Raw genomic sequence first — 134,451 nt, 5'->3', positions numbered from 1 at the left:
AACTAAAAGTCCCAGTTGTCAAAAACATTCTTAACATTTGTTCACAGCCAGCTGCATTTAATTGAGACACAGAACACTCATCTAAGACTGTATACTGCGCTTCTGTAGGCAAATAAAAGCTCAGACACTTAGCTATCTTGCTACCGATGTTATTGCTGGGGAAATTGTTTAATGACAGTTATCACGAAATATGGTCAGTGATAGATGTGCAGTTTAGAAATAAACACCAAACATACTTATCGCTATCTTATAATGTATGACAGCAACAATATCAAAGGCACGTTTTTTCTATTTTTAATCAGAATGATCTGAATCCGTATACACGTTGGAAACAGGCAACTCTACTTACTAAACTGATCTGTTTCGTTACAGGCTTCAAGCACTATACTTAAGTATATCATAATTCTTTCAACTAAACTGAATTATACGACAACCAAGAACACTAAACTAAGCAAGTGTCATAGTTATTGTTTCACTTGCAAAGACATGTTGCTCAAAGTAGTTAAACTGACATAATTAAGCCGATAAAACCAAAACACGAAATATAGGCCAGCTGAACTTACCTAAGAAAAAGAGAAGGATACATATATACTGCTTTCATACTGAAGACAACAGGCAGTTGTTCATAGAAACATAGTTTACAGTACAACAAACCTTTCTCCAGTAAAATCATGCACTGACAGTCTATCTGGAAACAATCAACTATGTGAATAAACTCACTATGACTTGAGATATCATCCCAGCGTGCAATGGACGTACAGTGTACCGTAGTCGGACGTGGCGAATAAAAATTAAAAACAGAGCAAAATTAACTACGTAATCTAGTTGTTTAATTAAAAATACATTATGAAATGACAAAATCTGTGGTTACTTGAGCGCACAAATGACAGTGTGCGATACATTAAGTTTACATGGTTGCGTTGCGGATAAGATCACCCGGATCCTTCGTATGCTGATTCGAATGGTCGTCGATACGAGTCTCGACGAACGAAAACGTGTGTGCTATGTCGGAAGTCAGGTTGAACATAAGCATCAGTTCATTGCGGTCGAGTGGAAACAGGTGTAACTGAACGCATTGTGTTTGTAAGCCTGTTCGTGTCGGAGGTTAGATCCATGTTCATTGAAGAGGATGAAGGATCAACGAATTCTCCTGGAAGTCGAAGTGTCGTTCTATAAACGAGTTGAGCCGCAGTGTATCCAATGTCAGCTGTCACTGAATTGCGAATACCTAGTAAGACGAGTGGAAGAGCGTCAGTTCACTGAGAAATGTTTGCAGCTGATAGTGAAGCTTTAGTTGTGGGTGAAAGTGTTCTAACAACCCGTTCGCTTGTGGGTTGTAGGCGGTCGTTGAAAAGCGAGTGATTCCTAATAGTGTGGTCAGACAACGGAACAGTTCAGATTCGAACTGGCGTCCACGACCTGTAGTGATGGTTGAAGGGCAGCGGAAGTTTGCTACCCATCGTTCGACGAGGTCGCGGACCACTGTTTCAGCAGTGATGCCCTTGATAGGTACTGCTTCTAGCTATCGAGTGAAGCGGTCTATGCAGGTTAAGAGGTAAGAGTATCCACTTGAATCTGATCAAGGTGCTACCAAATCCAGATGAACATGGTCGAAACGAGCATCGTAAGTTTTAAATGAGCCTAAGGGACATTTATTGTGTCTGATAACCTTGGATTTTTGGCAGCTTACACAGGAGCGTGCCCACCCCCTCACGTCTTTATTCATGCCAGGCCAGCAAAACAGTTCTGCCATAAGCTTGATGGTTGCACGAACACCTGGATGATGAAGATTGTGCAACGTATTGAGGACGTTGCATTGATAATGTTTCGGCACGATTGGGCGAGCCCTACCTGTAGATGTGTCACACAGTAAGGTTTCCTTACCTGTTCCCATCTGTTTGATGCGCAGTTTAAGGGTTGTAGACGATAACTCGTGCTGAAGATCAGTGAAGCTGGGCGAGTTTAAGAAGGTCGGTTCCTTGGAAACTGTTCAAGGAAGTTATTCGAGACAAGGCGTCTGCGACTACATTGTTTGCCCCAGAAATGTGTTGGATGTCCGAAGTAAATTGCGAAATGTAGTCCAGTTGTCGGGACTCACGAGGTGTGTACTTGTCTGAAGAGGCTCTGTTGGGGTGATCCAGAAATTGCTTGCAAGAGACAAGCGAGCATTAAGAAACAATAAGAAGTGTTTCATCCAATCAGCGTTCGCTTGGAGTCTTGGCCAGAAATATCAAGGCAGCGAAACGTCACATGCGGAAGCTCTGATTGGTTGGCTACTACAGTGCTACTATGTTTAGTAGCATTGCAGAATATTCCAGCGACCCAAGGACATGTAAAATATCATAGAAACTCTATATTTTCTGTAAAAAAAAGGAACCCTGGAGTAAATTATTCTCCCTCATACTTGCGTCTTCTCTCTGGTGTTCAAGTCGCTGTGTAGTTATAGCTTGCGGGTTACCAGAATAGCCTAGGAAACTAATATAGCGTTCAATCGATAAGACTTATCAGGCTCTTAAAGAGAAAGTAAGAGGCTAATGGTCAGTGAAAAGGGTAAATTCGTGGCCTTCGATATAGTGTTGAAAATGCGGTTCCCTACCGAATGTGCTGTACATCGATTCAGTGTCTAGCAACCGTCTAGAGGAAAATGACAAAGGTTGATAGGAGTTGTTAACCAATTGTTATAAGACTCCTCCGATTGCTGAGTCGGATGCGTCTACTGCCATACTAATGGGTGCTTCAGTGTCCTGATGAGCAAGCATTGTTGCTTGAGTGATACGTTCCTTAACTGTGGAGAAAGCTTTTCGCGCGGTGTTGTCCAAATCGATGGATTTCGCATTTACACGAAGCTGGTCGGTAAGAGGTTTCATGAATAACGCGCATTTCGGTATGAACCGTCTATAGAAACTTACAAGGCCGTTAAATGTGCGTAAATGCTTGATAGTGGTCTCTTCTGGTTAATTCAGAATGGCCGTCATTTTGGTTCAAAGGGGTCGAATGCCTTGCGCACCTATATTGTGTCCTAGGAAGTCCAATGAGTCAGTTCCGATTTGGTATTTCTGAATGTTTACAGTAGTGTCATGTTTTTGTAGTCGATCGAAAACAAGATCCAGATGCTAGAGATGAGATTCTCTGTCCGGATTCGCTATTAGACAGTCGTCAACATACGCATGTTCGAAAGTGAGGCCTCGAAAAACGTCGTCTACGAACCTTTGCAAAGTTTGTGCAGCGTTTCTTAGACCGAATAGCACTCGCAAAACTTCGTAAAGTCCGAAGGGAGTTATAATAGCAGTTTTCGGGATATCGTCAGTAGCCATATGGATTTTGTTATACGCTTTAACCAAGTCGATTTTGGAAAAGACATTTGTACCTTTCAAGGTAGCTGTCAAATCGTGAATGTGGGACAACGGATAACAATCGGGAATAGTTTTTGCATTTAATTGATATGCATTCACTTAACTGTACTTCCGATTTTGTATGATTCTTTTAATGCACAATTCCTTTCTATTTTCTTCAACGCGAACTTCTTGGTCCTCTACTTCCATGCATTCCACTGCTGATCGGCGTTACATACTACTTATGTCGAAAGATATAAGTAGCATGCACCAGATGACTACCACGCATCTATGAACTTCAGGAACCGAGAAAACCTAAGTGAGTCCTCGCACAGCACGGAGAACAACCTTACCAGCTACATCTGTAAGGCAACAGCAGAAAAGCCCACACGTCTTGGTGTCGGTTGAAAATAATTAACAACCTACGGTACAGAACACAGGGACCACGGTCCATCTAATGGGACACACTGTACTAACAAAAACCCTAAAAAAGGTCAGTTCGCACAAAACTGCCCAACACACTATTAACATCAATTAGTTCAAAACCCGGAGGACAAATGCTGCGGCAGGAGAGCACCAAACTATCATGTGTATCTGTAGCTATGTAAGAGGACTACAGGATAAACTAGAAAAGTTTTAAACCAGAGAGCGAACACCTGGGTAAGCTGCCACTCTCGCTGACTGAGATTTTCTCTATATGTTATCTTGTTCCAAATGAAGTGACTGGATGGATTTAAAATGTGTCTTGACAAAAAAGAACTCACATATAGATTACCCCATCCATTTCGGACTAGCATTGTCCGATGCATGTCACATAGTCTACTGTAGCCATCGTTATCACATATCAACGGCTACTCCCTAGTTCTCTTATTATCATCTCGGTCCCCCCTCTTATCTTGTCAATTTCGCCTTATTGCAAATTACCAATTAATTAATCTATTATTCTTCAAACAATCAACTTCTTTTAGCGCTACAATTATCACTCTATTATTTCCACATTGGAATCAGCCAACTTCCTTTCTGATATCGTGGTAGCTTCCGGTATCCTCAAACTCTGCCGCACTGAGATAAACACACTCTAATTACAAGATATACAAATTCACAGATAAATGAAAAACTGACTAGAATTAGTGTAGTCGAATAGCTAACTTACAACCAATCGGACATTGACAAGTACTTTTAGCTATATCGGGCTAAAAAAAAAAACAAGCACAAAAATTATCAGTTTATATTAGCTCGTGACGAAGTATTGGATATTGAATTTGTTTAAGCACTGCAAACTATATTTTCTAGGTCATGTATTCAATCAAAGTACTACCTCAGTTTTCGAAAATAAAACAATGAATCGCAACTCCATAGATTATGGCACCTCTATGGAACCGAGGTCTCAGTGGAATTTGATGCAGACTTCATTGTTATCCTCATGTTTTGTGTCGATGACTATGTTTTCGAAGTATCCTTTGGACCAATACCTTGGTTCCGGTTGGTCATGCCTATGCTTTATTATGTTCCATATGATCTATAGTTTTCCGGCAATATATCTGCAATTTAGGCTTTTTAACCGTTCCCCTGAGGGTATATTAGTACTTTTTGACAGATATGTCCCTATATTTAATGGTAAGTTTCTCGAATAACTTATTTGCGGTTACCAGTCTTTTCAGTCATAGTCATCTTGGCTAACTTCATTAAATTTATCATCGGAGCTTACTTTCTCACTATATCCTTTGGATATCTGTTTTTCACATTTTATAATTGTGATGGCAGGAACTGCATCGGTGGAACATATATATGGGGATCATGCTCGGATTCCTGGAGCGAAGGGGATTGCAAGGAGTAAGAATTGAATTTACCCTTGGATAAATGTATTTAGCAACTACAGAATAGTACATGCAGGTCCAGTACCAGAGGAAAAATTTATACTGTAAGTACTTTTCTATCAAACAGAGACTTTTGGTAGATTTTAGACGTTGAGCATGATAATGACCGACCTTGCTACGTTGTTACTAATCGTTTTATGGTCATCAGCTTAGCAATATGATATAAGACAATGATGGACACAAGGGAGACTTTGCTGTACTAATCATTTGCAATACGAAAGCAGCTTTTAAAAAAATACACACTAGAAGACACGAAAGTTTGAAGTCAGTCAAACTACATGTGTATGTAGTCATGAGAAGAACAAAGTGAGATAGTGATTAAGAGACTGAGTTATGAAACATTTCAGCCATTTATTTGATACGGATGTAGAAGATGCAACTATATATAGATATAATTAAGTCTAAACACGTCATAACACCCATTTAACGGGATTTAAGTGTGGCAAAGTAGTTATAGCTATAAACAAATCCCCAACATCGATAGCTCTTTAAGTCCTCGAAATTTGATGCCGACCACATTAGTTTAAATGAACTCATCTAGCTGAAGGCGCTCGGTCACACATCCGCACCAGATCACAAGTGGGAACCTTGTGCTCAACTTTTTCTACAACCACTAGCCAGTTTAGATCAGTCACTTCTCGATATATTAGTAACCTATCAAATATATCTTCGAACATTTTCGCATATGACCTCTGATTTCACTGAGTGGGGATGTTTTGATTATAGAAGTTGTTACTGGTTAAGATGTCAAATTCCAAATACTTGTGGTATCTTCATAGTTGGTCCTTTTACAGTGTGGCGTAACTGATAGAACTAGGTGAGTAAAAATGAAATTATTGTGTTTAGAACTCGAAATCAGGTAGTCATCTAGTACAAAATAATCATTAGTTCATACAAACACTACATAAAGGCAACCAATCTTGTTGCCGTTACTTAACACTGAAGTCAGATCTTTGGCTTCCAAAAATTCACCGAGAGTTCAAAAGTATTCTTGTAAGTTTATTCTCCTGTTCAACTGCTAACTTGTGACTTTTTGAATGCCGGCAAAGAAATTCTAAGCGGTAGGCAAAATTAAATGCCAATTTACCAAAAATTTATTACATTCCTCAATATATCTTTTAGTTTTTGTTTTGTCTGACTAATTAGCGAACTTTACAAGTTTTTTCAGTCTCACATAGAAACGTAATTTCCAACTTAATAAGCAAATACGTGGTTTTAAGTTGTTTTTTAATTAAATCTGTACTAATTGCTTAATAGAATTTAATTGGAGGGTATGTGCCTTACTATGTATTAAACTTGTATGGTTTTTCTTGAACTTTTCAAGCACCATCTTCGAGCATTATAATAATATGTATAATTTTGAGTATCTCATGGGTTATGTAACAATATTTTTCAATGTCTCATAATAAACATATTACAAACTGTAGTAGCTCCCAGAACCCCTCTCTCATAATACATGTGTTATGTAATGACGATACTAAAACTCGGCAATATTACTTAAGAATATGTAAGAATATTGGTTCTGTGCAGTCGAGTAATCTAATTTGTAATTGACAAAGTCGTATAAACGAAATTAATTCTATTCATGACATTGTTTAAACAGTTATTTTGGTTTTAATGTGTCGCTATTTCCAGTCAAACCAGTGTTCATACCCTTAGTATCAGGTTATTTAGCTTGTGAGTTGATAAACGTTAACCTTAAGTATGATAGAAATTTTAGTAGATGTTTCTAAAAAGAACCCAAAGGGATAATATCAACATATGTCAGTCGTTTGTTTTTTATTGAGTAAGTTTTAAATCGGCTCATCGGACGTTTTTATAATATTGTGAATTGTAAGATACCTGTGCAAATTCTGAACTTGAATAAAACGTTCAGTGATCAAGTTAGATTTTGTGGAACGCTTTGCTTTCGTGTCGCCTAAAGTATAATGTGGTAAAATGGTCAAATAAGTATGCACAGTCTATGATTAGACAAAATATCAATAGTCGGGTTAATCATGAAGAGAAATATGTATTAAATCGGTTTTCTCTAAATCAGTTTATAATCGCAGTGAGTATATAGTTTGCCAAAGTAGTTGAGAATTTAATGTGGTATACAGTTAAATTTTTGAAGCTAAAAACCCACAATAATGCCAGTATTTCCATTTGTCAGGGTGTACGGTCTTTTAAGTATTCTTTTCAATTTTGAACTCAGATGAAAGCAAATGAGTTTGAGATGATTACAGTCATGTTGAAAAGAAACAAAGTAGAACTCCAATTGTAGTATTTTGCATAACAGAGCATCTTTAATATAATGATGATTAAAAATATGGAAATAATAAACAAACACCTGATTGTAATGTGAGATTCCTTGTCAGTAAAGGTTTGCGATCGTAGTGGCGGTCGAATTCAGGACCTTTAGGCTTTGCAGCGAGTGCTTAACATTTAGATGGCTGAGTCAAAATCCAATTGTAATATAATTTATAAAGTGTATTAAACGGTTTTTAACATCATAATTATCAATGAAATGAGCCAGTTACTTTGTACATTTCATTCATAAGCTTAAAAACACGGTGATAAAGGGTAAATAACGACACCAAATTATGTCAACATGAGAAGTGTAAAATTTCAATCTTTTTTTGAAATGCATTTTTCCGCATTGCATATTAGCGATTATCTTTTAGTTACTCATGAAATTATGATGGCATTCACTCAATGTTCAGCAAAATCAAGTCCGATTTATCTAAAGAGCTAATTAAAATAATACCTCAATAACTTTTTCATTCATCAATTTTTACTGCATATCAATGAGATTGAGGTCAAGCATACAAATCGAGGTTGTGGGTTAAAATCTATTTTGTTGACAAAGTTTATAAAAATCTTCGTTTTATTAATTTAATAGTAGATTTTGATTAATCAATGAACTTACTAACATCCAAATGTTTTTATTTTTTACGTTAGTAATTTAATACTCATGAGAAGCGATAGTATTCTATCTGGATGGGAAATTACTTCCTGGTTTACGATTCGTGGTCTGATTCTCATTCCTTATTTAGGAGCATTTATTTCCATTTTCCTCATAACTATTGGTGGTCCAAGGGTGTTCGGTATGGTGAGCTATAACATATTTGCTGAATTTATTAAATTGATCTAATTTTATTTTTACACCATAATCCTTAAGAATTGTAAGAGATTACATTTTTTGCTGTTGATATCCAAGAATTATTTGAATAGCCTAGATTATTAAAATAAGTGATAAAAAGGACGTATTAGTGAGATGATAATATATCAAACTAATTGATGGGTATCATAATATCTAGTAAAAATTGCCTTGATACTTAAAGCTATGATTACTGGATTCAGGACTCAGTGTAATGCAGGTACTTTCAACCGATTAATATCAAAAAGGATGAAGCGTGAGTCCTGAACTTCACTATTAGTCATCATTCAAAACAGATATAAAATTTTGATTTCTTCGTCGAACGGTTTGAACTAAATAGAGTTATTCACAACAATATCTTGCAGAGAAATTTACGGTTTCATATTAATAGGTAATCATTTAGCACATGGGGATATCTAAAAATTAAGAGTCCTAAAGCTTTGTGCTATATATCTAGATTGTGAGGTATCCAACTATGAGGGTTCCGGCAAAAGGTGTACACCAATAATATTGAAAATGAATAAGGATAACTATCAAACAGGTGCGTATTAATAAAGGCGAGCATCGAAAGAGGGATAAAATTTTTAAGCGTGTAAAATCTGTTCGATTGACCTTCTATCCATTTGTCTCTACAACAAATCAAAAACGTAGATTTTTTAATATCTAATGATGAGTTTGCTTTCGAAAAATATGGTATTTTTCCTAACTTCATAACAATATGTTGGTTGTATCACACCACTTACGTTATCTCATGTCTACTTCGAACAGCAAGGAGATAATGATTCGGTGTACTTAAAGTTGAATGAGTTTTAAATGCTAAAACGGTCATACACTTCATTTGTTATCATATATATGCCCGAAAACATTGTTTTTTGTCCTCTATATCAAAATTCAGTGGACTTTTATTCTGTCGATTAGTGACGTCTGTGGTAGTAAGAGTAAAATGATTAGGTCTTATTTAATACTGATTATATGAATAGGTGGATCTTATAAGACAAATAAAGTGTGACCATTATTACTGAGTGACATCTGATTATTATTGGTTATTCCAGTGCAAACAATACTCAGATTTGCGTTCGACAAGCAAAAACATATAAAAAGTTTATTTAAATTGGTTAGTTGAAACTACAAATCTAATTACATTACTACAATACATTATACACGAGTTCTTTGCAGAGGCGTTAGAAATTCACCGTCTTAAACTTGAATTATGTGTTCAAAAGCATCACTTGCAAGCTGTTGTGAATATCAATAAAGACACTACTTTAATAATTCTAGATTTCCAGTTGGACACAATATTAAAATTCTTTTTCCACCTGTTCCACTATCATGCAGTAGAAATTTCCTCTGCTTACATTTTTTTGTATTCAGGGTGTAAATTTAGTACTTTGAATAGACTCAGATTTAGTAAGTACACCTGATTTTCATGTCATTCGCGTCGAATGATCCATCTCATCAGAATAACAACTGAAATTCAGGCTGCTCCTGGATCAAAACATCAGAAGTCCACGTAGCCACTGTTTGATGTGCAGCTTTTTCTGGAGAAGTTTCTCGACCTTTCATATCGTCGAGTGCTTTTTTTCCATCTATTTTAGCTTTGTTCGGAATATGATTGTGTTTTGTCGGCTGTTTTTTTAATAATTACGTACGTTGTATAACAGAGTGACCTACACTTCATCGTAAACTATTATGTACATCTCCTAATATTCTTCTTGTTAACTACAACCTCTTTCCAGAGAGCGTAGCCATTCGCTACTAAAATATCTGTGCTCTTGTTTCCCTTTACATATTCAAGTTTCAATCTAATGAGGTGTAAAAAAGCCTGTATAATACGTTGACTTTATGTACAGCTGTTTCATTTTGAATGCCAATTAAATATTTTATTTCAGATCAAACATACAAATTTACTTTATATACAACTACATTTTCACTAAAATTACCTAACCGTAAATCAGTCTACTACCTTCGTATTTCTGGCTATCTAAAATTGTTAAATGAACTCTTCTGTCGGAAATTCAAAATACACAAATATCCCTCTACAAAGATTATCTCCTTGCTGTTCGAAGTAGACATGAGATAACGTAAGTGGTGTGATACAACCAACATATTGTTATGAAGTTAGGAAAAATACCATATTTTTCGAAAGCAAACTCATCATTAGATATTAAAAAATCTACGTTTTTGATTTGTTGTAGAGACAAATGGATAGAAGGTCAATCGAACAGATTTTACACGCTTAAAAATTTTATCCCTCTTTCGATGCTCGCCTTTATTAATACGCACCTGTTTGATAGTTATCCTTATTCATTTTCAATATTATTGGTGTACACCTTTTGCCAGAGCCCTCACAGTTAATATCAACCGGTTTCAAATACAACATAAGTTTCCTTTTTAAGTAACACACTCACCTCGAAGCATAAAGGTCCTCGGTCTCATAACATTGCTAAAGAGTCCTAAAATTGGATGACACAGTTGTTAAATTCTCTCTGGTATTCATTGGATTTTTAGTATAAATATCTTTCCTTTATTAAAACTAACTTGAGTTCTAATTAATCTCCACAAACTTTTAAATCAAACTATTTCCCTTAAAGACACATTTTTGTAGAAATACTGATGTTATGGAAATACCTATTTGATATTATTTCAGCACATATTGTGTTTTTGTGTATATGTATTAAAGCTTATATATTGTTACAAAGGCTGCCAATCTATAAGTAGACGTGTTCTTTTCACCTATATCTATGGTGAAAGTGTAGCAGTATTTTATGTGCACAATCATAATAAATAAATAACAAATTAGCTTGTTTCATGGAAAATACAAATACATATATATGCTTATTTGCATCGACAAATTTAAACCGTTTTGTTTAAATGGTGTCTGTACCATTATGCCAACTATATTGTTGAGTAAAAACATTGTTTGTGAGTCTGTCCAAGTTATCTAAAAATAGGTTACCAATATTCTGATAAAATGAATTATCGACAATTTGTTCTGAAAAGTATATTATACAAAAAAAATCCAGACAAAGCATGAGTAAATTTTATTTCACTGATTTCATGAGCACCCAAGGATGAGGCACTCGTAATCTAGTTTTTATACCTACTACCTTTTGAAGCAATTCAACTGACATACACAGATTGGTGTCCCTTTCATCAATAATTTATGTTTTACTCATTAGGTAAGAAATAGCTTGTATGGGGGACTAATATGTGACCCGAAGGTCCCTTATTTGATACCTGGTAGGGTCATCTATCCTGATTGATGAGGGGTCTCATACTAGAACGAAATAGTTGTCCATTGCTTCTTAGTTTCAAATGTTTATTTTATTTCTTCTATCAAGAAGGCAATAAGTCTCAAGACGAAACTAACGTATGACCGTTCTCCATCTTCCTATCAATCATTCTTGATAGGCATTAACTTTCTTACTTCATACTATATTGTTATTCTTGCTAATGTTATTTGGTTGAATAAATAATGTCTAGGACAGTTCAAACTTAAATTAATAAATGGGTTATTATAAAACATGAGACTTGTAAACATTCATAATAGATGATGTCATGAACGCCTGTTCACACGATGACTAACTAACTTACTCATTTGCATATATTTATTTCCCCTCAATGAATTTACTTGAGTCTCGACATTTGAATAAGTGTTTTAATAATCTACACGTATGTATACATGTTTGTATGTGTGAATGAGTGAGTAAGTGTTATGAATTCCGACTAGGTTCACCCCTAAATAAGCACTATTATCCAGATTCGCATTTTTCGTTGAGGTATTAGATTTCATGTGCCTGTAACATTTTATGTTATTCATATTACATTCATCCATCTGTTTTCTTCTCTTTGTTTAGTTACTCTATATATTATCACCATTGGCTGTATGTTTACTAAGTGGAGTACTTATTACACTACGTTTGAAATATGCTAATTCAACTAATCAGTTATCTAATTATTATACTAAATTTTATCGACTGTTTTTTACATCCGTTCCGAATAATCCTGATGGTGTTGATACATATCATGTTCAACCATTAGTTTGGGTAAGTTTCGTTTTTATTTTTCATAAATACTGATTTATATATTTCAATCACATAAGAAACACATAAGCTGAAGAACCAATGAGAATCAATGAGCAGTTGTCTTGTCTACTTCAGGACTTCCCAACAGTGTGTGATATAAAAATTTCATGTTTTAAAACGGTTGACACGTTTTGTAGTTCAGGTGAATGCTTTCGGTAGCAAGATGTTCGCTAAGCAGAATGATTTGATTGTATGAATTTCATTGTCATTATAGACACTTCAAGCGGAATTAGGCATTCTGAAATGATTTCACCGCCAATTACAAAACGGTTCATCAGAAACCATTAATTTAACTCCGATAGAATAGTTTTGATAAGCTCACTTCTGATTAAAATAATGGCTGGTTATATCGTCCAGAGTGATAATGAAAGCTCTACAATTAAATTATTCAGCTCATAGAACTTAACACTATCCCTCATTTCATGTTTCAAAGTCACTTGGATTGTTCAACTGAATATAGTTCATGATGAAAACTAATTTGACATTGAACAATCTTCACGAACCAATTTTTTAATAGTTCACTCAATAAATTCCTAGAACCATTGATAGAAATCTACCAGATTGGTTCTTATGTTCACTCGGTTTTTTCATTTAACCGATATCATCAATCCAACCAAGTTACTAAGGTCATCATGAATACTCAAATTTGTACAAATATATATATATATGATGACAATTCAACAGCATATGAATACCAATCAAACAAATAAAATCACTACACAGAAACAACCTTTTTTTGTTAAATAGTAACTAAGTGAACTTATTTCAAAAATCTTTTATTTATTCATTGGAAGAAATCATATTGAAATAAATGAATTTTAGATTCATTTAAAAAATTTATTCGAGAAGAATAAAGTATAATTAATAAGTGTTTATGAGAAAATAAACATTTTGTTCTACCCTCTGTATCACGTACGATAAACATTTAAACAAATATAAATTTAAATTGTGTTTCAATGGAACTAAGTGTATGTATATTTGTTTGAATGTAAATAGATTACTTACAAGTGCTGAATACAGACATTGTTAACATTGTATTTACTTAGAATAGTTGATAAATAATATGCATATATAAATGATTTAAAGAAAATTGGCTATTTTGTTGAATGAGTTATCATATCTATTTTTTGTGATATAACTATATGATAGTGTGATACTTATGTTAGATTAAAACTATCACAGGGATGTATTGTAATTTTACTATGTTATAGACGTGGAATTACTGATAATGATATGCATGCTTTTTTTCCGATAGAGGACAAAGACAGTTGACCTTCTCGTGTTGTATTTCGCTGTACATTCATTAAATATATATATTCACTTAAAATTCTTTCATATTCTGTTCGACAAATTAAAACAACAGCCATTTGACATATACTGAACATTGTTAATCGATATTCACATATAAGCATGAATGTAAACTTAGATACCTGACAAAATAAAGACTAGGTACTGTCATTCATAGAAATCTTGCATAGTGTCTATCATAACAGAGGAACATTGTATTTATGTCTGTGTAATTGTGTGACTGGATAATAATTACATATAAAAACCTACTTATCAACACAATGTAACTAAATGAACAAATATTCTACAATAGAATTAATGACCAGAAAATAATATACTTAGATATGATTAAGTAGATAAGTGAGTATGATTCAAATTTACCTAAATACAAAATTAATTTCAATAGCTGAGATCATGAGTCAATTGTAGCTGGACCACCACAAAACTCCTTCTGATACTAACCAGCATCTTCTCACTATTGATTGGCTTCAAGAGGTATTTCTGGAGTTTTAGTAAGAAGCAGTGACCAGTGGAGTTGAACAAGGCCTGTTATGAGATAGTGACTCACTGAAGACAATAGTGGATGTGTCACTCAATTTCGTGGATTAGTTGAAGTTAGACATTAACACCGTTGGATGCTGGCCGGCTCAGTGGTCTAGTGGTTAAGCGCTCGCTCGCGAAACCAGTAGGTCCTGGGTTCGAACCGCGCAGGGGGCGAGGTCGTGGATGCACACTGCTGAGGAGTCCCACAATAGAACGAAACGGCCGTCCAGTGCTTCCAGGTTTTCCATGGTGGTCTAGCTTCAAGTGACTCATGATCTTAACCATTGACAAAATTAATTGGTAATGTATTAATTTGATAGAACAATACTTGATTAATCACACTATAAGCTTAATTCTGACTCAACATATCAATTTCTTAAATAGTTATATTTTCTTTTTTTTTAAATCACTGAAAAACTGATCAGAATAATTCAGAACTGAAATAAATTGTGACTAATATAAGAAATAGGATAGTAAGTGTTAAATTTCTATATTGGAACTATAAACTATAAAATGATAGATTCATTTTATAGTTGGATGTATGGTGAATTCCATGAAATTATGAAATGATTTCTGTATACATAACTATAATTTACTATTTTTGATTGTTATTCGCTTAATAAAATAAAGATAACTTAAATTTAATTTTTAATACTGATGACGTACAGTTTACATTCAACAACGTAATTCATAGACAAAAGGATAGCATAGCAATAGGATCCCCTCATGGTCCACCACTAGCAGATCACTTCATGGCCAATCTAGAAAACAACCAACTCAAAAAGATTATAGAAATATCAAATAAACATTTTAATCTTAATATTAAAACTTCACTAATGTCTAAAGGATTCTTACATAAAAGACATGAAATACACTATCTCTGTAAATAATTTTTGAAATATGAACTTATGTCTGGTAGTTACTAAATAAATATCGAAATGGAATATCAGAAAAGAAAGGAAATTTTATTCTACTTAGCTTCATATTGTCTTCTTAATCCGACTTCTGATTCATGAATATGTCAAAAATAAGCTTTGTTTTTAAGCCATATCATTGCGCATCTATTAGTTTATTAGAAAAGACAACTGCATAAAATGTGCTCTTTCTATATTCAGCTTCAATTATTATCATCATTCATGACTTTTAAAACAGCAAATACAAAATGATCAATAAACTAATTACTGAAAAACTCGTCAATTCCCGTCACATAATCTCACTAAAATAATCTACGTAGTTAATCGATTACATTTAAAGGAAGTATGAATCAAAAACCTATACACTTCATAGGCTTTAACAATTTGACGACTTAAACCTAAACTCTGTGTAAAAAAAGAAAACGCATGCAATCTTTCATTTTATTATGATCTTAGTTGTTAACATCCTCCTCTGAATTTTCAATATTTATTAATTACTTGTTTTCATTATATCCATATTTTTCATTTCACCCTCACCCCTAGCTTCATGAGTTACCTATTAGTAATCGATATGTGTGTAAGTAGTAACAATAGTCCAAAATGTATTGTTAAAGTTTTGTGTTTGATAGAAATTATACCCTTTATCTCTAATTTGACATGTATTCAAGCTACAAGGTAAAAATTCTTCAACCTAAAAAGTTTTGAGGAAGAAGTGAATAGGTCATAACGTTGAAACTTTCGTTAAAGAAGAATAGTTGACGTACTCAATTTGCGAAAACTCAATTACATATTGATTCTTAACTTGTAATATGTATCTACATGCATATTTCTTATATAAATGAAAATTTTATTGCTAACAGTCTAAAATTTGTTTTGCTTGTTTACTTTTGTTTATATTCAGGGATTTCTTTCCACATTTGTACATTTAACTCAGTCATATAATCTATGGAATGGAGTATATCCTACCATTGGTAAATTGGTCAGCGGTGGACGTAAAATGCGACATTTGTAAGTTGTTCAAAACTCGGGATATATATATATATATATACATATATATATATACATATATATATATATATATATATATATATATATATATATATATATATATATATATAAAACTTTTCCCTAATGTGAATTTTCGCCTTTCTTACATTGAATCATTAGCGTTAAAAAGGTATCAAACAAAGTCAGTGTGTCAGTCCGTTTTAATTTTGGTCGAGGGTGATCATGTACGACATCATTTTAAGCAACCTGTCGTATACAGTTATAATTTTCAACAAACGAAGGTCATATGCTCATCTTTCATATATAAAGTTATAGAGATTTGAGAGAAGGCTTTTACATTACGTTTTATGTTTTCACATTCAAAATAATTATTCATATGCTTTTTTATATCTTTCGTGATGAGAAAAAAACGCAGTAATCACGTTTATCAGGTTTCGATCATTTTTTTTTTTACTTACCCACTTTCATATCTCTTCTCTAATACATTTGAAATTCGCTTATTCAGATACGTTACTCATTAGTGTTACGTACCTTTTCTATTTTTTTTTCAAGTTTTGATCTACTTTGGATATGAAACTATTTCTTCTATTTATCATTGTGTTTTGATGATTTTTCCGATCCCAATCACTGTTATATCATTATTTGTGTGGTTTCGAATCTATTAAGTTAATTACCACAAGGTGCATATACACTAACGAAGACATGCCAAACTTATATGATATTTCAGTGCAAAAATCTACACTGAAATGGAGGTACATTTAGCCGACGGTTTCAACATATGGCGAAAAGCGTGTCATTGATTTCACTGCTAGCTACATTTCGTATATTCTGTTATTTTTATTACATCTGTCACAACACTATCAGGTTTTATTAATGGTGCTTTAATGTATAACATACATCGTTTTTATTATGACCATAGAAACTTGATTAATCGATCTTGTGTTTTACCAGTATAAATACATGTAACGGTAAATCCTTCAATAATGTTACCTACCCATATATCTTGTTATGAACTACATAACTGCAAGTTCTTAATATTTCACTGATCTCATTATAAGATCATAACAACCTACTCGAAGAAAAATTGTATTTTTAAAATCCTAGTTTTGGTTCTTTCGAAAAATGTTGTGTCAACCTATCTGTTTCATAGGTAAAAGAGATACCTTTTCTTAATTCTGTCCTCTATCAAAGTCGATTAGTCAGTCAGGTGTGGGTTGGCACAATATTTCACAAATTTTCTGTTTTCTGCAGGTTTTTGTTGTAATACATAAGCTACTCATTAGTATAAACGTAATATATATCTAATAGCCTAAAAATATGTCAAACTTTTCATCTAACTTCTAGAGGTTGGATTCCTGTGGTGATAGGATCAGCTTTACTTGGACAATTACCGGTACTAATTATGCTTTACGCTACAGCTTCATCATATGATCCACAGTATATTCGATGTCATTTAAGCGTTGATTGGTTAGCACCATTTATCATTATGCCACATATTTTCTCAAAATTTTCAAGCCCTCGACTTTTGGTTGCATCATATTTTCTTGGACTTTCATTATTTATTTTGTTAAATCAAGTAAGTTCCTGTTTTATAGACTTGTCAAAAATATTTTACATTTATGCTAAAATGATTTCGAATTCTGTGTACAGACTCCAGATACTCACCACCGAAGTCGAATTTTATTCATTGATTTATTATAAGTTAGTCTGAAAATGACGCTATTGACTGCAGTTTTTGTCTAAATATTTCATAATTTCAAAGGTTTAATAAATGGTAATAGTACTTATTCGATAACTAATAATTTCATATCAAACATGATCTTTGACGGATTCCGTATTGCTTCACGTATATGTTTTGATTAAATTAAGATATTTCATGCAATTGGTTCCCTTTATGAATTAAGATAAAGTGATCATTCTTTGGAGGCCATCCTTTTAAACCAGCGTTATTTATTGTACACAGTTTTCGTCACCTTCTTTACTGAAATTGATAGTAAACTCATGAGTTGTCTTACTTGGAAGCAAAAATGGTCACTAGTCGCGGTATTATAGTCAATTCAGCTTTTATTCATGATGACCCCATATAGGAGTTGAAAACCATGTGCACATCTTCTTACAAACCAACAGTACACATCAAATATCAGTTATCAGTGGTATAGTGGGAAAGCCATATTATTTGACTGAAAACTGGCAAATATCTTTAACCATACAATTCGTTAATAAACAGTTATATCTTCCAATAGAATACTTTAAAGTTATGTTCCTTTTACATCTAATTCGAGTCCGTGATCCTGTGTAATCAACCAAATCGTCGATGACATAGAATAATAACGTGCTATATAGTGGATTAACTGAAGCATAAAATAAAATCTCTTTATCCTATTTACTGATTAATCATAATGTTGTTGCACATAGTTCATATAATTTTCGCCCTATATTCTCAACAATGAAATATTGCAAATGAAAAGTATTTGAACATCTTCATATTATATTGACTGAATGAAATGTGGAATAACGTACAACTGTATTACTTGCTACATTAGACCTTATGTTTGATATGTTCAGTATTCAAAATTGTCTAAGGAACTTTGTAAATTTCATTTTATTTTCAAGATATTTACTGGAAAAAAACTGGCTTTATAAACTTACACTTGTTTATAATCAGGGCAGTTTTAATCATGTGGTGTGCACGATACATTGAGAAACTGAGTCAGAAGATAGTGGCCTGTATTTTTTAAAAATTCATTTAGTATGCAAGTTTTTAACACAAGTTTATGTTTAACTTTTAGTTACTAATAGTTTATTGCAAGAACTTTCAGGAAATCCTGTTTGCGAAGTTGACCACCAGTGAACTCTCAATTTTGTGTTCGAAATCCACACAAAAGATCTCCATAGAACCACTAGTCAATTTTAGTGATAATTATTCAAAATTGGTTGGTCAATGATCAGTGATTAACTGCATATTTACATACTTCTTAGTGCTGGTTCAACTATATTATTCAAGTTGGAATATAAACAACAATCTAAGTGATCTATCACTATGCGCTACGTTGAGATTCGAGATTGTCGGAGGTAGTTAACATATCGAGTCACTTAGACTAGTGTCCACATCGCAACTTGATTGATAGGATTTAGTTATCACTAAAGACTAGATTAACATGATTTTGTTCAATATACAGTCATCAATTATTGTAAGTATCTCAGTGCTGTAGGAGTTAAGTTTTAGTACCAATAACCCAGTGTTCACCTCTCAGACTGGGAAGCTGAGTGCTCTGTTTCGGACCCAAGTAGGGAACGTCAGTTCCCTCAAGGTTGCGAGCATACCTTACATACGAATGCCAGATGACGTGAAATCTGGTTTCGAAATTTCCTGTACATTACCTACTACCATCTACAATAAAAATCATATGTTGTTGTTTTCACTGTAGGCATTAATATTAATAAGTACTACCGAACATATTGTTGGTCATTTGGTTACTAATAATGAAAAATACGAAGATCAATATAAACGCATATATCGATGTTCAATCATATTAATTATTTTGTTACTTGGATTGCTTGGTGTTCCATTAATTACTCAGGTAAGACTCCTGTGACTTTTTCGTTTGTCATTAAAATCAGAGTGATTTTTTTTCTGATACTTTCATTTGAATTATTTTACACAATTATTATTATTACTATCCAGGCTGGATTTCTTTTCATTCAAATATTATTTGTTATGTGATATTACTGATTTAATATGTAAATGATATAACTTTTCATCTGACTAATTTATTGACTAGAATATGGAATTCTCGGAGTCATTTCGAGCAAAGATCGTGAATAATTTAGTTAAGATACCTTACCAAGGATTCAATTATTAACTCACATACTATGCCAATATGGAAGATTGAGGATTATAAGGATGTGTATACTTATGTACAGTTGATTATCCTGGTTAGATTGAATGTGACTGGTTAACCGAATGAACCATTTTCTAAAATAATGAATTTTTCCAACTGGATATTTAATAGCTGAACTCTGATCTATTGACATTAGTTATCGTAGTCTTTTTTATTGTCGTATTTTGTTTTATCGTGTTTGATTGTTTGTTAAACGTGTTTGCATTAAATTTAATAACTGTAGGATATATAAGTTAGCACTGTATTTCTGGAAGGTTAGCTACACTTTCAGAGCGTCAAAACAGATGTTAATGAAGTGAGGTTCGAAGTGGTTACCTAGTGGTTGAGAGTCGAGTATTTTGGTTAATAAACCGTTACTACTGTTTAATCTTCACAAGATATACTTGGTTTATATTGTGTAGGAAAAGTTATAAATCAGAAAAAGAAGTAGGTTTGAAAAGTATAAATATATGGTGACGTCTGCAAAAACATAAAGTTTAACATCAATGATCATTTAATACCTTGGAATTCCTTTAAATAATCCACTATGACTGAAAATCAAGGTTACACTAGTGTCTGTGTAATTTAATTCATGCATATCCAATAAAATTCAACTTGCTTCCACACTGACAGTCATCATGTGATCACTTGTGACTAGCTTTGAAAGAAAAATTTCGGAGTTATATCGAGAAGCTGTGAGCAATGGAGTTCAACTTTGTTGAATATGCAGAAGTCACCGACCATTATAGGACGAAATGGCTATTCAGAGTTTCTTCTTTTCAATAGTTGTCTAGATAAAGTCAGTCTGTGGTTCGAACTACAAGATTGAATTGTTTACGAGAAGAGTTCAGGCATACAGTAACTCGGATTGTGCTTCCAACTTTATAAGATTTATTTACATCATATAATTTGTATGTGAACATGTGCAAAGGTTTTGTTATTTATGATAAATCTACCTGAGTTCTAATATCAATGATTATTTCTAATATCACATGTTGAGTTACTGAAAACCAAGTTACACTGAATAATTATTTAATCCTATTACGAAACTCCCAAACAAACCTTATTAATGACTGCACAGATAGGGTTGCACGATGATAACTAAATAATTTAAGTATATTCCGATCGTCTACATTTTTTTACTTCAGTTAGTGTTTAGCAAGGATTGTTAAATAATGTTAATGGTATGTAATTTATTGTTTTGCTTGTATTGCAAGTAATATTTATCAATATAGTTATCACACTATCATTTTATATATCTGTGCATGTATCAATTACTTATGTTTCTATTCCTTCACTTTAACTTGACCTATACAGTTAATAAATAAGTGGATGGTTGTTTTGTAAACATTGAATAGTGACGTATTTCAAGAATAATCTAGTTTAATTATAAATCATTCTGGGAACTAACCATTGAGAACTTTACAGGGTTTTTTTTAACAAAAAACATAAATTGACTATTCTGCCTTATTTAATATTGGTAAGGCTATAATTTATGGACGACATTTGAGTGATGCTAAAGTAACTTTGAGAATGTCCACGTACTAACTATGACTAAATGGAGATTATGATTTACAGTTGATGATCTGGATTAGGGATTGGATTTAGGGTTTTCATAACAAATTGACATCAACTAAAATGCCAAAACACTATTTAACCAAATGGATGAATGGATTTTGTGCCAAAATCCAAGACCTGTTATCCTAAATCTGATTGGTTCATCCATAAATTAGTCTCACCTTAATAATTAAACTTGATTAACTCATCTATAACTCAATTCTCATCACTTATTTTACAGGCTGGATTTTATTGGATACGTTTAACTGATTGGTTTGTTGATCGTTTAATGTTGATACCAGTGCTAGGACAAGTGGCTGGTTTTCTCATTGTTTATGGTAAGTTAGTTATGATAGACATTAATAAATAGATTTAACTTTCCTCTCATGTTCATTTAACACGAATAAAAGATTTTTTTATTATTTTTACAAAAGGATTTTATAATTTATTCGTAAGGGTTTATATATTCCCGTTATGGATGTTAAAAAATAAAAATAATCAGTCTTTATTAACATTTATACGTCCTAGGTAGGTTACCTCGATGTTACCATTTAGTCACAAGTCTTAGTAAATTTTGATCATGGTTAGCAGTGAAATCCAGAATACATATTTTGACCTATTTGAGACTCGTCAATTGAATATACTTGCATTCCGTTGTTGACGTTCACAACGTAATTGGAATTTAGTGTTTATCTCTTCAAATACTAATTCATTTTCTTTTGATATACTAAATCCACACAGATAGTAACTTGTTTAACGGGTATCAATACTGAGGTACAGAGACATACTTGATTTTACTGGTGACCACAATCCAGTTATACAGAAATTATTAATTTCCTAATAAATTGACATTATAGTTCCCACTTGTTCTAATCATAACTGAGATATAATATAAAAGAGAATATATTGAATATTGATAAGATATAACAAATTGTTACTACAGTACATTCATTAATCTACCACTTAAATATTAGGAGATTATATAAATAGCTATCCCAACATATCATTTAATGAAATAACCATTTAATAATCAAGCAGTACAATCTTATAAATAGTTAATTAATGAAAGTAACATATGTATGAATGGAATAATTCAACTGAGAGTAAATGTCGAATTAATATACTCAAAGATTATCAATTAGTTAATAACCTGTGAGTTCTGACTATCATGTCGATTATATAATGGATTTTCTATTATTAATTGATAATCTGTTAAATAGATACATGTTAATTTAATAAAATGGAACTAGTTACTTGGTGACATAATTTTTCCTTTCTTTTCAAGTCTATATAATTGTCATGTTCGTTGAATTTATTTTCAAACATTGATCAATTAATTATAAATTAAATATAAGTGGCTTTAGTATTTTAATACCATAAACTTAATCATAGTGAAATCAACTTTCAAAATGAATATATTTGAACAAATGACTAGAATAAACAGTAACTGTGCATTTATTAATGAATGGACTGTTTACTGAATATACATTTTTTGGATCTATACTTTGAAAGACAATTCATTTCTTAATCGTGTCACTCAATTTTGTGGATTAGTTAAAATTAAACATTAACACTGTTGGATTCCGGCCGGCTCAGTGGTCTAGTGGTTAAGCGCTCGCGCGCGAGACTGATAGGTTCTGGGTTCGTGGATGCGCACTTCTGAGGAGGCACACAATAGACAAAAAGGTCGTACAGTGCTTCCAAGTTTTCCAAGGTGGTCCAGCTTCTATTGACTCATGATCTGAACTATTGAAATTTCTTAATTTTCATTTATAATTATAACTTAGACAAACTAAACTCATCAGTTTACATAGATTGGTTGTTTGGATATTCCAATTGATGTTTAGGATTGTGATTGATCAGTCTATTTCGATGTATGTATATCTTGTGCGAACTGCCTCAATATTGTTATGAATTCACGAGCATTGTAAGTAGAGTTCGATAGTGGTTAGTAGTGGAATCCAGGATGCAGGTTTTATCCTATTTGGGACTGGTCAGCTGGGTATACCTACATTCTAGAATAGATGTTTACTCCGGGACTCGAGCCCAGTATCGCTTGCTTCAAATGCCGTCGCATTACCTACTTAACCACCGGGTTCGAGTCCCGGAGTGAACACCTACTTTGGAATGTATGTATATTAATCTTACTAGCCCCAAATAGTATGGGACGCGCATCATGGATTCCACTGCTAGCCACCATCCATCTCTGTTTAATATACTTACTAGTGCGTATGCAGCTGAGGAAGAAACAGACAACGAAATCCTTATTTACTTCAACGAATTTCTCGAAGATTATTATTCTTTCTGTGTTTATATTGGAGAGGAGAACTAAATACAGATGAGAATTAAACTTTGAACGGACTGATATCAGAATTGTTCATCGGAACTGTATGTGAATACTTTAAATAAAAACTTTCTTCAATTTCATTTACAGCTCATTTACGAGGCAGTAAAATAGAAACACCTATGGTAAAAGCAATTATAATATGTATCTATGCTATACTCATTACTATTTCCAGTGTAAGTCTTATTAATTGTCATACGCATTTTACAAATTGTCTACGTTAAAATATTTTATCGATATTATAGATAATTTTCATTAAACATTAAATGTAGTTGGAAAACCCCTTAGAAATAAAAGACAATCTTAAACTGGAACAAAAAAGTGTCCGATTCTCTCCAGTTTTAAGTTTTATTTTGTACCTGATGTCAAACAATTTGTTTTATCGTATACCCCACGATTAAATTGAGAATATATTATGTGCTACTTCTATTGACCCATGTTGTCTTTTTGAGTTTGTTTGTATAGCAGGATACTCAGAACTTTTGGATTTTAAATTTTCAAGTTTCATGATAATTGTTTCGGTACTCTATCTTCCATGTTGGGGTGGTGTAAATGATATTCATAGCTCTTGACCAATCGGGCTGAATATGACTTCAGATTGAAAGTTAAATAGATGATGTATCACATCCGAAATATGTTGATGAATTTGCGTAAATCGAACTCCCATAGTATCGCTCTGCACATTGGGCCCCAAAATAATTTCACGAGATTTTTGTATGATTCTATCTCTCTGCTTTTCAAGTAGAAAAGGTATTAAAGACTGCTCAAACTAATTTTCTGATGTTCTGATATGTATTAGTTATTCATCTTGTGATTAATGCAGTAATGAGGTTAGTGGATCAATATTTAGTGATACAGAAAGCGTTACGTCGTTGGCTTGTTTATCCACTAATCTTTGCTCAATATACAGGAGAAGAGAGTTGTCTCAATCTAGTTTACAGCCTTGACGCGGTATAATACTAGATACAGTCTTGATACCTATAACACAAACTTTCGATTTGCAACTGAATGGCTTTGAGTACAGAGGCAAGAAATTATCCTTCCACTGACCTATGACCTTATTGGTTGGCAATTGGAAAGAGACAACGATTTATCTGGAACTGTTTATCAATTCATACCTGATTCAATTAATTCAAAAAAGGAAATGAATAAATATATGTCGAACATGACCACATTATACAAGAAATGAGAAAAATACACTTATATACAAAGCAAAATATTAGAGTGAAAAAAAGTGGTATACAAGTGTCACGTTAAGATTACAGTAATTTTGGAATAGAAGAGAATATGCCAGTAATTTACATATCAAACAAAAGCTTATAATCCATAGAATAATTATATATATGTAAGGTAGTCCATTTACGATTAGTTTTCAATTCTGTTTAATTCTTCTATTAACACTCTTGTTTCATTTAAATAAAGGGAATTTATACTTGGTATATATTTTCAAGTTCACAAAAGCCACCTGATTTTCAATGTCGTACATACAGTCGAGCACCATTAAATGATCCAATTCAGAATAATTTTATTCTACTCGGTTGGTTAATAGCATTTGGTCCTATATTACTGGGTATAATAATTGGATTGATTATGACATGTATACGTTTTCATAGTCATCAAACTGTAGGATATTCGGTAAATTATATTATTATATTTGTTTTGTCAATAATTGTTTAGACGATTTGTTTCTGTAATAGACTTGTGAAAATGGACTAGAATTTATAATACTGTTTATTTTATTTTTAATTCCATTGTTATATGTGGCTTTTGAGGATAACTTTTCATCAGAATGTGTACTGGATCGATCCAGTAAGTTATTCTATAACAGTATGTACATTCACTTGGTATTGTTTGGCTTGTATCTTCCCATTGAGGTTTTAGACTGCAATTGATCAGTCTGTTATTGGCATATGTGCATACTGTGCGTATGCCTCGATATTACCTTAATTCACAAACTAGCCACTATCCATCATTGCTTACAAAAAGTATGCACATTCGTTTTAAGAAATCTTCATAATGTATTATACAAATGTGAATTTGTTTGCTTTTTTTTCTAGAGAATTTCTCGGTATTTCGAAATTAATTTTACATTTTCTCAGATATAAATTCTATCAGTTTAGTTCATTTAAAGTCTATTTGGAGAAAATGGTTAACCTTTATGAAATGTTCCTTTAGTTCAATAAGATGGTTCCAAACTAGTGATAAGCTATTTCTTGTTTATCGAATTCTTTAAAAAAAATACTTGCCTAGAATAAATTACTTAGAATACTCGGATACTTCCGAAGATTACATTAAAATCATGCAGCACTTCAGTATTTTCAGTGATTTCTTGTTCTGCAAGGTGACAGAATCAAGTGTGAGTCATTTTAGGGAATATTATATGTCAAATTACAGGAAAAATGTGTGTAATAAATCAATATACTTGTGTAAACGGTGAAAAAATGTTTTCGAAATAATGAGTATTAGTTATATATTCTCTACCTCAAGGGATTTTGTTTAGTTTTACTCTTAAAATCGTCTCATCGATATATATATATATATATATATATATATATATATATATATATATATATATATATATATATATAGTCTTTTGCATTTCAGCTTACCTGAATGGACTGTAATGTACACATGTTCCATTGTGCGTGAGGATAAGTGTTAGTGAAATGATGTCATTATATGAGGGGCAAAAACGGAGAGGTAGTAAAGTGTATAAATATTGTAGCGGTAGATGATTGTCAAAAACAAACTGTCCAATAAATATTCAGAACTGATACAGACATTATTTTCATTGAATTAAAACTAATGGTCGTGCATAATTAAACATTCACACTATTCTCATTGACCCACACGCTTATATAGGACACTTTACTCATCTACCTAGTCAGTTTAATAATACAGTGTTTGTTTGCTTCTGCACTCGTACTGGTGTACTATTGCATCCTGATTTGTTATTTTTTCTGTAAAGAATTGATCGAGTGTATGCACATTATCACAATACAATATTCAGAAGCCTAGAATTAGTATCGTTAACTTTGACTGCATTGAGCTTGCCATAATGCCATACTTAATAACTGATTTACGGCTTTCTTCACGAGATTGTGGTTTTTTCACATATTTTCACTTGATCTCCTCATTTAACCGGGGATTTTTAATTTACAGTACTTCAGTTATTTATTCAAAGGTGAGTATGGTCTACAAAAGTTCATGCAGAAAACAGCACAATTATCACATATGAAACGTAATCTTCCCAAATATTCAAATATGCCTAAAAATCTTTCATGGACTAGAATAAATAACTTTAACACTGCTTCTGGTTCTCCTAAGTTCATGACATCAAATTTATCCAATCCAAATAATCTTGGAACGAATAGAATAATTTATCGATCTGTCGGTGATCAATTAGGAAATTTTAGTTCATCCAGTCAAGATATTGCTCATGCTTATTCGACAAACCAGCTACCGAATTATTATGAACATAATGGGACAAGTCAAATGATGAATACTTGTTTACTTCCTCCTCACAGAAAATCCGAAATGAACATTTACAACAATAGATTAATGTCAGAGTTAAAAGATTATCAACACCAGAAATTTAAACATCACAGACCTTATATTTATCCAAATCACCGTTCAATTGGTACACTGGATATATATGAAAGTGAAGAATTCTTGTAAATTAAATTCAACTTTTACGGACATTCTCTTTGTCTGTTTTTTTTCAAATAAAATAGTTCTGTGGAGGAAAATTTAAATACTACTTGGGCGTAATTACTAAATTCTTCGTAACAATTTTTAAAAAAAAATGAGATGAAACAATAGTCCCCTACAGTGTAACTACTAAAAATATGTTCTTACGTGTTTTAGCTTACTATATATGTGTAAAGTACCTTCTTTCGTTTTCTTTTTTTTGAAAAACAGTTCAAATAATTCAAATATCTTTACCATTTTCATTTATAATCACAAAAACATATTCGAAATTATCTCAGCTAGTATACTGTCAGAAAACGATCCACTCTAGCGGTGTCGGCTAGGAAATTGGAACTGTTGACCTTATGATTCTTTTTGGAAATCATTAATTGCATTTTGCCGTATCTCAGTAATGTTCAACATTTATATACTGGGAATGAAGTGCACTGTTAAACTTTAGGCAGTTCATAACCTTGAGATGGTGGAGAAGATTTGTAGCTCAGGTGGATGATTTTGGTGGAGTTTTGTTCTCTGAGCTGGATGGTTTGGTCGTAGAGCTTTCATCGTTCTTCTAAACGAAATCATCAGCACAAACTTCAGATAGAAGTCATAACCTTATTTATAAAGTAACGAAATCTTTTATACAACAGCTATTCAGATTTCCCATTTTTGAATTTATATACATTTATATTAACCGAAGTAAACTTTTACGTTCGTATAAGTGAGAAAAATAGAAAAATTTTGGCTTATTATACTAGATCAATAATTTTGCTTTTAGGGCTAAGCGGATCGTAGTAGGATTCATGCGACATAATTTCCGACAACATCTAGACGACATAACTCCATCTGGACCCCTCCTAGGGTCATTGCTGGTTTCAAGCCTGAGTACAGAAAAAGGGTTGGGTGTGAGCTTGGCAACTCCATCCTGCACAACCGCTTATGTGAAAATGCTCGCCAAAATAGGTCATTCAGACCACTTTAATTCTATACAGGGAGTTAAACGCTCTTCATATAGAAGAGCTGTAACATCTGATAGTGAAAGTTGAGGTCCTTTATAATTCATGAAGCCAATGACTTCTTTAATAACCATATAAGAAATGAATGCTGATAGGTACATGGAATGTTCTGAAAATGTGGGTAACCAAGAATATCATTCAAATAACAGCGGAAACGAGAACTAACAGCTTTTGGGGCCCTTTATTTTGTCGTCATTTAGATCGGACGATGTTTGTTGACGGGCTCTTCACTTTAGTGACCAGGAATCTGACTCCGATTTGATCGTATGAATGACCGTTGTCGAAATATGTATATTGCCTATCCTAGTATATAATCATCGACTTAAGTCGGATTAGTCAATAACGGGATTAAATAATTCAAATAACGATAATGGATTTTCGAATTCGTATATTTTGTATATGAAGCGAATGGAACAGAGTGAAGTGAAACGACGCTCAGTGAAGATGGCGCGTAAGCCAACTCCTTTTAGTCAAGCGTTGATCAATACTTATAGGCACACAAAAATAAGTTGCAGACATGTGATGAATAGTATAAGAAGGGCACACACATATGCGCTCATACAAAAACAATCAAGATTGATAAGCGGATAATTAACAAGGTCAAAATATGACTCAAGTAGAATTAGTAGATTGGCCTGTCCGGAAGCTGGAACAGGGTATATGGGCTTACATAATAAACGACACTACAAGCTTAACTCTACTTGAAATAAGTGAAATCCATTGGACACAAATCGGATAGTAGAGAACAGCTTTTGATGAAGTGTTGGTGTACTCCGGTCGTGACTTAGAAAGTTACTCCCAGGGATGGGGAGTCATATTGGTGCTTTCCAAAGAAGCACATAGAGTGCCTATACGATGGGAATCTCATGGATTTAGTATCATACTAGTGACCTCCAAAATAAAGAAGGTAAATGCTACAATAAATGTCTTCTAGTACCATATGACTACCAATCATAGTGTTGAAGATAATGGGAATCAGTTTTATGAGAGGCTGGACTCCACTGCAGAGAAATGTTCGGGAAAAGACCTGAAGGTTCTGATCGTTGACCTAAACGCCAAGGACAGACTAGAAAACACTAGGTATGAAGTTATAGTGGGGCAGTACAGACTGAATGAATGATAATGAGGAGAAACTGGTAGACCCATATGCTTTCAGCAAAATGTTTATAGGTGGTAGTACTGTGGTGTGAGCTACTTATATTGATATGAGTAGTATATAACGTGAGTTAAAAGAACGTGATGTCTGGCAGCAGAAAATGGGGAAGATCAAGAAAGGAAGAGCGAAAACACAATGGAATTTGTAAGAAAGCGCATGAACAATGGAATGGGAGACAATGGATTGGTGTTTACAACAGAAACAGTCCAGTTTGGTTTGATGCATGAATATTTTGCAAATTGACAATTTACTATATGGTATTCAGATTTTATTGAGATAGTCTGCAATTGTTGTGTTAAATACATTCGATTGTCCCCACCCGTGTTCTTGTTCACTACAGTACTTCCTCTCACAAACGCATACATGAAACACCAGGACCAGACAACATACTAGCGAAAACACTCAAGTAAGATATAGGGAAAGCTGTGACTATGCCCTATGCTTTCTTGCGAAATATTTAGAATGAGGTTCATTCATCGGCAGGCTGGAAAGTAAGATAACTCACCAAATTATATTTGATTGGAAGTCACAGTGATTGTCACAGATACGGAGGTATCGTGCGCTTTCTGAGTTTTCTACTCACCTTTTCTTTAATTCGTCTTTTTTCAAGCCCCATCCTTTCACACTACTCTACATTCTACCCTAGTTCACAAAGTGCCTTCTGGTTAGACTCTAACTGCCAAAGTAATGCACTACAAACAACACTAGGCAAAGCTATAAATAATGTTGCCAAAACTGACTGAAGTGTCGGTGGAAGCCCAAATCAGGTATTAAGAGGCTGCAGTTTGTCATAGTGAATCATTTACCAACCGAATTGTGACACTACAGATCAATGTTGAGCAATAAAATGAATGGCAACTATTACTCAATATCAACTTTCTCGATTACGAGAAAGCAGTTAACAGCATGGACAGACGAAATTTGACGAATTCTCTCAGACGTTATGAAGTATTTGAGATTATCGTTACCATCATGCGAAACTCCTACGATGGACAAAATTGCGAAGTTGTGTACAGGGGTCAGCCCCTGGGTAAATCTAAATAAGGATTGTTACCAGAAGTAGTTTCTTTCATCCGTTTTTTCATTTACTACCGGTCACTGACTGGATCATAAAAACCTCCATATCTCAGTGACAGCACTTAATACAATGGACAGCTTGGGTGCATCCGGAAGATTTAGACTATGCAGGGAACCTAGCTCTTGTATCTCATGAACAGCAACAGACAAATTTCAGGACAACCCATGTAACAGTAGTATGCAACAGTAAGCCCTAATGTGCAAAAAGGGATAAGCAAGATCATGAAATACAAAACAATGAGCGCCAACCCAATCACACTGAATAAAGAATCTCTGGAAGTTCTGGAAAGTTTCACTTGCCAGGGGAGGATCATTAATGAACAGGGATGATGCGATGTGTACGTAAGTCCACAGATAGACAAAGCAAGCGCAGCATTCCAATAATTGGAGAATACACTGATTTCAAAATAACTGTCAGTTAACAGTAAGGTCAGGATTTTTAATACGAACGTCAAGACAGTTCTAATGTGCGAAACCGAAACTTGAAGAACTACGAAAACAATTATCAATGAAATACAGGTAGTGATGAAAATTCATCTACACATGATACATCAGATCTTTTGGTCAGAGACCTCTAGCAATGTTCAACTGTGGCAACCAAACCAGCTACCAGTTGAAGCGGAAAGTAAGAATAACGCCAGTATGTGTGACATATTTTCCCGAAGCCACCATACTGCGTCATTTGAGAAGTTCTGACGTAAAGGAAGAAGGATACTAAAAGTTACATTGTGTGTGAATTCGGAGTCGGACCTCGAAAACATGAGTAGGGCTCGCCGGAGACCAGAAAAAAAGATCGAGATCGTTAGCATTGATCGTCTCAAGCCAGCACACGTCGATGACAGTGCCCCATCTGATAACCTGAGATTCAATGCTAGACCTCTCAAACCTACTAGCAGGATCCTCAAACCGTCTTCAGGTCACACGGTAGATACACCTGAGACCTCATTCCCACGTCTCAGTCAACAGCACGCGTCATCTGCACCATCTACGGACGAGACTTTAGTCCCACGTCCAGATCAGCAGACCGTGCCGCCCTTGACTTCGGATGAGATTGCAGGCTCACGCGACGCGAACGAGGCTGCCGTCTCACGTTCCGATCGTCGAGTACGGTTACCTGTACGCTTCCGCGAGTAGTCGCACAGTCAACAACCGATACGGTGTAGGATTATTCCTATACTACACGCATGCTACACTCTTCTCTTTTTTGATTTTTTTTTGCATCCTGAGCCTGCGCCACAGACCATCGCCCGTTTGGTATCGTCGACTTCAGTCAACTTTGGAGAAAGCTGGACTGGCCACTCACGCTCTTGTCAACGCACTCAGTCGATATTTTGGTTTCGAATGTTTGGCATTCGCTTGGTCCCGAACTTGGTCGTTATGGTCGCTTCTGGTTCCTCGGCTCAACGTGGTTTCGTCCTACGTCTGAAGCGCTTCTGGTCCGCACCCCTACGAACTCAATCTTCAGATTCTGGATACAAACCACTCTGGTGTGGGCATGCCAACTCAAGCAACAAATACAGCACATCGCTCCTGGTACCGTTCTCCGAAAAAGACCTTCGTTGGCAACTCGACGATCAACGATCGCTTATATAACCGACTGTACCAGTGCTTGTTTTAATGTGCTTTTGTTTAACTGTGCTAATTATAGTCATTGTGTGCTTCCATTACCTTCCATTATTGTTCCACGGTTTTTGGTACTATTCGCACGTACTCCTTTCTCCTGCTTCCACATTGGCGAAACCAACATCTGATAGAAACTAAATCAGACGACCAGCCTACATCTTCCACTTAGACTAGTTTGGCCTTATATGTGTCTGTCAACACGCCTTTGATTGATGCTATCCATAACTTATTTGTTTTCACATCCTCCTACCCATATTTCTTACATCTATATCTATTCATATCGTCTGAGTTATTAGTTTATCAATTTATTTAGTTGCTCCTTCGTATGGCAGTCATCTATTCTTCACTCTTACGTGTTCGAATCTTTTTTCCATTAGTTTACAAATTACAACTAATCGACCTACCAAATATTGTAACGTTTATTGGTTCCTGCAATCCTTTCGTCCTTGAACAATGATCTCACTCAGATTACAAGATCCACAAACTCACAGATAACCAAAAAACCGAACACAAATACTGCAGTGGAGGGTTAAGGCTACTCTCATTAGACGTCGCTGGAGACCTGGGACAGAAAAGAAACGACTGATACAAAGCACAAAAAACTTTTTGCAATAACTCTCCACAAAGATTTTGGATAAACGCAATAATTGAAATAAAAGTCTCACAAAATGTTGCATGAACTTTGCTAAGTCTTTATTCGTTCGGTTTTTAGTTGATCCTTAAAAAGTGATAAAATTGGTAGTAGTGGTTAATAATTTCCCACAAATAAATAGCTCATACAACTTTAAAATTCAAGCTGATCCTATTAGTTTTACTAAAAACGTCATGAATTAAAGGTGCTCAATCACGTTTCGACAAAGAATCACGTTTCTATAAGCCATACACGACACCGATATGTAGCTAGATTAGATTTTATACGCTACAACATTTCTGCCAAAAACGCAAGTATATTTCACACTTCATTATCCCCGACATCTGAGTTGATTGAGTGTGGGTCATTTCATAATGTGAGACTCAAACGACAGCATTTCGAAGCTCCACGCATGAAATGTCTCTTCATTTCTGTAGAAGTATCAAACATATATCCGACTACGGAAAGAGAATTTGTGCACTGAGATAAAAATATGAACATATTCATACACTAAAACGTTGACGTTTAAAGTCAAAAATCATTGTACATAGGATAAATACCGATTCCAATGATAGCTCGGTAATACGCTACAAGTGCGCGGACACCTTGAAACCCTGTTGCTAATTTCAGTCCTCAGTAATAATCCCTGCAGTTCGTAACACATTAGAGGTCCAATCTCGTTTTGAATATATCAACAGAAGGTACTGATATTACGTCTTCTGGTAGAGAATTCTAGTAACTCACTACTCGGTGCTAGAAACGAAACTCCGGACTTAAACTATTTGATCTCGGTTTTTGAACTTTCTTCGGAAGTCCTCTCAGATGATCAGTTCTAGACGGCAGTAAAATGTTAGACATGTGAATACTGAGGTCGTCGTTCAGTATACGATAAGCCAATATTTGATCACCCCGTATTCTACGGCAGGATAACGGAGATAAGTTGAGGTGTCTCAGTCTGTCTTCATAAGATAGGCCAGATAGACCTTTTACCATCTTAGTGCCTCGTCGTTGGACTCTTTCCAGCATATCTGCTTGAAGCCCATATTCCAAATGTAGTCGCACGTAAATCGTGTATAATAATTTGAAAGTTTCGTCATCTAAATACTGGAAAAACCTACGAATAGACCATAATACCCTATAGCCTTTCGCAAAATTAGCCTTGCAGTGACCAGTGGTTTTGAGATCACTGCTTAATATGACTCCTAAATCTTGATAGAATCCACGTAATGTATAGTCATACGATTCATCAGAGTTATTTAACTGCATCACTGCACTCTTATTAGGATTTACTTCTAGTGACCACCTGTTCAACCATGCCACCAATGAGCTAAGATCATTCTGTAATACTATTCTATCCGACGTAATGTGTATGGGTCTCCAAATTTTTATGTTGCCAGTGAAGAGTAGAACGGATGATGTTGCTATAGTCAGCGATTCGTGCACATAAAGTAAAAAGGGAAGAGAACCGAGGATTGTACCTTGGGGAACTCCACTTTTTACAGGCACCCACGAGGAAGATCCCCATTAATCCTTACCCTTTGTCTCCTGTCATGCTGAAAATTACTTATCCAATCTACGACTGTATAATGGATTCCAAACGTTCCAGTTTGAATTTAAGACCAGAATGAGAGACCTTGTCAAATGCCTTACTTAGATCTGTGATGATCGCATCTACAAGAATATTCCGATCTTTTGCCGCAGCCCAATATTCTCTTGCAATGAGAAGATATGTCAAGCCTGATAGGCCTCTCCGAAAACCATGCTGTTCCCTGGAGAAAAGATTATGCCCTTTAACGTGGTTCATAAAAGATATCCAAATGAATTCTTCCATCAGTTTTACAACCGCACTAGTCAAGCTAGTGGATGTATAGTTACTAACTAAATACCTATTCCCATCCGTATACACTGAACTTATCATAGCGTCTTTCCAGCCTCTTTGCAGTCTGGACTACTTCAGCGACGTGTCAAATAGTATCGCTAAAGGTTCAGCGACTGCATCTGATATGACTTTCATAATCCTAGGATGAATATTATCAGGACCACTGGACTTATCAGGTTTAGTATGCTGAATTAGCTTTAAAACAGTACCTTTCTCAATGACTACATGGTCCATCGATGAGCCGCCAAAATCACAATTAACCATTGGTCGTTCCTTATTACCGACAGAAAACAATTTACCGAAATATTCCGATAAAGACTCAGCATTTCCGGTATCATTTCTTGCCAAGATTAACGGATTTCCTTGTATCGAAAGTGATGGAATTCCATAGCTTCTCTGAGTTCGCTTTTTTATATACGAGAATAAACGTTTCGGACTATATCTACAATCTCTAACCATTCGTTTTTCATATGATCGTCTTGTCTTACTTATGAACGCCTTACAGGCATTCCTAATCTCACAGTAACTGGATCTGTATTGTTCTAAGCAGGTGGAGATGAACAATTTCTAGTGCTTCATCCTTTTTCTAAGAAGTTTGCTGACTGTTTTAGTTATCCATGGTGGACTGTTATTCGATCTTCGCGGTACCAGGTATGGTATGGTCGAGGACGTAACTAAACCAAACTTACCTTTAAATACAGACCATGCTTCTTCAACTGATAAGCTAGTATCTACAAACCAATCTGTCTTAGCAGCGCATTCCTGAATGGCTCATATTTTAGTTCTCTACACACTTGGGCGGGGTGTAACCCGATAGTATATTATGTCCCTAGTTCTAAACATGAATGACAAAACAGCGTGATCGCTATTCACTGACGGTGGAAGAATATTCAGGTCAACAATATCCTCAGTCTCATGAGTGATTACCAATTCCACCAGAGAAAAACCTTGGTCTATCCACACATGCCTTGGTAGCATTCGCTTCCAAGACCTGACTATCTGAAAACCCACTGACAAGAGATTTCCCTTACCGTTTTGTTAACAGGTTTCTAGTTCAGCTAGCTACTTCTTCCTTTTCATTTTATCTTCAAGAGACACATCAGGTCTAACTCGGATGTCGGAATTGTCGTGACTGCGAGCGTTACTTAACAGGAGATCACGTTGATTCTCCGATCCCAGGATTACCTTAAAAAGTCCACATGGTCGGGGTTCAACGTTGTTCTCGGTCCTCTTACCTATTTTTACCAATTTTTTGACCTGAACTGCTTTAGAGTTATCTGGTAAGATACTAATTGTATATTCTCCCAGCTTCTTTAAATCATGCGCGTGTCTGATTTTGGGATCAGGATCGCTTGACTCCAGCAATTTACTCACAATAGTATTCAATGAGATTAGGTTCTCCTTCTCAATGACGCCTAGTTGAAATTCTCCCTTACTATCAGGCTTTGATAGCGCATTTTGTGATTAACAATGGGAGTCCACCAATGACTTGCTAACCAGCTGCGTAGTGTCTACAGCCTTTTCTTCTCGTTTATTTTTCTCCGTACTGTAGTTCATTTTTCGTCACTCAGGACACCGGAACTACTTGGAACGGTGACGTTTTTATTTGGGTCTTCAATTCCCACTAAAGGTGCATGATTACCAATGTCATTGTCAGGTGGAACTTCCCTACTCATTAATGTTAACAGAAATTTCACTTTTCCGTCAATAGCAGCCGGGTGTTTGAGGTGTCTCGTGACAACACTGACACATTCTTCTCTGCCAGTGCTCGTGTTATCAGCGCAACCGCCACCGTTCTTCTTACAGGCCAAAGCCAATAGGCTTCTGGCCTCCTATATTAGTAACGTCTTATTTGTACAGCAAAACCTGAAAAGCCAGTGCAAGTTAGGCTTCGAGCATCTTTTGTATGCGGTGGGACTTAAACGAGTACACATCTTATGGAATCACTCTTTGCACTCATCACACTGCATTCCTTCCTCCACGGGGAACAAACAGTTTGATTGTCCACATTTATAAGTACCACCAACCATTGTAATCAGATTAAGGTTTAAAACACGATATGATCACAGTATGAATACAAGTGTCAGTCAATTAGTAAGAGGGTACCACAAGACAAACTTTAGCAAGATTTCAAACCTTAACTAAATTACTTTGATATAAAGTAGACCAACAATGCTTTGATGCAACAAGTACACAAAAGCAAGGATCACAACAAGTACAAAATCACTGCTCTTTTTGAATGACGTGAGGACTAAGTCGTTTCATAGATTAGTACTCTTGCAAAACTGCTACAAACCACGTTTACACTAGTGATGTCTTATTATTCTGGACATAAAGAAACACCTAGAACGACATTGAGAGAAAAAGCTATTTCGAATTCAGTCGCTCAATACAAGGTCGTGACAAGGACATTGAGTATTGTGCAACTTTTCAACTCTCGCGTTACAAGGCGTCTGAAAATTTTGGTATTACCTTGTCCACCTATCTGCATTGCATAAACGTCCATCACTTTTGTATTGGTCTCAAAACACTTTTCATTTGTGTGTGATTTCATTTATGGTCACCAATATTGAGCATTTTTACTTGTTCGTTTGAAATAATTAATACTTAAGTGTTAACGATATGGCCCTTAAAAGTTCTCTTAAGATATATTGCTGAGTAAGCTAGGCTTTTTCTACTGCTTATTCTGTTTTAATTGACTCCCTGGATTTCAAACGACACATGATTAGCATGGATAAAGATCAAGGACACTATATCTGTAGTATGTAAAAACAGAGGAAATCAGGTGAACATGCAAGAATTTGCCTTTTTCATCTCTCTTCTTTTGTTTCATTTCCAAGTACATATTCATTTTAGATATTGGTTTTTATGGCGAAGATTTTCCTAATCTAACTAATCATATTGTTAAGTAACAATATATCGTTAAAATCTACACAAAATAGTAGATTCGATCATATTCACAGTTTTCAGTGAATTTGGTCACCAGCTGTGGTTAACACAAACTAATCTGTTATTGTTACTTGCAAAAAGTTTCTAGTAAGGAAAACTGACAACTCATAATTTGTTGAATTTGAAGAGAAAATATGACCATACTGGGTTTTGTCGCATTTCAGAACGTGGCATAGGATGTCACTCGTGGAAATGTAGGTTATGGTGTAGGTCATACATGTCTTCAAGTTGTTGCTCATATATGAGAAAATCACCGATAGGTTAGTAGTTAGGTTAGACATAGTATTAACTTAAGATATTAGACGAATAAATGAGACCATGAACTTTGAAGCCAACTATGTCACGTCGAAACTTATGAGCTAGTCGAAGCCTAAGGTAACAGACCACACTTTATAATCCGAAATCCGACTCGGTGATAGAGATATATCCATTCCTTATCATCCCATGCACCTTCGGTTTCTGTTTGGTTTCATGTGACTTGTTTCTTAATTTCATCATCACATCACTTTTCAGTTATTTTTACTCCAAATTAAACTGTATCAACTTATTCCCTTACGTTGCTGTTGTTTAAATGATACACTTTTGTCCCAGATTGTATGTTGTTTGTGACTGACTGCAAGCTTGAACCATATTATGTGGTAGTTGGTGTCAAGTTTGTTAATCAGTGTTTGTAGCACTTCAGTTTTGTTCTCCAAGCTGAAATGTCGAGATACAAATCTCCCCCCATTGTTTTGGACATCACTATTCACTCCACTTAGACCTCCATGCATAATATATGCTTTATAATTTTGCCTTAATTATCATAAGTCTGTCGTAAACGTAGCCATCTATCCAATTTCATTTTGCATTTGAATCCGCTGTACCAATCTCAAGTATATCTGTCTAACTTTCCTCTATAACCTGCTACTTTTACAATCCCGTTGTGAGTTCAGTTAGACTGTCAATTTTTGTGTCTTGGTAGTGACACTATTATTAGCTTGCCACTCTGACGTCCGTTTCTTTTAGTCATACTAAAGCATTGTCGCGTAGGAAATTTCTAGGTATCGGAGTCAGAAATAAAAGATTGAAACTTATAAAACATCGAAAAGAACTTATTATACATGTGTTGTTCGAGAATTTTTAGCAAGAACAACATATTTAGCCATCATGAAAATCTACAAGTTTGTTTAGGAAAATCAAAGTTATCACGACTGACCTGTACACTCCATCATCCTCTGATACTTCAGGTGTCACTCGATTATCACAACACTCACTAGATGAAATAAAGTACTTTCAGTATCGTTTTTATTCTCAATTCGTACTTTTTTCAATTGAAGGACAGCAAGAGTAAATCAAAGGCGACAAAGCTAATCGCATGGTGGACATAAACTAGTATCTGAATTTTTTTGACTCATCCACGTCACAATTATTGTTTTGCTCTAAATTCTATGTGATACCTCCCAAACCATCCAATGTAGTTCTTTGATCCTTATAGAACTTAATTATCACCTAGCTACCATTAATCCGATCCTTGGGGGACTCTCATGAAGAATGGACCAAAGGATATTAAAACTAGAAGAGCACGTTAATGAGACTTTGAAAACGGACCTCAAGTATCTTGGGTGTTCTTTAAATATATCTAAAATCCAGAAAAACTTTAGATGCTGGAGACTTAGTGTATGGTCAAATTTCGGAATATTTGGAACTAAAAAATCTTATTGAAAAAATGAAGGATATCGATGTCCCTCAAAATAACTTAAAAACCAAAGTAAATGTCGGAAGCAATATTTATGTAAATGGATTGATGTAAGACCATAACACTATTTAATGTAAAGTTATTCTGTTGAACCTATTGCAGTTGACATTGGCCTAGGATTTTACCTTGAGTGCAGTCATGCTGAAGCCTTAAATATCATTGATTCGCGCATCTCTATCCTGAACGGGCGTGCCGATATGTACAAGAAAAGAGCTAATTCTATAAAAGCTCAGATAAAGTTGTTTCTAGAAGTAAGTTATCTGGTTATTTCTAACATTGTTTTAAGGGTCTCCGAAATCTCCAAAATATCAAACGAGACTGCTAAACAGTAAGATTTTTCTGTAAATATATGTATTGTACATTTACTTAGAAGAAAGATGCTTCAAAACAGTTTTATGCTAAAATTTATTTTGCCAATAAACTGAATGCCTTTCGTTTTGCATGTAACTCGAATTTGAATCCTAAATTTTAGCAGACAATTGTGAACCCTTGAATGATGTTTCTGTTATGTTATATGTAAACGCCAATATATTCATGAGTGCTTCATATAACAGTAAATTGAAATATAAGTCACACCTTTTGTCATATTTTAATCGTTTTGGCATATTTCACTGCTTGATTAAAGGTGTCATTGGAAACCTTAACTCGATACATCGCTGCGTAATAATTAGTTATATTACTAGGTTAACGAAGTAGTTAGAACGCGTACGAGCCTCTGGTTCGATCTAAAACATGATGGCACAACTCCAAATCAGTTAAAATTATTGTCCTAAGAATACGTAAAGATAAGATGATGGCGTTGACATCATAAAGGGAGAAACAAATTATTTATCACACTAACAGTGATGATAAAACAAAGAAAAACAATTGAACAGCATCAATCAGGTTGATAAATAGAACACAACATCGTCCTGAAGTGAAATAAATACAAGGTATATTTTAACAAATAACGGAGGATCACGAACAGCTGCTCGTAACACAAAGTACTGTGATGACGGTACACCAGTCAGTATACTTTAAAACCATCTGTGATTTTAATATAAAAAGCACGCTGTCAATAATCTAATGGTAGTTAGGCATAGTAATTTAGATTAGTGCGCTTCTTAGCTTGAACTTCCAAAATGGCATCCATGTAATCTTCATGTGTTACTTCTGACGCACTTCGACGCAACGCAATCATACCCTGAAAAAATAAGAACAGTTTTAGAATATAAGCAATGACTAACTCATCTTCTCAAGAACATGCAAATATCTTGTAAAATGTTAGCCTAAGTGTCTATAAACCGATGAGTAGACTTGAGCCAGTCAGAGTTAAAATATACTGACGAGTTACTAGCATTTTGCAGATCGTTATAAGGATTTCCAGCTAAAATAAAGGCAGATCGTTAGGTGTATATATAATCTCCAGACTAAGGCATAAAGAAAAATTAGGTTTTGTAAGATGGTAAAGAGTTAATGGCTCAAGACTCTCGATAATTAATCATTTAGACAATTAGTGGTGCGTACGCAACTGCTTGCTTTGGAATCTTAAATTCTGTTAATTAGTTGCAATATTCTATTTACTCAGTTGGCTTTTTCTCGTGGGACCTACGATTAGACAACTTTAATCTGAAAGCTTCTTCACCTAATTTTACAGCAATTGTAACTCCCAGGAATTCCTTGACACTGCAACTAGTAAAATAAACATTTCACATCTACTCAGTAGTTTGATAGGAAGCCCCCATTTACTTTACTTATTACTGAATTACGGCTGACTACCATATGAAAATGGATTAGGCTGTTACTCTGATTTTACCTATTTAATCTCTTCTTACGTTTTTTCTTTCACAAATAAATATGAGTTGGCTTATTCATCAGGTACTTGGGAATGAATCACACTGATACTGCCCCGCTGCCTAAACCGAAGTAGGTGGGGCGAGGTCCATATCTGGACGTTAGTGACCGAAATTTAAACACCCTAACCAATAAGCCGCCGCCCCACGATCCTTTAATCTACTTTAAAGTATATCCACCTAAATCAGCTAATACAAATCTTATTATTTTGGTCAGCCAGTCACATCCGTGCATGCCACTATAAGCTTTCGCGTGATGCTTGAAGATGGCAGTTACAGGGACTAGGTAGACTAATCTAGAATGTTATCGTGTCGCAGATGCTTTTACGGCTTAACTCATTTGAATATTGTATGTTTCACTGCTCTCCACACTTACCCGATTCCTCTCACTAGTTTATTCGAGATTCTGACTGTAGTTAGTTTCACCGAAGTTTGTTATCCTGATCTAATCTACGACTTGATGTTGTTTAACGTCTAAACAAGAGACCCTCAAATAAACTTAGATTTGTTCGGCACTGCACAGATCACACTCTGGGCTAAATACAACGCGCATATAGCAGCTTTCATATTACTAGCTATCTAAGACAAAGAGCACAACTAAAAATGAATCAAACCATAAAAACAATTTAATCAGCAAGCTTTTGAATAACGAAATTGGACGACTTTTAAATTCTTTAATTAGTTTAAATCTTTAATGGAAACTAAACAACTAAAGTAGGCTAAAATTAAGATGTCAGTCACCAAATACGACAAAAATGATAATGGATACAACTTACTGCTTCCACACATACAGCTTTGCACTGAGCTCCATTAAAGTCATCTGTACAGCGAGCTAGCTCCTCAAAATTGACATCTTTTCTGAAGTGATGTTTTGGTGAGAATAGATTAGATAACTTACTGTACATTCATCTTCCGAGAGTGAATCTGCATAATGCGGGCACGTGCTTCTTCGTTTGGTGCAGGAAATTCTATTTTTCGATCAACTCTACCACTTCGTAACAGCGCTGGGTCTAATATATCTACTCTATTTGTAGCCGCAATCACCTTGATGTCATGGTTTGGTTGGAAACCATCCAGTTGATTGAGAAGTTCCAACATTGTTCGCTGTACTTCACGATCGCCAGCTTTCTCACTATTGAAACGCTTCGTTCCTTAAAACAAGGATAAGTCTCAATTTAGCTTAGGTTGGAAACTTTAGCAAACTTCTGAAATTTGTTATTCTGATAACCCTAGGAAGTATATAGTTACGATTAGAAATCAGACTTTATTGTATTAGTTGGCGACTATTTCGCAGAAACTTGTACTGTTCTTGGTTTATATTCACTGGGACGATTGTTTAACAAAATTGCTACGGTAGCAATGTTTTAAGGAGCATTATTGAATTACATTGAGTAATAGGATAGCAGCTGCGAAAATGAATAACTAGTTGCTTAATACCACTAGCATTTTATGTAGTCGTTCTTACTGCATATTTTATGTGTAAAATTTAAACATAGTCACGTAAAGAGGTGTTGATGCTCGAACAGTAAAGGTGAAGATTTAATGCCCTTCCAATAAGGAACAAATAAAATAGTTCGAAATACAAACACTGTGAGCGTACTGGTTTCATCGACAATAGATTTCTGTGGCCAAGAAATACAAGCTTTATCCACTTTATAGATCAGCTAAGTGAAATTACGGAAAGTTAGAATTATTAATGTAATGTTCCGGTAATACTTAACAAAATGTCCGCTTTCTAGTACTATGATTATTAGCAATATTTAGTTGAGCAGAGAGCACTTGGTTTGATGTGCTCCTTTTGAAAACGTTTTTATACACTTAAATACATAAACGCATACACAAAACCACATGGACTTCACCGGATCACACCACGCAAAACCAAATCGACCATATTTGCATCAACAAAACGTTCAGGAGGACTATAGAGGACGTGAGAACCAAGAGAGAAGCTGATATAGCATCAGATCATCAATCGCTGGTCGCCAAGATGAAATTGAAACTCAAGAAGCACTGGACAACGGGGCAGACAGCATCACAAAAGTTCAATACGGCCTTTCTCCAGGATACTAACAAACTCAACAAATTCAAGATAGACCTTAGCAACAAGTTCCAGGCCTTTCATGATCTACTCAATGGAGAAGGAACTACAGTGGAGAGCAACTGGAAGGGGATAAAAGAAGCAATCACTTCAACATGTCATGAGGTCTTGGGTCACAAGAAGCACTACCACAAGGAATGGATCACTGTTGATACACTGGATAAGATTCAAGAAAGGAGGAACAAGAAGGCAGCAATAAATACCAGTCGAACAAGAGCAGAAAAAGCCAAGGCACAAGCTGAATACACAGAAGTAAACAAACAAGTGAAGAGGAGCATCAGAACCGACAAACGTAAATATGTGGAAGATTTAGCAACGACGGCGGAAAAGGCTGCATAAGACAACTGTATGACACGACGAAGAAACTCTCTGGAAATCGCCGCAAACCAGAACGACCAGTGAAAAGTAAGGAAGGTGAGGTAATCACCAACATTGAAGAGCAACAAAACAGGTGGATAGAACACTTCAAAGAACTCTTGAATCGACCAGCTCCACTGAACCCACCCAACATCGAAGCAGCACCCACGGACCTCCCAATCAATGTTGGCCCACCAACAATTGAAGAAATCAGCATGGCCATCAGACAAATCAAGAGTGGCAAAGCAGCAGGACCGGACAACATCCCAGCAGAGGCACTAAAAGCAGACGTAGCGGCAACTGCAAGGATACTCCACATTCTCTTCAATAAGATTTGGGATGAGGAACAAGTACCAAAAGACTGGAAAGAAGGACTTCTGATCAAAATACCGAAGAAAGGCGATCTCAGCAAGTGTGATAACTACAGGGGCATCACTCTTCTCTCAATACTGGGAAAAGTCTTCAACAGGGTATTGTTAAACAGGATGAAGGACTGCGTAGACGCCCAACTTCGTGACCAACAGGCAGGATTCCGTAAGGATAGATCGTGTACAAACCAAATCGCAACTCTACGGATCATTGTGGAACAATCAATTGAATGGAATTCATCACTCTACATCAACTTCATTGACTACGAAAAGGCATTTGATAGCGTGGACAGAATAACACTATGGAAACTTCTTCGACACTACGGCGTGCCTCCGAAGATAGTCAATATCATACAGAGTTCATATGATGGATTACACTGCCACATCGTGCATGGAGGACAGTTGACAAAGTCGTTCGAAGTGAAGACCGGTGTTAGGCAAGGTTGCTTACTCTCACCCTTTCTCTTTCTCCTGGTGATCGACTGGATCATGAAGACGTCAACATCTGAAGGGAAGCACGGGATACAATGGACATCTAGGATGCAGTTGGACGATCTGGACTTCGCAGATGATCTGGCCCTTCTATCCCAAGCGCAACAACAAATGCGGGAGATGAACAGTGTGGCAGCAGCAGGTCTCAATATACACAAAGGGAAAAGCAAGATTCTCCGATACAACACAGCATGCACCAATCCAATCAAAATAGACGGAGATGATTTGGAAGATGTAAAAACCTTTACATATTTGGGCAGCATCATTGATGAACAGGGTGGATCTGATGCAGATGTGAAGGCGCGGATCGGCAAAGCAAGAGCAGCATATTTACAACTGAGGAACATCTGGAACTCAAAGCAACTGTCAACCAACACCAAGGTCAGGATTTTCAATACAAATGTCAAGACAGTTCTACTGTATGGGGCAGAAACCTGGAGAACTACGAAAGCCATCATCCAGAAAATACAGGTGTTTATTAACAGTTGTCTACGCAAAATACTTCTGATCCGTTGGCCGGACACTATTAGCAACAACGTACTGTGGGAGAGAGCAAACCAGATCCCAGCGGAGGAAGAAGCGCTGGAAGTGGATAGGACACACATTGAGGAAAGCACCCAACTGCGTTACAAAACAAGCCCTCACATGGAATCCTCAAGGTCAAAGGAAAAGAGGAAGACCAAGGAACACATTACGCCGAGAAGTGGAAATAGACATGAGAAAAATGAACAAGAATTGGATGGAACTAGAAAAGAAGGCCCAGGACAGAGTGGGTTGAAGAATGCTGGTCGGTGGTCTATGCTCCATTGGGAGTAACAGGAGTAAGTAAGTAAATAAATGCTTTTGGAAAACCCATTTATCATTTTTGTTCCAGTTTCGCAATGATTTTTCAGAAGCTATGAATAAGTCTGTCAGATTCTACCGACTTTCGGAGGTATGAAGAAGATAAAACACCATATATTCAATGGCAACCAGATAACAGGTGTACGCACTGCAAGATATATGAATAAACATAAGGCAAAATTGTTACTTTTGGTGGTTTCGTTCTATGAGCCGGATGGTTTAGTTGTGGAGCTTCCATTGTTCTTTCGTTAGAAGCTTGTGTTCAAAAGAATAATCAAAGCCCCACAACTAAACCATCCAGCTCGTAGAACGAAACTCCACTAAAAATAGCCACCTGAGCTACACATCTCCACCATCTCGAAACTGTTATTAGAACAAGCGAGAAAAGACTAAGGTATATAAATCTTGATTAATAAAATTTCTGTCCTACTTTATATGATCCAATAACACACTTGATGAATGTTCAACCTAAAAGTCTATTTTTTTAACCATAAGACGGAACTGGTCTTGAGACCTAAATCTAGAACCAGTGCTAGTTCTTTCTAGACACACAAGAGGCGTTGTAGAAAGAAACCCTTTACCTCCGAAAAAGGTCTGGAGATTCATGCACTTTAGTGTATCAACCAATCGCAGAACTGTACGGCTTCTAAACACTGTCACATGACCCGATCGAAGCTGCTACCTTGACGCGGTGGTCGGGCTTGCCTATCGTGATGACTCAACCGAGCTATATTGGCTGGAACATATGTTCCTGCAGGTTCTACCATGCCAGGCAGGTCGATTGGTGAACAGTAAGACTAAAAGCAGCAACTCAAGGTCTGAGGGCGAAGTCGTACTGCTGACTGTAGAGGGGTGTGACAGCAGTAAGGTGTTTCCCTCGGACATCCAGCATGACAGCGATGCTGCCTTCCCACAAGGAGGGGTGGGGTTAGAAAAGGTCGACCCTAAAAATGTCACACCTCACCTTACCTCACGGATTTCCGTCTCCGGCGGTAAGGCCCTTTGAAGAACGGAGCTAACACGTCAAAAACCTTCCACAAAAAGGCCGTGCGCGACCGGCCTCAAGCAGTTGTCCCTTGGGCTCTGCGGTCACGCTCCCAGGTCGTCAAGACCAACACTAATCCAATTTCCTTTTCAGGTTCCTCAAGAAATACCCTTCCACGGTGTGGGCAGCCGGGAAGTGATATCAGCCCTCATACCCGTGACAGCACAAGAGACCAAGTTGGTCACATTCAAATCTTTCCTACACCTTCTAATACCTCTCTTATCTCCCCGACTAACCCTCCCCACGTCTCTTTATCACCTCGCACCGCTAGGGCAAACGATTCGAGTACGTGGAACGCCATTCCTGGTCTCCTGAAACCACGCTCTAAACTACACGTAGGAGCTTTTAACGTACGAACACTTTGCCAAATAGGACAGCAGGCTTCCTTAGCTAAAACTTTAGAATCTCGCGCCATCGATGTGTGCTGCGTCTCCGAAACGCGCATACAGGATCCAAGTAGCGTCATTCATTTGACCTCACCATACCGAAATAAAGAACCGACTCGATTTACGCTTCGTGTATCTGGAATCCCTGATTCTGCTTCCCGTGGCCTCGCCGGCGTAGGTATAGCATTGAGTCCTAGGGCAGAACTAGCTCTCTTAGAGTGGATCCCAGTAGACAGTCGTTTGTGCGCTGTCCGACTGGACGGAACAGTAAGAATCCGGAAAGATAGGGACACTCGTCGTTGCCTCTTCGTCGTCTCTGCCTATTCTCCCACTGACTGCAGCTCAGATGATGTAAAAGATGAGTTTTACAGAAAGCTTTCGGACGTTCTCCGAAAAGCTAAGCGCTCGGATGTAGTAATAGTGGCCGGTGACTTTAATGCTCAAGTAGGTAAACTAAGCGATGGGGAAAGACACCTAGGTGGATCTTATGGTGTCGTGGCTCAAAGAACAGATAATGGCGACCGTCTGTTGCAGCTATGCTCAGATAACCGTCTGTTCCTTGCAAATACTAACTTTAAACATAAGGAAAAACATCTTTTAACATGGAGACCCCTAATTCGTCCCAACGTTGGACCCAAATAGATCACATCGCTATCAGCCACCGATGGAGGGGCTCGATAGAAGACTGTCGCTCATTCTGGAGCACATGCCTAGATTCAGATCATGCTCTAGTGCGAGCGCGTATTTGCTTGCGTCTTACTGGACGTAGGAAAGACGCTGCAAGGAAACCTCTTAGGGGCCTACTTAATGATAGTCAAGCTAAGAGTATATTTCAGGAACAACTAGGAAAACAGTTAGGCAGCCATGCATGTGATGCCCACCCTGAGGCAGCATGGGATGATATCCGAAAAGCTGTGGAAACAGCAGTGATATCTGCTAGTAAGGTAAACCAGAAGGTTAGGGAGCAACACTGGATCTCAGCAGCATCTATCTCACTGATAGATGCTCGGAAACTCATTCCACCTGGCTCTGAACATAATGAAGAGCGGAGTCAGCTTAAGCGCAAGCTGACAAGAAGCCTACGCAATGATCGCGAACAGTGGTGGGTGGCGAAAGCAAGAGAGATGGAAAAGGCAGCGGCAATAGGTAATAGCAGACAATTGTTCAGACTCGTTAAGGAAACCGGAATTAGGAACCCGACCGTTAGCGAAACAATCTCAGAGAAAGGTGGACATATTATTCACTCTCAATCCAGGAGATTGGATCGATGGGCAGAGCACTTTAGGGATCAGTTCAACTGGCCTTCAGCCACACTTCGGTTTCCCACGATCTCTAGTCAACCTGAATGGCAAGTTAATGTAGGTCCTCCGTCCCTTTACGAAGTTGAAAAAGCCATAGGAAATCTGAAGCGAGGGAGAGCAGCAGGCTCTGACAGGTTTACTCCTGAGATTTTTAAGGATGGTGGTCCAGTATTAGCAATGAGATTAACCGAGGTCTTAGGTAGAATTTGGGAACTGGACGTAATCCCACCTGACTGGTCTCAATCACTGGTTGTGCCAGTCTATAAGAAAGGACAAAAGTCCTCTTGTGACAATCACAGAGGAATCAGTTTGACTAATATAGTGTCTAAAATATTAGCTTCAATAATACTTCGACGCCTAACCAAAGCTCGTGAAGAGCAGACTAGAGAAAATCAGGCTGGTTTTCGACCTGGACGTGGTTGTATAGATCAGATATTCACACTACGTCAGGTTCTAGAACACAGACACACATTCAGACGCCCCACAATGGTAGTATTTCTCGACCTTAAGGCGGCATTCGACTCTGTTGATCGTGAGGTTCTATGGCAGTGTTTGTCACTGAAAGGAGTACCAAAGAAGTACATTAACCTTCTACAGGCTCTCTACTCGAACACAACTGGCGGAGTGAGAGCTTATGGCGAACTGTCATCAGAATTGACTACCTCAAGTGGTGTTCGTCAGGGCCGTCCACTCTCCCCATTCTTGTTCAACTTTGTGGTCGACGTACTTTTAGAGATAACACTCTCCTCATCTAAATTTCCAAGGGTTGAACTTCTACCAGGAGATTCACTTGTTGACTTGGAATATGCAGATGACATAGTTTTATTTGGTGAAGACGCTGACAAAATTCAGAGTCTTCTGACCATTCTAAGCAACAGTGCAAGCATGTTCGGGATGCGATTCTCTCCCTCGAAATGCAAAATGTTGCTTCAGGATTGGGTTACATCGACACCCGAACTAGTGATAGGGAGTGAAGTAGTTGAGTGTGTCGACCGCTTCACTTATCTTGGAAGTCTCATCAACCCTTGTGGTCTGGTGTGTGACGAAATCTCAGCACGGATACAGAAGGCTCGACTAGCTTTTACCAACTTGCGTCATTTATGGCGTAGGCGAGATATCCGTCTATCAACCAAAGGACGTGTTTACTGCGCAGCAGTTCGTTCTGTCCTACTTTATGGCAGTGAAACATGGCCGGTAAGAGTAGAGGATATCCGTAGGCTACTAGTATTTGATCATAGGTGTCTTCGAAACATTGCTCGCATATCATGGGACCATCGAGTAAGTAACGCAGTTGTTAGGAAACGGATACTAGGTAAGGATGGCAAATCAATTGATGAAGTAGTGAAACTTCATCAGTTGAGATGGCTGGGACACGTGTTACGTATGCCCAACGACCGACTGCCTCGACGTGCTATGTTCAGTGGTATAGGAGTAGGTTGGAAGAAAGCTAGGGGCGGCCAAACCAAAACATGGCACAAGTTCATGAAGTCACTGACAAGTGGACTGAGTCATGTTGGTAGGTGTAGACTACCTGGTTGGGGCCGCGAGATGATAGCAACCGATGGTTAGAGACCCTGATTGACATGGCTCAAAATCGTTTGCAATGGCGCAGGTGCATCCACTCTCTGTGTTCTCCCAAATTCTAATCTTCTGAATTCTTCATGTCCCTTTTTTTCCTCTTTCCAAATTTATTTCACTGGATTATACTCTTTAAATAACATCTCCAGACCCTAATCTTCCCGATTACTGCTTATACTCTTATTACGTCTACCACTATGGGATTTGAATCGACAACTGTATCTCTGTGCTAATGTGGTGTGGCAACTCGAACTGATGTACGTACGTACGAAGTTCTACGTTGTTACTGACTGACTGTCACATGAAGTTTTACAGTTTCTATACCAGTCAGTTTGTGATCTAAGTGGATGTTTTTGGTCGAAAAGTATCACTGTGAATGCACTCCTAAAGCGAATGGGATTTGCAACCATGTCAATTTATAAAAGCTTAGTAAGTCTAGCAGGAGTCCTGTTCACACTTCTGTCTGATGATCTTAACCTCTTCACTCAATGTGCATAGCAAGATCAATTCTTAGTATAAAATATTACAACCAGGAATCCATTCGTAAGAACATAACATTATAACTATCTAGGAAGTATGTACTGAAGCAGAAACACGGACTAAACACGATACATAACACAAGACAAGTTAGTACAATATTAGCCTAAATAAAACATTATGATTGGCCATAATACAACAAAAGGCAAGCTTTTGGATGCGATTTCCGATTTGCATGAATTTATAAACTATCCGAATACTAACAGACTGAAAATATTGGGACGTCTAAGGAAGCATATATGTGTCAAGCAATCAAGCGACAGCGCTGAATGATATAACCTGAAATGGTGGGAAGAGCGAATGATGGGACAAGGAGTCCAAAGCAGATACATGATCTCTAATATTAAGAAGGTAACTGTGAGGAAACCTAAGTGAACAAGTGAAATAGAGCTTGTCATTTCGACTAAATATTTTCAAAATATAGATGAACATTTAAGTTTGTGACGTTTACCGATAGCGTCGAGTTCATCGATGAAAATAATTGCTGGAGCTTTTTCTTTAGCTAATTGGAAGGCATCCCTGACCAGTTTAGCTCCATCTCCAATAAACATTTGCACTAACTGAGGACCAGCAAGTTTAAGAAAAGTGGATTTGGTCTGAGCTGCACATGCACGGGCCAGCAGTGTTTTTCCTGTACCTGGTGGACCATACAATAAAACTCCTTTTGGTGGCTGAATACCAAGTGCCTCGAAACGATCACGATGCGTCATAGGAAGGACAACGGCTTCAATCAATTCCTTGAAAAGTCAAGTTGAGTGAATAATTTCTTACCTGTATCTGTTTATCAAGCCCACCAATGTCACTATATCTCTCGGTTGGACGTTCATCAACTTCCATAGCCTTTACTCGAGAGTCAAATTCCGGCGGAAGTTTTTCAAGTATCAAGTATGAGTCTTTATGTACTCCAACTAAGTCTCCAGGTTTTAAATCTTCGGGGGGTACAAGACCAATGACCGGTAGGAAGTATGTTTGTCTAGTACTTGTCTTTATAACTGCACATTTTCCCTTACGCTGAGAATCAAGATCAACGTTTGCTCCCTCCTCTATCTCATCTTCCTGAGGCTCCACATCTAGCAACTAAGGGAATTAAGATAAGGAAACAGTGATAGTACTTCAACGACGGTTGCTACTAAGTAGGGGAGTGCCTTGTTCATTTTTATTTTACTTTTACTGTCCTTAACTTTTGTTTGTTTCGTGTTTATTTCATGATTGACGTGTTTTAACTCAGATTGCATAAACTAAACAACGTTATGGTACGACATGTTGATTTACACGAATTTCGGAATCAAGCAGTCTTGCTCTACTTGTTAACTCTTCAGTTGACATGCGCATAACTTCATCCACCATAGCTTCCTGAATCAAAAACATTATACTTAAATAGAGTACTTACGTCCACATCATCCCATATCGGCCTTTCTATCGTTGAAGTCATGACTGCGCAAAGAATTCGAACTTAGCAACCTGTATGAAGGTCAGAATAAGGTTCACATATGTTCAAGTGACGTTTGCCAGGAAGGGAAGAGTTTCTGCTTAACGATATACTGTGTCTGGCACTACCGCATCAAGATTAACTTTCTCTCTCTCTCTCTCTCTCTCTCTATATATATATATATATATATAACAGACAGAAATAGACAAAAGACAAGTGATCAATGTTAATTTTCGCGATTCGTAGGTCTGCGTGAATCCCACTAAACTGTGAATATATCTGAAGAAGGTACTGATACCATATGTTCATTGAGTTAATTCCAGTCATTTATTACTTTATACATCGAATGCAACTTCAGACGTAGATTATTTAGTCTCCAATTATTTAACTGTATGAGAATCTCCATTCAGACCATCAATCCCAGGTGTAATAAAAATGCACAATACATTATCGCAATTTTTTTCATTCAGTGTAGAGTAATCCAACCTCTGATAAACTTTTATTTTACAGCAAGATAGACTGAAACACTGTGATATTGGTATGAACTAATGAACCTTTTGCACTTGAAGGCCCGCTGATTTCGAATTCTAAATATATTATGTTCATTTGTGCTCACCTAGTTTTACCTGCAGTAAATTGCACTATTTCAGGAATTCCTGGTTAGTACATTATTTTGAATACTTCTAATTATGACAGTCGTATGCTGCAAGGATTGTCCCGCTCAACCCGTCTCAGATTCACTCATATCCTGATTCTAGTGGACTTCAATCTCCCTAGAGTCAGTTTCGCGGAGCATACGTATAATGGAGGCAAAAACTCAACTGAAGCTCAGTTCTCCAGCCTCATTAAGGACCTGGGATTAAACGAAAATGTGAAGCCGTTAACTCGTTTGAGAAACAGTCAGATACCGTCGCGCTTAGACTGAGTATTTACAAAGTAAGAATTTCTAGTTGACAACCTCTCACTCCTTTCTCCTCTGGAGAAAAGCGATAACGCCGTCATAGCTTTAAGTTTTGTCAACAAAACTAAGCTAAGATATTCCACCAACAAAATGCGCTGGAATTTCAAACGGTTGAATTTGTCAGCTTTACAGGACTATTTATAACAGGTGGATTGGGATGTTCAGCCTCAACTTCATGTGGATGCTCATTGGGACTCCTCACTGCACATGCTCTTATGTGCTAAAAAGCAGTCAGTTTCTCAAACGGTCCCAAATAGCTACAAGCAAACTACAATCATCAAGATCCTCACTCTTCGCCTGCTAAGCCGCAAAAGGCACGATTGGGCAGAATACAAACGAACTGACAACAATGGAGCGTACAGGCAATACAAACATACAAGGAACATATGCACGAAGGCTTCAGGAAAAGACAGGCTTCATTACCAGATAAAGCTTATGGATAAATTTGTCTCCAATCCGAAAAGCTTATTCCGTTGTGCAGCCTCTCTTCGTCAAACCAAAACTGGGGTTTCCCAACTGCTAGCTCCTAATGGCCCGACCAAGAACGACGGTGACGCTGCTAACCTTTTGGCTGAAAAATACTCCCGGACATTTCAACCGACTCACATCAACTATACTGAGGACAGCTTCATCTGCAACTGAAAAAGGAATTTCCGTAGTGAACCTGGGCGCTGACTTGGTGTTTCGGAAACTGCAGTACCTAAGAAAAGGCGCTTCTCCTGACCCAGATATGGTTCATTCTGCTATACTGAGGGAAGCGGCCTCAATCGTGGCAACACCGCGAGGCGTAGTGTTCTCACATTCACTAAACCAAGGTAAACTTGTAACAGCTTAGGTTGGTTGGTTAAGAGTTCATCTCAAACAACTAAGCATATGTCAAAACAGTATAGTTCAAGTATTCATTCACTTCCTTATTTTGTATAGGCGTTATATTTCCTATTATCTTATACTGAATGTCGAGAGGCTTTGTGTGAACAAATAATCCCATGCTCTACTGTGACTGTGCTAAGATCTAAATAAAGACCTATTCACTACTTGTCTGGTTTCTTCTGTCAGTAGCACGAGAGTTACCTAGAGGCACGAAAACCCACCGGAAAATTGGAAGCTGGCTCACATCACACAAATTTTCAGAGGAGGTCAACGCAGCGAACCTTCAAGTTATCGACCGGTGGCTCTTCTCCCTATGTCTTCGAAAATCATGCAGTCCCTGATATGCGATAGTATACATGACTGTTTACTGTCTTTAAATTTCTCCTCATTCCAACAGGAAGGGTCACTCTCGTATAACCAACCTTCTGACTGCGGTGGACAGGTGGACAAGCAACCTTGATCGCAAGTGGAAAGTTCATATCATTTACCTTGATTTCTCAAAAGCTTTTGATAGGGTAAATCATATATGTCTTATCAGTAAGCTCAAGTGATTGGGTATCAGCCCACTTCTAATTGATTGGCTCATTTCCTATCTGGAAAATCGACATTCTAAGGTCAGGGTTAACTTCACTTTATCTCACGCTATGGGATGTCCTAGTGAGGTCCCCGAGGGCTCAGTAATAGGGCCTCTTCTCTTCTTGATATATCTAAATGATCTTCCATAACAGGTGTCGTCAGACGTATTACTTTTTGCTGATGTGTAACTTTAGAGAGATACGCATTGGAGAGGATATACAGGCACTTCAGGAGGACCTGACTCGACTTCAGAGTTGGACAGACGATAACGGAATTATCTTTAACACTTCAAAGTGTAAAGTAGTCCATCTGCGACATGTCGCAGACTACAGTTACAACTTTAGAAACTCCTCTCTAGCAGCATCCCGAGTCGAAAAAGACTGAGGAGTCCTGGTGCCCTACGATTTGAAGTCGTACGCTAACTGTGACAAAAATGCTTTTCGAGCAAACCTTGCACTGCTGACATTGAAGCGCATTTTTGGTCAGTTTGACGGAAGAACTCTCCACATAATCTTCAACAGTTTTATTCGTCTCGATTTAGAGTATGGAAGTATAGTATTTCCTCCCTCACTCCAAAATGATAAGGACACTCTGAAGCGTATCCAACGGCGAGCCACAAAATCAGTTCGAGGACTGAAATTCAAGCCTAATGAAGAACGCCTCCAATCGCTTAAACTTTGCCCATTAGATTACAGGCGTCTTAGAGGTGACTTTCTAATGGCTTACTGTATCCTTAACATTTCTGAACACCCCTTAAACATTTATTTAAGTTTAGTATCAACACAAACCTAAGGGATAACACCCAGAAATTGGAGATACAACACAACAGAACGGACTGTAGACACAACTTCTATTCCTTAAGAGTTGTCAAATGCTGGAATTCGCTGCCAACTGAACTAGTCCAAGCGACTTCCTAGGAGTCCCTTAAGAGGAAACTCGACGTATTCTCAAAAACTAAGGATATAATCTTGTTATGAGTTACTAATTTCGTTTTTATAAAAATCTACTTTAGCTAATATACCTAGGTTCCTGCCTGGAGGTATTGGTGATCCCTTGCTACTAGACACGAAAGTCTGTTAAACGAAAGCTTCATCTATTCCATCCATAATCATTTGAACCTCAATCTATTTCCTTGATCTTTATAAGATAGATAGGAATGATTCCTCACATTTTTTATCTCTGTTTGTCGAGCTCGTTATAACAAATCCGCTTCATATTCTATAGGATAACTCGCAGCTTGAATTCTATATCTCAACTCCCTTAAGACATATCTCGTGAATAATATTGTTAACATATATTTGTCCATGTTACTAAAGTCTTCATTAATCACCCATAAGACTCGGCAAATGTTAACCTTTGATGTTTTGAATTATTTGAATTGTAGTATGAACTAAGAATCCCCGAAATAACGCGATTGAATTAAGAAGTACTAGATGAGCACAAACGAATTTATTGTATTTAGAATTCGAAATCAAGCAGTCAACAAGCACATAAAAACATTAGTTAATCCAAACACCACATAGCCACAGTTACATTGTGGTAACTTGAGGCTATTGAATCACCAATTGCTAGAACTCTTAAATCTGTGTGATCAGTCACTTTGGGTAGTAGTTAAAATCATCACAGTGATTTTCTGACATTACTGTTCTCATCCTAGGATTCACTTCCAACGACCACTGATTTGTCCAAACAATCAAGGTATTAAAATCCTACTGAAATCTTACCACCTCAGTCACATTGCTTATTGGTTTCAATCCCTCGATATCATCTGCAAACAATAGATCAGATGATTTTACGACCTGGTAACTCAGTCATATAGAGTGAAACTGGGAGCTGTGTTAGGATAGTCCTGTTTGGAACTTCACTGTGTACCTTTAGCTCTTCTACACTGCACACTATGACCATGAAATTCGTGAATCAAGTCTTTTACTTTAAAATTGCTTGTAAAACTTTTCGGTCAATACCTAGAGGAGAGAATTTATTGAGACCTCATCGTGATCTATAAAAATGGCATGTACCGGGTTATCTTTGTCATTTACTACCGTCTAATATTCTACAGGAGAGATGGGGTCAGTCACACATGAAAGGCTTACTCTAAAATCTATATCGAATGTTGCTTTATTCCTTCCCAGCCAATTTAACCACAAAACCGGGAGATATTTACTTTAGAGTGGAGGTTTGTGGAGATTGTAGTATATTTCTTCAATAGTTGAATTCATATTTATCCTGACTAATTATTTCGCAAAATTTCAAATATCATAATTCATTGAGAGTGATAATGCTGCCTGACTTTCTTTGGAGCCATGTCATGAGACGATTATTTTACTCCCATAGCTTATTTACAGAACAGATAAAATCTTATCTCGTAAACGTCTTGTTTAGATATCAAGAGTTGAAATGTGTAAAAAATGATTGATTGATGAGACCTTCTAGTTCCATAGTGTTCATCAGTCGACTAGTTTTAGTCTTCTATGACTTATACGAAGGTTGGCGGACAATTCAACGTCCAGAGATCAGTTTGACAAATATTTTGATGAGGGGTCAGTTCATTGACCTTAAAGTTGAATCCTTGTGGCCTTTTGGCAATTTCAATTGCTCTAAAGACACAATGTCATCATTCCATGTGATTAGACCATTATAAACTCCATCGCTCCGACAATGGTTAACGTGGGTGCCACAGGATTTATGTGGCTCGGATCTTGAAATAATTGCATGACTACTCCCTAGTGATCACAGGATGAGTCAACTAATTCCCTTCTCTATAAGGAACACCCAGTCTCTAATCATCATAATTTTGAAAAATATTAAAGAAGTATTTTGAGAAAGCTTAAAGATTGTAAACTCCGCTAATTGCGTCTTGGAGTGGATATTCTCGAAGACAGAGTAGGATATCCCACAGCTTCACTGGATTCGCGTCTCAATGTAGAAGAAATACTATTCGGAAATGTCCTCGAAATAATGAACCCGTTGCTTCTCATATTATAACGTTTTGTTGGGTTAAAAAATAACAGACTCCATTTAATTCATTCCTCAGGTGAAACCATAAACCATGAAACAGAGTTGTCTAACCTTTAATATCTTGTACAATGGTATGTATGCAACGAAAACATGGATAATTGAACTGATGAAAGAGCTCTAACTTCTGTCGAATTGGTGGATCGGACGTAAACGTCATTAGGCTATCGAAAACAGACGTAGTCAAACGATAAATCAGAAATACCTACGGCTTGGTTCCGCCGAAAATCAGTCAGTAGTGTGGTTTAGGATTTATCAGTAACTCATGAATCCCGAATGCAAATAAATTTCTGATGAGAATTGTACGCGCTATCTTAACAGATATTTTTTGGCTAAACATTGACAGTATCATACAAAGTACATATACTGTATATCAGGAAGGGTAATCATAAAAGATTTTTTGAGAGCAGAAGGATTTTACATGTGCACTATTCAAGTGTTAAAAAAATAGATGAGACCACAATTTGGTCTGGTTCTTCTAAGAGTACTAAATTTCCATGAATATAACCATGTCACAGTTTAGGTTTCCTGTAACTCAGACGTCAATCTGTTCATATTTAACGTTAGGACATGTGGAAAGACGTGAAACAAAAACGAGTTCACAGATACTAAACGCAATGGATGAACTATCTGAAATCTTTAAGATGACAATTCGGGGGATCAAGCTAAGTTTACTTTCTACAATCGTAGGTGCGTATTTATGTCTCATTAGATAAGATTTTTAGTTTTTCAGCTAACTGGGTTGCTAATCATTGAGATTTAAAAAATTATGAAAAAAAAGTTCTAAATATAAGGCACTTAGGTTATTAAGAATCATGATACTCGTGAAACTACTTCATAGTCCTTTGTATAAAACTCTTGTTTATAAGCACTTTGGTCTAATTTGCAAAATGATTAGTGCAATAAATCATCATTTCGTGTGTGACATTCACTTAGAGAGACTAAATATATTCTTCTTATCGTGTTTTAGTTTCCTGGTTTGGTTTATTATTGCCTTAAGCTTACTTCACGAGGGTTTTAGTGTCTAGTTTCTGACTCCCTTATGATATGATGATAACGTAGATGATGAAATATACATCCCACTTAAATTCATATATATTCATTTAATTAATTGGCATTAATAGAAAACTGAATTAAATAAATAACATTCAAGAAGTATTCTAGATACAGTTCACACATCCGTTAAGGCAGAGAGATAATCAGAAGAAATAAATGATGTTAGTGAATTTGAATAAAACATGAATACACACAGAGAAAACAGAAACAACAGTCTCAGTTCGATCATTTATGGAATTGACGGTAATTGGAATTTCCTACCTTCAAAACGATTTCGTAAATAAATTCGAAAAAGGTTCCCTCATGTGAGTTATCAGCCAAACTTCTTGCAGCAAGCCGTGCAACACCTATATGAACTCACTTCACAAATCCTGCCTACAAAGTCAGTTTTGGGCATAAAATCTGAGGCATACCTTCAAGTTTTAAAATCTCTTAAGTATAAGATACAACATTCGAAATCATTAGGTGACTTGCGTAAAGACCTGTGATGCTCGAGATCCGGAACCCTGAGATTAGTTTTCTAATCAATGATGCACACCGATTAATATGTCAAAAACACAGTGGTTCGATAAAACGTGTATGTATATAAAATAGCTGCAATAGTGCAAATTATGCAATGTACCCGAACAGTTTGATGAACTGGAATGTATAATCAATTGATATTTCTAGAAATATGATACACCCAAGTCATGAAATAATCGATCAATATGATACCCATCATAGTCAGAGGCAAAGTAAAATAATCGCTACTCACCAGGGAATATCAAAATAAAATGAATAAAATGGCAAAAACACATTTTTAAGTAAATATCAGCTCTAACATTATAGTTGATCAAACATTAAATATAATATACAAAAAATATATGGACGAGAGGGAAGACTTAACATCCAAGGAGAAACAAAATATTTATGCAACGTAACATGTACATAGAAAGGTTTTCTCATACACATGTATGAACACGCACAAAAAGACTGAATTTTTTAAAAGTATTTCGCTTCTCATCAGTTTAATAAATGTGGTAAACCGCTGGCTATTCCCTTGTCTCTTCTGTTGCGGAGGAAGTCATAAACCCATTCCGTAACCTAAACACGTATTTCAAAGCACTCAAATCCCTTTAGTTCCGAGAGACAAAATTATTTTGGCTCCATACATTTCATTAGGTTTATCATTATATTCATTGGTAAAAGTACACTTATCATCAACCAGTACGGTTACATAGTGTAAGAGGATTAAATTGACAGTCCTAAATAATGTTACATTTATATTTTCCGTGATATCCGAAACCTAATTATACAAAATGAAAGTTTAATACAAACAGTGGATGTAACTATCTCCCTATTTTATTAGTTTATCCCAAAATGTCTAGTAATAGTATATTTGTATGAAGAACATATTGTTACTATATCAGTATGCGGCGTATCCAGGTCAACTTAAGCTGCGGTTGATCATGAGTTGAAGATAGACACACTTAGAAATATCATATAAGAAATTATTATACATAGAAAATTCACTACATTACTGACTGCTTTGTACTACGTTAGTATACTCTTATAATTATAAGAACTAGTTCCCTGTCAAACAGTTCAACTGTATCTATAACTAGGTGATCAATTGAAAAACCCCTATTGATCAATATGCTTATTGGATACGTACTGATCATTTTGTGTAACGTAAAACTGGTTCATTAGAGTCAATTAACGACGGATCGATATTTAGCTACCTTTTTGGTGATTTATAATGTTGAAACACTCGTTTCTACCAGTAGAGAGTTCGCGAATAACTATGGGATGTCAAGTTATCGTAGCATTTATTTCCTGTTTATCTTCGTCATGAACCAACTTGATAAATGAAGCAATATAGTTCAGACCATAAAAAAAACAATTTTATTCAGATTGGGCGTAAATATTTACTTATATTTGAAACTGGTTTCAGTGGTATACTAACTTTCAGTGTCGGCACTTCAGTCTATCTGGATTCCAGCTATTTGTATATGATTTCATGTGTTCGCTCATTTTCGCCCTGTGACCTTTAACGATCAGTTATTTCTTATTCAGCCCTGGGGATAATACGACTGAAACTATGTGGTTCTAAAAACTTGGAATCCCAAACGAAGATTTTTTCACTATGTTTATTCAACTCTCCATGTCTGGTTTAATATATTTCCTTAAAAAGCATGTTTACGATATTTTTCAGAGATAACCATTAGTTTTACTCACAAATATAATGTGAGTCATTTATTTAAACTACTTTATTTTGAAAAAAACTCGCGCTGAAAATATTATCCGTAAAAATCTATACCGAACTGTTTATATTACTGATAAGTATGCTAGATATTCTTGCTATAACAATCTTTTGTCAGTAAGCAGTTTATTTTTATTGACACACATCATATCATATATTCAAAATGACAATCTATAGTTAATTATTGTTAAACACCTTCTTAGATAAAATGTTACTTATAACTAGTCAACATACACCTTGTATTTATTACAGACGACTATTCATCTTAATGTGTAAATGCTTAGCTTAATTGTTTATGATAGTTGAATTCAAATATTCCTATAGAGAGACAACTAAATAGATCTTAACATCATAATCTGTACAGATAGTTGTCAGATGTCTGATAAGTGATGCAAAGTACATAATTTATTTCAGCATTAAAATAAATAAGTATTTACATTTCATTAACGAGAACCTTTTGAGTACATACTGCTACAAGTTTGTACTCAATGTACAACTAGACTTTAGGGCACAAAGTGGTAGTCCCTCAACATAAACTTAAATGTAAGCTAAAAGAAATAGAAGATATAATAAACATCCTACAATTTAATAATTTTCCTAAAAAGATTATTAAAAACATAATAAAAGAAAACTGTCATTCTGTAAATGACAATCCTGCTTAAATATCTGGGCTACTTGTTTCTGCTATCTATGAAATGTTTGCGACCTTTCGCTGCACAAGTTACAGAAAAGTACAATAAGAGACATCGTGGTTGCTGACAATATTACATAGAAAAGAATATACATTATTCAGATTTCGATTCCTGAACTTCTAAAATCACTCAAAATTTGTCATCAGGACGGATTAAGAAATAAGGAAAAGAAATTTGTTGAGATACTTTGTGCTGAGAATTCTATATTGTACCGAAAATATAATATTGAATAAAGCCATTAATAATAATAATGAAAGTTCTTGGATTGCTACCGTGGATTTATCTTGCCAACAATGTATGAAAGAAGAATTATAATGGATATTGAAAACGTACATAATTAAAGCTTTCTGTAAGACAACTAACACTGTAAAAAACGCTTTAGGTAGAATAAAAGATAAGATCCTGTTCACCTCTACACAAAATTGCGTCTACAGATTAGGCTGTGTCTATTGTGATGCGTTCTATAGTGGAGAGTCTTCCCGTGAGATCTCGACTCGTAACAAGGAACACTTAAGTTACACAAAAAGACTTAATAATTCTGTAGAATCGGAAAATTTACAGGTCCAATCAGTAATAGCAGTCCATGCTTATTTTAGTAATTACCAAAGTGATATTAAAAATATAAAATTAATTCAGAAGGGTTTTTCAAACTACAAGAAGAGGCGAGTAGCCGAAACGTTTTACATTATGCTAAATCCCCCAGCCCTCAATTCGGAAAGAGGGCCTGAATATTCATCCAATCTGAACTGTTTATCCAAACAACCACATTTGACCTTATTTATTTTCCACACAATCTACACACTCACACATACAAACACACAATTTCAATCCTACTACTTCATATTACAAATGCATACGTTTTTCATACCCACATTCTCACACACAAATTAATACAGTGACAGGTCGCACAAATTCACCTTGACCATGAATAACTTGATATTGGCATATTCAGACATATTATGATTTCGATTGTACTAAAAACATTCTTCACTGTTTCCTTTGAACTATTTAAACGTGTAAATAAACAATATATTTGTAATATCCCAATGAGTAAAAAAATTAGATTTGCTGACGTTTCATGACTTAACGTAAGCCACTTCTTCGGGGAATAAATAATCAAATTAAAACTAATCCAAGTTTAAATAGTATGACATTGATTTATTCAGACCTGCTTTTTGGTCGATCACATAATATTCTTATTGTTCCGTTGTACTATTTAGACTTGGATTAATTTTCATTTGTTTATTTATTCTCTGAAGAAGTGGCTTACACTAAGTCACGAAACGTCAGAAAATCTCATTTTTCTACACATTGGGATAGTACAAATATATTAATTTATAACAATCTACCCAATGCTCAATTTATTCGAAATTATCAAATCAAACCTTGGTAATGATACCTATTTAAACGTGTGTTAATTTATTTACTCTGAAGAAGTGGCTTACATTAAGTCAGAAATACAATTTTGACTTTCTACCCAATGCTCAATTTATTTGAAACTACCAAGTCCAACCTTGACACTGATACCTACAAACCGAATGTATATTTTCAGTTAATGTCGTCATCAAAGTGTAAATACATCTTATTATGAATGAGAACTTCTTTATATTGCCCATGTGATGATAGAGTTTACTAATTACGAGTTCAATTTACGTCTATCTGACCAGTAACCTATTGACCAACAACAAATACGGCATATATAATTATTGTAAGTCAAGACAGTCTTTTGAATTTAATGAACTTCGGGGAGGATTATCTGATGAATCGGACATCATAATTAACCCTACTGTAATCAGGTTCGTCCACTTTTCTTTAATGAAAATGTCTTACAAAAGATTGGAATTAGATCTGTTCTTTATATTATTTGTATTAAAAGATTCAAACAATTATAGTTTGGATTTTATTATTATTTATAATTCGTCAAAGTGAAGTGAACTTTTTTAAAACACAGTTAAATATAAACAAAGCAAAGGGTACATTATTCCATCAATAAACTTTTAAATATGAGTTTCATGTCGTTCTATATATATTGTTGACAGAAGGATCTTTCTCAATGGAAACGCATAAAGAACTTATGCAATATTTTGTGAAAAATGCGATCTTTGAGATACATATATGATGTCATAATACTTGTAAAGGTAAATGTTAATTTTGTCTTTTCATTGTATTCACTTCATGACATATGTTGGTAGAAAAAACACCAAAAATATCACAGAAGATAATCTTTCGTTTAGAGAAGAATAATCTCTACACAGAAATTGGATAGGTCAGCTTCCAAACTCTTTCTCTCTCCCACACAAACATACTAAACAATTGGCATAGTTTGTGAGACTTTAGCACGTGGTGTACGCGGTGTAAACGGAACTGCACCAAGTTTTCGACCAATACACAGTCGTGGACAAGCTATAGTCCATGCATACAATATTAAAGCTAACCAACTAGATGCCAGTTTCATCCACATATTTGCCCATGATTCTGATAAAGTATCGACACGTGAAATTTGTGGACTAATTGTTTTTAGAAACATAAAATATAAAAAAATAACACTGTAAACAACATTATGATTCGCTCTACTTTCTACAGTTTTAAAATCATCACTGGGAACCCAAATAGCTCAGCGATGACTTTACAAACAGTGAGGCTGAGTGATACGGGTTCGAATCCCACAGGAACCATCAGTACTCCCAAGACTGAAGGTGAGTGCTAGCTAGTACAAAACTTAGGCCAAGAAAGGTTTACTGCTGACTACCTCCACCTACATAAAATCTCAGACTAATGACCAGATTACAAATTGATTGGTAGAATTTAATTAGGACTAAAGGATTAGATAAACACAATATTGTTCTCTATTCAATCATCAATCAGTCGATTGTAAGTGAATGATGCTATACGGTTGCCTAAAAACAAACGGAGCACGATTTAAACAAATACATCAAAACTCTATCACTTTAATCAATTAAATCATCGTTCTAATTGGCGTCAGTAGAACATCATAACTTGAGGTAAACAGTAAATTTGAATCCAATTTACGGAATTAAGTAGACGTAATCTCATGTAGTTTTTCAATAAAGATGAGTAGTATTGGCATAGTATTTATAAAATACTTTGGAGTCACGTAATCATGAGTAATTAATAGAAGGTAGTATGTAATTATTGTATTTAAATTTTCCGTAATTTGTCAGTAAAAATCTCAACTTGTTTCAGAATCTTACATCCTAACTTGATTTTAAATTGATTTTTCGATTAACAGCTTGCTCAGTTTTCCGTAGTTTTAATTGCTTTAGACATCGACAAATATCATTCCAGTATTCCATATGATCTGTCGAATTCAGGAAATCTACGTTAATTGTTCATGATTAGCCTGATTTTAAGTTGAAATCTTTCAACACGACTTGTAATATTAATTGCATAATATCTGCGAACGGTTATCCAAGCAGCTTCATAGAGAAGTATAACCTGGATTTCCATCTCCCCAAAGGATAAGCTTTCTCTTTTGGTCGCCTCTATGTGCATCTACCAGTTCACCTGCTCTTATGGCGTGACGTATATAGGTTGTAGCCAGAGCCTGCTTACAACTCGGATACGAGGGCATGTTCCAGTATGGTTTTACAAGGATGAGAGGAAAGCAGTTAGAAGTTTCAGTCCTGTAGATTCAATCGATGCCAACCACTCAACTGATTCACAGATTGATTTTAAAGTTGTTTATACAATTCGTCCAAATCTCCCTAGATTTCTTTGTACTCATCTTCTTAAACCATCCACAGTAATTGCCATTCATGAAATGAAGCCAGAACTGTGTGTAAAAATGGAATACGTCTTATCCTTATCTTTACTATTGTCTTAAACTAAGATTATTGTCACTGTTTTATTTCGCATTTGAAAATATCACCATGATTTTATTCATAACTGTTTTTGATATCACTTCAGTTCCTTTAAATCTTCTATTACCTTTAATTATTGCAACAAAAACAATTTAATTACTTTATTCCATTCACATAATAATCCATTGTCAACTTATTACTTTTACAAGGCTTTTAATTTCTACATACACGATCTTTTATTGTTATTATCTACACTATACAATCTAGAATTATAGCCTTTCTATTACATCATCGTGTTAATTTATTCCTCATATGTCCTCAGTTTGATAATAAACCCGTTGTAAAGAGATCCCTTAGCTGAACTTCGTGTTTTTAATGTCTAACATCTGAATACTAAAACACAACATGAAATTTGATTAATAAAATCCTAATTATCCTCGGTGAATTAAAATAGGCTGAGCCATGTTACTAGTACAGGTTTAAACAGTCACACTCTCATTTATCAAAACGCAAACGTAAAATAATGAATAAAAGGGTAAACTTACTTGTACCAATTAGTCAATTGAGTCATTAAATATAAAGTGGCCAAGGCATAAATGAAATGAAACCAAGGATAAGAGTAAACTGAAGCAATCGCTTCATTATAAGTCGTATAACCATCACGCGGTGCAGCAGTATTTAGCATAGTTCCAAGGAAACCTTAAATATAATATAAAAAAGTCAATAGAGTGAAAAAAAGTGAAATGATCTGATTAGATTGTTTGTAATATTAATATTAAAACACTTACTTATTTTCGAACTAATCTTTCCAATAATATTGTTCAGACAGATAATTACACGTTCACGATTAAACTATTTAGCCTAGAGAACGCAACACCATTAAAAGTATCAACCAGATTTTCACATTTCCATCAACTCTTCCAGATCCTTAAAACTTTATCTTATGCCACTTAGCACAACATACTTTATTATGTAGATGTGCCCACAAATGCCCTGGTACGGCCAACAGTGGGGAGAGTCCGCTCTCCCTCTCGAAATACTCTCATATGGCCACGCGTATATAGCCTCTGCCAGGAAAGTCCTACTCACTGCCTTCTCGTGGCGGGGGTGTTGTTTACGAAAATGAGAGGACGAAAAGCGAATGTCCGACGCTCTAACCGGATCACAAACCAATGGTGCACATGGGCTCCAGTATCCTGCGGGAACAAATGGTGTATGAACCAATTGTTGGTCACCGGCTTCCATGGGACTGCATCTCCTTACGATGCTCCACTGCCTTGTGGATTAGACCTTCAGGTCGAAGGCTCGGGGAGTGGCCCCCTAAGAAAATCACCTGCTTCGGTTTGGGCACCCGGGCAGTATCACAGCCCTCACACATCGAATGAGATTTGTGTGGCGCATATTTGTTTGGCACCTCCTTGTACCAATATCTATGTGTTAAAATAAATAAATTATGTAGATGAGACTAGTAGCTATAAAATTTAGAGTCTATTATCATAAATTAAATATGGCACTTTCTACTTTAGTTATTTAAACTATCACTGATCAAACGGATGTTTTTCTAACCAGATGAACAAGAATTGAGTTGTTGAGATTAAAGATGTATATTACAGGTAAAAATGCCACAGTAATTCTACTTCAAAGAAGATATAGAGAGCAGTCCTCAGTAGAATATTTCTTACATAATACGGCTGATTATTTTTGAAAGCTTAATGATCCTATTTTCTTACTGAAGCTTCTTGTTGAACTCAGTACAGAAAAAGGTGCTGACTGAATAAGTTGGCCGTCATCAGGGTATATAACAATAAGATTCTGTGATTTCAAGATGTAGTCAGAGAAGAACACTAGTTTTACATAGTACATTTTATTCCAATGTTAAATGATCAGAGGAAATCAGGCGGAGCAACTGAATAAATCAAAAACTTCAAACTGAGGAACGTAAGTACCAAACATTTATTGAACTTTAACAATGGATATTTCATCTCTGTGAGAATCAACAAAGGGACACAGATACAACTAAATGAAGAGTCCTAAATGAGACAAAACGCTCGTCCTCCATTCCACTGCTAATGATAATCTAATTTCACTATTTCTCAAATGATAAAATCACAACGTATTAACGGTTTTGAAACTGGATAATTATTTAAATAATACCGACTTGATAACGAATTCTGGGTTGAATAAATACAATTCTGCTATTGTTTGTTGGCGTTTCTTCAAATTCGAAGCTATTGAATCATACTAGACAAATAAGAGATTTACGTTTATGTGAACTAATAGTTTATCAGGTATTTAAATGAATAACTAAACATGGTGGGTGTTACTGCTAAGAAATGGGCGTATCGGTACATATTTACTGATAGGTACTTTAGCCCCCGAATGCCCTGGTACGGCCAACAGTGGGGAGAGTCCGCTCTCCCTCTCGAAATACTCTCACACGGCCGCGCGTATACAGCCTCTGCCAAGGAAGTCCTACTCATTGCCTTCTCGTGGCGGGGGTGTTGTTTACGAAAATGAGAGGACGAAAAGCGAATGTCCGACGCTTTAACCGGATCACAAACCAATGGTGCACATGGGCTCCAGTATCCTGCGGGAACAAATGGTGTATGAACCAACTGTTGGTCACCGGCTACCATGGGACTGCATCTCCTTACGATGCTCCACTGCCTTGTGGATTAGACCTTTAGGTCAAAGGCTCGGGGTGTGGCCCCCTAAGAAAATCACTTGCTTCGGTTTGGGCATCCGGGCAGTATCACAGCCCACACACAAATGATGAACTCTTTATGTCTATGGAAATTACTTTTCTCACTTCGAAAAACAATCAATTGATTCAAATTATTATCATTACAATTATTGTCATTATTAATACTATTATTATTATTACTATTATTGTCATTATTATTATTATTATTATTATTATTATTATTATTATTATTATTTTCCACACTATTCACCCTCTTTTATACTCATACAGCGGCTCGTCCTTGGTGGAAATTCGACTGTATCTAAACGTTCTCGTGTCACTGTCCGGTTGAAAATTGTATGTTACCACCGAATACGAGAACTGAAGCAGTTTTTCTGAAACCACGTGCACCATTCAAACTGGCTGCCTTCAACGTTCGCACACTTATGCAGGTCGGACAACAGATAGGGCTGGCCATGTCTTTGGAAAGTCTTAATATTGATGTTTGTTGTCTATCCGAGACCCGTATTCAAGACTCTAGCGAAGTACTACAAATTCGATCTTCATCTGTCGCTTCGAAAAGCTTGTTTTACGTGCGCTTATCCGGGGACCCTGTGGCATCTTCGGCTGGTCTTGCTGGCGTTGGTGTCGCACTAACCGCTAGAGCTGAGGCAGCACTAATCGATTGGATCCCCATTAACAGTCGGTTATGTGCTGTTAGATTAGAAAGTTCCATCAAAGTGAGAAGAAATCGGCGTGAGAAACGATGTCTTTTCGTCATCTCCGCCTATGCCCCGACAGATTACAGCCCGGATGCAACCAAGGATGAGTTTTACCACCAGTTATCTGTTCTTCTCCAGAAAGTGCGTTCGACAGATACTGTAGTACTAGCCGGAGACTTGAATGCTCAGGTCGGGCGTTTAGGCACAGAAGAGAGTCGTTTAGGTGGCCGATGGAGACTCGTTGGTCGCAGGTCAGATAACGGGGACCGTCTACTGCAACTTTGCACAGACCACAACCTGTTTCTGGCTAGCACTAACTTTCGGCACAGTCATCGCCGATGTGCCACCTGGCGTCCTCCCTCTGCATCCCAAGCCTGGACTCAGATTGATCACATCGCGATCAGCTACCGCTGGCGTGGTTGTGTACAAGACTGCCGCTCCTTTTGGAGTACCTATCTGGACTCTGACCATGCCTTGGTCTGCGCCAATCTTACCTTACTTTTCAGTGGACAATGAAGTGACCGCCATCAACGGATCGATATCAGCAAGCTGGTTGCAACTTCTGTTACAAGTAAGTATCGAACCGAGCTAGCCTCTAGGCTAGCTACCACTCCACCGAAAAGTATAGATGAGCATTGGTTGCAATTGCATGACGCCATGAAAATGGCGGGAACAGTCAGTTGTGGGTTTGCGAAACGTCCCGCTTATAAGCACTGGGTTTCTGCAGGTTCCTTACAACTCATTGAAGCCCGTCGGTCTACTCCGAGTGACCGTGAGTTTGACCATAAACGAAGGATGTTACGTAAGGAAATTGGGCAAAGCTTGCGTAAGGACCGAGAAGCCTGGTGGTCGAAGCGTGCTTATGAGCTGGAAGCAGCAGCTGCATCTGGTAACTACCGGAAGCTCTTCCAACTCATCCGAGCCACTGGCAACATGAAGTCTGGTGTGAGTGAAACAATCTGCGAGGATGATGGGAAGCCAATCACTAACATCCATCGACGTCTTGGACGATGAGCAGAATTTTTCGAAGGGCAGTTCAACTGGCCTGCTGCTCCGGCAACATCGGTCAGACTGTCCTGCCCTCCATGGCCGGTGACGACTGACCCACCAAACGAGGAGGAAGTCCGCAAGGAACTCCAACTCTTGAAGCGTTACGAATCACCTGGCCCAGATGACTTACCTCCAGCTCTTTTTAAAGATGGTGGTGACTTTCTGACTAAGGAATTGACGACGTTGTTTACAAAGGTTTGGGAACTAGAGAGTGTACCAACGTCATGGAATGAGTCGATAGTTGTCCCTATCTTTAAAAAGGGTTCACGTCGTTCCTGTAACAACTATCGGGAGATAAGTCTACTTCCGATTGCGTCCAAGCTATTGGCTTCCGTCATACTTCGTAGGTTGTTCAAAACCCGAGAAAGATTGACTCGCGAGGAGCAGGCTGGGTTTCGTTCTGGTCGAGGATGTATTGATAATATCTTCACCCTCCGCCAAATGTTAGAACACCGCCATACCTATCAAAGGCCAACAATCGTAGTGTTTCTTGACATCAGGGCTGCCTTCGATTCGTTGGACAGAACTGTTCTCTGGGATTGTCTATTGAAGAAGGGTGTGCCTGAGAAGTTTATTAACATCCTGAAAGCCCTATTTAAAAACACCTCAGGCAGAGTGAGGGCATACAACCACCTTTCTCCATTGTTCCATTCGAGCAGTGGGGTTAGTCAGGGTTGCCCAATCTCACCATTCCTCTTCAACTTTGCCATCGATGACATTCTGGAAACAGCTCTGATGAGTGTAAGTAATGGTGGTTTGGATCTGTCGCCTGGAGAAAGAATTCTCGACCTTGAGTATGCGGATTATATTGTCTTACTGTGCGATAATGCCCAAGCCATGCAATCCGCACTTAATCAGTTGGCAATCAGTGTCCGTAGGTATGGTATGTGCTTTGCACCTTCCAAGTGCAAAGTACTTCTACAAGACTGGCAGGATTCCAATCCTGTACTCACCTTGGATGGTGAGCAGATAGACGTAGTCGAGAAGTTCGTGTATCTGGGTAGCTGCATAAGTGCTGGTGGGGCTGCGAGTGATGAGATCAATGCACGAATAGTGAAAGCCAGAGAGGCTTATGCCAATCTGGGCCACCTTTGGCGCCTTCGTGATGTTAGTCTGGCTGCCAAAGGTCGGATCTACAACTCGTCGGTGAGAGCAGTTTTGCTCTATGCTTGTGAAACCTGGTCTCTCCGAGTTGAGGACGTTAGACGACTCTCTGTGTTCGATCATCGCTGTCTCCGAAGGATTGCTGACATTCAGTGGCAACACCATGTCAGTAATGCAGAGGTTCGGCATCGTCTGTTCGGGCACAGAGATGATAATTCAATTGATGTCACCATCTTGAAACACCGACTTCGGTGGCTTGGACATGTTCTACGAATGTCGTCCCAGAGAATTCCACGTCGTGCATTATTTGCCGACTCTGGGACTGGTTGGAAGAAGCGGAGAGGTGGTCAGTGCATGACATGGTGTCGTGGTATGAAAGAAAGCTGCAAAGGACTGGCTTCTGTCGGTCCTTCACGGCTCCCTGGTTGGGGTCCGAGAGATGGTGCTACACAGTGGCTAGAGACGTTATCAGATATGGCTCAGAATAGAAGCCAGTGGCGATCCTGCTGTAACCTTCTTTTACTTTCTTCATAAAAAGTGGTTGTGTCTCCCTTACCTGAAAGATTTCTTCTGATTGTACCTTTCCGTTCCCTCGTTACTACCACACTACCTTACACCATTCTCTTCGTTATTGTTCTCTTTCTCTTTTGCGCTCCTTAGTTTTTTTTTATTTCTCTTCGAATTCTCATTGTTTTGTGTGGCGCATATATATTGGCGCTCTTCTGTACCAATATTCATGTGTTCAAATAAAATAAAATAAGGTACTTTGTTTGTGTTATTAAGTTTGCTGAGATGAAATGAATATAGAAGTCCAAGCACCAAATGTTGATACAATGAGATAAATACATCGATAAAATAGTATACATTTGTTGTTGCCAAAGTAAGCACCAATTAACCACAGTATGATTTAAATAGTGTCACTACCAAATATAAGTAATCTTATAAAAATAAAAAGGTCAGTTGATGGATCTAGACCTCATACATTTGAAGGAAAACTGTTCACTGTATACGTGAAGATCTCTAGTGAAAAATACATACAAAGATCATAACCTAAAAGTTCAAAAGTTGTATGTTTTCAGTATACAAAAAGAGATTTCACGTCACAACGCCATAATAAAATAGGGTGAATGCGAAGCAAATAAATCATGTATTCGAGAGATTAATAATGATGTTAAACTAGTAATAATAATACAAAGATAAGTGAATAAAGGTGACAGATACAATTACATTTGACTAAGAAAGGTTGTAAGTACATCAGTCAAAATAGGTCATTCAGTAGCTAAGATTACTATTGAATAATTGTCCTCCAGGTTGGCCAGCGAAAAAGAAGCGGTTTAAGATATTTTTTTGTACATATAGCTCCGGTTTCTTAATTTGGATAGCTAGTGCTTTAGACGTTTGAAGGACTCTGAGTTTGACAGGCTTCGGTAAAAAATTACTGACCCGATAAATAATTGAAAAGGAATGGTTTATAATGGCACTCTGACTAATTTGCACTAAATGAGCCAATATCGAGCTGTTCACTTTCTTCACTAGACCTTTGCTTAGCCACGCTAGGAGGCGTTCACGGAGACGAAAATGTAAATTCCTGGAAGTTCGATCAATATAACCTGCTCTGCAAGAGCAGTCGGACTGATAAGTGTAAAATGAGGCGGTCATTCTAGATAATTCATCTTTTAGCTTTGGTGTCATCAATGGGCGCGTAGAAAACATTAATCATAGTTCTCCGGCGTCGAATGATATATGGATTGTTGTGTAATCTCTGAATTAATATTTTGCTAGCAGTAACCGCTCTGAATTGTAGGCGCATGAACATAGATTTCTTATTCACTGTTTGTAAGTCTCCTATTCTAACCTTCGTGATTATACATTTGGGGTATCCGTTCTTCCTAAGTGTGTTACACAAGGCGTTTAGCCCTTCTTGGACGAACCAATCAGACATAAAATAACAAGTCTTAGATTTTGGCGCGAAATTCATTTATACATTTTGCTAAATAGCGTTTTGGGATTATAGCTGGTATCAGTTCGTGACGAAAACCCTAAATCTAATTCATAAACCTAACCCTCAACTGTAAATCATAATTCTGATTCCTGACACCGGATTATAACCTTAATTTAGTCCTGGTTAGTCGGTGGACATTCTCATGGTCACTTTAGCATCGCTCAAAGATCGTCAACAAATTATAGTCTCGCCAAAAATTCTACAATTTACAACTAAAAGATTGGTTATATGATCTACACATTCACGTTGACCTAAATAATAGGATTATTTTTTTTCTACAAACGAAAGAAAAACACCTTGCACTTGACCACATAAAGAAAAAAACAATCTTCAGTGTCTATTGATCATCAACAGTTATTAGATTTGTTTATTTCACCAACAAATCACGACTGCAGAAGAAATCACAAATGAATTCATATGGCAACATTTTCACTCTAGATATATTTCCAAATTTTAAATGTTTTTTCCCAAGGTTTTCAATCATAAAAAATAATTTCTAGGTACACATTACTTGATTATAGTTTGTCCAAATGAAAACCGCCAGTTGAAGTTAAAAAGAAAATCGAAGTTATAGGTTAGAGTTTAAACATGCAACATGATGTATTTACTATTTTTTTATAGGGTGCGTATTATTTCGCTGATATTCAAGATTGTATTTGATCAATTGTTGCTGTCACGTAGATTCCTTAGATGGATTTGACACTATAGTCTAAAAATTACAAGCTGAAGGCGACTGTGTGTAGTTCATTCCTTTCCTTTTCAATTTAAAAAGGCAGTTTTAAGACTGGTCTATATCAATGCATTTGGGCGCCTATCTTAAAAGTTTTATCAGTCCTGATAGGTTAGTGTCTGACGAGATCTCTGAAAAATCTCTTGACTCTTGTATCACTTGTGGCATAGATGGGATATTCATCTAAAAATTAAAGGATGAACATATTGAGTAGCAATGTCTTTTGCTCTAGTTTATAGCTGTGAGGCGGGATTCTTAAAAATAGAGGGCATTTGTAGTCTACTACTATTTAAACATAGATCCTTTTGATGCATTGTTTTTTATATGTATGGCGCCATCGAGTGACCAAGGGTACTAAAAAGGATGGTAAATCGGTAGACAAAGTAGCGAATCTTTATGAAATGAGGTAACTGGGACATGTATTATTATGTATACCCAGCCACAGCCTACCTCAATGAACAGTTTTAGGTGATGTAGAAGTATGGAAAAAAGCGAAGTGCAGTCAAAGCAAAACTTGAGATAAATCTATGAAGTCATTAACTCATGAACTTAGATATTTTGACAAGTTCAAACGACTGGGTTAGGGTCCATCCGATTATCTTGATCAACAGTTAGAGATTATATGACTCATAATCTGTTACAACGTAGCAAATGCATTCACTCTTAATCTTAAAAGGTCCAGATTCCACTAACAGTAACTATTCACAATATAAACAACATGCAACTCAATAAATGAAAATCATTTTTTTAATGACATTTAGTCTTAACACTGGACTATGATCATTTAAAACGGTAATTTAAACAAAAGTGGGTAAAACAGTAATATAACAAAGAGAATATTTATCATTTCAATCTGATAGATTTCTTAGTTAAATTTTAAACAAAAGAACCAGTCCTTTTTTCAATAAATGAAAATGACCATTATTAATGAGATTTTTGCTTGGTTTTAATCTAGTGAACAAAAAACAACACAATGACAAATAAATTTTGAAAAGAAGGAAAGAGAATGAATAAAATACAGAAGAGTAAAATATAATTGATTGACCAGTGCATATATATATATATATATATATATATATATATAGTTTATTTTAATATCTACGAGGAACTATTGAAATTCACATAATCTCGCCGACGGTTAATATTTCACTGTATACAAGAAAACTTCGAATTTGTTAAATTACAATGAATATGAGTTCAGCTGTACGTTATACATATTATACAGATATTTCTCTCTGTAGTGGTTTTTTTCTTAGAATGAACATGATTCTGTACTGACCAACTGCTATATGACTGTATTGAACGATACAATAAATATAATGATAAGTGACATAGACTCGTACGAATCTTTCCTTGATTGTTCTTTATGTGAAATATCGACAACTGAAGAGGTGGATATGTGCTACATAGTATTTTCTTTCTTTTACTACTGATAACGGGTTCTGGGAATTTATAGAGGAGTTTAATGTAACCCTAGTACTATCCCACTAAGAGTCCATTTCTCAGCTGATTTAATTCAAGTACTTTTGTCAAACTAATGAAAAGTAAATTTCATAGTCAAAAGATAGGGAATTATATATATATATATATATATATATATATATATATATATATATATATATATATATATATATATATATATATATATATATATATATAAGCTAGGTAATATTCCGATGAAAATTCAAACATTCCATTGACAAATCCATAAAAGTATGTACGTAAAAAAAGAAACATTCAGCTCTATTGATATTTATACTGTACAACAGAGTGTTAATAAACATTTATGAGTCCAAACACTTTATTTTATAGTATACTATCAGAAAACTATAGAGTTTAAATGATTGTGTTCAGGATGATCAGTGCCTACTGCAAATAACTAGAGATAAAGTGTTTAATTAAGGAAAACCCCAAGGTTTTAAGTTCAGACCCTCACAGTATAAACCAAAGTCAGTTGTTTGCTTTTTACAAAACCGTATAAAGACATAATTCTGCACTTCAAATAATGGAGACGAGGGGTGAAATGTAAGTGCGTCACTTCAAGGTTGGATATGTACAGAAAATCGAGTGTATTTATCGAGTCAGATTTGACCTTAGTCTCCTAGGCCATTATAGATACAGTATGGGCAATAATCTAATCAAAAACGTGATACGCAACCTCTAATTTCACTAGGTGTTTTTGGAAAGCTTTTATTCAACGCTGATTGGACAATAAATTTCCTAGGCTTCGGGAAAAATTCGTGGACTCTCCAAAATAAATGAAGACTAATCAACATGAAATTGTTCACTTGTAAATTTAACAAGAATAAATTCACAAAATGAACCTCTTCACGTAATTAAAATGTTTGTAAAAGTGACACGTTTCATATATTTCGCAGCTCCTCTTCCTCCCTGTCCCACTAATTAGGACAAAGAGACCAGTTTAATAATGGAAGCTTTATTGATGATGACCTCAGTATAATTGGAAATATATCTAAGGTAATTCATTGTATATCAGTTAAAATAATTCGAATTTACGAATTGAATATTTGAAACTAAACACAATTTATAGTGAAATTCAATGAGTAAAAGTCGGATGCCGGCTCAGTGGTCTAATGGTTAAGTGCTCGCGCGAGAGACTGATAGGTCCTGGGTCCGAATCTCGTGGCGGGCGGGATCGTGGATGAAGTCCCATACTAGGACGAAACGGCCGTTCAATGCTTCCAGGTTTTCCATGGTGGTCTAGCTTCAATTGACTCATGATTTCAACTATTGAAGTTACTAGAATCTCCACAAAACCCCTTCTGATCATATTGAATAATTTAATATAACAGTCATTTATCAGAACTGATATTTACTTCTTTTTATATAAGTTGTATTTGAAGATTACATACTTTCCAACCAAAAAGATAAAAAGGAGAAATTAAACATACTACGGCTTACTAGGATACTACTAGTTGCAAGAAAAATATTAAATATAAAATCACTAAACAGAACAAAAGTAAACAAATCAATTTTTTTCAGCGTACAATCAAATCAAAGAAACTGTCATTATTCAATCTTTGTTTTATTAATGTAGAAATTGATAAGAAAATGAAATAAATGATTCAAATCATACATAGATAACGATGGGAAAATGAAAAATAAGTTAGTGTGTTGTATCAAAGACCATGTATAAGCAACATTTTCTAATCTAATTTAAAACTAGATGGAGTTGAATAATTCTCCTATTCAATTATTTAATAAATTACATAGATTTTCCGTGTGGCACTTGTGTATGTGACTCCAGTAAGATCGTATCATCGAAAATTGCGTCACGTTCGCATGTCAGGATGATCATTTTGGTGGCTCAATATCTGACTCCAGTTATATCACATGATGATTGCTATCGAAAAATGCATGCCGTCAATCTTTGTATATAATCATCGACTTAAATCGCGTTAGTGAATAACCGAATTAAATAAGTCTAATACGAAAAAGAGGTTTGAATACGTATATTTCGTACAGTTGTTGGTCTGAACAGACAGTCAGGGAAACGAAGCGGAGAGAGCGAAGCGAAACGAAGTGATGCGCAGTGGCGAAGGCGTGTGAGCTAACTCGATTTAACTAAGCGTGAGTCGATATTTATAGTCAAACAAAAATAAGCTAGACATGTGATGAGTAGTATAAGCAATGTAAACTACATATTGTAGTTATGAAAGATGAACAATGTTACTTTTAAAAATGAAGACAGGCAATTCATAGCATTAATTAAAATATTAGTAAATTAACTGTCCATGAAAAGAATCTTGAAAAATGTGAGACGATCTATAAGAATAAAGTGTTTAAGTCGATTGTCAGTATAGAAACGTGATAGAGCAATATAGTGGATTGATCGAAGTTAGACTTGTACAGTATTCGATTACAGCTCAGTGGTCTAAAGGCTAAGGGTTCGTGGGCGGGAACAGAATGTTCTGGGCTCGACTCCCGGTTGTGGGGTCATAGATACTCACTGCTGGGGAGTCCTCCACTCTGGAGAAACGGCTGTCCAGTGCTTCTAGGTTTTCAATATTCGTCTAGTTTAAGTCGGTTCGTGATTCTAGTGTGGTTTAAGTTAGTGTTTTAAACTCGTTCGATAGTGATTTGAATAATAAAACGATATGGAATAAAAGATATCTTAATCACTCATGTTCGGCATCATACAACACTGTACACCATAAACCTCTACCGAGAATAAACAAATCATCACGGCCAGTCGATAGATCCGTAATTAACAATTGACGTTACTATACTTTAATCAATATGTAATAATGGACGATTATACCCAAACATCACTGAAGAATGATTTACATGATTTTTGACTAACTTATTACTAATGGTTTGAACTTCGGATGTTGGGCACATAATTTAGGTCAAGGTGATTGTATGATATACAGTCACTCTTTTATCTACATGTATACAGTAAAAATGTTATTTTCGAATAAAATGTGAAAGTCGTTTTTTCAATTTAGCCTTATGAATATACAAAGATAAATATACAGTGGGTTTCTGTCTATTGATTACAGTGTTCTAAATGATGCTGATAAAGTTGTAATTATGATCAGAATGGACTTTGTGAATCTTTTAGTAATTTTGATGGTTGAATTCATGAGTCGATTCATGAATTCAACTACTAAATATGTAAGTGACCGTAAACCGTAATCGATCACCATAATCTTCAACAAATTAATGAGCTGAATATACAATGAACGATGTATGACTATGATGTAAATACAAACAAACATGGAGATAAATCTGTAGCGATAATTCATCAGTCTAGTGTTAATTAAGTAGCATATGGAAATCAGTAAAATGAAAATGCAAACTTTTTCGTTGATAAAAACACTAAAAAGATTTATAGGGTTATGAATATACTGTCTAAATGAATTTGCATATTATCAAAAGAGACATCACAATGTACTTAAATAGCACGAAAGAAGTTTCATTTTCTTACACCTATTTTCATTTCTCAACGTTTCAGTTAGCCAGCCATACGTGTATCTATTCACGTTGCTACACAACTTTCAGTACAGCGAGATAATAGAGTAGTAGAAAGAGTAACGGTATTAGTGACTGCAGAAAACATTAGGCATATGTAATATTGTTATACGGCGATGGATATTGGAAAAATCGGAACATTCGGAACCATTTTTCGGATTATTATTATTTTTATAATTTTTTGTGTGATTAGTAGACAACATTATTGTTTCATTTCTATATGCTTCTTAATGTAAGATTTCAGTAAACCCATTAACCTCTGTTGAGCGTTTTAATATACCTGAGCTATTGCTAATTAATTATGTACTGTTTGCTCCGCCCCCCTACCACTTATGGTATGATTGTGCTTAACGTGTAATCCCTCGTTTGGTGTGTCGTGTAGTCAGTCATTTTAAATACATTAATGTATGCACTTTGAGCAATGAATGAATCGAGCACAACTGATAACTAATCTGCTTCCTATTTGTGTCTTCTAAATGGCCACAGGGTTATAAAAGGTTTGAGGACTAATACGTGTTAACGCCTTGATTGTAGTTTATTGAACGGTTAGGCCATTCCTAAAATAGAAGGTCACTGGTCCTATTGACCACATACGTGACTTAATGGACAATCGCATTCCTGACTAGGGAATAGATCATATGATCTTAAATCACAACCAATATGTTTTGAGAAGAATGAATTCATGGGACAGAATGTATAATCTAATTTTAAAAACCAAGATTTGAAGGGGAAAAAAAGATCAAATGTATTTGTGGCTTGTCAGTCAACCTCGCTAACCATTGGTTAAGACAATCATGGGGAATTCAATCAGGTAATGTGGACCTACCTATACGGCTCAGTTCAACAGTCAATGACTTGATGATCTGATGTCATGTTTTGGTTTGGCCGTCTCTAACTTTTTCCCAACATTTGGTGATTTTCATATGTAACATGACGCATTTGATTGTTGATTATTTAATGATGTATGAAAAAGCAATTAAGAAATGGACATGTTTGATGTAACCAAAGTATGAAGGTAATACTATTCATTATACTTTGGAAATCATGAATCGGTACAATACGTCACTCACTGGAACTGGATACCTTTTATCAGTCTTAAAATTCATTATGTTAAATTTTCCAATGAATTAAAAGTATACATTACGAATAATGCCCCCGAATTCCCTGGTACGGCCAACAGTGGGGAGAGTCCGCTATCCCTCTCGAAATGCTCTCACATGGCCACGCGTATATAGCCTCTGCCAGGGAATTCCTACTCACTGCCCTCTCACGCCACCGGTGTTGTTTACGAAATTGAGAGGACAAAAAGCGAATGTCCGGTGCTTTAACTGGATTGGTGGATACAGAGAGTCCACCTTGGGGAGTTGGAAAACCCTGAATCCAAACCTACGGTGTACATGGGCTCCAGTATCCTGAAACCACGAATGGCGTATGAACCAATCGTTGGTCACTGGCTACCATGGGACTGCATCTCCTTACGATGCTCCACTGCCTTGTGGAGTAGGTCTTTAGGTCGAAAGCTTCGGGTGTGGCCCCCTAAGAAAACCACCTGCTTCGGTTTGGGCACCCGGGCAGTATCACAGCCCACACACACCACTTTCTTTTGGAAAGACTTGCATGGTTTTAGTGATACAGATATCAACTAGAAAACTATTGAAAGCAGCTGTCTCATCACAGTTTCCGAGATTTTAACACAATAATTCACCATAAATATGGTATGAAGATAGTTTAGTGAATTGGAACTCAGGTGTAGATAACCGACTTATTGTTTAATTCTAAATTAAAGAGTCCTTTCGTAAAATATGATAATCATACATCAAATATATTATTTGTACATCTTCATTCACCCTTTACATGCTTCATAAGTCTATCAACTCTGTTGTTATTGCGATTGCTTTCAACTTCGCTTTCTGTTCAACTTAATTGGATCTCCTCAATTTTCTTCTGGCACGCATTCAATTACCGATCGGTGTTACATACTACTATATCTGTCAACATAAGTAGTATACACCACAATAGTTCTATATTGCTGAGTGGTTTGAAATGAGGAACAAACCTGTGTTTGTTCTTCGATGAAATTCAGAATGTACATTGCTGTGAACCCCTTCACACGAAAATATCAGAATAAAGTACAAGTCTATTGTTACCTGATTTCAAATGCAGCGTAATTCGGCTTTATTTTTGTGATAAAACTTATATTTAAACACTTTTGCAAAACAAAAGACATCCGAAAAACTCTAAACGTACTAAAGCCCTTGCATCAAATTGAAAATCACCACTTACTTAGTGAATTGACTAGTCCAGGTTCTATATTAAATAATCCACTAGTATGTTTATTCAATGCTATTTCACTGGCCCATCTAGCTTGACGATATCTTAAATGATTAGGTGATGTCAACGCAGAACATTCAATATCATCATGAGGTGGATGCTGTTGTAGTTGCGTCTGTTGACTAGATGACAAATTTGTTGATAAATTCAATGGTTGTGGATAGTATTTACTAGATAATGGTGATCGTCTAACAACATTAGCTAACATTGGTATGGGATTATTTGTTGTTGGACTAACAGATAAGTAAATGTTCGGACCTGAGTAAAAATGATTAAACAGAGAGATTGTTGAGAAGGTAAAATGCCACAGTTAAGTAATCTGAACACTCTTTCGAAAAAAATCCTAAAAATTTCCCATTTTGGTAAAAATAAGATTAATGCTACTGAACAATAAAAACAAACTGTATGTTTGTGATAAAAATGAAAATCAGAAACTACGTACACGTATAAAGCTGTCAGTCAAAAATGTACCATGTAAATAGAGCAGGAGCTTAATGCCTAAAGTAACTGTATTTCAACGAGTAGGCTGTCAGTTCAAACCAAGCTATACAAACATTTGTTAGGGTGCCGAGTAGTTTCACTAGCCCTCACAGAGGCATTGTGTCAAGACATAGAGTACATAAATCCATATATATGGTGAGTTACTAATATTTAAGGTGAAATAGAGTCGTGATTTGTTAGAGATTATGGATGGACTTATCTTAATGGATCAAATACATAATAAACTATTTTATAATTATAATCCTGTATAACATATAGTCTATGTTATAACCAGTATTTCTGGTGAATTGTGAATATTGGTAAGACTCATTAAAACAGGAACAATATCTGGGACATGATATGTACACATAAAAAACGAAGTAAGATGAAAGTATCTTAAGGACTTAAAAAACATGTATAAAGAGTCCTTCACACATTTCGATTTCGTTCACACCTATTTGAACAAAATTCCATTGCATTGAATATAAGTATGCCTTAAAAAACAAACATCTGATAAGCTTTTGTATTCTACTAAATGATTGATTATTGACGCGAAATGTAGCTATCCCGAATAGGAAAATTCATTTTACAGATAAAGACTAGAAAAATATCAAGAAATACTAACAGAGAATGCTTATCTTTATTGAATATGTTTGGTTCTTACTAACAATGGGGTTCATGATGAGTATTTTGTGCTATTTGAAACACATAATAAGTGATATTGAAGCATAGATATGAGAAAATAATGTCTCCAAAATAGATTAAACCAGTCGACTAAGTAGCAATAATGTTTTCACGATCACCTAGTTTTTAGATGGATTTTTAAAGATCTAGTGGGGAACTAATTGAAGTTCAGCCAAGCAGGGAGTGAATTAGTTATATCTCTTTCTGAACGACTGTTGCAATTAGTCAAAAAGTGATTTTGGTTGAAAATATGAACCATGGGATTTCAACAAAATGGCTAAATGGTTTTGTGATCTTCGTAGGACTTGAAAATCTTGGTGATAAGTTATTGTTAGGATAGTCGGAAAAATATACCAATAATTATCGTGTTAAGTCTATGGTGGCCTTGGACCTTAAATGTACATTTCCTATTGGTCGATGTTTATTTCACTTGTTAAATATTGTGTAAATGCTGTTCTCTACTTTATGGTACGATGTGGTTTGTTTGGTTAGTATATAAATAGAGTATGTCTGAAATACAATGATTCATAACTCAGAGGCTGTGACTTGTGTTCTTGACTCAACTGGTTGGGACAGACAGCGAAGCAGGGCCAATCAGGGCACTAGGTCGTCCACTTACGTGTTTTACGTGTCCACTGTAATCGATCGATATAAACGCTGCTTATCAAAACCTGCAGTCACCCGTTACAACAGTTATAATCTAGAATGACGTGGATGTTGGACGCAACTTAGTTTTCAATCACTAGGAGTGGTTTTGAATATTTATTAACTGAGACAGCCAGAATATGTGTTGCGTATATCTAACCACCTCTTATCCTGACACACCATGCTAGCTGGTGTATGAATAGATGGAGGTAAAGCTAGGAAAGGAAAAGTTAAAACTTGGAATCATCCTGCAAAACCATTGACTTTTGGTCTAAGCCATGTTGATAGGTGCACAGTACCTAGTTGGGATCCACAAGATTTTCATGATTAATGATTGGAGACGAGTAATATGGCTCTGAATCAATCACAATGGCGCAGTTGCATTCACTTTTCCGTCTCACCCTAGTTATCGAGTTCTAGTAGTCTTTTATAGATACTTTTTCATCCCTTCTTCTACTCCTTTGTCAATTCATCTTATTAATTTCATCTCAACGCCCCAATGTGGCACAGAAACTTGAGCTAAAGCACATATGTGCCAGATCCTAAGTTGATTATGATTAACTAGTTGGATCTAGCCATTCTTTCTTTCTATTCTGAAGCCGACATTTTCACTAAGAAAGTAGCAAAATAATCGAAAATATTTTTTTAAATTTGAACATATATATTGGTACAAGAGGGCAATGATTACATATGCGCCACACAAGTCACTTGACTTGTGTGTGGGATGTGATACTGCCCGGGTGCCCGGACAGAAGCAGGACACATAATTACAAGTACTATCCATCAATAGTTTCAACCAGTTGACAAAACGTATATAGACCAAGGTGACTGTTATCATCCTATTAACAATGATTTAGAAGAGGTAAATCAAATGATACAATCACTTATAATTAATAATTTTAAATTGATCACATATTTATGATTAGTTATATCCTAGTATGAATCTCTTAAAGAAGTGAAGTACCCACGATGCGATGACGATATCAAACGCAGGAACTTCAATTCCTGTGAAGATCATAGTACCATTCAGTTATTCGATAAATTTATTGTATCGCGATATTCCGACACGTTATTGGTGAAACATTTTGTTGGATGTGTGCTGATTGACACTACACACATCACCGCTTACCACTAAGATTCTCGGGTATTGGCCTGCAAACTGATATAATTTAAAAGTATAAGAAAATGAGCCGTGATTGGTAGTGTGCATAGAGACAGATTTATTTCCACTGAGAAATTTAATTTAAATGCCCTGAAAGAGTTTAGCTTAAATTTACTCTTTACGAAGTTGAAAAAGCCATAGGAAATCTGAAGCGAGGGAGAGCAGCAGGCCCTGACAAGTTTACTCCTGAGATTTTCAAGGATGGTGGTCCAGTATTAGCAGTGAGATTAACTGAGGTCTTAGGTAGAATTCGGGAACTGGACGTAATCCCATCTAATTGGTCTCAATCACTGATTGTGCCAGTCTATAAGAAAGGACAAAAGTCCTCTTGTGACTAATATAGTGTTAAAAATATTAGCTTCATTAATACTTCGACGCCTAACTAAAGCTCGTGAAGAACAGATTAGAGAAAACAAGGCTGGTTTTCGACCTGGACGTGGTTGTATAGATCAGATATTCACACTACGTCAGGTTCTAGAACACAGACACATATTCAGACGCCCCACAATGGTAGTATTTCTCGACCTTAAGACAGCATTCGACTCTGTCGATCGTGAGGTTCTATGGCAGTGTTTGTCACTGAAAGGAGTACCAAAGAAGTACATTAACCTTCTAAAGGCTCTCTACTCGAACACAACTGGTAGAGTGAGAGCGTACGGCGAACTGTCATCAGAATTGACTACCTCAAATGGTGTTGGTCAGGGCTGTCCACTCTCTCCATTCTTGTTTAACTTTGTTGTTGACGTGCTTTTAGAGATGACACTTTCCTCATCTGGATTTCCAGGGGTTGAACTTCTACCGGGAGATTCACTTGTTTTCTTACAATATGCCGATGACATAGGTCTATTTGGTGATGACGCTGACAAAATGCAGAGTCTTCTGACCATTCTAAGCAACAATGCATGCATGTTCGGCATGCGATTCTCTCCCTCGAAATGTAAAATGTTGCTTCAGGATTGGGTTGCATCGACACCCGAACTAATGATAGGAAGTGGAGTAGATGAGCGTATCGACCGCTTCACTTATCTTGGAAGTCTCATCAACCCTTGTGGTCTGGTGTGTGACGAAATCTCAGCACGGATACAGAAGGCTTGACTAGCTTTTGCCAACTTGCGTCATTTATGGCGTAGGCGAAATATCTGTCTGTCAACCAAAGGACGTGTTTACTGCGCAGTAGTTCGTTCTGTCCTACTTTATGGCAGTGAGACATGGCCGGTAAGAGTAGAGGATATTCGTAGGTTACTAGTATTTGACCATAGGTGTCTTCGAAACATTGCTCGTATATCTTGGGACCATCGAGTAAGTAACGCAGTTTTTAGGAAACGGATACTAGGTAAGGATGGCAAATCAATTGATGAAGTAGTGAAACTTCATCAGTTGAGATGGCTGGGACACGTGTTACGTATGCCCAACCACCGACTGCATCGACGTGCGATGTTTTATGGTGTAGGAGTAGGTTGGAAGAAAGCTAGGGGTGGACAGACCAAAGCATGGCACAAGTCCATGAAGTCACTGACAAGTGGACTGTGCCATGTTGGTAGGTGTAGACTACCTGATTGGGGATCGCGAGATGATAGCAACCGATGGTTAGAGACCCTGAATAACATGGCTCAAAATCGTTTGCAATGGCGCAGGTGCATCCACTCTTTGTCTTCTCACAAATTCTAATCTTCTGAATTCTTCGTGTCCATTATTTTCTTTCCAAATTTTTTTCACTTTATTATACTCCTTGAATAACATCTTCAAATCCTAATCTTTCTGATTACTGCTTATACTCTTACTACCTCTACCACTATGGGATTTGAATCGACAACTGCATCTCTGTGCTAATGTGGTGTGGCAACTCGAACTGATGTACGTACGTACGAAGTTCTGCGTTGTTACTAACTGGAGAATGAATGATATTGGCGACAATAATTTGTTCAATACAGAAATGAAATCCGAGTAAAATAAAACTGTGCAAAAGTCTGCAGGTATTTGTTATGAATTATATACACATCAATAATCAAAAAACTAAACTGACTACTTACCAACTTTTTCAGGGAGATTATCAGCACTAAATAAGTATAAATCATTAACAATTCGTTTTTCATGTGAATTTAAACGACATGTTCCACGCCATGTTTTTTTAATTTTTTTCCGAAAATGAAGTTTAGAAGAAGGTTTTGTTTCTTTCAATATTGAATTATCATTATCTTCACCTTCACCAAAAGTTAACAAACTATTATTACCGTGTATATCATTAATTTTACTGTCATTTAAAACATTTGTTGATTTCAATTGACTTTTAGATTGTTTCAGTTTTTTATGACGTAAATAACCAATTCGATGATTCAATGAAGTTAATGAATGTTCACGGGATCGTTTATCAGTTTTGTGCTTTGATGATTTATTATTTTTATTACCATCATTATTAATTATTGACCAATCTAAATCACGTATATCACCACGTTGACGTGAATAATTTCTCATAGTAATTGTCAAATCCGGTTCAGAGGATGATAAGCGTAAAGTAGATTTACCAGTAGTTGTAGTAGGAGTAGCAGTAGTAGTAACATTGTGATTGTTGTCAGTGACATCATTATTATGAGATGAGGATAATTTATTCTTTGTATTTTTTACACCGCCTGAAGTTAAATTAGGTAGAAAGAAATTGAAAATAAATTCGTTCTTTGTATAAAAATCAGTAGTATACAGATCTAGTTTAGATTGCTACAGATCGATAGACAGCTTGTACGCCCCCCCCCATACCTAAATACTAATTTTTTATTTAGTTGACTGAACCATAGGGTCATGATGATAAAAGTATGGCACGAGGATGAGTCAATCAGAATAGAGAAAACTACTTTAGAATTATTGCACGAAATTCAGAAATGACTGAATTTTATGTTACTTTACATAGAATGTATTATTAACGACTTTATTCAATATTATATTTTCGGTACAATATAGAATTCTCAGAACAAAGTACCTCAACGAGTTTCCTTTCCTTATTTCTTGATCGATCCTGATGATAAATATTGAGTGGTCACCAGTTGGATGTTAGCAGTTCAGGAATCGACATCTGAATAATGTATATTCTTTTCGATGCATATTGCCAGCAACCACGATATCTCTGATTGGGCTCCTTTGTAACTTGTACAGCGAAATATCGTAAACTTTTCACAAACGCGCCTAAATAGGTTATGCGACTAATATACATAATAATGTATTAAAACAAAATGAAAAAGATAACTTGTTGAAATATTTAGATGAGAGTAGGAGCAGGTAGCCCAGGAATTCAAGCAGGCCGCTCAATATATGATATAAATATCTTTATAGAATGTCCAGATAGTTTAAAATTGTTAGGCAGAAAATGACAATGTTAAACGTACTCTCTTACACATAGAAGACAATGATCAAAAGTAATAAATGGTTAAAGAGTATTTTAGCTATCGCTTGCCTCAGATATGCTTTACTAGTCAGAATAAGGGTAGATTAGAGAGGAATATAAGCACCTCTAAACAAACATATATGATTTCATGGAATCAATTAATGAATTTTGTCGAAAAATTTAGGTCGCCTGGTCGAAAGTTGGTAGCCCTAAGTGATAACACATTTCAACATCTATAACTATACAAGAGATGAATTCATGATGAATTAATTTTATCTTAAATTTTGAAGACAGTGTAATTCCACAATTCCCATCCCCACAATTTTATTGTTTTTTATGTTATTTACGACTTTAATCCGTATGAGAACATCTAACCTCTAGATTACTGGGCCAGAATCCAACGGTATTAATGTCTAACTTGAGCCAATCCACGATATTGAGTGACCATCTTCCATTGTCTTTAGTGGGTAACCGATATGGATTAACCACACTGGTCACGGATTCTCACTAGTTCAGTGCTTCAAGGTTTTCAATGGTGGTCTAACGTTGATCGATTCATGATCTTAATCAACGATTAACTGTTCGTTTAATGAATAATGTATTATTAAAAAAACTTTTGATTACTTGAAACAATTAAAATTTAAAAAGAAACCATCAATAACATTGAAGAGAAAAGCGAATGGAAGATAAAAAGTGATAAATTTGGATAAAATGATTATAAACCGAGAGAAAGTTAGAGCATTCACATGTTTCGCTGGATAAAATCCTACCCTAATTACTAATATTGGCATGAAAAAAATTGACAGTGGGATAGTAAACAATCCAAATATTTTGACTTTTTCTAGTGACATCTCATAAGCTAGTGAGCTATTTTGATGGATTTCATTTAGTCGATTTAGGATAGTATACGCTTGTTTACTCGAACATATTTACATAGACAGTGGAGATTAGTTTAATTTTGTGAAAATGTTTGGAGTCGTATGTATTTTTTTCGACAGCCATACTACCAAGCCAAAAAAAACAACTAACCAGACACAGATTACATCTTCACAAGTGACTATTTTATCGAATTGTTAATTATATTTTTCAGCATCATCAAACAATTGTTCCATGAAAAAGGTGACAAATACAGACTCGTGAGTTAGATGCTGAGCCATATATGTATTGAGTTGGGACTAAAACCAGAGTTTTAAGGGGTTCGAACCTATAACAAGTAAATTAAAGCTGAGTATCTAGTTGGTCGATCAATCTTGTAGTTCAGTTTGAAGAGATTAACAGCTAAAACATGAACATAAGCTCATTAATAATTTATTATCGTTCACACATATTAGTTATGAGAAAATAATTACTGAATAACACTACAGTAAATCATATACTAATCTAATTTAAACACTAAGACTTACAATTGCCTACATTATTCCCTATGTTCTGAGATATTACATCTGATGTATTAAGAGTTTGTAAATTTAATCGAGGTTGACGTGCTGAAGGTCTACGGAAAACCTTTGGATTAGGTAAATCAGCCACAGCGTCAGCAAGTAGATTTAATGCTGTCAAAAATAAAGACAGACATAAAATCATAAAAACAAAGTAATATCTTCCATTACATAACAACTAACAATTCTATTAAGAAAAATTTAATCTCTGAGTAAAATAACTTAGACAATACAACTAATAAAATAAAACACATGGATTACAAATATTCATTACTCAAATAAGAAACAGATAGCCTTTCAGTTTGATCTATTGAATTAGTGAACAGTAGTGACTACAATCAGTTTTAAACTAACAAGTGAGTTTTGATCATTTTTCAGATAATTAATCAAGAACAAAGTGATTTCATCTCAGTCCTACAGGAGGTTAGTCACGGCTCGGATAGCTCAGTGGTAACGTCTCTGACTGTGAAGCTGGGTGACACGAGATCGAATCCGCCAGGGAGCATCAGTTCCCTCAAGATTACAAGTACACTTTGCTGACGAGTTCCAAGTAGCACGAAACCCGGGTCCAGGGTTTCCTGTTGACTACCTCCAACCACCATCTAAATCTCAACAAAGTGATTTCATTCATTTTCCTTATTGTAAACACATCACGTTTTCCATTGTTTTACCGCATTAATTTGTATACATTCACACACATGCCTAGTGATTCTACCTCAGTTTGACCATATGTCCAATATTTGGGATAAGTTCAAGTTGAAACAGTTGAATTGTTCAAGATGAAATATACACACAAACATGATAACGAAAGAAAATAAATGAATAGACAACATAAAATCTACTAAACAGATAGAAGATGAATGAAAAAAGACGAACGCTAACTATGCTGACGAATCATAGATTTTATAGATTTACACTTATAAATTCGAAAAGAAAAGAACAAATATATTTATTGAAATACAACAAACACTAAAACTGTATATGAATCAAGTATATCTGATCGGGATAGATCATAGTTAACAGGCAGAAAAGTAACCATGCTGAGAGATAAGATGAAAATTCTTTTATTCGGTAAACTTGGATACGATAGAGATACAATTTAAAAAATTCAAATTCACCATACTTGTTCGTTACCTTCTCTCTCATAGACAGAATTTCATGCATACTTAATACTGAAATGGAATGATCAAGCAAACAGAAAGTTATAACATAATTATAGACTAATGTTAAGCAAGAACAACAAACATCGTGGGATGAAGTGAATTCATTTCATAAATCTGTATTTTTTTTTAAATCTTTCCCCCATGCACTGATTTGTGTAAATAAATAAAATGTTTGACGAGTGTATTTTGGTATGTAACATGCGTAAAATCATTCAGTTTACTAGTGAATTGTAGTCAGAAGTACTTCAGTATTCACACAAGTTGAATTTATAGGTGAACAGAACAAGCGCGCGCGAGAGAGAGAGAGACCATGATGTAATTGAGTACAAGAAAGGTGTGGAAGCTATTTTGATTATGGCAGGTACAATGATAAAATCGGTAGTATTTACCAGTAAATTGATCATAATAATGATGATAATAATAATAGTAATTATAGACGGTTTGTGAAGATTGTTAGATTTACACAACCCAACGGTATGATCCCCGGTTGAGTTGTGGATGGGAAACGCTGGACAGTCCCACATTGGGAAAAGACAGTGATTCAATGCTCTCTGGTTTTTAGTGGTTACATAATATCAGTCTGTGATGTAAACCATGAAGATAATAATAATAGTTGGCGATACCATCAGAAAACAATATTAACGGGATGACTAAATTGACAAAGGAAAAAACATCTTATTTAGTAATGTTTGCAATAAGAAAACTTGTTATGATATCCATAAATGCAATTAAAAAAATAAACAACATAGGAATCATTATGATCAAAATAAAAAGTCCGTAGGAAAGATGAGAAACGTTTGTAAATATTATGGACCACATATACAAAACGAAGTATTTAAATAATTTGTAGACCTCCATGGCTACACTTATTTATCTGAAAAACTTTCGATTAAACCGAAATTGCAACGCTATTTTGTGCAAAGAAACAGTATTATTTTGCTACTTCCTCGGAAAGTCAATCTTATCTATAATTATAGACAATACCTAATAAAAACCCATATCAACAGAGTAAGCTGTTAGTCAACTTTGAAGAAATTCAAATAAGTTACTCATTCTTAAAGTATAAGCTGATAGTTTAGTCTAGAGAGACACGGAAAGTTTCACGATTAAACTATTGAGCTCAGAGCATACACGTTAACTGAAATCATTTTGCTGAGCTATAAATTCTGTTCATTATTTCATAATTTATTCTAAATGTTTTAGCAAAATGGGTGTAGTATAATGACAGTCTCGTACAGCTCTTACACAGTAGATCAACAGGGGTATAATTTTGTTAGTTGATCCCCCAGTGGTCATTATTTCAAAGTTCCGCGTAAATATATATGTAGCTTAATTTTTGTTTAATCCACTGGTTGAGGTTTCTCACCAAACCGTGTCGGATGTGAGGCAGTTACCTATCGAAGACAACGAATAGTCGCGCAATGGCGTGACATCAACACTGTTGGATGCCAGAGGTTGAGCACTCATGCGCAAGACCGAAGGGTTCGGGTTCGAGTCCCGGAAACAGGGTTGTAGATGCGCACTGCTGAAGATTCCTATATCGGGACAAAACGGCCGACTAGTGTTTCAAAGCTTTTAACGATGGTCTATCTTGGATCGACACATAATTTCGCTGAATTTATAAATTCTTTTCTCCTCTGGATTTTAACATTGTGCGACTGCTTTGAATTTATGTCAATAAACGACTGTTCCAGCTTATATATTGTTTTCAATCGTTGGTCAGAATGATATATCTGTTTATCATCCGATCTAAGCTGATGGTCAAATTAATTAATCTGGTAAGTTATTTAGAAACATGATCTAATGTGTGTCCTATCTATTATCTAGCGTATTAATTCGTACTATTCATTATCAAGTAAGTGGTTGCAAACCCCAGCTTTATAAACGATCTGCATCAAGGACAATGTTCAAAAAACACGCATTACAGATTTAACCTATAGATCACTGAACCGGCATCCAATTATCGTTGTATTATGAATAATACTAGTAATTCAGAATAAATATTTTGCAAATATCTACCAGTTATTATTTAGAAATAAAGAAAAAAACATAAAAATTAGTATGCTACAAAATTTTGATTACCACATTCATTAAAAACGAATGCATCCATATGTTTTAAATGATCGTACTAATATTACTAAATCAAAACTAATGTTAAGTTTCAATCATCACTCAAAGTAGATTTATTCAAATGAATGATATGACCTTAAAAGATCTCAAGTATGTAGAAAATGACAGTTTATATTGTGATGTTGTTGTTGTTGTTGTTTAAAGTAATAATTTAATTGGGAAAGGATTTAACATTGAAAGAGGCAGTACCGGTATCAAAGTGATTATTCTTATACCTCTTATCCAAATTGACTGGAAAACTGTTATCGCAATAATTCCCAGCGGTGCATGACCATAAAAAGATGAAATGGAGCAGCTAAACCAAAAATATATTTCCGACTGCCGACTCAAAAGAGAAAACCAACATGCGCACCACGAGACATGTTTAGGAAAGTAAAAATTTTGTAACAATAATATGATTACGAAACTCGATGAAGTCTCAAAGTGACTTCAGTTTAGTGAAATAAAACAAATGAAAATGTTTATACATATTACGAAAGTCTTTTTGACACAGGAAAACAAACTATTGACTACTATATTTTACCTGAGACTATAAATTAGTTTAACACAACTAGTCACAATACCTTATATTCATGTACTTAAATAGAAGATAAAAGCCTGAATGATAATGAAATGATTGTTAATCAAAACACACGCTTCGGACGAAATACAAAAACATATACTTTGAGGCAAAATTATTGGCCAAATCCATATGCAGTTTAGACCAACATATATGGTTGGTTGGTGAATATAAACCACCAAGTATACACATAAGTCGCAAATATCGTTAATATTTAGCACAAATTATTAAAGAATCGATGAAAAAACTTAGTCTTAACAAAGTCATACATATTTGTGTATTGGCTACACTAAATATGTAGTGGCTAATACAAAACAAAAGTAAAAATGAATCCATTGCATTATAGAATACAATGGCTGAAAGCCTGCTGGTTAGATAACTGAGTTAAAAGTTCACACAAAATATTTTTTATTGCAGATACATAACAAAAACAATTTCATTTTCGAATGTACAACAGCCCAAATAATGATTATAGTGGCATGAGACACAAAATGGCAATGTTTATAGTTTTAGATTTACCAACTGTAATTAAACATTTGCCAACAGTCGAGGACCATAATTTGGAGATTTAGGATAAGTGAATCGTGGCTTGGAGTGGAGTTGACAATACAAGTTTCGCCTTGTTTGAAACATTCCAGATAGGTTTACCTGAATCCCAGTGTTAATGGTCATTTTTGGGACTCGCTCCAAAAACCATATCTGCCGGATAAGTTATTGGATATCTTAACTCAGTAAATCAGTAGATGACCCATTGGCGTTTGAGGCGAAGACCACTGGGTTCCAGTTCCAATGTGGGTATTAGTAATAGGATGTCGACACATTTACCTGGCGAGTCTTAAACAGAGAGGAACGTCTGCCCTAGTTTCCATCGCTACCAACAATTCATCTATCCTAAATAACGGGTAATGTATATATGCCAATAAAGACTGATCTAAAGTTAGTCCTTGATATTAACAGCAGAACAACTCAAAGGCTTACTAATAATGATGAAAGCATCAGATGACCAGTTTTTTTGACGTAATATCCACTGCGAATGCTCCATGACCGAAATTAATGTAAATGTCAAGAAAGGTCACTGTTAAATATCAGATGATCGAACATATTCATCAAGAAATTATGCTTTCACAATCAATCGTTACTACTGATTGTCAAACACGTTCAGATTTATCTAGACCAACTGAAGAAGTTCGTGTAGGCTTCAAAAATCAACTAACTAATCGCTCTAAAGTGGAAGTTTACTGTTGGTAAAAAGAATTTAAATTTATGTGTTAAAGTTTGATCATGTGTAAATCAGGTATATGCAAACAATAAAAATGCGTCACTTATTGTAAAATATATTTTTACGAGTAATTCACAAAAATAACTTATTACAATCAATTCACTTACCATGCTCTTGTCGTTTTACATCTTTATAATTCATAAAACGTATTGGAGATTTATTCAAGTCATTGGTTACAACTGGATTGGAAGACTGGTTAGGTTTGTTATTATTGGAAGATTGTAAGGGAGATTGATTAAATTGGCTATTTTCGTGAATAGGTGGTAGGACGGCTTTCTGTGATGAGGGAAAATATTGGAAGATGAAGTAAGTAATCTTAATTTATTATAAAGAATCGTGATGAAATATTTATCTAGATCTAGGTGGAATTTTGTTTTCTGAGGTGCATGGTTCGGTCGTGCAGCTTCCACTGAAAAACAAGCCTCCACGGCTAAACCATCTACCATAGACAACAAAACTCCACCTAAATTATCCAACTGAGCTACAAATGTTCACTATCATTTCATGTACCTTGATTAACTATAATAATCTGTGAGCAATAAACAGTAAAAAAGAGAAAGTTTCCTAACAAAAACCCGGGATACACAAAACATTTTTTGACGATCCTCAATTTCTCAGGTTTAAAGGTCGAAGAATCTTCCGGAATTTTTACCACCAACTGTGTATGCTAATTCACATGTATCTACCAGAGCAGTTACATTGGTAGAACAAAAGGGAGAGCCTAAAACCAATTCAAAGAACATATTCCAAAAGTCTAAGGTCAAATGGATTAAAAACATTCAGCAGAGCCATCTTGATACAGGACATCAAGTGGATACACTGAATTCTTTCAAGGTGATTAATAAACGATCACACTCCAGTCTTTTGAAATTTGACGAAGCAATAGCGATCAAACGTCTAAAACCAGATCTGTATGTCTAGAAAAAACAGTAATAAATCTTTCTTTGCCCTAGTAACATTACATCGTTTTTATTGCATCATTCATTATTTCACCTTTTTCTCAAGTTTTGATTACATCATTGTCATTTTCTTGAATTCATAATTTTCATTCATAACTGACTGATATCAATTCATATCTTTCTTTATTACTATTAATCTATTTTCATTTACTTCATTACACAATTATCAAATGTTTGTTAACTCAATGATTCCTAATCACTACGTCTGTGTTTTAGAACTTGGCCTCTCAAACTTTATTTATTCATCCGAAACAAAAATTTTTATGACTTTATTAACTCTATTGAAGTGTTCGCTACATCATGATAAACATATTTATCTCTAACCATCTACGTATCTATAAGTATGCCAATATCTGTAATAACGTTGATTTTAAATATTACAGGTTGTAAGCAGCTGATGAGAACCTGACGAAATAAAATAAATTCATATTATTCTGCACCAAACTTTGCTTTTGCTCTCTTTAAAATTGCGAATACCTTTGTTAATAAGCAACTCAACATAGTTAGGATATTACAATATAAATAACACGAGAGCGTATAGATTCTCAGAAACCCTGTGTTCATTATGAAGAATGTTAAATAGAAAAATGCTTTTCTTGATAAGACAAAGCATATAATCACTAGAATGGAGAATTCAACTTAGATTTAATTGATTATATTCCAGATATCATGCATTCAGAAGTGAGATATCTAAAAACCTGACTTAATTTGTCATATAAACATAGCAATCAACATCAGTCCGGAATTCCCTTATGATGTCTAACAAGCCTCAAAGTCAGATGCTTCTAAATTTGCTAACAATATAGCTATTAGACGTCTGAAAGTTGGTTTATGAGTTCATACGGAAGCGATTGTTAGGTCCATCTCCCCTTATTGACGATAAGTTTAAACGTTTCGAATTTCATTACAATAAATTCAAGGTTTTTTATACTAAAATTTCATTTTAACCAACTTAGAATACTTGTCAATCATTATAAACTTGGTTTCATCTTTTCTCGTTATACAACTGTTTGTTCTATCCCCCTATGTTCTCTTATCGAACTTTCGATACAATATTCAGCTGAGGCAATGCACTCAATCGTCTTAGTTTTATTCGCATTCCTATTATTTTTATTACCATAACTTCCGATCTACTTCAATGGTACTAATGTGTGTCAAATTTTATTTGTATGACAACTGAAGTATTACGGAGAGTAAAAATGTGGTGAGATCTCAACAATATGGCATTGGTTTATCTGATTCAAAATTATTCGCGATTAAGACAAAAAGCAAATAGTTCAACAAAGAACTTGTCTTCCCAAAAAACTTTACTATTAAATCCACATATGATCATAAATTTGTATGGAACGTTTAATGTGATCAATAAGGTTATTTTTACAGTATTCATGTGCATAGTTCGTGTTATAGATATGATTGGCCAGTGAGCGTGGACAGACAGACAGGACTAAATATATATGGTTTCCTTCGTGCAATTGGAATCGATACCGGACTCACTGAAAGTGTGAACTGTCTGTAATTGTGTTGAACTAAGTATTGTCTAGCATATGCTCTGATGCCCTATTTTTGATCATGAATCATGTATGTGGTATAACGAGATCCTGTCCAAATGTAGTGTATCGATCGAGTATCTGGTTTGATGATAGTATGGTCCTATTTACCGGTCGAATAATAGTGGTATACCGCGGCAAAGAGGAACACTTTGTTCTACCGTTATAACAATCGAGTAAAGAGCCTAATGGTGAGTAAAATGAAGTTATAATTGATAAGATTTAGCCATATATAGGGAGTAGGACAATCACCACTGGTGCAATTGAATGATTATAATACAACACTGAAATTGAATTTCAAGTTAATCGTCTAAAGAAACTGTGCCCGCTAAGAGAGCTGAAAGTTGTAGAGCAATGCATCACTGCTAAGTCTCATGTTATGATAAAGAAAGCTGTTCAATGTCTATTGTTTTCCTTTAATAATTTGAGTAAAGCCAGAACGAACATTGATGCAGAATAATATAAGAAACAAACTACTCACTCAAACAAACAAAAATCGACAGGTCCTCTTTTCTCGGTACCTCTAAATGCATTTGCCAATTTACATGTATGTGCCAAATCACATACATTGTAAGAAGAGAGAGAATACATGTCCCAAAAAACTTGAGAATGAGAGGCAAAATGGCTCGGCATTTGCTTAACACCGGGCCACAAGCCTTTAAAATTATCAGCAGACAACAGAACGTAACATCTTTTAAATATATTGATGCAATAGCAATAAAAAAGCTCAAACCTGATTTATGTATCCAGAAAGAGACAGTAATAAACTTAACACTACCTTGGTGAGTTTTTTTGTTATTATCATTATTTTATTAGTGTTTATGTCACATGGTCTTATATTATGTACACCAAAACTAACCTTTCACTATTACGTTTTCATTCGCTTAATTCTCGTAACTTATGTAAACTCTTCAAGTCCTGTCCAATTATTACACAACCCACCTTATCAGTCCTTAATTCCAGTTATCTTATGTAAACCCATCATAATCTCTAAAATTATCACACAATCCACTTTATCATTCTACAGACGTCATTTGATTAATGCATCACCCACCTCTTATGTCTTCAATTCCAACTGCGTATATATATATAATGATAGCTTCATCTATGTCAGTTGTTTCACATTATATCATACCTCAATGTTAACTTTTAATACATATATGGTTGTAAGCAGCTGATGCGAAAGCACAAAATATGATGAATTCATATTATTCTGCATCAAAGTTTGTTCTAGCTTTATTTAATGTATATTGGTTTTCAGTGATACCACAAATGATTTTAATCCATGACGAAACTCAGTTAGTAAATGAAGAAGTCAGTACAAAAATAATAGACGAATGAATGAAATGTTTAGTCGAAAACCTTAGTATACAATGAACTAAGCAGGATCAGATAACACGTAACTTAAGGATAAAAAACAAACAATGCAACAGCAATTACAAGAATATAAAAGATAAAGAAATATACGAGGATATAAAGGAAACTACAGTAATTGTAATGAAAGTGAAGGTGAACATTGCTTCTGTACATAACGATCTGGTATCAGCTTGCATGTAATAATACTTCTACAACGAAAACACTCCATACAACAATACAAAAACTATACATTTTATAAGAATTTAATCACTAGAAAGAATATTTTTCTGATTAAATGATGTTCCATATCATTCTGTTAGCCAGATCATTTGGTTTGTTTTGTTTATTTAAATGTAGAACATCGTCTATAGGAAACTATTTTCTCTGACCCTATTCATTTGAGGAAATTTTGATTTTAACTAGTAAATTTTACAACTTTAGAAATTTATAAAATTCAATCTTCAGAAAAAGGACATTTTTTCTAGCCTGTTTAATCAAAGTGCACTACTTTCTTTAAGAAAAAACACAGTATCTCTAACAGTTTTATCAACAAGTGTCCATTTACATAGTTTGTTTATTTTAAGATATGATTTGTATATTATGCCACGAGGGGACACATACATAGACACAAAAGCATAAGGACACTCTGTAGGGAACATAAAAAGTATTCATCTTCTTTTAAACATGCAACCAATTTCAAAGGAACATCCAATGGTATATATTCTTGTTAAAGTTGATAAGTATGTTTACAAGATAACACCAAGTGATGTTATTTTATCTTAACTTTCAAGATATGATCTCTATCCATAGATTTTTGCAGTGAATTCATTCTTTAACCAGTATTCATATTCACTATGCATAATCATTTTTCTTAACATTGATAATACTACTTGTTCTATCTCTTTTTATAGTCATCTGGTTGCTGTATAGTGATAACTTGAACTGATACAGAAATATGCCACAGTAATACATCTCATTCCTATAATTAAGTTACATCAATAAATATGGGTATCATTTGGTTAGGTGATTTGCGGAAATTATTTTAGTCTGAAAGTGCTTTCTGACACTGAAAATCAAAGAGAACTAGGTAGCTGCTTCCATCTTAGGTTGTAACTACTAGGTACCGTGCACTCGTGACATAGGACAGAGTCATTAAATCTTTTGGCAAGTATATTAGCTTCAGAATAGCTGCGAGACAAAATTCAAAGAATGACAGTCTCAACTTTATAGTTAACATTACGAACTGATTTAATTCAGGTAACTACTGGACAAATGTTTCACTCTAGTAGAGGACTTCTCAGCAGTCCATGTCCGTAATTACACAGGAGACAGGACCCAAGACATTCAGGTCCTTAGAGTTCAACTTTTCGATCACCGAGTCAATGTAAAATGGTTTCTATTTACAACTTTAGTCCATTTTCAATTTGCTGACTTGACAATTCAACGTTGTTCATGGTGAGGAGTTCCAAGCTCGAAATGAAACAATTGCCTAATTAATTCTAGTTTTCAAGCTGATATCAAACCACAACAACAGAAATTCCCATTATATGTGTATATTAGTCCAATAAATATTGATCGCAAAAAGTATTCAAATACCATACAGTTGGAAACTTTTTCTTCAACATTGTCAGTGCTAGGAACCAGTGGTTAAACACTATAAGTCATACAAGGAAATAAACTGACAAACTCGACAAACAGATTTTTGTTAAAAATCATTTTAACTGTTTTTATTTTGCATATTTATTACTTCACTCAGGTTTTTCATGCTTCATTTTTATTACACAAATGTTTCGTTATCGCCCTATATCGTGGAAACCTGAAAGGGTTTATTGTTTTACATAATTAGAATGTAAACTAAGGGTATTCAATATTATTGGTCGATTTGTTTATCAAAAAGTATAACAAGTATTCAATATCTCTTTATCAGTAATCATCGGGACAAGGAATCAGTGATCAGAAATTAAAGAACAAACACATGTCCAATAACTTCATAAATAAAGAAAATTTTTGTTTTCTCTGTCCTTCCAATATCCTTGGAGCCTTTACAGTGATTACCAAGACGCATAGCCTTTTTGAAAACAGATGGTTTACTCAATGAACGAACGATTTCCACAAAAAAATTTATGTATCTCCTGAGAATGTTTACTAAATTTGAGCAAAAACATTATAAACTTTGTTCTTATATATGTTGAGCAGCTGAAATCTGGTGAATAAACTGTTAAGTGTACTTTCCAAGGAAAGGAGTTAACATCCAATAACATAGAATGCACATAACTTTGCAGTTATGCCATCTTCTAAAGGTACCTGACAATGTTTATCACAAATTATGTAACAGTACCAACTTTTACATACACAATAAGTCATTATAACAATTTATATTCTCAGCAGTGCGCATCCACGATCCCTCACGCGAGACCCGAACCCAAGATCTTCGGTCTCGCACGCGAACGCTTAAAGTCTAGACCACTGAGTCAGCATCCAACTGTGTCAATGTCTAAATTCGACCAATCCACGATATTGTGCGACTGTCCACTATTGTCTTCAATGAGTAACTGCCTCACAATAAACACGTTTGAACTCCATTGGTCACGGCTTCTCACTAGAACTCCAGGAAATCCATCTTGAAGCTAGTCCACTAGTGAGCACATGACAAAACGGCCGTCCAGTGTTTCCAGGTTTTCAGTGGTGGTCTAACATTGATCCATTCATGATATCAATCTTAACAACTTAACAATCTCCACAACCCTATGCTGATAATTTGTATCCTGTCGTTAAAGACTGTATTTTAAGATGATTTCACTTCATATTAAAAAATATACTGTATGCAACTTATTTTTCACAATTTTTAAAAACAACATTACAAATTGTGAAACACAATTTGTTGGAATAATGTCACCTTATCGTTTTGGAATGTTGCTTTGTGTTTTGTATCAACTTAATCATGACTGTAATGAATTGACATTTTCAGAATGTACATATTTATGATGAATAAAAGTTACGTAATACTGAACAACTGTTTTATTTATAAGCTCGAATAAACCAATATTCTAAATTCAACTTAATAAAAATAACATTATTCACTTATACTTGGATTTATTTCTAAACAGTTTACCTCGTTCATTTATTTATTCATTCAGTATTAAAAATATATTAAAGGTGTGAAATAAACCTTATTACAGAATAGATGATATAATTACTATGAATCCTGTGTTCATCTTGTTGTGCTAATGAAGTATGGCAACTTGAACCGATGCACATGTGTGCCTGCTCCTACATTGTAGCTGACTGACTGATATAATTACATGAAATACATTGAAGTAATTAGATTTTCGTATAAAGGTTTATTTATGTCAATCATATATATATATATATATATATATATATATATATATATATATATATATATATATATATATATATATATATATATAACGGCTAAAAACTGATTGACACGTTTATTATCATACTAACATGGAGGTCATCATCAGTCTAAATATCTTACTATTTCACTGTTTGCAAAAATCCTCATTTCATTAATATAAAACCCATCAAATATACCGATTGATTTAATTATGCAGTGTTAACAAGAATGTCTACTTTAAGCATTACACAAAATCTAGGGAGTTTTACTGAAAGAGTGGAAAGGTGTTTATCAAAGACAGAACAACTTAACTATTCAAAATATATCATTATTGTAACCATACAAATCACACTATATGTTTATATATTAAACTTACTGGCACTTATTCAAAAGAACATAGATAATCATTGTTATTTCACAAGTTGAAATCATCAGTCAATTGAAGCTAGACCACCATGGAAAACCTTGAAGCACTGGACGGCCGTTTCATCCTGGTATGGGGCTCCTCAGCAGTGCGCATCCACGACTCTGCGCCTCGCGGGATTCGAACCCAAGTGACTGATGATTTTAACTTGTGAAATTTCTAAAAATCTCCACAAAACCCATTCTGATAATAATATTATGTTATTGTTAACTGTATTAGCTAATGAGATGATGTATAATAATTTTAATGCTTTAGATGTATTCTATTTCACGGAATAAACAATTTTTTTTTAATTTTATCTAATGATTACGATTATGTAATTCAGGTTTATTATAGTAAAAATGTTGATAACCAATTCGAAATCATTTACATAGCTATATCTTGTACTTAAGAGAATCTGTGTTAATAATATGGACACGAAAACAAGAAAAAGATTTATTTCAAGGAACTAATTCAGATTATTGAACTATTCTGTAAAACAGGGACATGATAATTAATCGAACGTTTAGAACAAAAATGGAACTGTTTCCATTTATTTGACATAAATATTGTTGTAACTAAGAAATGGAATTGGGAACTTATTATATCTATCTAGTCAGATGTATTTGATCTAAAAGACGGATCCATAAACTACAGTTTAATATCACCTGTAGTGTAGTCTTCACATGTCTCCTACCTATATAGACCATGTTTCACACCTATACAATATCACGGAGTAAACTTATGAGTAATATGTCCATAACTTCGTAAGCAGACGATCATCTTCGTTACTCCACAAGTGGCATAAGTTAGCAAAACCTAGACGAACGTTCTGAATATACTTCAAGATTTTCTCAAATATCAACTAATCACAGAAGGTGAAAATTTCAAGAAGAGTGAAGTGGCTGACGAGCTCATCTACTTAACCATACTGAATCAAAGATACCTACGGGTAGGATATTTCAAAATCAAAACGAGTAAATGGTTTCACTGATATTGCAATGCATAGTGTGAACTGTTAAATACTTCGTACTATATATACATATAGCTGATACTCACCAAACGCTCTCTTCGTGTTCGAATACCTAAACGTCTTGCTTGCATAGATGCACGGAAACTAAAATAAAAAATATGAAGACAAAAAGACAATGGTAGAGTGATTATCATTAGCAACAAGAATGATAAACCTCGACACGGTATCTCATGTTGATATATTCATACGTAAATTAATGAAAATGAAAAAGGGTTGGGTGATCATACTGATAAAAGTACAAATTGACTACGAGTATTACAATATCGAATAACTATGTTACATAATGACATCTCAACGATATATGTACAACAACAAAAAGAGTGAAGTAGAGATTGATCATGACAAAAAGAAGAGGTATTCTCTCTTAAGTAAACAACTAAATGGACAAAGACAACTGATGAAATATTACCTAAGTGACTTTGGAAAGTTGTCAATTAAACAGTTCATTAAAATAACAATTACGTCTAAAGAACCAATACGAAAGAAGTACAATTTCAACAGCTTTTTTAATTTCCGATCTTTTTGGTGAGAAAAGTAGGAATTTAAACAATAATAATTTTTATGGACACCTTAACATTTACTGGAATGAATGAAGAGAATTTCTGATAATCTCTAGTCATTAGTGTGTGAAGTTATACTTACAAATTACGGCTCACAAATTAACAACAATATTGTTACTGGTATGCAATGTCAGTCAGTAAGTAACAACGTTGAACTTCGTACGTACGTACGTACATCAGTTCGAGTTGCCACACCACATTAGCACACAGATACAATTGTCGATTCAAATCCCGTAGTGGTAGAGGTAGTAAGAGTATAAGCAGTAATCAGAAAGATTAGGGTTTGAAGATGTTATTCAAGGAGTATAATACAGTGAAATAAATTTGGAAAGAGAAAAAAAAGGGACATGAAGAATTCAGAAGATTAAAATTTGGGAGAACACCAAGAGTGGATGCACCCGCGCCATTGCAAACGATTTTGAACCATGTATGTTATATATAATAGATAACAGTTTGATGGTTCACATAATAACTATTTGATCAGATTAGGTTTTAATGGAAAAGTCATCAATTATAGGTCATAATTATCACAAGGATCCAAACCGTGAAATGTGAACTTTCTGGTACATATCCTGTTTGCTCTAATCGCCCCAAACTTTCATCCAACTTATTCCACTACTCATCAGTACTGCATATCGGAATAGTGTATATCGAGAAATACATTTTACATATACCAATCGATTAAGGTTTATATTCTTATCAACCAACTTACTGTTTCTATCTAATCAGAATTCACTCCGTAGTTATACTATAAGCAAAAAATTTATCGGATTTATCAAATACTAGCAACCTATTCAAGTCTTCTTAGTTCATAAAAAATATATCACCAATGTAAAGTAACATAAATAGGAATGCTGTGTACTAAGTTTTCTTCTTGATAGGTAGAGGGATATCAAGTCACGGATAGTGCAAATCGCTGAAACTCAATTATGCATCCGTATCCATCATACCAAGATTTTCCAAGGGCTAGTGTAATTGTCATATCAGTTGATCAATTTACTCACTATGTTTAGATAAGCTACTGATACAAACTAGTCCCGAACCAATATTCTAGGTTTAGAAAGATATGTGCATACAAATCAGTCTGATTGTACATTCCAATACTAGAGGGTAACCATCATTACGACCCAATATTATTAAACCAGAAAACGAAATAACAACAACACTTATGAGAAAGTAAAACGAGAGAAAAAACATCGCAGAAATAAAAATCATCTTGAATAATAATCATAAAAATGATTTTTATTAGTTTACTACTATATGAGGGGAGGGGGGAAGGAAAAAGAAAAACATCAAAATGTAGTCATTATCATTTAACAGCTAAGATGGTATTAAAAAACTGTCAGGTTTATGACTTTCACTGTCATAAATAGATCTTTAAAAGTATTTTTAAAAAAGAACAAATAAAACGATCAAGTACAGTGTGTTTTTTTCTTTGTTTCTGTCCATCATGAATAATTAAATTTAATCCGGTTAAAATATATTTTAAAACTTTCAATAAAATAATGCAAATATAAAGGACAGGTTACAACATATATTCGTTTCACAGGTCGAAATCATGAGTCAATTGAAGCTAGACCACCATGGAAAACCTTGAAGCACTGGAGTTCAACCTGGTCTGTTGTGAGATATTAGCTCACTGAAGACAATGGTGTTCGGTGGCGCAACTTCGTGGATTGGTTGAAGTTAGACATTAACACCGTTGGATGCCGGCCCAGTGGTCTAATGGTTAAGCAAAGAAATAATCAGTTCAAACATCGATGTCCATCATACTATGATAATTTAGATTAGTAAATTATAATTGAACATTTTATCCTATAGCCAGACAGTGTTCAATTGATTCAGTCTAATTTCTTAGACATTTAATGACAAGAAAAACTGCATAAACGATAACAGGTTATTTCAAATCTGTATTGGTTGCTTGAATTTTCCCATGGACGTTCAGGACTGCAGTTGATCAGTCTATTATTGGCATATGCGCATACCATGAAGATTGCTTCGATATTGAGTTCAGTCACAAGCATTATAAGCTGAGATAATGGTGGCTAGCTGTTATGACTTGGGTGTCTGGTTTTTCTGTCACACGACTTATCTACCAATCCGAATACGACTTATACGAATCTTCGCACTAGGCCAACCAATGACGTTCAACCGGTGTGGGCAGTTTAGTGTCCCTATTGGTCCTATGTCCTACGAGCCCTTCCACTTGAGTCCAGAACAAGATACCAGCTTCCGAATCAGAGCAGATCAGACCAGAATCAGAGCAGATCGTTTATTTCAGGCATACTTGGTTTATATATCAATCACACAGACCGCAACGTACCATAAAATAGGAAATAATATTTGTACACAAATAAGCCCAAAAAGTGGCTGTGAATGTGGGAGGCAGTAGTTAATAAACTGAACATAACTTAAGAACCGTAAATCGTACAATAATAAATTATAGGCCAAAATAAAGCTTGTCATAAGAGGGATATAAATATACATAGTGTAATTGTTGAGTAGTTATACAATAAGAATATTAGTCCATGAATAGTCCTCGGAAGTTACCTGTAATTTAATCTCCACTCGGATATAACACCTCCCTTTTTTTTTTTTTTGAAAATTCCAACTTTAGATTCTGATTTAAAAAAAAAAAGGAATTATATGTGACTTTAAATTCCTCAACATTCTCCTCCTCCTCGAAATAATGTTGGGTCCTTATGGCTCCAAATTACAACTAGTAGGACTTTATTTAAACCATGTTTCTCGTATTGACTGGAGAAGCCACTAAAAATGACTAGATGATGATGAACGACCTTTGATCTGAGTTCATTATTTTCAAATTCATTATGAATCTCGTTAGCAGATAACGAGTCATTAAGAAAGTCAACGTCTAACAGAATTAAATTAGATTTTTGGCCATCATTCGACTCAGCTGACATATTTCCCTCATTGTTATAAGAAGTTTCATCAAAATCATATGCATTATTCTGAGAATCAATATCTGGCACACTGTCATTAGAAATGGGATAAGTTGACTCAATATAAAATTCTGTCTTCCGGTGATTTTGAGTAACATCTGGTACAATTTGGTTCATCGTGTTGCTCCAGTTATTTTCTGAATACGAGTCACCATAGCTTTCTCGACTAATAGCACGTGGACCACAATTTTGTTCGAGCTGACGTTTATTTTCGCAGCTAGACAGTACCAGTAGTGTTTCATTTGATTCTGGACTCTGGGCATCATCTACAGGATCTGGCTCCTGATCATCTGGTATTGTCACAACTTCATATGCATTTAGCACAATATTTTCCTGCTCTGAGCTGGACACGTTACCAATATTACGTTTTCCTTCTGGTATAGAGGGATTTGAATCCTGCACAGGATATGCTTCTGAAATGTCCATTACTACACCATTATCTGCATGATATATAGATTTCTTATTTTCTGCTTGAATGCAAAGTCTGCCCAAAACTGTTATAAATAGCTGTTGTTGCAAGGCAAACATCTTCTGCTGGTGCTGTAATATTAACCGCAACTGTTCGAAAGAAATCGACATTTTTTTTTTGCCAATAATATTAGCTCCAAAAATCACCGGCAATTATACAGCTAATTTATTTCCAAAATCTGAGTCACCACTTGTATTATTATTATTTCTTTGTTGCCAAAATCCCCGTCGCCAATTGTTATGACCTTGGATGTCTGACTTTTCGATCACACGACTTATCTACCAATCCGAATACGACTTATACGAATCTTCGCACTAGGCCAACCAATGACGTTCAACCGGTGTGGGCAGTTTAGTGTCCCTATTGGTCCTATGTCCTACGAGCCCTTCCACTTGAGTCCAGAACAAGATACCAGCTTCCGAATCAGAGCAGATCAGACCAGAATCAGAGCAGATCGTTTATTTCAGGCATACTTGGTTTATATATCAATCACACAGACCGCAACGTACCATAAAATAGGAAATAATATTTGTACACAAATAAGCCCAAAAAGTGGCTGTGAATGTGGGAGGCAGTAGTTAATAAACTGAACATAACTTAAGAACCGTAAATCGTACAATAATAAATTATAGGCCAAAATAAAGCTTGTCATAAGAGGGATATAAATATACATAGTGTAATTGTTGAGTAGTTATACAATAAGAATATTAGTCCATGAATAGTCCTCGGAAGTTACCTGTAATTTAATCTCCACTCGGATATAACACCTCCCTTTTTTTTTTTTTTTGAAAATTCCAACTTTAGATTCTGATTTAAAAAAAAAAAGAATTATATGTGACTTTAAATTCCTCAACATTCTCCTCCTCCTCGAAATAATGTTGGGTCCTTATGGCTCCAAATTACAACTAGTAGGACTTTATTTAAACCATGTTTCTCGTATTGACTGGAGAAGCCACTAAAAATGACTAGATGATGATGAACGACCTTTGATCTGAGTTCATTATTTTCAAATTCATTATGAATCTCGTTAGCAGATAACGAGTCATTAAGAAAGTCAACGTCTAACAGAATTAAATTAGATTTTTGGCCATCATTCGACTCAGCTGACATATTTCCCTCATTGTTATAAGAAGTTTCATCAAAATCATATGCATTATTCTGAGAATCAATATCTGGCACACTGTCATTAGAAATGGGATAAGTTGACTCAATATAAAATTCTGTCTTCCGGTGATTTTGAGTAACATCTGGTACAATTTGGTTCATCGTGTTGCTCCAGTTATTTTCTGAATACGAGTCACCATAGCTTTCTCGACTAATAGCACGTGGACCACAATTTTGTTCGAGCTGACGTTTATTTTCGCAGCTAGACAGTACCAGTAGTGTTTCATTTGATTCTGGACTCTGGGCATCATCTACAGGATCTGGCTCCTGATCATCTGGTATTGTCACAACTTCATATGCATTTAGCACAATATTTTCCTGCTCTGAGCTGGACACGTTACCAATATTACGTTTTCCTTCTGGTATAGAGGGATTTGAATCCTGCACAGGATATGCTTCTGAAATGTCCATTACTACACCATTATCTGCATGATATATAGATTTCTTATTTTCTGCTTGAATGCAAAGTCTGCCCAAAACTGTTATAAATAGCTCTTGTTGCAAGGCAAACATCTTCTGCTGGTGCTGTAATATTAACCGCAACTGTTCGAAAGAAATCGACATTTTTTTTTGTTGCCAATAATATTAGCTCCAAAAATCACCGGCAATTATACAGCTAATTTATTTCCAAAATCTGAGTCACCACTTGTATTATTATTATTTCTTTGTTGCCAAAATCCCCGTCGCCAATTGTTATGACCTTGGATGTCTGACTTTTCGATCACACGACTTATCTACCAATCCGAATACGACTTATACGAATCTTCGCACTAGGCCAACCAATGACGTTCAACCGGTGTGGGCAGTTTAGTGTCCCTATTGGTCCTATGTCCTACGAGCCCTTCCACTTGAGTCCAGAACAAGATACCAGCTTCCGAATCAGAGCAGATCAGACCAGAATCAGAGCAGATCGTTTATTTCAGGCATACTTGGTTTATATATCAATCACACAGACCGCAACGTACCATAAAATAGGAAATAATATTTGTACACAAATAAGCCCAAAAAGTGGCTGTGAATGTGGGAGGCAGTAGTTAATAAACTGAACATAACTTAAGAACCGTAAATCGTACAATAATAAATTATAGGCCAAAATAAAGCTTGTCATAAGAGGGATATAAATATACATAGTGTAATTGTTGAGTAGTTATACAATAAGAATATTAGTCCATGAATAGTCCTCGGAAGTTACCTGTAATTTAATCTCCACTCGGATATAACACTAGCAGTGGAATTCAGGACGCACGTTTCGTCCCATTCGGGACTCATCAGCCGGTTCTCTTGAGAGCTACCGTTACTTTGGTTGTTCGGGGCTTGAATCTTTTAGAATACACTTTCGATTAACAGCGTTTCTGACTTTTGCCATGACTTTCTTCGTGTCGTTTTTTGGAACACGTAGTACAACGATGATTTTTAAACGGACAAAACCTTTTGAAAAGCCAATGGCCACATAACCAGTATGGGGATGATGGTTTGCCGCTGTCATTACGATAATTCTGCGTGCTAGAACCCTGTAAGACTTTTCTCTTGACTGCATTGACGTGATGAAACCGGACACTGCTCTTGACCATTGAGGTTTCATGTTTCAACTTGACTAATCTTTGGCATTCGCTAGCTACTTCCTATAGAGTAATGCTGGGACAATGTTCAAGTTTGTTAAGGATTCTTTTTCAGATATCCTCGGGTGAATGCAGGCTGCAGCCAAATACAAAGGATTTAAACCGGTCTTCTGTCATGGAAGACAATTTGGATCTCTCACATTCTTCGTTCACAATTCCTGAATGTTTCACCTAGTCATCTCCTGGTTATTTCGTTATCTTCAAGCATTAACAACGGATATTAAATAGAGATGACTGTTCTCCAAAGATGTGAGACAGGGTTTTAATTGTTTCATCAAAATTAAAGGCCCATGAGTTCTTTGAAAGAAAAAAGTTACTATAGCGTTCATGTTCCGTCATCCCAAGTTTTCTTAAAAGTATTCTGACTTTTGAGGCGTCATCCAGTCTACAGAGATCAATATGGAACAGATTTTGATATTTATTGAACCAAAAGTAACACCTACTACACCATCAAAATTAAATTCATGGGTCGCATTAATGACTGAATCAGTATGAGATACTTGTAACTCACCAGAAGCTGGATTTTGCTGGGACAAGCACATTTTCTGCATAAGGGCTTTCATGATTCTGATTTGTGACTGTCCAAACCGCTTCTCTTGATGCTTCGTATAGGCATCTAGTTGCTCCAAAGAAATGTTCATTGTGGTTTTCCCCGACGCCCCTGATAAGTGTTCTAATTGAACGCTAGATTTGGTTCACAAGCTCTTCTAGTAACCCCCAGACTAAATCTACACAGCGACTTGAACACGAGAGAAAAGGCGTGAAATATGGAAGAAATGCTTCATTCCAATGTTCGTTTATGCACAGAAAATCCAGGGCCTCATAGTATTTTCGATGGCCTTGGGTTTCCGGAAAGTTCTGAAACGCTACTAAACATTGTAGCAACATAGGTAATAACCCAATGAAGAACTCGACATGTGACGACTCACTTTCTAGATGTTTCGCGCAAAACATCTAAGATAAGATACTTCTCAGCGTTTCCAAAGCCTTTTTTGGCTTTTTTCGAGGAGTTTTCTGTATCTCACCAAAACAAACATTTTGTTACGATAGCAACCAAAGACAATTTTTCTGAATCCATTTAATTATTAATCATCGAAATAGTGAATTACTGATGAAAAGCTCAAGAGATATCAAATGTAGATGTTTCCACAAAGATTGCAAGTTGACAATAGTCCCGACTTTGTACCACAATGAAACTGTCTTCTCCAATGAGTTATCTTCATTTACAGTCCATAATATTGTAGGAATTTTTCAAGAACTATTATTAGGTCAGTTCATATACGTACTGATCAGTAATTGAACAAACTTTGTCAAAAATAAATATTAGAACAAATTACACAAAAAATAAAATGAGATATAATTTAGTTTCTAATTTAAGATAACACAGTAAGACTTTAGTAACTCAAGCATTTGATTTTTAACCATTAAACCATAAATTCTAATTCCCTTGTATTCATTTTATCTCAGAAAATTGGACAGCATCATTATAATCATCGCTTGAAGTAAAGTAGGATCCAAAAGCCAATGATTTAAACCCAGACTTTGATTATTGAATTGGATAAATAATAACATGAAATAGTGAAACATGATAGAAATGTAATCAAGTTACAATAAATTCGTAACTATAAAAAAATTAATAAATGTCTAACTATAATTAATTTACATTATAGCATAAATACACGCAATGAATGGATACAGTTCGATGTTTAATCGTCCATTTACAAAAAAACAAGACAACAATATGCATATGTAAAAGAAATATATGAAAAGCTTATTGGATGTTATGCTAACAATGTAAGAAAAACACTTATCCGATATCATTATGCTGTATAATAAGAGTATTCATTACTAACAAGGAAAAATAAATTAACGAAATGCTTGCAAATATTATACATGCCTAACAATGAGGAAAAAAAAATCGAGAGTTATGTAACTAATTTGCATCAAAATGTATTTATGAATTCATTTATATAATTGATTTGTAAGTTATTTACCAGTTATAGGCTTATGCACTAGACATTGAACTACACTGTGTATCTGAATTCTATTCGGGTGGCAAAATTCAACTACGTGGATCGGGATTTAAATTTGTAACCTACTAGTCGAAAGTCGAGTACAATAATCAATGACATATTGCATCAAACGTTGCTTTTCAGATTACTGGTCAGATGGTTGGATCCGCGGAAAAGTAATGGAGAGGAATGGAGTAGGAATATGGCTGTCTTTAGCACAGTTAAGCAAACGAGCACAATAAAACAATCACTGGTACAATTGGTTATAATAATAATTGTTTCAATTAAATCAATCGCGTTCTCTTGGTAAAAGTAGGTCACTACAGGAGCGCCCCGCTAGAAAGGGTTTACACTTTCGGTAAGTAGCGGTTTGATTCGTGGGACTGATCGGCAAACGTGCAATTGTAGGACGAGAGGATTGGTGGAAGAGGAAGCGATCATTAACCCTCGAGTTGCCAACGAAGGTTTTTTACGGAGAACGGTACACTAGAATTGAAGAAGACTTCACGTACAGCTACTAAATGGTCCCCGGGTAGAGATTCGAGAGCGAAAGCATACTTTTGCTTTTGGCTCCTAATGCGGCGAGACTCTAATGCAGCGAACCAGACCTCTCGGTCATGGGGGATAAATGATACAGGTAGAAAACGGATGGCCTGTACGTTAGAGTCTATGATATTAATACTAGTCTTATCGTTATCCGTCATGTCGAGTAAATTATATATTAAAAATTAACATGAAAATACACGACAGACGTGGATAGATAAACAATAGACTCACCAAATTGACTTCTTTGGAAGATTTGACCAGAGATTAAGGCGTGTTCCAGAATTCGGCTTACCAGTTGTAGTGTGGTGTCGAGTCGAGGTTGACTATGAGAACCACTACAGGGCAACGCGTACCAAATAAATCTAGTTACGTTCAATCTTCGCCTTCTGATTTATTTGGTACGCGTTTCCCTGTAGTGGTGCTCATAGTCAAACTCGACTCGACACCACCACAACGGTCTCGAAAACTAAGACGTGTGTGGGTACACCCGTTCCTGTCACCGTGAGCCGAAGAATGACCGGTGTCCTTGTCTATATTAGGACGTGCCGCTGAGGAAACTACATAGCTGTCTCTGTTATTAGTCCTCGCTAAAATCTTGTCTGCCATGAGGGCGACCTGATGAAGTGGCGCACTCTCGAGCAGAGCCGTCACGGTTGGCTGAATATAAGCCGGTAATGACTCGAGCCATAGTTCTTTAACTATTTCCGAGTCGGCTGCTATAGGTCCTGCAAGGGATTGTAGACGCGTGAGGTGATGGCTTGGTTTAGCATCACCAAAAGAGTGACGTGCTGACAATGTCCTCAGTATTTCTGTTGCAACGGGTGGATTGCAGTTTAGATGGAGCATCGTATTTATCGATGGAATCAGTGACACGTAAAACACGTAATGAACGGCCTAGGGTTCTGATTGGTCCCGCTTCCCTGTCTAGCCCAGCCAATTGAGTTCAGAACGCGAGTCTTAGCCTCTGAGATATGAATCATTATATTTCAGACATACTCTATTTATATACCAACCAACCAGACCACATCGTACCATAAAATAGAAAACAACATTTGTACAATATTTGACAGGTGAAATGAATATCGACCAATGGAAATGTCCATTTAACGTCCAAGGACACCATTAGACTTAACACGATAATTATTGGTATATTCCTCTGCATCCCTAACAGTTCCTCCCTCGATGGGAGGAAATGTCTAAGAATGACCTCTTTGAGCGATTGTTAGCAAGGAACCATGGACCTAGGTTTTGTGTCGATCGCCACTTGTTGACAGGACGCATCTGTAATCCTGAGAGAGCCGATGATCGCTGGGGTATTCGGACCTGTCACTTAGATTCACAGCTTGAGACATAACAACTGAGTTATTCGGTTGCGACTGACCCGCTTTAGGGCTGAAGTATTTATAATTCGTTGATCCCTGAAAAGTGAACGATGTCATGCTTATTTAATCGTTTAGTGCTGACTCAATTCCACATAACGGCTTGTAATGTGGCCCATTTGTTCATGTGACTCAACGTAGTGGACAATATATCAAGTCACTTGGGGTAGTGGACACACTGCGACTCGATAGACAGGATTCTGACGACTGCACAAATTTGACTTAATGTCCAATAGTGTCCCGAAGAAAGAATGTAGTAACTGAATAATGTAATACACAAACTTTTGTAAGTGCTGTTTACGTATCCTTATTGATTATCCGTAACTATTTAAAGTCAAATTTATAATTTACAAGGGGAATTGAACACAAAAATTAAGATTTAGATTCGTCACAAACCCAAACAAAATATCTGTAATTTCAAGTAATGTAACCATTTTTTTAAGGTTTGTCTCACTCATTTTCGTCAATGCGTTAGCATATTTCCTGATGGATAGCGTATATTCCTTAAGTCGATTTTTGTAAAGGCGAATACATTAGTGTGCATTTTCTCTTATTAACAATTATTATGTTTTTATACTGTCCACCGTCAATAATGTTTACAAAAAAGGATGTTAAGAGTAAAATAACTGGATAATCATATTTACATACAATTAGTGTAACGAGATGTTTCAAAAAAATTGACAAATTATTACCGATATCTACATATTTGTACCGACTTAATTATGTCTGTAAATTTTGTAATTAGAATATACATATATTAAACAATTATAAATATTTTGAAGTTTAGCATTTCACGAACCGATATTAGTTAGAAAACTATAGTAAATCAGGAAATATTGAACAAATATTTCATTCTGTCACGCAACTCTTCAGTAGTACACATCCACTACTCCACCGGGATCAAATTTAGGACCTAGATCTTGAGGTGAGAGCTCAAACTTTAAACCACTGAGTTGGCACCTAATGGTTTACATTTGTCTTTTCCGTCACTATCACTAATCTAACTAAGGTCAGTGTATGATATAAGCCACAAAATTCAATTCTACAAACCTCCCAAACTAACAATTATTAATGTTACTTACCTTGAATATACAAATCCACTGATCACAACTGTTATTCCTAACAATGTAACAATATCTTTGCCTAAGTGTTCACTGATTTTATTCACACCACCAGGTAGGCATTCATTAATTAAAACAATTGAGTCAGTAATATTTGGTTTCGATTCAGATGTCAATATTGGTGATGTTTTGACTTGATTAGTGGTTTGAGTGAATTGATCAGATAATAAACGATTCAACTGATCTGCAACAACAACTAGCGGATGAATAGTAAAATTTCGCTCTTGCTGTTGTACATCGTTCATCTTTTTCACTGTTTGTTTTTGCCACGGAAAATTCGACGATAAAACTGTAATAAATATATATAAAAGGAAAATTGTACCACGTAATTAAAAGATCTAACAGAGGATATATAATTTGAATTAATAAACAACAAACGTCAACGATTTCTCAGATCAGATGTATTGTGGTTAGTAGTGGAATCCAGGAAACACATTAGGTTTTGTTTGACATTCTATAGTGAATGTACCTAGATCTGCATATTGATGTTCACACTTAGGCTGAGATCCGGTACCTTGTGCTTTAAGTCACAACAGATTATTCACTGAGCTATTGTGTCCAGATAACCGCAAAAATCCAGTCTTGTACGTCAGCAACGAGATTATCCCAATCCTTACTGATAATGATATTAAGATCATAACAGTTGAACACGCTGGTGAATATCTGGCCCCAGTAACTTAGAGGTTAATGCGTTAGTATCAGTGTCGTGAATTTCAATGCAAAATTACAGAGTATCTTGGTAAAAAATACGAACCATACATTGAATATTTCATTTACAAATTTCCATCATTTGTCCTCCACATTCTGTATGATTCTTTAAATTCATAATTCCTTTCTATTTTCCCTGCTATTCTTTCCAACTCAATCTTCTAGGCATTCTGCTGCCAGATTTTCCACTTCTGATTGGTGTTACATACTTCTTTTGTCTGTCGACATACGTAGCATACACCACATTTAGAGCTAAAAGTATTGTGTTCGAGTCCCATTGAGAATAATAACATGGATCCAGGTATATGAGGCTGACAAGTTCATCATGGATTCCACTGCTAAACACAACACATTTTTCCTAAAACAACTTGTGATAAGATGAGTATGCCTATGTAATCCGTACAGGATGTACATATCTCGACAAGGATTGACTGAAAATCAAGTGCTGAATGTGAAAAAAATGATGATAACCTTTGATAAACATCAATGTCGTATATCTCTATCCTTCCAAGCTCTTAGTGCCGCGTTTATTGAAAAACCACACAAGAGACTATCTATCGGAATTCAACTAAGAATAGAGGGTTCTGCTTTTAAGCTTGATGCAATACCTACCACCAGTAACGTCAGGAAATGTATGCAGTGAAGACTGTAGATAAATGGAGAATAATTCTTATAGGTCAACCACATACGCTAGGAAAAGTGAATTGACAATTGGATCCTGTAGGGGAGTTTCAGAAATGCATAAAATATTAACGGGACAAAATATTTAGTCCTAGCTAATGAAGCTTGTTGGCTGACTTACTAAAAGATTAGAACATTGAAACTTCATAGAAGAAATATTAATTAGTGGCGATGTTTTTGTTAGTAATATAGGATAGACATAAGAAGGAGATTTACGATGATTAATGTGTTAATTGGTTTATATTACTGTGTATAAGCTCTTAACACAGTCTAACAGTAAACACTGAGTGTTATTATGCAATCATTAAAAGTTAACCTCAGTTAACAACATTAGTTTCTTCTTCGAGTAGTTAAAATATCTTTTTTAATGCTTTGCTGGTTTAATAGAATCCAAATATCATTTCTCATCTACTAAAATAAAATCTAGAAAATTAGCTACCCAGTGTGTATCTGGTTTAGTAAAAAGGATTTATGGCGTAAGAACTAGACATGTTCAAGATATATTTGTATTATGAACACGTAAAGTATTCAGAAAAACATGAACACCTATACCTCCACATATGAGGAACGATAGACAATATTTAAATGACTGAAAGAACCACAATATCATTATTCTGAGTTTATTCTTTCACTATATTCACAAGAACAAACTGCCTACTTCTGAAATCAGATGATACGACATATATACGTATATCTATATATCTATCTATCTATTTAATTTAATCTGGCCAATTTTATGGATTATTATTCTGGATTTATAATTGTAGAACCTGATGAGAAACTATTGAAAAGAATATACTTCGTTCATACAATTGTGTTTTAATTGTATAAATGTAAAGCTTGGTGGCCATTAATAACTGAAATATTTAAAACACTGGTTGCATAAGATTAAATCCGTGAACCAGTTTACAGAGATACTAACAATATACCAAGTATCTAAATAATGTCGAAATAAAGGTGTGTTGATCAAATGAAAAAAGCGCTACTTTATGTGTATTAAAAAGTTATCTATCCTAAAACATTGAATGGTTGATAATCAAAGCATCTAAAACGAAATGCAACCCCGACCTATGTGGATAATGACTATTAACAGAAGTTATAAACATTCATTAATTTTACATAATTTTTTTTCAGTAACAACCATATGAAACGTAAGACAACATTCCCACAGAACCAGTTAAACTCAGTGACTGCCTCCTTGAGAAATACATGGTGAAACATGTGAATTTATAAGGTCAACAATTTAATATTAACAAAACAATAGCAGAAAAATATGATGTAATTTGAAAATTCAAACAATAGGATGGCTATTATAGTATGTTCTGCAAAGTATTGAGATTGAAGTTTTGTATAACGAATTGTAGTTAGACAAGAAATCACTGAGAGTTGGGAAGAAATGGACAGTTGTTTCCTTTTAGTATGCTACTCTCCAGCAGTGTCTACCAACGGTTTAACTGAAGATTGAATCCAGGACCATCAGATCTCGTGGCGAATTTTGTGAATATGCTGATCGGTAGAAAGTAAAACGTTTGGGACCAACCAAAAATCTACTTAACTATCTGGTTCTGATAATACAACTAAATAACGGCTGACAATTACTGAAATTCAAGAGGTGTTTATTTAAAAGATCTCAATTCATAATGAAAACTGGCCCACACAAAAACAAAACATGAAAATATGAAATCCTTGGATTTAGTTTAACTCACTTCTTGGTTGACTGCCTAAAGCTGACCATGTTAGAAAAGCGACAAATGCAGATGTGATTGCACCTGGTAACCACATTTGACCTTTTCTTACTAAAATCCAAAACATGTTTATAAAAAGCAATCAACTACTAATAAATAGTTAGTAATATACGCATTCCAAAACATTCCTTAAAGGATCAGAATTTCATGTCAACAAGATATGAATGTCGTTTCGTTAAATATGTAATCATCCTTGTACATTAGGATGCAAAACATGGATTTGTAGTACGAAGACTAAGTTTATATTATATCCAGTGTGTGGTTATCACACTGTAAAATTATGTAGGATTGATTCAGTCTGGCATCAAATTGACATTGCAGGGAAAAGAATAAGAGATCAATCTTGAGAAATACGCAATTGTATCATTACGATCCAGACAGATTATTTGAAAGACCTAATGGATTATTTCTGGAATGTAATTCTATGTTCATTGAGGTATTCAACTAGAGTAAGCAGAAATACATACTGTGTTATTTTTTAGTCGTCAATTATTGACTTCATGTAATTTCACCATTATGTTCATCAGTGATACAAAAATAGATTAGTTAAGTGTTGTTTAAAACATCCAACCACATAGTTGGAATGAAAAAGGAAAGATTCTAATTTCTCATGTGAAGTACATATCAATCCGGTACATTATTTCCTGTCGAGTAATCCTTCAACCAGTGCAATTTATTTAAACTGACAAAAGTGAATTGAATAGAAGATGAATTACAAGACACTGATACAGTAGAAAAAGTAAGGAATCTTAGTAAAGTTTGTGGAAACTGTTAAATTACATCATGTATTGATACTAATTAAACACCCAGAAGAAATCTGATGAAATTATTGAACAGCTTTTTAGACCTAGTATGAAACTTCATGCCAGCGCGCACCTATGACGCCGGAGGAGATCAAATCTACAGCATTCAGATCACATAGAGCTCTTAACTTTCAGGCCGCTGAGTTAGCAATCAATAGTGTACACCTCTAACTTTAATAAATAAAATAATATTGTATAGCCATCAAAAAATGACATTGGTGAGTATTTTCTCGACATAGGTGGACTCCATTAGTCGCGGGTTCGGTTTGAGCCCTATATTAAGACGAAACAGATGTCCAGAGCTTTCTATTTTTAAATGGTTATCTAGTAAAGAACAGTCTGTAATATAAACCATAATGCTCTACAATTTCGACAAACTCCTAGTGCTAAAATAAGCAATAAGTTAACTAGCTACCTTTTATAAGATAGTTCTTAATATCAAACTACAATCTGTGAGTTTGATAATATTATAATAATATAACTAATTTACCTGGTACATGTTTACTCAGTCGTCAACTATGAAACTCACAATTTTTCTGAGATCTAGTGATACTTACCAATTGGTTGCCTAAGCCAAAATAGATGGAATAGGAATTAAACTTACAATAGATTACTTGAAAGTTTTAAACACGAAGTAACTGTTTCAGTATTTACTGAATGTACATATCCAAACGCTGTATTTTTCACCAACATATATCTATTAAAATATTATTCAGAATGTTTCTGTGTAAACATACTCATAATATTGATTTATCGAACGATTATTTTATTGTTTATTTATATGATCCTAATTAAAAACTTAATTTTCATTCATTAATTATTGTCATAGTGTTTATGTGTTCACAATAAATACCAGTCAGCTAATTAAAAATGGTACTCAGTTTTTAGACTGAAAATACTGGATGTTTACTATGATTATGTAACTCATTTATACATTTATATATGCATGAGTCATGTATGAATCGGAAGTTAGAACAAGAATTGTGATCACTTGTTCAGTTTCCTACTATTACGATTGGAAGTCCATGAGAGATAGAGGAAATACTATGATGCCTAGAGCTTATGAATATAGATTTATTTGTAAAGTAAATGATAATCACACAGTCGAACTTCATTTATTTCATAAAAAGAAACATGTGATTCACAGGTATATGAGTTAAATAAAGTTTCATATAAAATAGTCTGTACTTTGATAATCAACAATAAGAACCAGACAAAGTAACGGTTATCAACTAGTAGTAATCAATTTGTGAGAAAACATGAGTCCAACAGAAGAACAGTCAAATTCTGACTAGTTCAGTGTTAAAATCTCTGATTATGATACTGGGTCCGAACCCTAGGGACAAGTTTTGTCGACTAGCGCAAAACCTAGATACAAGACTTCTTGTTAATCATCATGATGTGAACAGAGAAATAAAGAAGCCATGACAAATAACGGAAGCTATTTTTGGGAACACTATTTCTCTTAACCCAGAGTTCGTAAAATACTAACATTTGTTTTTGTCATAAGTTGTTCTATAAACCATAAACTTTCGTTTGATGAATGCTTCACCGACATGCCCTTTACTGTTCCAAAGCTATTGTGATTTAAAAATGACCTTATGTACTCGATTTTTTCTACTCAGTTTAGACATAGTGTATTTTCCTAGTCGTTTGTGCGTTGTTGTCGTGTTAGTCATCTACTTATTCATGTATCCTTTAACACTAATTTGAATAGGGAATCAGGAATAAATCTGGTAGTGTGCCAGTTGACTCATCGTCTCTCTCTCACTTGTAAACCAATCAGGTGACAGGATAGTTTTCGTCTCTCTGCCCTAGGCCATTAGCCTCGATTAGGATCCACTCATTTTTGGACTCAAGCTTAAACCAGTTGGCCTTTCGTGTCAAGGCCTTAACCTAGATCAGGACAAATCCTCTCCGATATATTATTGGGTGAATAGATGAAGGATGTAACATATCGTGAACCACTTAATAAAACGTTTTTAACATAAGAATATGATGCATGAAGTAAAAATGAGGAAGCTATTTTGATCTGGACAACAGCATGAGAATACATGATAAATGGTACTTGTTATTGTTAAATACATATTTTAATGAATTTTTTATGGCCGTATCGTAACCACCCTCCCCCAAATCACTTTTTATTGCAAACAAAGATCAAACGGGAAATCACTGAAATCAAGCAGAGTCGGTTTATTTAAATCATTGTACTTTTGTTAAAGATACACAAGTTAAGGAATGATTTATGGTAATTTTAATTGAAAAGTTTAATTTAAAAAGAACTTTTTGAATAGGCTTTTTCTCAGTTGGAATGGATAAGTGTGTTAATAAAGGCTAATTATGGTTTGGGAATTTTAGATTGTCTACTACGTCCACCATTTTGTAAAAATGCCCATCAAACTCCTGATGAGCATATAAACCTCCAAAAGTCCATGTATCTTGCTTAATTATTTAAAGTTGTTTAAAATCTGAAGTACTACTAATTCATTTAGTAGTTGTCTAGTTATTATTAGTTTAGAAGATAATGAACTCATTAGTACAAACCATCTGACTGAGTTCAATACGACTGATACTCCGACAATTTATCCTGACCTACTACTAATGCTAAAATCTCCTATATTTGAAAACCGAACAGAAAAAGAGAAAGGAGATTGCTATCCATACGATTTGGAACACAATATCAACAAACAATAATTATTATTCAACAACTAAGAAACATTTTCTTGAAATAAAATTCTTTTAATTGAAATCATGAACCGATTGATGTTAGACCACCATTGAAAACCTGGAAGCACTGGACGGCCGTTTCGTCCTATTGTGGGACTCGGCCGTCCAGTGCTTCCAGGTTTTCAATGGTGGTCTAACATCAATCGGTTCATGATTTCAATCAAAAACTTAACAATCTCCACAACCCCTAAACTGAATATTATTTAAAATGAATGCTGATGGTATACAGTTGCTTAAAAACGAAAGTTGATAAAATAGACATTTAACGTATAATAATCCAACAATTAAGATTCAAGTTAATCTATCAGAAATCTACTATTCTCTTTAAACAATTCAGTGTACAATCCAAGTATTTTTTTTTATAAAAAAATAATCCTTTAAAACCAATAAAAATAATCTTGTGTAAAACGTTGTTTTCACTAGTAACTGGATTTACTCAAGAAATTTAACACTTTAATATTGATAATTTACAAGAAACTGTATTATACTACTATCAAACAGTTCTTTTCTACTTCATATTGCTTATCAATCATTTAATAACATAAACTTTGTACGCTTCTGAACGATTTAAAATCAGGATTAATAAGGTTTAAAAAGATTAGAACCAAAAAAATATTCATGTTTTTTGTTGATAATTGGAGAAAAACTAACATACAAAGTGTATGATTTCAAACAAACACACATTTGAAGTTGTCACAAGACGATCACGTAATTGTGCACAGAGGCAGAGGGAGCTTAAATCACGCGCAGAATTCAATATGTAGAATTATAAGAGGAGAGATATTTTTAAAAAAATTAGTACCAGTTGGCTTTCTTTCATTGACTTGTCGGAATTAATGATATATCATCTAGTCATCAGTCTAACAACACTTCAAATAACTCAATTACTAACACGTATGATGTTGTTGTGTGTTACAGACGAACTTAATCTGAAGACTGAAAAGCACCGGACAGCAGCTTCGTGTGAATTTAAGACCTTAAAGTAGTATGTATCTCCACAACCCTATATAGGATTGAATTCAAGACTTTCAAATTTTATGATAAGCCGGAAATGGTGGGTCACAATCTCAATAAATCGGAATCAAATGGTCTTCGTATTTTCAACTATTCGATGTTCCATGAATTGCCAATGTATCTATCTTTCGTTGATATCAGATTATGTTGACTAACCTATAAATTATTCTAACCACACAAAAACATATTTTTCAAATAACAATATCTAATCCTTTTATAATGGATTAGAACTCTCACTCCATCGAATCCTAGCTGTGATCATCAGATTATTTTAATTCCACGGTTAATATCATTTCTTAGTTTGATCCTTTGGCTTAATTATTAAAAGCCCTGACAAGTATATGTGTGACCAGATTGTTCGAAATGTATAGCGCAAATACATCACATTTTTCAGATAAACTCCGTCTTCTCATTGTCCTATCGAAATCTTTAGTTTACTTTTTTCCTTTTTCAGACTTTTCTAACATACGATACTCTGTACTGACCACCCTTCAGCACACACCGTACTTCTAAACTAGTCCCAAACTTACAAAAGACTAAGACGCGACTTATTTTTCACTTAATTTTGAATGCCAGAACATAATAAAATAAATGAAATGTCAACGTGTGAGAACCCATTAGTAAAATTTTGTAATTTCTAGTTTATATGTAGGACTGTGATTCAACTGTCTTCGTTATCATATATAAATCCTACATGAATTGTCTCAACATAGTCTTGATCACACGTTTTGGTACATTTGGATTGTGGATAGCAATGGAATATGGAATGCAAGTTCTACTCTATTTTTGACTTATCACCAGGATACACTTTCATCCTAGTGTTTATTTTGACGGTGAAACCGGAACTCGATGTTCAAAACTTCAGACATCATGTCCACTAAGCTACTGAATACAGGTAGCCGCTGACTTGTTCGACAAGTATGAAGATATTAGCCTCCAAAATTCCATTCCTAGCCACAATCGAAATGTGATTTTTATGCTCAGATGCTTTTCACAAACAAAAACGAACACGCACAAACTAAGAAGGTTTGTAGCAACAGGATGATTCCTAGCCAAAAATAAAACACCCTGCGAAGATATTTTTGAGTATCAATCACGAAAAATAATTTCTTTAAAAAAAATGGTATTGTAATCCCTTGTTCAACATGTGAAAGATAAAAAGAAAAATTCGCGAAATAGTCAAAAATTAATGGAAGAAACTGATTATCTCACTATAAGAAAAGTGGACAGTTTACTGTTTATCATATGACAGGAGACAAAATGTCTGAAACAACAACTTTCATCCATCTTAACACACTGATTACAGGTGAAAAATTAAAGGTATCTCCGATTAATGAATTCTAAATAGGACAAAACCCACATCCTGAATACCTCTGCCAGCCAATATCCATCTTTACTTAAATGCTTGAGAGTTAGTGGCAGTATCGAGGCAATCTGTTCAAGATCCACATATAACCAGAGAGGCTGATTGATCGTTTTCCTTAATATCAACCACAGGGAAACAAAAACACTTTCTAATACGCGTTGCATAAGTTAGTAGCTATATGGATATAGTAAATCAATAGACAATGTGTTGGGATTTTAAGTGAAACCTATTGTGTTCGAGTTTCGGTTTGAACGATATTACTAGGATACAGATGCATCCAGTTGACTAGTCCTACTTAGAACAAAGAGCTCATTCGAAATCAAAATCTAATGTTAATAATTAAAAGCCGTAAACCGAAGTTCCGTTATACTATTTAGAATTATCACTCAAGTATTTTTGAAGTCTTTTCTATTTCCAAAGAAAATCAAACTATCTCTTAAAAGTATAACTCCTATAATTGATGAATGTCTAAATATTGAAATGAAGGAATGTACATACATGGTATTATAATGAATTTGCTTCAAAATATTCGGCATAATACAGTAATAGCTAGCTAACACTCAGCTAACAAGTTCTATACTTACAAGCTCTATGAAACATGTTATATCCGAACAAAGAATACATGAATGGTAAATGCTGGGAATTATTCATGAACTATTATTACATATATTCCTACTGAATAACTACTAACTATATTGTATGTATATTTATAGTAATTTTATTATAAGCTTCCATTTAACCTATTGAGTACAATTACACAATTTATTATTATTAGGATTTTTCTCAATGTATAAGTTACAGCCTCTCACATTCACAGCCACTTTTTGCTTGATCTTGAATAATTGTTATTTTCTATTCCATGGGATGATGCAATTTGATTTGATTGTATAATAACTACGTATGCCTGAAATATATGATTTATATAGCGGAGGTTGATATTGGTGTTCTGGACTGAACTGGCTAAGTTAGGCAAGAAACTACTGTCTCAGAGGACCAATATGAGCTCAAAGTTGACGCTAGGCTGCTCGTACTGGTATGTGTCATTGGTTCGGCAGTGCCAAGGTCACATAAGTCACTGTTTGTAATTGGCGGTTTAGTCACGTGATATGTTAGACGGGAATATGAGCACAATAAATCCCAACAAACCATAAGGCCTAAAATCAAAACATTCTGAAGTACGTAGTCAAACAAAGAACAAATGATTCACATATAACTTGGTTGAATAACAAAAAGAGAATTTCTCGATCGATCAATAATAATCAATCAAATATCACCTTTGGAGTATACACTAATGAGTTTGTATTTTCTCGGGTTTTTCTACACCTTTCAGTTATGCAGAGAACACACAAATATTCAGTCAAAATAATCATTATTGAAGTACAATTAAAGATTTTTAAAAAAATAGTTAATTCCATTAGTTTCGTGAAAATGTAAAATTTGAGAATAATTTTCATCTTATACCAGGTGAGCCATTGAATAGCTATTTTTGGCTATTTTAAGATTCATCAGTGGTACACAATTATATGATAGAACCCGAGACTTGAAAGTTTCATCGAGAGCATGATCTTATCAATTCAATAAGTTGAAACCCAATAGTACGAATTCTCGTCAACGTCAGTTAGCATTTAAAATAACAATGACCACCCACATGTCCGCGCTATCGTGCGATTTGATTGAAGTTATAAATGCCAACCACTGTGGCTACCTTGATGTGGTGGTCGGGTTCGCCAATCGTGATAAACCAATCGAGCTATACTGGTTGGAACGACCGTTCCCAAAGGTCCTACAGTCCCAGACATGTTGGTTGAAGAACGGTAAGACTAAAAGTAACAAATCCAAGGTCCGAAGACGAAGTCGTACTGCTGAGTATACAGAGGTGTGATGGCAGTAAGGTGTTTCCTTCATACAACCAGCATGACAGCGATGCTGCCTTCCCACAAAGAGGGGTGGGGTTAGAAAAAGTCGACCCCAAAAATGCACACCTCGCCTTATCCCACGGATATCCGTCTCAGTCGGTAAGGTCCCAACAAGTACTGAGCTAACACGAAAATCACTCACAAAAAGGTTGTGTGTAACCGGCCTCAAGTAGTTGTTCCTTGAGCATTGCGGTCACGCTCTCAGTTCAATAAGTCCACCTCTGACCCAATTTCTTTTTCAGGTACCTCCACAAGAATTCTTTTCACAGTGTGGGCAACCGGGAAGTAAAAACTGCCCTCATACCTCTAACAGCACTCAAGATCACTGTATTCATAATCAATCTTTTTCTTCAATTCCTATAATTCCTCCTCAATCGACTTTCAACACTAAACTTCCTCTTCTGGCTTCCTCCTCAAGTGTCACCATAGCTAACGATTCTAGGGCGCGAAAAACTATCCCAGGTCTACTGAAACCTCGTTTCAAACTACACAGTGTAGTTCCCAACGTGCGCACCCTATGTCGAATCGACCAACAGGCCTGGGAGTTGGACATAATCTCATCTGACTGGTCACAAACACTGATTGTCCCAATATATAAGAGAGGGTCAAAATCATCCTGTGACAACCACAGAGGGATTATTTTAGCTAACATAGCATCTTAAATACTAGCCTCAATAATTATCGGCCGCCTAACGAAGACTCGTGAACTGCAAACACGTGGAAATCAGGCTGGCTTCAGACTTGATCGTGGCTGCATCGACCACATACCCACCATTCGTCAGGTTTTAGAACGTAGGTATACTTATCGGCCTGCGACAGTGATAGTTTTTCTTGACTTAAAACAGTATTTGACTCTGTGAACCGATAGGTTCTGTGGCAGTGTCTGTCATTGAAAGGTGTACCTCAGAAGTACATAAACCTTGTAAAGGCTCTTTACTCGAACACTACCAGTCGAGTCAGAGCTTATGGCGAACTGTCATCTGCTTTTGCAACCTCAAGTGGTATCCGGCAAGGCTGTCCACTTTCTCCCTTTTTGCTCAACTTCATCATAGACCTATTGATGGAAATAACATTCTCGTCGACTGAATTCTCGCGTATTGATCTCCTACCAGGAGGTCCACTTATCGACTTAGAATACGCAGATGACATAGTCCTGTTTGGTAAAGACGCTGACAAAATGCAGAGTCTTCTGGTAGCACTGAGCAACAATGCCAGAATGTTTGGGATGCGCTTCTCCCCCTCTAAATGCTGCTGTTGCTCCAGGACTGATCTGTATCAACACCTGAACTAGGGATAAGGAGTAAAGTAGTCAAACGCGTTGATAATTTCATTTATCTTACAAGTCTGATCAGCCCTAATGGGTTGGGGTCTGGCGAAATCTCAGCACGGTTTCGAAAAGCTCGTTTGGCTTTTGCCAACTTACGTCACCTATGGCGAATGCGAGATATCCGTCTATCAATAAAAGGACGAGTATACTGAGTGGCAGTTCGTTCTGTTTTAATTCACGGCTGCGGAACGTGGCCATTAAGAGTAGGAGACACTCGTAAGCTACTAGTATTTGGCCACAGATGCCTTAGAAATATTGCTCGCATCTACTGGGATCACCGCGTAAGTAATAGTGAGGGTCGACTCAGTGTATTAGTTATGATAGTAAATCAGTCGATGAGGTTGTGAATCTTCATCGACTGAGATGGTTGGGCCACGTGTTACATATGCCTGAACACCGATTACCACGACGTGCAATGCTAACCGGTGTTGGAGATGGTTGGAAGAAAGTTAGAGGCGGCCAAACCAAAACGTGGCATCAGTGCTTGAAGTCACTAACTTCTAGTCTGAGCCATATTGGTAGATGCAGACTACTTGGTTGGAGGCCGTGTGACTATCGTAACTAATGGTTGGAGACTCTTGGTGACATGGCTCAGAATCGATCACATTGGCGTCGGCGTATACACTCTATGTCTTCCCTTAAACTATGAGATTGAAATCACTTCATATCTTTCTTTCTACGAACTAATTCTTTCTTCCTGTACTATATCCTCATATCCAATCTTTCTTTTATATACTACCACCATTGAATTAGCTAATTCTATGAATCCAGTGTTTGTCTTTCTGTGCTAATGAGGTATGGCAACTTGGATCGATGCAAATGTATCCCTGGTCCTACATTGTGGCTGACTGACTGGTTGACAACAGTTAGATTTTCATGGCTTATATCTTTCATACGATTTGAAAGCCCTGTGCTCATGATCCTGCATGGAATTATGATTGCAAACTGTCGGGCAGTTCAAAATTAATAAATGAGTTATCCAGTATACTTAAGAAGTTCTTCAACTGAAAACAAAACTATATTTAGAAAGCAGAGGAAAAGAAGAGAGAAAAAATACATGCTAACTTACATATGGTAGAAAATGCAGAGCATATAGCAAATAGTAATGTAAGACCTGCGTTAATACCAGTGACAGTTAGATTTAATGTACATTGACGAGGTAAACCGTAGAAGAGTACAAAGGCAGTATAAGCACAAATAGCTACAGCATACAGTGACAAGGTAGCAATATATATAGCTGAAAATTATGGAAGAAAAATTACATACATATATAGATCAAATGTCAATTATCAGGTCGAGACAAATCATTATTGTCAATTATTATTACTTCATTGAAACTTTGTTTGAAAAAAATTTTAATTGGATAAAAATCAACATTAGTTAATTTTTGAAGTTTTCTACTGCAGTTATGCGACTATACATAACTTATAAATGTGCCTGGTCCTACGTTGTAGCTGACTTACAATAAATTGACATATATGTTGAAATATTTCATTAACCAAGATTTTCTTCAGAATTGGAAAAGGAATTATTCTAACTGTTAATTAACGTTATTTGAATCAAGCGAGATGTGAAGTCTGGCTAACCAGAAATCAATTTAATTGTCACAAAAATCAACTTTATATATAAACACGAGTTTTCTGTTGTAGTATGATCTGTGCCAACAGCATTTATACATTTTATTAACTGTAAGTGCCTAAATTAAATAGTAATTTGAGATAATAGGGATTCGTGTTGTTGGTCAGTATGGTCTTTTAATCTTAAAGAGTTATGGTGATACACTTGTTTAATAAGCTTGACTGTTAATGGTTAGACTAAATTAATGCTCTTTTATTGACCTTTTTATCAACAAGAGTGATATACAACATGGCAGGATATCAAAAAATCCTCTTCATGATTTCCGTCCTATCTAAACACAAGACAAGGTTGGCCAGAATGTCAATTCAGTCAGGATAATGTTTACGTCACAAAACGCAGGCGATCAGCGCTAACTAGTACGTAACATGACGAACTGATCAACTAACATTTTCTATCGAAATATGTGGCGATACGGTTTCGAGTCCTCTTGCGAAGATCAGTTCCCTTGGAATCGCAGATACTTCTTGCTGATGGGTGTCATACCAGAACTATCTCCCACTGAATCTTAAGCTAAATGGATATAATCATTCTTCCAGCACATTCATTTCCTTGGGTCCATATCTCTTGTGTTTATATTCCAATTGATTCCCATAAGATTTAATATTATATGCATCCAATCTTTCCAATTTTCGCTCTTTTTGTTAAAGTAAAATGTGACAATTTGGACCGATACACATTCGTGCTCGGCTCAAACGACTGTGAGACTGACCGGCTGAAAAGTTTCATCTGCATAAACGATGAATAACTTGGATAAAAAGCTTACTCTAGATAAATAATTTATTTCGCACTTCACAATTAACAAACAAGTCTTGTAAATTCGTACAGAGGAATTAACTATACATATTTTATTTTTGTGAACTCAGAATGATAAGAAGGTACTTCCTATGACAGCTTTCAATCGAATTTATATGACAGTCAAAAATCGAAACTGAAACACACTACAAAACAGAGAAGTAATTTTTCGAATCCAAACGCTGATGGCTCCGATACCCAACCTTGCTGAACTTTTATAAACCGAAATTTTAAAACATTTTCATGGTAACCAAATTATTTTGGCTTTTTTATTCCTACATTAAATGTAGGAAATGCATACATAACAGATGACGAATCTTACTCACCCAATGTATAAAAAATTGAAGTTTTCGATTTATTATGCCTGAACGAAATCAAAAGAAAACATTATTAAAATACGTTCAGTAAAAATAAATGCTTGAATTAAGTAAGTGACAGAATGAAATGATTATTTATTTCGACAGTCAGTACGTACAAATTTTGCTGAAGATTTCAATGCTATATGGCCGATATGGTGTTAGCAGAACTGAAAAAACTCTTGAACTGAATAATCCATAGAAAACGTCAGACGAACGTCTCAAAACTTTACGTTTTAGGTTATATATTTTTGTGAGTAGCATTAAGTATCATGGCTTATTTTGAAATTGGAAAAGTCTCTCGAAGATAGAAAAATGCCCATTGGCTACACGTAGTCTTAAACAGAAAGCAGATTGAAGACAATGTGTACCTACAAGAAATTAAGTCCTAACAAACAATATATATCAGATACGAATGATTTTACCGAATCAATAACACCGACAAATCTACTTGGTCCTGACAAAACAAAGTACAAGTCCCTTTACCTATCGATTTCTTACTTTGTAGTAATCATTGTTATGTTCGATTCAAAGTGTTGATTAACCTTTATCTAACAAGTTATAATATGACTGCTAAGCTAAGCGATTTTACATTGCAGTGTATTTTATTTAGTGTCAGGCAAGTAGAATAAATCGGAGGCCGTTTGAATCTTACGGGGAGTATGTAAATTCCAAACACAAATTTTAAGTCAAAATAAAATCTACAGAGCATCGACTGTGATGAATTATACAAAACACTAAAATGTCTCCTACTTTATCAAATCAAGCTTGATGAAGTAGAATCAGAATGGAACGAAACTCAAGATGGTTGGGCAAGCATTCAACACTGATCGATGTAGTTACATTTTCCAACTTTCCAAGAAACCATATTTTCTGGATATGGACCCTCTAACAACAGTATGGAAATGACCCCGAAATGTTAGGTTGTACAACTTCAACCCATTCATCGATTGTACTGTTGGATGTGTGTTTCGCTATTCTATACACATCTACAGTTAGCGTTGTTCGTTTCATTGTTTTTGTTCTAGATACAGTTTTTTTAAACAAATGATCTTGAAGTGACTCATTAATACAACCCTATTTGTTTGGTCACGTGTTGCTTAAGGTTACTAAAATATTTGGCTCATTAAACGATTTCCTCAAAAAAGATATCTAGTTCTTCACTAAGGTGGCCTGTAAACTGGTCAACACAAGTTATACTAATTGTTTTCCACAAAAAGTTAATTTATAAAACAAAACGCCAAAATCCATTCATTTAGGCGTTCAACAGCCCTTCTTCCATCAAATAATATCACTTAAATAGTTTGTAAGTGTAAACAATAATGATCACAACACCTCAGCTCGATAATGATTTTGAGGCTTATGTGTTAGATTTTTGGCCACGTCATTTAAGTGAGAACCAGTAACAAACTACTCCATAAACATTAGTAAGCAGGTGTCGTTTTAAACTCAACACTTAGAAATTGAGATCCAATCGCCTACACTAATGAGGTACTGGTCTACGCAAGCCTGAAATAATTAATAGGCAATATACTCACTATATGGATGTAACAATCTAGACTTTTAGCAATAAGGTGTGAGGGTTAGGCTGTAAAGGTCGTCAACAAACTCCAGTTTGGTCCGTGATTAAGAAAGTATTGCTTGCGGTATTATGTTAATTTAATTTATCTGCAAATATTGGGTAGCGACAGACAAATACAGTGACCGGTTGATTTTACCAGCAGAATATAAGTGTGCGAGACTATATAACCCAATTAAACTAAAATTTCCCAACTGCTTCAACTTTAATAAGTGATTTTGTGTTATTATTGACAAGAAACATTCTTGCTCTTATAGTGGCAAGATTTGAACATAACTGACTACACCAATAATAAGTAATCGAAACAAAAGTCTTGTAAATTTATACGGAGGACTTAACTATATATATATATATAGTGAAGAACTCAGTATGAAAAGGTTCTTCGTAAAATCAAACTTCTAACGGACATATCACCACAAACTTACAGACAAAGTGGCCTAAATCTTCTGCCAATTTCTAAGGCTTTGCTAGTGGACATAACTATTAGTCAAATCAAACATCCATGAAGAAAATAGACTAGGAGACTCCATAATAAGTAGCTGAACAAGTGGCATGAGTAATGTTCTATATTCATGATTCATGAAATCAGAAACTGGTGAGACTATGATTTCTGGACGAACCAATCATATTTAAGATACCAGGTTTTGAATTTTGGCGCGAAATTCATTCACTCAGTTAAATATTATTTTGGCACCACATGTGATGTCAGTTCGTTATGGAAACATCAAATCTAATCCCTAACCCCAACTTTTAACTGTAAATCCTAACCCTAATTCCTTACACTAATCTATACCTCTCACTTAACCCTAGTAAGTAGGTAGACATCCTAAGATCATCTTAGCGTTACTCAAAGGTCATCCATAAAACATAATCTCACACAAAAACTATTAAACGAAATTCGGCAATATACGGAAACTCGTCTAAAAAGTATCGCCATTGAAACTTCGATGTTTTATTTGGTTTATGATGTTGCTTTGACTCATTAAGGATTATCTTCATGGTGAAACTACCAACAAAATTTTTCAAATGTTCAACAAATTATGTTCTTTAAACATTCAACCGACAGCACCAAGCATGTATGCAGGAAAGTCAAGTAATGACCACAGTAAAAGTGAGTATTTAGGAGGACAAAAGATCGCAAAAATTGTCATTGTCTTACCAATTTCCATTTATTTCATAAGCAAAGTCGATAAGCGTTATGTGTTGTACATAGACAAATAAAATCCCACCAACGATTCCCATAATCATCCACACTGTAGATCAAAGTGAGTAAAAATCAAACAAACCTCTGGTGAGAGTTTCCAAGTATGAGAAAAAGTAAGCAGTTATCCACACACTGACAATAAAGAATAATTTCCACAACCAGTACCTACATGTATAAGTTACTATATATACAAACTACCCATTATGAATTTTTCCCCTGAACGTCTGACTGGAAGAGACTGCGATGGTAAGAAATGTCATCAAGGTATGAAAAGTGAAGAGAGAAAGACATATACGATAAACCCCAATATATCCTATAATTCTGTAACATCCTTCACCAGCTCCAATCTGAGAGCAAAACCGCTCAAAATTGTCTCTATGCTGTGGTATCGTTAGGAATATTAGATAAGACATACTCTGAGATACAGCGAACTTAAAACTCCACCCTCATGAGATGCAATTGATATAAATGTAATAAACACAAGAATAAGTGTGTAAGTAAGTCGTGTTGTGGTCGATTCTCTAGAATTTTTTACACAACACAAGAAGCACGGATACGCTCCAAAACCACATTCTAATGTTCGCCCGAGACAACCCATAGAAATCTACTAAACATATGGTGGTGACAAAAGTACATGCTCAACGTTTGACTAGTTCATCGTTATTGACCTTAAAACAGTACCTTTGATGTTGGTTCATTAAAAGTAATAAGAAATAAAACTAGAATCTGCACTACAGAAAACGTTCTGTCACTTGCTTTATGTTCAGAAGTAATTTGTATGTCCTTTCTGCTTCATTTTGTCATGTAATTTTGTGTTATTACTCAAGCTGTTTAGCTATTATATCGGAATGTAGAAGAACAAACATAATTCAGTCAATGAACAACACAACAACTTGTGGTCTAATGATCCAGCTTTGTAATGGTCTACCCATCTTTAAAAGACAACCAGATGCGCTAGAGCGAATTCTGACGAGTTGCGACCTCCCCATTAAGTAGTACAAAGTCTGTTTCATCAGATACCCACCAATAGTGTGCACTTCAGTTACTGGAAAAGAAATAGACAGTCGACTCTATGAATGTTTTGTGAGAATCTAGAAGGCCTACGTGTAAAAAATGATTAATTTCAGCTAATCGTTTAGCATTGTAGCTATTTAATAGATTTGCATTACAAGATCTATCTAAGAAAACGAACCAGTTTACGTTCGGATGTAGATATGTAGATTTATGGCCTAGTTCAGTATCAGTACATTTATCTTTGTTGTTCTATTAAAAGGCCCAATTCCAAAGTTGTAGATCTGCCATGATGTGATCAACAAATCTATAAAATCTTACTCAGATGTTACGTCATAGTTCACACTAATCCATCCTATCGTGACAATCAGCATCTCGATGTTTAGTACTTCTGCAGTCACATTTTGTCTGGAGGATAGAATTGTGTAGTTATTGTTGAAAGGTATGGGTCATACAGAGTGACTGAGCCTGTAAGGCTGAACCATGCCATACCAACCAACTGTCCTCGCGTTCACCAATCTTAACCTTCACTAAGTGTTATATTACGGATGTTAATCGTATTAGTGTTTATATGCTCGGCTCCGAGGATCGTGTGGTTGGTAATCAATACCACCACAGATATCTATTAGCTAAATAGTGCACCATAATAATTTTCTTGTGAATTACAATTTTCAGGTATCCTTACTCCCGGGTTTCCCTTTACTTAGTTGTTGTGCGAGAAGCTCGAATCATCTACTTTATTTTTAGATATTCTGTTCAATATCTTCGTAATACTGAACGTTCAGCCTAAATATTGACTTTGACTATGAATCTGCTATCCTAGACTTAAGGAGACCTAAAGATTGGCTGTTTAGAATAATTTTTCCACACCTGTCAAAACGAGAAATATTCCCGTAGATTTGCGATTAGATACGTGACGTTTTTATTTATTCACTCGATTCATTTTGTTCGGGATCGTAAATCTAATGAACATTTGCCTATCAACTTCTCAGCAATCTAAACCTATTTTTGTAACACGTGCTTTACTAACCGTCCAATGATCGTTTTTATTCAAATTGCCTTACAGTTAAGCCACACTCCAAGTACCTGAAACTTCCTCCAAATCTCATAGTCGTCTGTAGGGAAGTTGAATACTGAGGAAAGTGTTTGAAGGTGTATTCTAAAAAATTAGATAACGTAACTAAATCACTCATCTGACTTCGTGAAGTTACGTTCGTTTGAAGGACTTAACAAGTAATAAACACTTTATTATGGCCTCCACTAAGCTGCTAAGATATCACAGAAGAAAATCCTGTAGTGGCAAATAAATCTCCAAAACAAATAGTCCTGTAAGTCCTTAACA

The 134,451-nt window shown here is 35.5% G+C and overlaps 3 protein-coding genes across 6 annotated transcripts; 1 reads left to right on the top strand and 2 right to left on the bottom strand.

Moving 5' to 3' along the window:
• Positions 1-4,616: 4,616 nt before the first annotated feature.
• Positions 4,617-28,336, top strand: MS3_00007409 (uncharacterized protein). Its single transcript, XM_051215679.1, has 12 exons — positions 4,617-4,949; positions 4,985-5,165; positions 5,203-5,253; positions 8,150-8,300; positions 12,206-12,394; positions 16,079-16,185; positions 17,530-17,761; positions 19,614-19,766; positions 21,865-21,961; positions 24,058-24,143; positions 25,390-25,602; positions 27,130-28,336. The coding sequence occupies exons 1-12, from the start codon at positions 4,706-4,708 to the stop codon at positions 27,643-27,645; spliced, it is 2,220 nt and encodes a 739-aa protein (XP_051066208.1). The 5' UTR covers positions 4,617-4,705; the 3' UTR covers positions 27,646-28,336.
• A 12,184-nt stretch (positions 28,337-40,520) lies between these two features.
• Positions 40,521-52,046, bottom strand: PSMC3_1 (26S proteasome regulatory subunit 6A; the record flags this gene model as incomplete). 2 transcript variants are annotated; one of them, XM_012938969.2, is made up of 8 exons in its annotated part: positions 40,521-40,906; positions 42,332-42,413; positions 42,454-42,706; positions 51,012-51,297; positions 51,332-51,637; positions 51,673-51,798; positions 51,833-51,913; positions 51,951-51,992. In XM_012938969.2, 8 exons carry the CDS (start codon positions 51,990-51,992, stop codon positions 40,796-40,798), a joined length of 1,287 nt encoding a protein of 428 aa, XP_012794423.1. In that variant the 3' UTR covers positions 40,521-40,795. The 2 variants fall into 2 exon arrangements, with proteins under 2 accessions (XP_012794423.1, XP_051066207.1); XM_051215677.1 differs by having other exon boundaries at positions 51,012-51,637; positions 51,951-52,046.
• Positions 52,047-62,888: 10,842 nt separating this feature from the next.
• Positions 62,889-132,774, bottom strand: SERINC5_1 (Serine incorporator 5). 3 transcript variants are annotated; one of them, XM_051215674.1, is made up of 15 exons: positions 132,514-132,774; positions 132,297-132,478; positions 132,181-132,263; positions 132,054-132,147; positions 129,286-129,323; positions 127,599-127,766; positions 117,338-117,427; positions 114,204-114,531; positions 102,436-102,493; positions 93,858-94,026; positions 88,587-88,733; positions 85,841-86,437; positions 80,792-81,097; positions 65,768-65,921; positions 62,889-63,908 (listed from the first exon to the last, which is right to left on the bottom strand). In XM_051215674.1, the coding sequence occupies exons 1-15, from the start codon at positions 132,694-132,696 to the stop codon at positions 63,707-63,709; spliced, it is 2,799 nt and encodes a 932-aa protein (XP_051066205.1). In that variant the 5' UTR covers positions 132,697-132,774; the 3' UTR covers positions 62,889-63,706. The 3 variants fall into 3 exon arrangements, with proteins under 3 accessions (XP_051066205.1, XP_051066206.1, XP_051066204.1); XM_051215675.1 differs by lacking the exon at positions 80,792-81,097 and adding an exon at positions 109,696-110,489 and having other exon boundaries at positions 62,889-65,921; positions 93,450-94,026; XM_051215676.1 differs by lacking the exons at positions 62,889-63,908; positions 65,768-65,921; positions 80,792-81,097; ... (4 more) ...; positions 114,204-114,531; positions 117,338-117,427 and adding an exon at positions 119,037-120,793 and having other exon boundaries at positions 132,297-132,774.
• Positions 132,775-134,451: the final 1,677 nt, after the last annotated feature.

Source organism: Schistosoma haematobium, chromosome 4 (genome assembly GCF_000699445.3).
Source record: "Schistosoma haematobium chromosome 4, whole genome shotgun sequence".
NCBI classification, from domain to species: Eukaryota; Metazoa; Platyhelminthes; class Trematoda; order Strigeidida; family Schistosomatidae; genus Schistosoma; species Schistosoma haematobium.
The sequence above is the reverse complement of the archived record's forward strand: the minus strand, read 5'-3'. Positions and strand labels throughout refer to the sequence as shown.

Excerpts from the sequence above, each read along its gene's own strand:
- MS3_00007409 (XM_051215679.1), top strand. The coding sequence starts at position 4,706 with ATGGAACCGAGGTCTCAGTGGAATTTGATGCAGACTTCATTGTTATCC. Across the intron at positions 5,166-5,202 it reads AGCGAAGGGGATTGCAAGGA|CAACTACAGAATAGTACATG; the intron begins GTAAGAATTGAA and ends AAATGTATTTAG. Across the intron at positions 5,254-8,149 it reads CCAGAGGAAAAATTTATACT|TAATTTAATACTCATGAGAA; the intron begins GTAAGTACTTTT and ends TTTTTACGTTAG.
- SERINC5_1 (XM_051215674.1), bottom strand. The coding sequence starts at position 132,696 with ATGGGTTGTCTCGGGCGAACATTAGAATGTGGTTTTGGAGCGTATCCG. Across the intron at positions 114,532-117,337 it reads TTTAGGCAGTCAACCAAGAA|TTTTATCGTCGAATTTTCCG; the intron begins GTGAGTTAAACT and ends TATTTATTACAG. Across the intron at positions 88,734-93,857 it reads TGTAAAACGACAAGAGCATG|CATTAAATCTACTTGCTGAC; the intron begins GTAAGTGAATTG and ends TATTTTTGACAG.